At 45.2% G+C, this 144,179-nt stretch overlaps 1 protein-coding gene across 1 annotated transcript; it reads right to left on the bottom strand.

Annotated features, from left to right (window-relative positions):
- Positions 1–59,106: 59,106 nt before the first annotated feature.
- On the bottom strand, positions 59,107–134,319 carry LOC142587419 (cytochrome P450 2C20-like). The gene is made up of 9 exons (XM_075698429.1): positions 134,110–134,319; positions 130,317–130,567; positions 124,658–124,782; positions 112,314–112,420; positions 99,468–99,772; positions 96,993–97,108; positions 76,556–76,814; positions 75,687–75,877; positions 59,107–60,390 (listed from the first exon to the last, which is right to left on the bottom strand). The coding sequence occupies exons 2-9, from the start codon at positions 130,526–130,528 to the stop codon at positions 60,212–60,214; spliced, it is 1,494 nt and encodes a 497-aa protein (XP_075554544.1). The 5' UTR covers positions 130,529–130,567; positions 134,110–134,319; the 3' UTR covers positions 59,107–60,211.
- Between the last annotated feature and the right edge of the window lie 9,860 nt (positions 134,320–144,179).

The raw sequence follows: 144,179 nt of genomic DNA, 5'->3' as shown, positions 1-144,179 counted from the left end.
AAATGAAAGCTATATATAAGGGTTGGTTATATTCCGCACATTTCTCTATCACCTGATTGATAGTGTGAATGTGGTCTATTCTTGAGTAGCCTTTACGGAATCCTGCCTGGTCATTTGCTTGACAGAAGTCTAAGGTGTTCCTGATTCTATTTGCGATTACCTCTGTAAATAGTTTGTAGGCAACTGAGAGTAAGCTGATCGGTCTATAATTTTTGAAGTCTTTGGCGTCCCCTTCCTTATGGATTACGATTATGTTAGCGTTCTTCCAAGATTCCGGTACGCTCGAGGTCATGAGACATTGCGCATACAGGGTGGCCAGTTTCTCTAGAACAATCTGTCCACCATCCTTCAACAAATTTTCGGTTACCTGATCCTCCCCAGCTGCCTTTCCCTTTTGCATAACTCCCAAGGCTTTCTTTACTTCTTCCGGCGTTACCTGCGGGATTTCGAATTCCTCTAGACTATTTTCTCTTCCATTACCGTCGTGGGTGCCACCGGTACTGAATAAATATCTATAGAACTCCTCAGCCACATGAACTATCTCATCCATATTAGTAATGATATTGCCGGCTTTGTCTCTTAACGCATACATCTGATTCTTGCCAATTACTAGTTTCTTCTTCACTGCTTTTGGGCTTCCTCCGTTCCTGAGAGCATGTTCAATTCTATCCATATTATACTTCATTTTGTCAGCTGTCTTACGCTTGTTGATTAACTTCGAAAGTCCTGCCAGTTCTATTCTAACTGTAGGGTTAGAGGCTTTCATACATTGCCGTTTCTTGATCCGATCTTTCGTCTCCTGCCATAGTTTACTGATATCCTGCCTAACGGAGTTGCCACCGACTTCCATTGCACACTCCTTAATGACGCCCACAAGATTGTCGTTCATTGCTTCAACACTAAGGTCCTCTTCCTGAGTTAAAGACGAATACCTGTTCTGTAGCTTGATCCGGAATTCCTCTATTTTCCCTCTTACCACTCACTCATTGATCGGCTTCGTATGTAGCAGTTTCTTCCGTTCCCTCCTCAGGTCTAGGCTAATTCGAGTTCTTGCCATCCTGTGGTCACGGCAGCGCACCTTGCCGAGCACGTCCACAACTTGTACGACGCCAGGGTTAGCGCAGAGTATGAGGTCTACTTCATTTCTAGTCTCGCCGTTTGGGCTCCTCCACGTCCACTTTCGGCTATGCCGATTGCGGATATCTTTCATGCGTTTATGACAGGCCTCATTTAAATCAGGATAAGCGTGTGCTTCAAGTTGAGATTGATTTCTTAATAGGGGGGGGAGTGGTTTACGTTACACCAAATACCTCACTGTCAAAAATTCTTTTCTATACACGTTTGTTATCATCTATCATTTGTATTGTCTTAAAGCAAAAATATTAACCTCAGATCGCCTGCTTGGTATGACCCATACAGAAGCCCCCTCCCCCTGGAAACTTATCGCCATCCTCTTCAAGGGGCCTAATTTTCTGTCTTTTTCTGTTCATATAATCTGTACGTAATTCTGACTACTCTAAATGCTTAATTAGCGTAAAAATAATATCCAGTACAGGGCCGCTCAAATGCAACAATGGGATGCGCGCTCTTTCTTCCGCAAAGCGGGCGCTACAATGTCTAGGAAACTGATGTGGGAATTGTTGACGCAGGGTTGATCACACCGATCTGTGGAGGATGCGCCCACTCAGGCACGATGCGCCGAAAAATATACAGATTGAGCACTAACAAGAAGAAAGCTTCTATTTACGCGTTCAGGCCACATTTGCACGAGGCATCTTAACCTGAAACATACCATGACCAACAAGCTCGTCAGTCATGCACTTATAAAAACCTGCTCGATCTATCTAGCGCTGCTATGAAAAAGTTCGAATGATACGTCTACGTCTTTTTAGTCATAAACTTCGTTCATTAACATACGCGACATTTTTCAACCAAAGCTTGTTAGCCTAACTTGTGGCGTTGTCGTGTTGCTGCGCAGGCGCCGAAGCGTAAGTAATTAGCCCCATAGTCGCGCGCTCATGCCACGCCCGCAGCTAATCGGAGTCATTTCTCTTCCACCGGGGACGGCCACGCGTTGTGCGCTCCCCTGAGCAACGGGCAGCCTTCGCCGAGCGGTAACGAGGTCTAGCCCGCGAAAGAGGTCGCCGTCGGCGCGCCAATTGAGTCGTTCGAACCGCCCGAGCCTAGGCAATCCGAGAGCAACGAGAGGTCCCCGAGCTGAGGGAGCGGCGGGCCGCAGCAAGCAGGTACCGGTATCTGCGGGTTATTTAACCGGGACGAAGGTAACGTGCACGCAGGGCAAGCTTCGATCACCACCATTTTCCGGTAGAGGAAATCTTGGTCATTTTTTTAGCAGCGCAGCTCCTCAGCCCCCGTTCATGAGTTGAGTGTCGTCTTACCTCGGCGCAACCGCGTGAACACACTCATGCCACTGCTCACACGCTTGTCGCTGTCTTCTTCTAGAGCTGGCTCCGATGTCGCTTCCCATGCAAGCATTCCCATGGGAAATCGGGGCTGCCCAGGGCGCGGTCATGGAAAATGGCCCTCAGCGCCGTAAGTGAGATAGCGTTGCAACTTCTAACCTACCAAGCAACGGTGGAGACAGGGTGCACGCGGTTTTTTTAGTTTTACCAAACTCTAAATTTAGCGATTTTGACCGGTTTTTATTGGTCGCTTCTCTCCATGTGGACATTGAAAACAGTGAAGGTAGACTAAGATCATCGAGGACGAATATGCTTTTGAAAAACGCCCTAGTAGGGCCTTGTACAGAAAACTGCACGAAACCATACACTGGCAACTGCAAGCGTGTACCACTGATCATGTCGCGGTATGCTATCAAAAGAATCAGCTCGCTGTACGAGCTCTTGGATTCAAAATAGCTCCAGAGGAGCGAGGATTGCATACACTAAATTGTTTTCTAGCCCGAAGAAACGGCAGCTGACAATGACGGCTCAGGGGTTCATTGATATAAAATTTACGAGTGAAGAAGAACTAAAGTAAGAGATCAAGTGTTCCATTTCGGCATGATCCATACTCAAATAGAGACTGTTTCTTTCGTAAGCAGAATAACGCTGACCTCATTGGGGCCACTGATGGTGTCCACTGCGACGGAATTGAGGGTGCTTCCCCGTTAGCGGCACGGTAACTGGCCACACGCCGTTGGCAGTTCGCGGACCACCGGCCGACGGCAGTATTGTTGGCAAACAGCGATGTCTTCTTGTCACACAGAGAGGATCTTCCTGCTATATCTCTCCGCGAAACAGCGACAGCGAAATAGACACGGCTACGCTCTGGCGTCGCCGACACCTGCACTAGAGAGCTTTAACGGAGCGTACTTGCACTCATGCTCCGCTCACGTTGGCCTCTCAGCCTTATAGGGGCGTTGGCTGCAAAATTACATTTTATCTAAGCGTGGGAAAAGGCGAGTTGTACGTACAGTCCACTTGTTGTAAAACATGAAACTACAGCTACAAAAAACACAATCTTATTGTTCTGCCGCACAAGAAAGGAATAATTTTCTCGTAAAGATTTTATAACACATGAAGGCAATGTCTTATATTACTGAAGAAGGATTCGTTTTTTTAATTGAGTACGGTTGCGAGCCAAGACCGAGCCAGAATGTGGCCAAGCCATAGTCGTGCACCTCGTTTCGCGGGCGAGTTCTTGGCTGCAGTGGTATTCAGCCGGCGTAAGGTCAAACAAGAAAAATGCGCTGCAAGATCAGCTCTTATTGAGTCAACTGATGTGGCATGGCATTGAAGACTTTTTAGTCATGGAACTGCTTTCTGTCACACGGCGAGATGCGTTCTTGGCGGGTGCCTAACTTAATATTGGCGCAATAGAGAGTGGGCTTTTTTGGTCATAACTTTGCTTTGAAAAGGCTGATATATGGAAACTACAATGTGCTCTTCTTGGGCCCGGTGTCATCTCAACACCGGAGACAGTGCTCGTCCTTGGAGATAAAGCTCTCTGTGTCGCACTGCTCTGTCTCTACAACCCTAACAGGCTGTGTGAGTTGAAGGACCTTTTCGGCTGGCACTACTCTATGATCTCGTGAGTGACTACACTCTAAGAAGTAAAGGAGGAAATGGGGTATTGAGGTTACTCCTTTAGGGGAGCAACTGATCTGCCACAACCATTCCTCCCTTTAGGGGGTAAGTGCGAGGGGATGAACTGTTACTCCCCATGCAGTTACTCTTCCGAGGACTAACAGTTGCTCTTTTCCGATGCTCCTCAAGGGAGTAACGGCCATTATTTCCGATGCTCCGCAAGGGTGGAATTAATAAAATTAGGCATTTATACACTAATAAAAAAATTACTGAGCTGAAAAAAAAGAAAAAAAAGGTGCCCGAAAGGAGGATTCGAACTCACGTCCTCGCAACCACAAGTCAGCTACTGTAACCACTGCGCCACGGCAGATTGCTTGACGGTGTAGGAAATTGAGACAAGTTAAGCATTGGCATGCAGGTGCAGCAATGTAAAAGCGACTCGGCATTTTGTGTATGCTGTGCGGGGAGAGTATAACGTTGAGTGTACCTGCAACCATAAGCGAGTGCGAAAAGAAATCTGCCCGAGTATTCTTAGGGTGCTTTAAACTTAGGCACTACGCGATGTAAACGTGTATATGCGCGCTCAAACGGGGCATCTAAGACGACAGAGACGGACAATTGCTCTGTCGCTTAGTGTGTCCCGTTTGAGCTACACACCACTTCAGTTAAGTTCGTAATCTCCTTGGAACGGAATGAACTTAGGTACTATCGACCAGCACAATCTGGCAGTCTATCAATGACTTGAGCGTTTAATGTGTATCGCTCACTTATGGTGTGCCCACGAAGGAATGGCTCTTCACATTCCAACTCTAAATTTCACGCAATTTTCTCACGAAGAGGCAAAGTGCTGCTTTGCATGTAGCTCAATAGACAGCGCACTAACTTCGAACTATTCACGATTTATAGACAATACAGTTTTTGTCGCATCACTCCACGACATGGACGAAAACAGCGGAGCGCATGGGGAGTAACTGTTGCCGTTCGTCCTCCCGTTGCTCTCTTTCTGACCAGGGAGTAAACACTTACTCTCCAAAATTTGCACACGACACGCACATCCATGCAGTTACTCCCTTGAGGGACGAAAGCGCCCTTTTTAGGACGAACTGCCCAGTTACTCCCGTTTTCCCCGGAATTCTTCTTAGAGTGTAGCTATGTACTCTCCCACATCGAGGACAAGTTCGTTCCACCTCTTAAAACACGCAAACGACTACACGTGGGTTGCTTTGCCTACAATTGATACGTTCGCTCAGGTAAGCAATTGATTCAAAGTTGTTTGACCGTCATGAAAGATATTTGTTTTGCAGGTCATAGGTTCGAAAGGGACCCCCCTCTATAAGTGCTGGGGATTCATAGATAAAATCACCAGGGCTATCTGGAGGCCATCGAGCAGCCTAAATGTTTTCTTCTCTGGGCACACACGCGTTCAGACCATGAAATACCAATCTATCATGTGCCGAAACAGCATCATTTGCCAACTCAGTTCTTCGGTAGCCGACATGATGCTGGTGAGTTTCGCGTTGAGCATTGATTGGCAAGACAAAGGTACAACTGGCTTTTGTACTAGACAGGAGGAAGAAAAAAACAGGGTAACCTAACCCGCTTTTCGGCTTACATGCATTTTAAGTATCCCTTAGTCACGATGGGGAGAATGGCGTCTCAATTCGAAGGGCCAGAATCAACATGCATCGAGAGCATGTCGCTCAGCGTGCGATTGACATGTTCCGTGACGCAACTGGTTTCAGGGTGGTAGGAAGTAGAGGTGCGGTGAACGATACGGCATGAGCGGAGGAGCTCTTGTATGACACTGGACAAGAATAGTCCTATGTCGCTCAGCAGTTCCCGTGGTGCACCATGACGGAGTATGAAACGACGCAATATGAACTGACGTCATGAGCACCAGCTGCAGGGAGCGGAGCTGTTTCTGTGTATCGCGTGAGATGGTCGACCGCGACAATTATACAACGATTTGCAGCTAGAGCACACGGAAATGATCCATAAAGTTTGATGCCAATGCGTTCAAAAGGGCTGACTAGACATGGTAGAGGCTGCAGCTGGCCGGCTGTATGATTAGACGTCTTCCGTTGTCAAAATGCGGAACAGGATCGAATATGTTTACTGGCAAATGTGTGCATCCCACGCCCGTAGTAGCGTTGGCGGAGCCGCTGATACGTTTTCAGCCCCCCAGCGTGAGAATGTGGGGGATAATCATGGAAGTAGGCACACACATCAGCCCACAAGTGTTTGGCTGTGACTGGTAGTCACTTACATCGGTCCTCCTGGTAGTTGCGGCGGTATAAAAGTGCATCGTGTATTGCGAAATGCATGGCTTGGCGATGAAGGGCACGGGTTGGTTAGCGGATGAAGAGGCGCTGAGATCTTTCAAGAGAGATGCAATCCACATTTCATTGCGCTATTGCGAAGGCATGTCTGTGATGGTCTAGGAATTCAGGGAAAAGCTGACCGATGAAGGTTGGCCTTCGTTGAATTTCATGGGCGATCGAAAGACCGCATCAGTGTCAGAATGCTTGCGCTCGGATCAGCAAACAACGCAAATGTCGCATTCTTGTATACGAAGAGGCCAACAACCAAGGTGACTAAAGGGATCTTTTAGGGAAGCCAAGCAGCAGACTGCGCGACGGTCTGTTACAACGTGGACAAGCCTGCCGTGCAAAAGGGACGAATAACTTGCCTCCGCCTTGGTGAGGGCGCGGCTTGCATATGGCACAACATACTCAGGGAAGGCGGGCGTGCTTTGCGCGAGAACTGCACCAAGGCAAGTACCACTGGCGTCTGTATGGATTTCGGTTGGCACAGCATGGTCATAATGGCGTAGCACGGGGGAGAAGTAAGTAGGAGGCGCAGTGTCGCAAAGGAGTCGTCGCATGCCGGTGTCCAGCGATAAATGTCGCTGGGGCTGGTGAAGAGTTTCTTAAGCGGAGTTATGATTGAGGCAATATTTCGGATGAAGTGACGAAAATAGGAAGCCAAGCCGACAAAGCTTCTAAGCTCTTCGATGAAAGAAGGCTTCGGAAACACCCCTTAGTTTGTCCGGGTCAGGGAGAATACTATCCTTGGAGACGATGTGGCCAAGGACGGTGAGATGGTGGACCCCGAAGTGAGATTTCTTAAGGTTAAGTGGAAGGCGTGCGTTCTTAAGGCACCGGAGAATTGTGCGTAAGCGAGCGATGTATGAGGCGAAATCGGGAGAGACCACGACGACGTCATCGAGTTAGCAAAGACATATCTTCCATTTCAGACCAAGCAAAATGCCATCAATCAAGCGCTTCAATGTAAAGCGGGCACATTGCAGAGCCCGAAACCGATGACTGTAAATTCATACAGGCCGTCCGATATAAAAACGCCGCCTTCGGACGATCACAGTTCGCCATAGGGATTTGCCAATATCCCGATCGCAAGGCGATGGATGAAAAAAGTTCGGAAGCATGAAGGCAATCGATGGCATCGTCTACTCGATGAAGAGGATAAACTTCTTTGCGAGTAATCTTGCTGAGGCGCAGCTAGTCCCCGCAGAAGCTAATAGAGACATGCCTCTTTTTGACCAGTACAACAGGAGAGGACCAGGAGCTGCAAGGCGTGATGACTCCGTGCGGAATCATGTCGTCAACTTGTGCCGTAATTACACGACGCTCAGCAGGTTACACATGATAGGGGTGCTGTCTTAAAGGAGCGTGGGCCCCAGTGTCAACCGTGTCAACAACCACATTATTTCGCTGAGTGACGCTTGGGATAAGTCAAACCAAGTGAGGAACTCGTGTAGAAGGGCAAGAAGAAACATCTGCACAGCCGTAGCGAGGCCGCTTTCGAAGGAACGCTGAAAAGAATCCGAGGGCACAGCATCGGACGCAAGGTCAGGTGTCAGGACGTTCAACTGATGTTTTGTCTGAGGCACAGAAGGATCAGTGGGCGCGATAACATCAACGTCTATTGGCTACACGCGGCCAAGCATTTCATTACGCTGCAAAGTCAGAGGGCCTTAGTTGGGGTTGCAAACAATAGTACGGGATTATCCTCATGAAGTGCGAGCATTGCAAATGACCGTGACGTACTGTGGCGGCGATGACATATGTCAGATGGCATGAACAGAATGGTGGGATCGAGAAGGGCGGAACAGGAAAGAAAGATAATGACGGCACCGTGAGGTCGCAGGTCAGTATCGACGGCAGCGACAAGCTTGCTATCACCAGGAGCGGCGACATAGGCGGAAGGTGTCTCACAAAATACAGAGAGCTCTACCTTAGCACGAGCGCAGTCAATAGCAGCGTGATTACGTGACAAAAATTCCACCCAAGCATCCAATCATAAGAACACAAAGTCAGCACAAGGAACTCCATGCTGTAGATCACGTCACGCAGTACGCAGATCAGACAGTACGGTGAGTATATCCTGAAGGTTGCGACGTCACTTTACGGATCGAGCGGCAAAACCTATGGCTCAATAAGAAAAAAAGCGGCACCAATGTCAACAAGTGCGAGAGTTCATATCCCTTCAACAAACACTCCAATAACATTGGCGGGAGTCAAGCGAGGACTTAGACGTGTCAACAATGGCGCAGCGCTTGCCTCAGAAGCTGCGGCAGTCAGTTTTCCGCTTCAAGAGTGCTTTACCGGCGACGCATAGGCGAAAGAAAACAGTGGCGTGGTGAAGGTGAACGAGGAGAAGTTCCATCGAAATTATTTACTATATCATTTTTATATCAAACTTTGTGGCAATGACTGTGTATTCATTCCATTCATGACCATACCGTCTTACCCAATCCCTTATGCCCTTCAGCGCGTGATGCAAAACGTGGCAAATGGACATTACTGTAATAAAACAGTCATGATGTCATTTGCCAATAGACAGACCTCCCTATCGCTCGGTTATCTCTGGGTGGCATCCAACTTTAAAGAGTGTGTTAATCTAAATACCTAAGTGTCATTCTAACAGAACACTTTTCATTGCATAACACATCGAATATGTTAACGGGAAAGCCTTAAAGATAAGGTTATTTGCGCCGCAATTTAGCTGAGACTCCCTCGAAACTAAAGTGCTATCATTATCATCATCATCCCACTATTTTATGGCCACTGTAGGACGCAGGCGTCTCCCGGCGATCTCAAATTACCTCGGTCTTGCGATAAATAATTCCAACTAGCGCCCGCGGATTTCTTGATTACATTGCCCCACATAGTCTTCTGCCGTCCTCGACTGCGTTTCCCTTTGCCTTCCCTTGGCACCCATTCCGTAACCCTACTGGTTCACCGCTTATCTAACCTGCACATTTCATGACGGGCCCAGCGCCATTCTTTTCTCTTAATGTCAATTAGATTATCGTATATTCCCGTTTGCTCTCTTAACCAAACTGCTCTCATTCTGTATTTTAGCGTTACGCCGAGCATTCTTCGTTCCATCGCTATTTGCGCGGTCCTTAACTTGTTCTCATGCTTCTTTGTGACTCTGCAAGATTCTGCTCGGTATGTTGGCACCAGAAAATTGCACTGATTTTTCACCTTCCTTTTCAATGGTAATAGTAAGCTTCCAGTCAGCAGCTGACTATGTCTGTCGTATGCGCTCCATCCTATTTTCATTATTCTGTAAAGTCCCTTCTCATGATCGGGGTCCGCTGTGAGTAATTGACTAAGGTGAACGTACTCCTTCACAGACTGTAGAAGCTGACACGATATCCTGAACTCTTGTTCCCTTGCCCGACTGCTCTTCATTATCTATGTCTTTTGCATAGTAACGTTAATCCCCACTTGGACACTCTCTCTGTTAAAGTCTTCAATCATTTGTGGTAACTCGTCCCCAGTCTTGCTGAACAGGATAATGTCATCCGCAAGCTGATGGTTGCCGAGGCATGCACCCGCAATCCTTACTCCTAAGCCTACCCAGTTTAAGAGAAGAGCTTCATTACTTATTCCGAGCTCACAGCGACAAGCATTGAAGACATGCTTCATGCCATGTCATGACATGTCTCCATGCCTGAACCATATCTTTATGGGCATCTTCCTACTCTCCTTCTGTGGAATTAAAGTAGCTGTCGAATCTCTGTAGATATTGTCGAAGATATTAACGTAAGCAGCCTGTACTCCTTGATTACGTAATGCCTCTATGACTGCTGCTATCTCTACTGAATCAGGTGCTTTTTGTAATCTTTGAAAGCCATATAGAGAGGCTGATTCTATTCTGCGGATATATAGATTACCTGTTTAATGACATTGATGTGATTAATTGTAAAATATCCCTTCCTAAAGCTAGCATGTTCCCTTGGTTGACTGAAGTCCAGTGTTTCCCTTGTTCTACTACAAAATATCTTGGCAAAAATATTATATAACACTGGGAGTGTGCTGAAGGGCCTGTAATTTTTCGATTTTTTACGTAACCGTTTTGATGGTTAGTATAACGTTCATATTCTTCCAGTTTTCTGGGACCCTTGAAACCGAGAGACACTTTTTATATATAGCCGCCCGTTTTTCAAGCATTGTGTTTTTTCGATCTTTGAATAACTCGATTGTTACTTAGTATTCTCCTCCGGCTATTCCATGTTTCATGTCTTGCAAGGCCCTTCTGACCTCATCGCTAGTTATAGAAGGAGTCTCTGCTACCTTTTCATTAATGCTTCGAATGGAGGTATCGTTTCTTCTGTGGTTACCATACAGGTCAGTATAGAATTGTTCCGCTGCTGTTACTGTACCTTCGGCATTGCTGATGATATTAACATGCTTATCTTTCAGTGCACAAATCTTGGTTTGTCCTATAAGAAGTTTCCTTCGAGGTGATTTCATGCTGCGTCTATTTTTTACAGGTTTCTCAGCATTTCCTATAGTATAACATAAAATATCTCAAAATTTGACCTTTTTGATTAGTTTTGACAGTTCCGCGGGTTCTACCCTATCTCTAAAGTTGAACGCTTTGATTCTTTGCCGTTTCTTTATTTAGTCCTTTGTTACTTGGCAGAGCTTGCATACTGGTTGTATTGGTGCCTTACCTCCCACTTCAATTGCTGCCTTTGAAGATAGCCAAGTTACAGTTTCATTCATTACCTGTATGTCATCTTCATCTCTCTTTTCTAAGGCCGCATATACTTGTTAGCAAGTACCAGCCTCATTTTGTCTGCTTTTATCCTTACTGCATCTAGATTGGCCTGTTTCTTTGACGAATATAACTCTTTCTCTCTTCAAATTTGGGTGAATCCTAGCCCTCACTAACCTATAAACATCGCACTTTATCCTACCTAATACTTCTACATTGCTAACTGCTATTTTATAAAACCTTACTTCGTCCTTTTCTAGAATATGCATCTGTCATTTTTTCTCACAAGCAACCTGAAATAGGCTCGTTCAATAACGTTCAACGAAAATCTAGCCGTTAGATTTCCCAAAATTAGAGCTGCAGTTTCACACCAACACAGGCTCAACAATATGTGAACATGGAGCCAGTACTTTCCCGCTATTGCATTGAAGCCTCACCGTTATATATGGAAAAAACTCAACTTCTGGTCGTTCTGATTGTAGCTATATCACATTTATTAAAGCTAGGAATACCCGTAGCTACCATGTCTTTATCACAACAGTTGTTTACACTCGCAATAACACATTCGAATACACTTATTTTCACGTACAAAGAACTTTCGAATTCTCTGCTCGGTAATATTCGTTCAGCATCACTAAGATATTTTATAGCTGCAACTAGTGAGCACTTCGCTAACATGCAAAGTGCTTCTTTTTGGTCATTCATCTTTTTTTGGATATGCGCGTTTTAGTGTATAATGTACAGTAATTTTTTATGTTCCCTAAATTGGGGTGCTGTACATGTTCCTAAATAAATAAATAAATAAATAAATAAAATGGAATCTTGGTGGATGTGCATTTTTGAAAACCAAACTGGTCCTGGCTTAGGATATTCTACTTAGTAAAAATTCTGTAATTTAGTAATATTATCACTTTCAAGCACTTTCCACAGAACCGCAAGGATTGATATTGGTTGGTAATTAGAAATTTCTTGGTTGTTACCATGCGTGAAAACAAGGCACACACGAGCTACCTTCAATTGATGAGGAAAAGCGCTTGAAGAGAAGGTTAAATTAATTATTTGCAACATGGAGGGCGACATTACGTCAGCAATGTATTGTATTGCAGAGGTTTGACGTCATCATGTCCCCCTGCACAATTGGACCGCGAAAAGTGTGACGGAACGAAGAATGCTAGCAATAATGGTAAGAGACAGAAAGAGAGAGGTTTGGATCGGAGAGCAAACAGGTATAGCCGTTATTCTAACTGACATTACGAGAAAATAATGGCGCTGGGCAGGTCACGTAATACCCAGGTTAGATAACCCGTGGACGATTTTATGTCCACTGCAGACGAACACCTGTACCTGCGATCTACAGAGCGATCTACAGTTAACCGCTATGATGATGCATCCTTTGATAATGTATCAAAATTTACGTCACCCATTACCAAAAATAGAAAGCCAGTGTCACACAATTTTAGAGAACGTGTTCTATGCACTTAGAAAGCACTGGTTTATTCTCAAAGAGCGGTCTATATACGACTGTAGTAAATTCTTTACCTAGGCGTATCATAAGACACTCTACAGCGGCGTTTGTAGCGGAAAATTGGGAGATAATTCCATGTTTTCATGATTGGTTAACGTAAACAGTCACGCCAACTGCTCTTCCTATAGGACGCATGAGGCTATTCTAAATATTGTTTTCAAAGTATGGTGGATCTTCGCCCAGAGAGAGCCAAGTTCCAGAGAACAACAGTAAATCAAAACAAAAGCAAAAGGAGCCAAATATATCAAGGATCATATGTGCATTATTGCGTAAGCTGCGTGTATTCACTGTGAACCACGAACGTCTCTTCAACGTATATAATTGATCCAGGCGTCAACGTCATGATGTCACGCACATGTTACGTCTCGCGTACGTGCCACTTTTATAAGAAAAACAGCAACTGTTTATAGGACGCACTATATACCTTATTGTTAGGCTACCAGACAGCGTATTCTAGATCTACCTAGGATATCACTCAACCACCAATTGTTGCTTATATATAATAGTGCTACGCAACAGTGTTTACAGTGACGAAGAGGCGAGCAGCGAGAAGACGACGACGACGATTACAGGCTAGCGAGGGCTGTTGCCTACTGGCGAAGTGCGGCGTATTCCCTTGTAAATATATTGTATATAGCTTTTTGTCTGCGTCTTCCTATGTAACAATATTGCTGCACACTGTTTGAACAGTTTCACCTACAGTGCGTTCATGTATGTATGTATGCACATATATATATATATATATATATATATATATATATATATATATATATATATATATATATATATATATATATATATATATATATATATATATATATATATATATATAGTTGAAAAGTAAGCGTTTCAGGGAACTGGTGAAGTATTGCAAGAAATTTACCTGTGATAAAAGACCGGTCTTCGGCCGGCCACGACGTCGTAAACAACTTAGTATTTAATCAATGATGTGTAATATTTGCATTTATTTGTATTTTCCAAAGATTTCCTCTTTCTCCAACACACACACACACACACACACATATATATATATATATATATATATATATATATATATATATATATATATATATATATATATATATATATATATATATATATATATATATATGCATATGCACATCACATGTAATCCAATGTATTTTGTAAGGACCTGACCAAACTCTTTCGGCCACACATCAATAGTTGTTCACCCAGAGGCACTTTTTGTTTTCATTTTTCCTCTTACAAATACATTTCTTCATTTCTTCAAATTACAGTTCATTACTGTCATGTTCGCTTGTTAAACGTTTGCATCTACTCTACTCTTTACGCATTCACTTTGCTCTCGACATCTGAGCTAATATGAAGCATACTTGTACTAGGTATGAGATCCTATAGAATAGGAAGTCTGCACGCCCGCGTCGCGTGCCTGGGTGAACACTAATGTGTTCACGCGATGTATCTGACCTTACAATTCGGCGTTCTCTCCTTTGGACCTGTCACATACCTACGGTGGACCTACTATTCAATACAGCAAGCAATATTGAAAAGTTCTGATACGCCAGGCAGCCTCGCGGGTTACATCTCAGCAAATTTCTTTAAATATGATGTTCTAGTTGCGGTCCGTCAAGAAAAATATGCTAAAATGTTCCAACACAGTACTGTGAACCTACAAAATTTCATCTTGGGAACGCGGTTATTGCGCATTTCAGCCTTGTATTAATATACAAAAAATGTTAGGAATATCCAGCAGACACATTCATGTAACATCTTCTTAAGAAAAAAAAAACAGGACTTTTGACAGTACCATCGACGTTATTTTGACGTAATCTAGAGAAATTTGAACCTTTATTGGACGTCTTGAATATCCAAATGATACATCTAATGTACCGATAGGCAATTTTCGTGGTTTATTGGGTTTAGATGAAAGACCTTCGCACCTGCGCGCATCCCGAAGTAGTATATTCAAAGAATAGCTATGATGATAATTATACGTAGGCATTGCGCTAGCAGTGTTGATGAAACATATGCGGCCGTCAGTCTGTTTGGGCTTACTTATATACGGCATTTATTCTCCAGCAGTTCCTCCCGCTTGTGCGGGAGGTCATTTGTATGGTCGAGGTGTCTGCGTTTGCTATATTAAGCCCATTGGAGCCCTAGTTTCTACGTGCAAATACCTTCCAGCGGTGTTCAAAAAATTTCCCACCACATTTCCTTCTTTCTTCCTATAGCTGACCCGAGAAGTTGCGTGCAGATGCCCATTGACATATACTGCAGAGTATGTCTGGCAGCCCAAGTCCTCGCTATCAATTCTCACTTTCTTTGACTTGCTTAATACAGCTACTTTCCTTGTCCTGCACACAAATCGGACAATTCTGTTATATTGTTCGCGACAAGCAGTCGGTACCGTATGGCAGATGTCGAGGTCATCAGAAGTTATTTCTTCGTGGATGAGATCACTGCTTTTCTTAAGCGCTACAAGTGGTTCAACATTAGGTGTAGCACCCTTAAGTTACAGTTTAATAGAGCGCTGATAGTGCTCAACTTCCTCTATCCTGCGGTGCAGTCTATCATTTCCACCTCTGAGCTCTTCCTTTACCCGTATTACTGACTGAATATCTCGTCCTAGGGCTATTACTTCTTTCAAAGCATCTTTCATATCCCAGGTACTTTCTCAATTCACGCTGTAAGTCTTCGCTGACTTTGGCGGCATCGCGCGCCAAACAATCATAGCTAGCCAACACAAATGAAATCAATAACGAAAAATCAGACAAGACATTTCGTCCTGTAGTAGCGCACACCTTGCAAAATTTAGGGACTGCAAAATGCAACAAAATATGTCTCACCTGAAAAAGGCGTACTCTAAATGCGATTCCAAAGTGCACTGCAGCCGGACGATTTACTTGCAACCTCTTTTTGTAGCAGCGGTGAACCGTTGCCCTCGGGTGACACGCAGCTTTCGTCGCCGATGCACGAAACACGCCTCGCTAAGCGAATGCCGGAGTATCAGGCCGCTTCAGCGGTGTGTAGGCGTAGTTTTTGCGTGCTATTCCTATGTGCACAGCTGCCCTACTGTCATATGCCAGCTGGTACTAATGATACACTTAGTGCCTCTCCCAGCAAAAGAAATGCCGGTAGTATATATTTTTGTGCTAAGAACGTGTATGTATTTTTTCCTTAGAAGCATTGCCATGTTCGCTATCCTATAATCAAATGCACATGAATATTTTGCCGCAGGAGCTGTAGAAATAGTTGACGCAGCGTGTGATCGCGCCTACCGTTATCCAAGCTCGCAGTCATCTATGCTAGTAGCTTCAACGAAAAATATTAAAATGATAGGGCTGCATTGCAGCTTCTCCAGTTTTGGGAATGACTCCCGCAGAAATAAAGACGGCATTCAAACAATTTTTTCCCAGGTGTAGCACCTTTCCCACCCAACTATCGATGGCCATTTTCTTCAGTTTGTACGACTAAGCAGTGCACGGGATGTCCGCAAGGGGGCGGTATGTGCCAGCTAGAAAAGGGCAGAAAAGAACATCAAGGAGTTGTGAAAAAAAACGTTAAAAGGATGAGAAAGCAGAAAAAATGATTGGAAATTTTAACCCAACTGAATGACGGAGCGATTAGCGTGTACGCTTCGACTGAAACAAATACGTGATATCTGCGCAGTCGACTGAATGACTGGGTCGAAGGGTGCGACAGTATGAGTGGGTCAAGGAAAGCTGATGCTGTATGCATGCTAACTGTGCGAGGCATTAAGTGACAATGATGAAAAGAGACATGTAAGGATCATTTGTGTATTAGCGGCACATGCCAAGACAAAAATACATGGCTGGGAGTAGTTTACATAGGGACAGGTACTGATAGCAGATTAAAAAATAATGAATTGATTGATTGTATTCAAAGCAACATTATTGAGTTCAGAAAATTGGGTCTAGTGATATTAGCGGGAGATATAAACGCGCACATGAATGATTTAGACGGATATACTGATTAGAACACTTCTGTATTGCTGGAATTGTGCGACGAACCAAACCTTACACTAGTTAAGAGGGTGAATAAGGGGCATGGAAAGATTACGTGGCAGTACGGAAAGAGGTGGTGTTGTATACATTGCGTCTTAGTCTCAGATACGGTCTACGAACAACTAAAATATTATTTAGATAATAGATTAACACGGAAAGCATCCAGAAGCACATGTTGTCGGGCTAATTGGTTCATATTGCTCCATAGGCCATAAATATTTATGATCGCTTAGTGCAAGGAAGGACAGATGGGGACCTTGTTTCCTCCCGTAGCCTTCGTACCATTCCGTCCTTACTTGCTTACGCTCATCGATCATAAATATTTGTGGTCTACTAAGCCAAGGAGATACACGAACCAATAAAATCAAAATTTCTAAACCTGAAAGAAAAGCTTACAAGAGAGATTGCAAAAATCTAAGAAAATGGAAATATATCCTGTAACCTATGGGAATATAGAAAAGTGGTATATGTTATGCAGGAGGAGATAAGGCAGGCAAGGAAAAAAATCTGTGGCCTTGGTAAGAGCAAGCCACGTAAATGGTGCAAGGCTGAATAAACGTACGCTCGCCAACTGAAAAAATTCAAAGCACTGATTGACGTTTTGGCACCCAATACGGGTGCCTTGTTCACAATGAGCGAATGCATGGTGGTGCTTATTAAATATGCGTCGGAAGACGTAATGCGCTTGCGTACAACTCAGGGAGGGGTCGCCCGTGCCCGGTTTATCATGTTAGTAGTAGATTGTATGCAGAATGATTCAAGGAGCCTTGTAAATGGTGCAACCGCAAAATGAAACGAACGATAGAAGAGAGTAAGCAGGTGTCGAGCGATCACGAAAAAGTGAAAAAGTTGACATTACACAAACGAGTGGTACTCATTAGAAAGAACAAATAGCGACAAAAGCAAAATGTGGCTGGTGAGCTCGTGCAAAAGAAAATAAATACGCGAGTGATCGTCGCGCGCATTACATCTGAAAAAAAGACAAAGGTGCAGCAAAAAACTGTGAAACCATGGAAGTGTACTCGGAGGTCCAGCTACAAATTTGCAGACGGCTATAAGGGATAAAGAGGGTAGCATTTTCGAAGGAGGCCCTGCACTGCAGTGTATCACAGGCATGGTTAGGGCTAAGGTCGGTACAAAAGAAAGCCTTGTTCAGACCCAAGTAGAACCAGTATGAATAGAGAAGCCTGAAAGATCGAAATTTACCATTGAAAACATTTACTTGAAAAATGCAGAAAATGATGTCAAATAAAACCGCCGCAGGACCCGGATGAATTTCAACACTAGTAAAGAACGTTGAGAGCTGCTGAGAAATGTCAAGGAACATAAGACTTAAAGAAGGAAATTACAATTGCATAGCGCGAATAGAAGATGAACCCCATATGCAAAGGCAAAGGTGGTAAGGATAGGATGAGCTTGTACAGAGCAGTTACAGTAGCAACCGTCCTTTTAGAATGGCAGTGCACGCCATGAAATTAAAGCTGTCGAAATGGGCAGAGACACATGACATACTTGGGGAACTACAGAATGCGCTCAGACCAGGCAGTAGCTTCGAAGATATTTGATTTGAACTGAGTCTATGAGATATCAGTCGCTCAGAATAAACCCTTCCGGATAGAATATTTAGATATTAAGGGAGACTACGACAACGTGTACAGGGGTTTGTTGTGAGATATTCTCAGCTATAAGGCATAGATAACGATTTTGTAGAGCTGCTGAGACAACCGAGTAAAAATTTTATGGGAATGTTGAAACTACAATGAAGTTGTGGAAGTTCACAAACTGAAGGAAGGCTGCCCTCTACCTCCACAGTTGTTCACATTTTTTGTTAAGGGCATATCATGACAACTCCAAAAAAAAATCAATTACGATTTAATTTATCGTAGACGTGTAATGGACAAATGGTGCAAATAGAAGGTACCGCACTGATGTATACCAAAGACATAGCGCTACTAGCGGGCAATGCAAAAAAATATAAAGACACTGGCCAATATATGTAGCAATGCAACAAATCTAAGCCTTTAGTTTAGCACACAGAATTCGGGAATTACGATCTTTATTTAAGAGACAAGTAATTACCTGGTGCCAATTCAATAGGAAGTCATACCAATCGTCAAGTAAAATAAATTTCTCTGCACATACATAACGGTGGAAAGTCAATCATCCACCAAAATAACCTGCAAATGAAACTGAAGGGGAAAGCATCAATGATGAAACCTATGGCACTTCGGGGCCAGAATAAATTTGAAGTGGTGCATAGGTTCTGGAAAACCGTCATGGTGCCAACGCTAATGTTCGCAAATATCATTGAATGCCCAAACTCGGATATACTCTCAGGGTCGCAAGTTAACTAAACAACGGTGCGCCAGTTGCCACTGGTAGCTCACGGCCAAACCAAAAATGACGCAGTTCAAGGAGACGTGGGCTGGATATCCTTTGATGTCACAGAAGGTGAGAGCAAAATTAGTTTAGAGACTAAGGAAGAAGGATCAAAACAAATTTGAGGATAAAGTGTACAAGTACCTGCATCTAAAAAGCATGGACACTGAATGAAAAAAGGTGTCAAAATGTTGGCAACTAAGTGCACGGTATTTGATAGGTTAAATAGATAACGAGGACGAATCAGAAAGAATGTGAGAGAAAGAAATACAGCAAAATGGACGCAAAGAATAGAAACGAAAAAGACCATGGCGATTTAAAAGAGTGAGAAAAAAGAAATTAGGAAGAAAATATGTAATATAACACCAAGTACCTTGTTATTTGCCGCTCGAGCTGGTTGCCTAAGGACAAAGGCAGAGCATAGGAGATAGTCGCAATTAGACGAGGCATGTGTATTCTGAACAAAATAAATTTGTAGATCCGCCCGAAATGCGAACACCGATTGCGATAGGAAATTAGTACAGCTGTGCGAAATAAGAATAGTAGTTTCATCGGTCGTATAATCATGTAAATGTTCGCTTAATAACAAAATTAACAATGATAGAATGTGTTAGCGTGACTCAACGAGGACGTAGAAACAAACAAACGCACCGAGACACCGCTGTCTTTGTGCGTCTGCTTCTTTCGACGCCCAGGCTCTGTCGCGCACACATTGTATCATGGAATCAAGCTAACGAAACTGTCAACGTATTTTAACTAAATCAGCGAGCACGGTGTCAAACGCACTCAAGTAAACATGAAGACATCTCACTCGATGAGAGCGCAGACTCACTATCAATATTTTGGAGTGAGAAACCACGGCAGCAGCAAGCGTATTGACCTGCATGCATGTCTCGCTTCAACACGAACACAACATCCAAAGCAAAGCACTTACGAAGCTACCAGCACTACGCGCACTGTGCAAACATTGCCGATTGCTTTCAAGATGATCGTGTCCCACGCGGCCGCACTTTGGCCACGTCGCATAACGCTTTCAAGATACACGAATGCCGGAAACGCGCCCCTACAGCGTCTGTCAAAGGCGTCTGCTGTGGCGTCTGAGATTCGTGTGGCAAAGCCGTAGTAGACGCCGCAATCGTCCCCACTCTGCAAAGAGAGGTGGGCGAGGAGGACATCGAGGCATCGTAGGAGCCGTCGGAGAAGAACGTACCTCATCCCTCGCCTCACCCCCCTGCCTCGCGCGCCACATGAGAGGGCATGCATCCGGGCTGCGTGCCTCTCTTGCACAAGCTAGGTGGAACAGCGTTCGCCGGATCACCCTCACACGCTTACACTGATACGGAACCTCCCGGTGACGCCAACTTGGCGGTAGAAATGCATCGGGAGTGCCATCGCTATACATGTAAAGCCAGTTCTAGGCTGTGAAAGCTGCCGAAACAGCGAATCTGGTGGTGGTTTTCTCAAGTTTGAACTCGTGTTTAGCACGATTTTCTTGAAAGTCTTTTGTCTCATCACCTTTTTCTAGATTCGGGCTTCGGCTACAGATTACGCAACCTCTTGAATTGGGTGAGGTTATGATCAAACCATAGTCTATCAACACCTTTTAGCTGTAGCCACTCTCACGGTCGAGAATTCTCTCTTGATCCGTCCATCGGCACCCTGCAGGGAAGGAAACTCTCTCGGTCGACGTCCGTGCTCGGCCTCCGACTCTCGAAATTGTGGGTTAGCTTGCCTCTGCTGGCGCTTCACTTAGGTTTCCTTTATATGAAAGGGGAGGTTCGCTTGCCTCCACTGGCGCTTGGCTTGTGTTTCCCGTTGTCAATCTTCGGCGGTAGCCGCTTCCCTGCACTGGCATTTCGCTTGCGCCCCTCGCTATCGAAGCTCTGGATTAGTGCGACGTTGGCGCTGCCGTTCGCGCCGAGAGGAATCCACGGGGCCAACGGGTGGGGGGGCAAAGGGTGGCAGCGGTACAAAATAAATATCAAAGTTTTCAGAAAAAAATACATCAAGGAGATCGATACAATAATTCTGGAATAAAAAACATGTATAAAATATATGACACCATATATATAACATCACTTTATTACCTTAAATGCCCCCGTTTAGCGGGTATTACATAAGGGCTGGCTAATAAATGAAACTGATGAAGAAGTCTTCATGTGGAACAGTGTGCCCTGACGTTTTCTGAAAAAGTTAATGGACGCGTGATCAATACAGTGCCACAGGGAAGCGCACTCCAGTCTACTGATGTACGAAAAAAAATTAGGCAGCGAAAGTGGTAGTGCCAGCACGTTAGCATGCAATTTGGTAAGAATGGGTAGTACTGCAGGACAAGCTCGTCAGTGGGATGATGTAGGGTGCGTGATTGAGGAAGCTGTGGAAAAACTTATGAAGCGCAGTGTATGTCGTCTCTCGCAGTCCTTGTCCTTCGCGCAGTACGTCATTTTTTATCGTGAATTACAAACTAGTCCAAGCAACAACACTAGCTGAAATAATGAAATTGATGGCGATGCGGCGACGCACAGAAATATATTGAAGACAAGTTTTTCGTTAGAGCGATGATATGATTATTTGCTTAGTATGAACAATGAATGAACCTAGAGGCAAAATATTGTGCGGATTCTAATTGGGTTATTAAGTACACCTTTTTATTCTTCAGATGGGTGCTGCATATTCTAGGTTAGACCTGATTGAGATATATAAGCGAGAAATTTTACGTCCTGTAGGGCACGACCCAAATGACGCTTTAAGAAATGAGAGATTCCTTCCGCGATAGTATGATGTTGGTGACATGTAGGCGGCTCTAAATCTCTCATGATAACGTGACGCCTAGCTATTAAGCCTGAATTGCTTTTTGCTCCCGCTTTAGGCAACCTTCAAATGACCTTGAGCCAGAAGCAATAGCCGTTAACCGGGCATTCAAACGAGAACATCCGCAAGATGCCAATAAAATTTTTTCACCCGTAGGCACGCCTACAAGTGTGGTGTGAACGTAAAGCACAATACAAGGTATAGCACATGTAATACATCATACTTGGTGTAAACGAAACAGGTTAGTAAATGAAATAATAAACCAGAGAGAGAACAAAAGGAGCTCATTCCGACAACCATTAAAAACTGAAGAAAATGCAGTCTCTGATCACAACGCTTTGTAGAGGACCACCTTACCTGCGCTAGTTACTGCCCAAACAAGTTACAAAAATATTTCTTCCGAAATCTTCCTAATTTTCGTTCATGATATCACCTAAAGCTGTAACCTCTAGTACGCTGAAGTTTTATTTGCTATTTCCAAAATGACGTTCAAAATACAGATACAGGCCACCATACACTTCATTGACGGCGACCTTCAAATGACCATGAGTCATAAGCCAGATCCGTTATCCATGCACTCAAGTAAGAACATCCACGCAAGCCGAGAAAATAAAACGAGATCATCAGAGCAGTCAGTCAAAATTGAATAAAATGAGGTGACTGGACCCAACTTTTTGTACAGTACCGCTTAACCTGCGCTAAAAACTGTCCAAACAAGAAGGAAAATGTGCTTTTCGCAATAACATAGGCTTGCCAGTGCTCTGCTGAGCAACAGTGGTCGATGAGTTCCACAGCGCTGGTTTTCCGTCAGCTCAAGAGATGTCGCCACGCAGCGTGGCGCCACCTTCAGCCAATTTTCTCTTTCTAGCTGGGCAGCGTGCGTATGGACTAGTGCACAGTATGGCGTGGGGTGGTGTGCCATGGTGAACTTGCGAACTTACACTTGACCCATTTTAATATTGTCCCTATAATCATCTGCAATAAATCTGCATTGTCGGTTGCAATTTCATGCTTAAATCCACTCTCGGTTAGGGGAGAGTCAGCAATGTTTTTATAGAATCTAACTTGTCCAACAGTGTAGTCAGTGGTTACGTACGGGATAATGCTGGCATTGCAATGAAATCAGTTAGCTTTTACTGGGATTAAGCTTCATTAACCATAGAGAGTACCAATTGGTTCGGGCCATTTTGGAGCGCGGTTTTATCAGAAAGGTTAGCAATTTTTATAGGAGATTTAATTGTCTGAAGCTTACGAATATGAGAAGACGCATGATTGGGTAGATCGTTAATATACATTATGGACAGAAGGGATGCATGGACAGACCCTTGGGGGAACGCCCGATGTTACTGAGATGGAGCGAGTATGGTTATTTTGTTCAAAGGTGGAATGAAAGAGGTTAGCAAGAAATTCTGTGATTGATTCTCTAATGTGAGGTTGCAGGTTCTACTGGGCATTTTTTTTAGTAGCAGGCATTCGATTGGTAATTTCTCGAATACGGTAACGAATCCACAAAAGTTTCATCAATGTGAAGGTTATGGTCAAGGTTTGACGGTAAAACGTAAATAAATATTGTCAGTTGAGTTTCAAAAGATAAATAGTTATGAAAGCCACGCTGGGAATAATGAAATTGTTAGTGTACAGGAAATACATTATGTGAGAGTATGTGACATGCTCTATGATTTTGCATGGGATGCTCGTTAGTTGAACGGGGCCCTAGTCGAAGGCGGATAGCTTCTTCCCTGATTTGTGGACCGGAATGACCCTTCCCGATTTCCAGTCGTCTGGTAAAATTCCTCTTTCAAGCGATGGTGAGGACGGCATTGAGAAATACACTGCAATATTTTTAGTATTTTCTTCACAATTTGGAGTTAATTTCGTCTACGCCAACCGGTGATGAAAGCTTCATTTTATCGATGAGGGACGAAATGCCAGCAACAGAGAAGGTTACTGGGGAAGCATTAGTATTACAGTGGGTGCCGCGGGAAATGGTGAACCATCTTTTTTGGTAAACAGGGATGAGAACAAAGCGTTAAAGGCGTCGGCACATCAAGTGTCGATCACCTCCTCGCCATTAGCAAGTGTAATTTCAAGTGTCGGTTAAGGGTTTACGACTTCCGACAATTTTCTAGGGAGAATTTTACGATTTTAGGTAGGTGACGGTGATATATTATCTGTTTCTAACTCTAGCATAATATTTGTCTAGTGCAACATAGTACCTACCTAGTGGGCACGCCCTTCCATTAGGTTTCGCAGTATGAAGGCGGTATTTTTTGTTGTCTTGTGTTTTTAGGGTTTCTCAAAACTGTGGTTTGTTTTTATTGGCAAGAAATATAAATTTTGTGGACGAACCTATTAGTCAGCTCATTCATCTTGTCCTGAAGATTAGCCAGTTGTCATTAGGAGATTGCGAATTGGCTCTGAATTTGAACGCAGGCAGGAAATCTCGCAGTTTAGTATGATTTGCATCATAGTCGCCCTAACGCTACATAAGGATTGTTTTGAGATAGATATGTCGCATTCTTCGGAAGAAACTATATGTAGTTTAAACTAATCTCTGATTTCTGATTTCAGCTAACTATGCAATAAATTTTAGGTTTTCCATTTTTATTCGCTTGTATGCGGGGTGTTCTGTTTGAAGATTCAATAATTACGCGTGTCATTTTGGTTGCCATTTGGCTAATGTTATGGTTACGGCAAACATTGACCAATTCCCTTCCTTCAGTATTTCGTGTTATTACTGATGTTTTGTTGAGCCAGTGAATATTATCAAAGTCGAAATCTCCATCATCGGACAGGTGTTAATTAGTATGCTGAGGTAATATTTTATTAATTTAACGGGTGAAATATCAAACAGTACGAAGGGGCCTGTAGCATAAGCGAAGTGCCACTGTTTCGCGTGGGGCACGGTACATTATTCATAATGATTAATTTGTAAAGTAGTGTTCATATTATAGCATTATAGCTTTGTTAATCGTGATTAGTACGTCCCCAAAACGTGCGCGTTTGGGGCCTTGACAAAAATGTTGGTGTTCGTCAACTCAGTGAGGGCCTCTGTATCTGAAATGTCGTCAGTAAGACACGTTTCGGGCAATGCCACTATGCTACTGCCAGGTGGCTGTAATGAATTGCACAGCAGCACGCGCTTAGGAAGGAAACCGTGTATGTTAGCCTGAAGTATAAATTACGAAAGGTTTGTTCAAGCGTTTGTACGTAGCTGATCGCACGCTTGCGGATGACGTACTTATCCCTACAGTATCTCTTTGACGATTCCTGCTGCATTGTCAAATATGTATGATTCAATGTACATTGTAAAGAGCTGCTTTCGCACCGTTAAAACGGAATGGCTAAATCTTCGCCAATGTTTACATTTGTTTGAGTTAGCTTCGGGCCGTTTGAAAGAATAGAGTCTTTAATTTTTTAAGGATGAATGTTTTACCATTGTGGGTCGCTTGCGTTAGTGGTGTGCCACCCTAGACGCTGCACACGCTTTACATCATTTGGATGGATTGTGGGAAGAATGCGCTCAAGGGAGTGGTCAATTATTATTTCTTCCGGCTAAGCTTATGTTTCCTCGTGATTAGTGTCGAGGAGACCATAATATATTTCATTCTTACGCCGGTAACGGCCCTAGAGGTCGTCACAAAACTCTTGTATGTCACACACACGGTGGGTTTACAGAATGGTCTTAGTGTTTATGGTGTATATTTCTCTTCGAAAGGTTTGAAGAATCTGACAATAATCTTATTAAGTGCCTTGCGCGCGCTAAGATTAGTAAGAGTTTCGTTTGTGGTCCTTAGCTGAAATTTAAGACCTTGCATCGCAAATATTACTGTCGACTGGACGGCGGAGATATTTTTCAACTCGTCGAGAACCGTTTTGACAGGACCAGGGTTCGTCTCTACGTCCCCTGATTGCAGTATAGAACTGCGTATGGCATTAACCCATTCGGTAACAAGCAAAAACCTGAATAAATCAAGCAGGCGAGGTGACTATTCGTGACATCCCCGTGTCAAGCTAGGTGCCATTTAATAATCATCATCCTAAACTGCAGCGCTGGTCCCTCATACTGCCCCTCCCTCTGGGAAGGCGCTGACGGTACTGGCATACTTCCAGTCGGTAAGGTGATTTCGGCCTCAAACTATGTGCCTCAATATATTGCAAAATGAAAGGACGTATCGAGCTGCGCTCAAATTTCGCATTAGGGAACATCGTAATATTCTGATACCGATTTTTTTCTCAGAGTGCGGGCAACATCCTTCTTATCTCTCTATATCGATCCTATATGTAAGTGCAAGGATATCAACGGTGTTTGTTACGGGCACAGAATGAAACATGCAAGCAGAGGAATGATGCCCTGTGTATACCTATCGAAATGAGCTATTTCCTGAATTGCTGTATTTTCTACAGTGATTATAGAAGATTATGACCTATCTGTCCTTTCTGCAAATCCTCCTGAGCCGTCGTGTTGGGGAAAGCTGCTTGGTGCCAATGTTACACGCGTGATACTCGGTCTGTGACGTTACGGCACAGAGACACGGAGAACGCCTCTGAGACACTTGCTGCTGATTTAAACACACACACACGGTGAAAAAATATGCCGATATAATGGTAATAATATTATGCACAAGAAGACGAAGTGCGAGCAATTTATCCTAACTAATCTCCCTTCTATAAAAGTGGCCATTTTGGCCGCTGCAACAGAAAGAGACCTGTAGAGCGTCCTCAGAAAAAGATGGCCAGTTTCAGTACCATTACCAAGGAGGCTATTTGGGAGAACTCTTCTTCACGACAGCGCCGATGAACCACACCTGAAGCTGTAAAACAAGTTACGTGCCCTTTTAGGTAATCTCATTTTATTCTAGCTTTGTTTGCATTTCTTGATGTCATATTTACGAAACCACCGACGCAAGCATTCGTTGATGACACGCAGCATGGTTTCAGCACTCCAGTCAATCGCTATCATCCTTAATAGGATGTCACTGATTGTTTTCAAAGCGAAAAGCACTGTCGGCGTTGAGAGGTTTCCTTGTGTAATTTTCTGACAAAAAGTGAGGAGCGCGACGAAGTAGAGTAGGTTTGGGTTTTTCGAGCAACCGGGTGAGCATAGCGGCGCCGGAGTCAGTGATTGATACGCTAGTTCTAGCTTATCTTACGGTGAATGGTTGCCAGTCGCGCCTGCGTACAACCTGCTTGAATGCATATTCAGAAAAAGTTGGCTGGCAGAGCGATGTCGCACACGTGCAGAAATGGCTTGATATATTTGTATCGTATTTGTGTTATGCGCAAAGAAATCCATTGTCGACCGCAGCTACGATCAGCCAGGTGTCATAGCGAACGGCGGGCTGCCCTGTTTTATTCCTTTTTTCAAAGGCATAGTCTCCGCCTATTGCGAAGAGGATACAGTTTTACCGAGCCTAACGCATTTCGATGGGGGAAATGTTGTCTTCCATCGTGCAGGTAAAACGCTCTGAAATAGCATCTGCTCTCTTCAATTAAGGACCTTGATCCGATAGTGAGGTTTCGTTGTAGGTAACAGACAAACACATCCGGTGTTACCTACACAAAAATTCCTCTTGTCGAGTATGTTTCACATTTTACTCTATTTTGCTGCACCGACAGGTATTGTCATGTAGCGTGGTTAGCGGCAGTACTATTTTTTTTTACTCACCGGTAGGCCACTCCCTGAATGCAGCACCCAACCCACGAATGAAATGTGGCCTTCAGCGCCCCGCGAAAATCCGCTCACGGGTCGTTTGTTGTGCAGCCCAGGCGTAGCGGATGTGGCAGCTGCGCAATCGAAGCATGTGCACGAAAGCAGTCCGTGGCCGGCACGTGGCGCCTCGCACTTGTGCATTTGCTGTTTGAATTTAGCCCTGTTTTTCGGAGCTTATAAAGTTTCGTATAAATTTTGTGGAAATATAGATTACTTAGCGAGAGTCCAATGAATTGTATTTTTAGAGCACTTGATCTTTCCTGTGATCTTGTGAAAATGACTTCAAAATAACTGTTGTGATGGCGCGGCAGAAATGTGCTTCATCAACTAATGGCAAATAAAAAGCTGTTTTCGACATTCCTCGCACACTTAGAGAAAGTACAACGAAAATGAAGTATTGGCTTTGATATAAAGGTTGGGAGCACGAAGCTACGGACAGGTTTGTTGTGGCACTTACAAGCACACCTTCTCCTTGATGCAACAGATTACAACTGCAAAAAAAGGAGCTGGCGGCTATCATTACTCTGGCTTGTTTTCTAAAGAAACCTCCTTGGGGGAAGGTAACGCCTGGATATATCAAGATTAGGAATATAAAAAGAATTAATATTGAAATATCACCCATAGGGCGCCATAACTGGCATAAATGTAACTAGTAAATGGAAAATGAGACATCCATCCAAACGTAGCTAATTGCTCCAAAAGAAACCCACACGCGTTCCTCGAAAGAAAAGATTCGCATTTGAATGAAAATTCGTCCTGATCCTGGTCTCCAACCCGGTACCACTACTGGGATATTACGTCAAACTCTTGCCTTTGTTTCGAGTTGCTGATGAATTCGACTTCGCCCTGCCACTTGGCAGCAGTGACAGCTGATCGGCGCAACGCTTAAAACTTGATCCCTGTACTGCAGATATCGCGAATCTTCCTAACCACCAGGAGCATTGGTCTGCTTGCGTCACTTCCTTGACGGTTCTTCCGCTGAGGACGTCATCAGGACAAGCGGTACAAAAGCCGGCTGACTTCGCTGGACCGACACTTGGCTGCAGTGACAGCTGATCGGCGCAACGCTAAAAACTTGATCCCTGTACTGCAGATATCGCGAATCTTGCTGACCACCAGGAGCCTCGGTCTGCTTGCGTCACTTCCTTGACGGTTCTTCCGCTGAGGACGTCATCAGGACAAGCGGTACAAAAGCCGGCTGCCTTCGCTGCACCGACACTTGGCAGCAGTGACAGGTGATCAGCGCAACGCTAAAAACTTGATCCCTGTGCGGCAGGTTGGTGTCCAAATTATATATGCTTTGTAACTAGATAGTTTATGCTGTCGCTGCTGCCTTTCTGTATTGCTGTGTATCTATTGTATATTTATTATACCTTCTGTCCATTGGTACTGTTCCTTTGCGAAAACATGACCAAATCTACAGCTGAAAGAGAAAGCCGATGCGAAATCCGCGAACTTCGTGCTGAAATGAAGTCCCTCGTGGACAGTGTTAAATTTATGAGCGATCAATTTGAGGTTATGAAAAAGAAGCTTAGAGAAGCCACAGAAGATAGGGAAGCCTGGAGAAAGGCGAATGAAAAGTTATGTGCTAGGTGCATGGAAAATGAAAACGTTATTCAACAACTTCAGAAGAGAGTTGTTCAATCGGAGCAATACTCGCGCAGGTCCAATATAGAAATTAAGGGACTTGTGCAACAGGACAAAGAATGCGCTACGGAACTTGTTGGGAAAATTGGCGATGCGCTAGCTGAGCCCATAACTTCTTCTGACATTGAAGTCGGTCACCGTGTGCCCATCCGAGAAGCTAGAAAATCTAATATAGTTGTCCAGTTTAAGAGCAAACAGAAGAGGGACAGTGTTCTTGAAAAAACGCGGAAGGCTAGGTTGTGAAACAATCAGGTTGGAATTCCTGATGATACCAGAGTATTTATTAATGAGCACCTCTGTCCGACCTTGAAACGTCTTCTTTCGCTGGCATTAGCAAGAAAGCGCGAATGTAAGTGGCGCTTTATCTGGACGCGAAACGGGAAAGTACTTGCACGCAAGACTGAAGCCAGTAGTGTTGTCCACATTGCCTCAGAGACTGACCTTCAAAAGATCGCCTGAACTGCTGCGTCTAAAGAATTTCAACTTTGCTCTCTTTTGACTACATGATGTATCGTGAGTATAGCTTTCCAAGCGAAATTGCTCTGCCCGCACACGCTAAAAACATTTCCGCGCTTCACGTGAATGCGCGTTCACTTGCCTATAAGCACGACATACTAACTATGTTTCTAGCCAAGTTTACTTTTCCATTTGACATTATCATGTTCTCTGAAACCTGGTATCAGGAACACAGTGAAATGCTGATCATAGATTGTTACAGACATTTCTTTATTAATCGCACCGATAAACGTGGGGGCAGTGTAGCATTGCATGTCAAGCGCGGCATACAGTGTGATGTGCGTGAGGAATTCGCCTGCGTCACGCCACATTACGAAGTGCTAAGCGTTAAATCTGACAATAACCTGTTTGTTGTGATGTACCGACCACCTACCGGTAATATATCGAATTTCTTAGAATTTACTGAAAAGCTATTAGAGCATGTTACTTTTCACAATTACAAAGTGCTTCTTGGTGGTGACTTCAACATTAACGTGCTTGATGAACGCGCTCCAAGTCGTGCAGTGACTAATGTAATCAATTCTTCCGGTTTCTGCAGCGTTATTACGACACCTACTCGCGTGACACCATCTTGTCAATCAGGTCTCGACAATTTCATTGTTAACGCTGGTGCAGAGATTTACAAAGCCGGGACAATCAGCTATGATATCAGTGATCATTGTCCGATATTCATAATATGCTCATTTTATATTCACGAAAGAACTTTACCTGATGCCACGTTCAGCTACAGGTGCCTGTCAGGCGAAAATATGGAACACTTTCGCGCACTTGCTTTGCGCACAGACTGGTCTTCTCTCTATAACAATAAAGATGCTAGTCAAGCGTACGATGAATTTCTGTCCATATTCAGTCGCCTATACAATTTGTCTTTCCCGCTTAAAACAGGAAAGGTAAAAAAAAACGCATTAGAAAGCCGTGGGTGAAACCACAGCATGTTAGAATAATTAACAAAAAAAATAGGATGTTCAATAAATTTCTGCGTACGCGTCAGCAAAGTGATCTCGCTGCATTTAGTAAGTTAAGGAATACACTAAATAAAGAACTGCGAAAAGCTAAGCCACTCTATTACGAGAGCCTTTTCGCAGCCGTGCAGAGAAAAATCCAGAAAAGACTTGGACAATTATCAATGATGCAATCAGACAGGGGAATGTGAATCGCAGTTTGCGTGAGATAACCGTGAATAATGAAAATGTGTCGGGCATCCTCTTAACCGAACGTTTCAATTAACACTTTGTGAGCATGACGAAATAATCAAATAACACGGTCAGTGGTACCACTGCTAAGAGATGTACGCACAGCATTTTTCTCGAGCCGACTGACGATGCCGAAATTCGTCGTATATTTTTGGGCTTAAAAAACAGCAATGCTGTTGATGCAGACGGCATTCAAATCAGGCCTATAAAATTTGTAATCGATGTCATCGCAGTTCATCTCGCATTTGTGTTTAACCTTGTTATGGAATCGGGACATTTTCCAACAAATATGAAGAAAGCGAGGGTGTCAGTTATTTTAAAAGGTGGGAACCGAAATGACCTGGGGAATTATAGGCCGATTTCCATTTTATCCGCTTTTTTTAAGGGTTTAGAAAAACTTGTTTCTGCACGCATTAACAATTTCTTTGCGAAAAATGACATTCTATCTGAATGTCAACACGGATTCCGCTTCGGCAGGTCAACCGAAACAGCTTTGTTACGCCAAAAAGAACTAACAATTAATAATACTGATGCGAAAAAACTAACGTTCGGTATATTTATTGATTATAGCAAGGCATTTGATCGTTTAAGTCATCAAATTTTAATATGTAAACTAGAAGGATATGGTATCCGTGGCGTGGCAAATCAGTTCTTTCAATCTTATCTGTCTGGGCGGACGCAGTTCGTTGCTATCTAAAAATACTTCTCTTCATATAGGGAAATTAAATAAGGTGTGCCCCAGGGTAGCGTTTTAGGCCCGATTTTGTTTGATATCTATGTTAACGATATTGCTGAAATAGTAAGTGACACATCGATTGTACTATACGCTGACGATACGAGCCTGTTCGTCTCTGACAATGATCTTGATGATCTGTTACAAAGATCTCGCAGTATCCTTTCTAAATTGTCGAGTTGGTCTCGCGATAACGCTCTAACAATTAATAGCTCCAAATCAAAGGCCATATTGTTCAAGCCAAGAGGCAGGCAGTCTTATTTAATCGAAGAATTATTGTTGGACGGCGCGCCCCTTGAGATTGTAACCAAATACAAAATATTGGGCGAGACACTGTCAGAAGATATGAACTGGACATATCACATTGAACAAATTATGAAATCATTGTCATCCGCCGCAGGTGCATTGTCCCGTTGCCGTCATTTTTTCCCAGAGAAAGTAATGTTGTACATATATTATGCCTTGTTTCAATCACATCTGAATTATTGTGTGCTCGTATGGGCTACCACCACGAAACGTAATCTTCATGCACTTCTTCAACTTCAAAAACGAGCACTTCGACATGTAGCGAATGTACCTTATTTCCATTCTACTGCGCAACTTTTTGAAAGTTATAACATAATACAAGTAACTAACATTTACGAATACAGGCTACTGCATTCTCTTTTTGCTTCGGCTCCGAAAAGTTTCAAATATTTTTAAAAAATACGTCATGACTTGAATATGACAAAAGTGATGCGCGTACCCGCAGCAAAGACAGGTGGTTAGTACTGTACAGGCGTACAAATTATCTCATGCAGTCGCTAAGACACACGCTACCTTCACTGTTAAATAAATTTGGGAAAGAAATTGTTATGACAAATACCTTGACTCGAAAACAGCTTAGGGCACATTTTTGTAAAGAAATTTGTGAAATGTGATCTTTGTAATTATTGTAAATGTAACCCATTGCATTGTATATTGTATTTGTATTTGTACTGCTGCCATGTGAGGGCCTTCAGGCACATTCAAGCTGTATGTCGCAGCTTTTCGCCTGGCGGACCCCCAACAAGTTGTTGGAAATAAAACATTTGATTTGATGATTTGATTTGACCTGCAAGCCACCTGGTTAGCTCAGATGGTGAGGCGGCTGCCCCAGAAAGGCGTTTTTGTTTCTTTAACTGCGATTTCTCTTTCTGCAGGTGCGAGGCATTTCTTTCGAGAAACCCATATCAGTTTCCTTTGGAGCAATTAGCTGCGTTTGGGTGGATGTCCCATTTTCCCCTTTATTAGGCATAGAAGATACAAAGAATGACTTGAAAGGCCAGGCCAGAATCATCGCCAATCACGCTGTGAAGAAGTACGCACAAAGCACCGAGCGCAAGAGCAGACGACGTTGCGGCCGTCCTCAACAAGACGAAAAGAAAGATAAGGGAGGCTCGTGCAGCGAATGAGAAGGGGCTCGCGCAACGGAGATCGTTGGAACGCCGGGACGACTAGGGCCGTCGGGCCTACGGAACCGACATCTACCGCTGAGCGGGCGTCCGTCTTCGGGATAGGGACGCCTCGGGTCGTTGTACGGCACGAGACTTCGGAACGGCCTGCTGCTGCAGCCTCAAACCTGCATCTACGCCTGAGGTTCGGGATAGCGAGCGTCAGCCATTGAGACGAGGACCGCCTCGGGTCGTCGCCTTGCACAAGGCCTCGGGTCGGCCGGCTGACATCTCGGAACCCGCTTCTGTGCGCGAGGTTCGGGTGACCAGGCGTTCGTCATCGAAAGGAGCGCCTTGGGCTGTCTTCTTGCTGGAGACTTCGGAGTGGATTGTTACCGTCTATGGAGCTGTGGGACGCGTCCACCTTTAACGACCCCGTTCTGCCGCGTCTGCTCTTCCACGCCGGTCATCACTCTACGAGCGAGTGTTCCACCCCAAGGACTCTACGTCTCACCACACTCCGGACTTCAACCACAACCTCGTGAGACTACATTTTTCCTGTTCACGAACAACCTTGCATGTGTGGGTATAGTTTAAGATATTCTTAAGTTTAAGATAAGTGTACATGCCGTCTAATATAATTGCCGTGTGTTTGCTCATTATTCACCGTCTCCTCAATCTTCCTCGTGTCACAGGCTTTGCAATGTGACGATCCTAACCATCACACAAGCTGATGCGACATACACGGACGCGGCAAAATAAGAGTTACACGAAGCATCCTCTATAGGCGCCATACAGCAGTCGATTAATGCCGTTAGCACAGCATCCATAACAACGTTCATCTCGGTAGAAGCGTAAGAGGCTACCATTTACCACGTTGCCGTTCATAGAAAGACCATCATAGTAATCTCTAGCTGTAGGCCGTGCATACAGAGACGGATGCATATCACAGATGGCGCAGCTACTACTGACGACTAATTGAGAGAAACTGTATCGAGTCAAGGTAGTATGCGTCCACGCCTACTAATCAGCGGGCGACCGAGTACTCTCTGCCTACCGGTACATGTCAGAAAGGCAATAGGTATGCCGACTTGCCATCCAGTGACGCAATATGCAAAAGTAACAAAACTGTACTCATTAGGAAGAAGACACCCGTCAAGGCGTGCGACCACTTCATAGCATTAAAGTTTACTACTACTACTACTACTACTACTACTACTACTACTACTACTAGTACTAGTACTACTAGGCCAACAAAAGGACAATGCATGCCGGAAGTGAAACCAAGGACAAGTGGTACTCAGAACTGTTTAATAGCGGGAAGGCCTCAACATATGTATCACATAGTAACGCCTGTGCAGCATAACAATACAGAGGAGGAACACTAAAAGCATTTATTGTGTTCTAAATTGATCTATTTTCGCGGTCTTCAAGCGGCTTCTTCCATCTACTGATGGCCTCTTCCATCTTCTTCAGACAGGATTGTTTCCCTTAGTCCAAGCCTCCGCTGAGGACTGCTGTCCAGTGAGCTCGCCGGACCAATCCACGCTGGATGTCCAGGTTGTCTTTGGAGAGCATCCCCGCCCACTGTTCCGCACTCGGGTTTTGTACTATGCATACCTCATCGTTCTTTTGACAAGTCCATGTTATGTGGAAGAGGGTTGCCTTATCTCCGCTACACGGGCATGTGTCACCGTATTGTGTGGGGTAAGCTTTGCTAAGGGTGTTTAGATTGGGAAAGGCCCCTATCTGCTGTATTCACCACCCTACTACTTCTTGTTTGCTTAGTTCTTTACATGGCCGTGGGTATTTCATCCTCACCCCCTCATGGTAATTTAGGATTTCGGAGTAGTTCAGGGGACCGGGTTGGGTTCGTCGAGGTCGAGGGAGTCGTATGCTCGGTTAGAGTGCTCTCCAGCTATCCTATCAGCCCCTTGGTTTCCTTTAACCCCAGTATGTCCTGGTACCCATACTATGACGTTCTGTAGTTTGTTTTTCTGTTGCGGTTCACACGAGCAGAGTATGCGGAGTGATCTACGACTGATTCTGCCGTTTGTGTAGTTACAGCATGCTGCTTGCGAGTCGGCTAGTATAGTCAGGGGCCTGTTGGTTCGGTATATAGCCCTCCGCTGCCGCTAGAGCTACGGCTGTCTCCTCGGCCTCGACTACCGCGCAGTCCTCGATTGACGCGCTGCTGATTTATTCGTAACTCGAGTTGATCACCGGTTCTGTGTCCGCCGCTGCTGTGATCAATGTTGCTCTGTTCTTGGTTTGTCATTTTCTTTTGGCATATACGGCGACATTCGTGTATACTGCGCCTTTCTTGGTTGCCAATGTTTGTTGTATGTATTTGGCCCTAGCGTCCCTGCGTTCCTTGTGCACATTTGGGTCCATGTTTTTAGGAATAGGCGCTACCTTCAGGGTACTGCGGTGCGCGTCCGGTATTGGTCTCGTTTATTGGATTTCTTGAGCTACGCCTTCGTAGCCGCATCTTCTGAGAAGCTCTCTGCCCGTTGAGGTCTGCTTTAGCCTCCGTAGCTGAAATATTAGTTGGGCTTCTATCAGCTCTTCAAAGGTGTTATGCAGTCCCAACGCGAGCAGCTTCTCTGTCGAGGCTGTTTGAGGTAGATGAAGCGCTAACTTGTATGCTTTTCTCAATATTGTGTCTGCTTGCTGGCTACTTGGGTTGTTGCTGTTTTTAGCAGTTTTAGGGTGTGGGTGCAGCTCTAATTTGACTACATTAGAGGAAGAACACGTCGACGAAAAAGTGGTTGCTGAAGAATTAAAGCTCTCGGTTTGTAATTACGACTGAGAGCTCGCTTCTACGGCGATCTATGTTCTTTCCGATAAAAGTGGCAAAACCTTCTTGCGAAGCTTTTCGATGGTAATGCGGTAGCAGGTATGCAATATACCTGCACAACGTACTGGTACAGTTAAAAAGAGGCGTCCGTGAGATATGTACTGCAGCTGGGCTCTTCTTTCGCGGTTCCTCAAGGGCACTCGACTCCCTCCATCGCCACCACCGTGAAGCCTGCGGAGGCGTACAACATGTCAGGCTCAGCGGTGCATGAGAATGCTGGAAACCGCTTCACGCAACTACCGTGCTCCGCTCTCGCGTTCCGGTATAAAAACGCTGTGCCTCGAAGTGGTGCTCCAGAAAAGTCCACGCTTGGCCTTCGAGAAGAGAAGCGTAGCGCCAGTGCCTTTGAAAGCTCACATATGTTCTCTGCTCTCCGCACACTAAGTGGCACATACTCAGTGATCTGATTTGGCGCGACTTTAAAGCCCGATTAACTGTGGCGCATCTCCCTAAATTGTTCGCTTGAAAAGCGTTCTTTCACAAGCTACACATCCGCAGTGAAGTTGTGCTGCAGCCTACCACTACAGTGGCGGTGGATGGTAAATTCTTGTGATGTGAGTTCAATGCCGCTCAGCATCGTATGGCGCCAAGTGAAGGCGCCAAGTGAAGTGGCTCAAGCGAAGTGGCATCTAACCGTTTACCCAAAATGACATCTAATACGTTCATTGAAGAGCGGCACACACCTACTGGCACTCCCCGAGTGAGCCAAGCTGGCTCCAATGTCGGCGTCAGTCTCTTGGAAGCACAGTGCCTAGCGAGTCCTGCATCTAAAATGATTCACGTCTGCGTGAAACGCGTTCTTTGTAGAAAGCCACGTATGCGCACATTTAACATATAAGTAAACCGAAATGATTGAGTTGTTGCTTTCGAACCTTGTTTGCTCAAAACAGTAAACCGACGCACTAACTTTTCAGCCACGGACCCCCCAGTGAACCGTCTATCCACATACAGACATGAATGCATAAATACATGTAGAGTTACATAGCCCCAGAAAGTTAGTGAAGTACCCTATGAATGCGAAAACATTAAAAATGCTTCTATTACAAGTCTAGAAAAAATCACTATCACTCCTGGCAAGAATGGTATGCGAGAAATGAGCCTCAAAACCACATGAGGTAACCTGGGTCATCATAAGTGCGCTCTTATCCACCTCTGTGCCTACTTTTGCGCATGATCCTTTAAACAGTCATTCGCATAACGTTCGGTTAGGCTGATGTGCACTTTATTTAAGATATGTGGATAGAATGAAGGGCATCTCTGGAGCACTTAACGAAGGTCTTCTCACCTCTTGTGCGGCCACTGCAAGGAACCGACTCATCAGGAATGCAAAACCAACTATCCTAACAATTTGTCTCTGAGTATTCTTACATAGCCCTATTATCTCTGCAAATTCTTGATGATGCTTTTTTCGAATACTATCTGCTGCATGATTAACACGGAGAAGTAACAACTACTATGTTCTCCCAGTGCCCCACAAGCACGCCATCTCTCAAGAATATGATCTTCTCATTTCCAATGTCGCTTTATTAAACAATACTCAAGAAGCAGCACTTAGCACTTACCTGCGTCTGCTGTGCAGCAAATGAACCAAACAAATCACACAAAAGAAATCGGAAGCGTGTTACATTCCAGTAACATATGAAGGCGAAAACCTGCCGCACACGTGGTAATGCAATAAGCTAGCTGATCTGTGGAGTCAGACTTCTTGAAAGACGTAATGAGCTGCAGTGTGAAGTAAACGCATTGCGCGGTAGTTCACTTTCTTCAATGACACATGCGAGAACATAATGCACTATGTAACGACTACTTCGTTTCGTTTCTTTCATTCTGTCTTTCATTCCCACTTTTCTCTTTCTTTCTTTCACTCTGTTTTATTTCTGTCCTTCGTTCTTTTTATTCACTCTTTTATTCACTCTTCTTATTTTATTTTTACTCCCACAGGTCTGGTACGGCACCTCCTCGTCATTGTTTTTATTGCAACGAACCTGAAACTATCAAACGATGCTCTATAAAGTGTCGTAGGTTCGACGTGCACAGAAAACGACTTCTGGAATTAGATTAATTAGCCGGTTAAATGTCATGCGACCTTCTTGCGTGTTACGTCATTAGGGACGTCATGAGTAACGCTTTCTACTTCAGGGTTTCCAGGAAATGACCCAAAGTCTTGCTCACGTGGCGGTCTCAGGTGCCTGGTCAATTTAGTGATTTCTAATTATTTCGAATGATGACGGACACTTCAGTAGCCAGAGAGGGAAAAGAAAGGGGAAAGACAACGAGGTAAACCAGATGGGTAGATCCGGTTCGCTACCCTACGCAGGTGAGAGAGGGTAGGGTGAGGTAAATTGCTAGCAAAGTAAAGATAAAAAAAGAAAGGAGCATAGACATACAATCGCAGTCAAACAGTGTCACCATATACCGTCACCGTATATCACAGCAGAACTTGCAGCACAGCAATTATCTGTTCAGGCTATAGCCGCTTGTTCAATTCTGTTTTCCATAAAAACTGCAAAACTTCCCTCGTCGCCCACCGTTATAAGTTACTCTAAATAACTATAAAATGAGTTACTCCGTTAGATGTCTTTGGTCCAATCGCGCTGTCGCGATTTAGAGCGATAGTCTCTGTAAACTGTAGCGAGGCCAGTCACAGAAAATTTGTTGAAGAGCCTCCTCGCTACCTGTCATCACACGAGCCGTCGTGGGCCCCTCCGATTCGGCATGCAAAAGGCTTAGTGAAGGCCACCCCAAGCAATATTCGACAAAGCAGGGTAGCTTCGCGACAGCAGACTATAGCTGGAATACAAAGGCATAGAGGGGAGTGTAGGTTGTGCTGCCGATTGTTTTGAAAACTGCCTGCGTTCCACAAGGTGAACGTGATATCAGAGGCGAGAACTCGAAGTTTTTTAGCGTCATCTGTCCTTAGTAATTGTATCGGCTCCTCTTCGTCGCCTTGAAGAGCCAACCGAGCAGCATTATCGGCGTGTTCATTCCCTATGACGCCGCAGTGACTTGGAAGCCACTGAAATGTCACGTGGTATCCGTTCTCAGTCATGGTATGGATTAGTTCTCTAATCTCGATTACCAGTTGTTCGTGTGGTCCACGCCGAAGGGCTGATAGCAAGGACTGCAGTGCTGCCTTCGAGCCACTGAATACTGACCATTTTCGAGGTTCTTCGCTGAAGTGCAGCGCGAATTGCTGCAAGTTCCGTAGCCAAGGGTTTCGTTGGGTGACACGTCTTGAAACTGATGGTGGTGGCCTTCGCAGCGAAAACAATGGCTCCAGAGGAACACTGGAAAGTTGCCGGTCCATCAGTATAAATGTGCACGTGGTCGGCGTACCTATCGTGCAAAAGGAGCAGAATTAGTTGCTTAAGAGTAGCGGATGACAGCTGAGGTTTTTTCCTGATTCCTGGTACGGTGAGGTGCACTGCAGGTCGAGCCAAACACTACTGAGGAATCGATGGCTTAGTTGCGGGGGTAAAGACTGACGGAAGGCGGGTGTAAGAATCCAAAATCCTAAACCACCAACTAAACTTATGCTCTGATATCTGTAAAAAACCCTGAATTTGGTACTATACTACTTCTTTATAGTTTTTATATTTTGTATATATTACAGTTTCTTCGTCACTCGTCTCAGGATGTGAATCAGAAGAGCTGCACAAGAAATGGATGCGCCGCTCGATGCTCGTGCCACTAAATATAGGGAACAACCGCCTTCCGTGCTCGCATGCATAAATAGGTGTCTCGAGCGTGTCAGACTTTGTGGCGCTTTTCTGTAACATTTATTCCTTTCGTCACCATTCGCTGATAAGAAGCAGCGTTAGCTGAGCACACCCGGTGCAGCGACCCGGAATGCAACCGAGTTCGGGGTTACAGCCGTCGCAACACGCGCTTGGAAATTTTTGCTTAAAAATATAAGCAGAAGTAAGTTGTCTGACATAGACATCGTCCATCACGTAAACACAGCTTAGAGCCCTTCAATGTCTAGGAAATAATTAAAATATAGGGCTTTACGTGTCAGCATCACTATCTCATTGAGGCACGCCATAGTGGCAGACTCCGGAAATTTCGACCACGGGGAGTTCTTTAACGGGCACCTAAATCTAAGTACACGGGAGTTTTCGCATTCCACCCCATCGAAATGTGGTCGCCGGGGCTGGGATTCAAACCCGTACCTGCATAGCGGGCTAACGCCGCAGCCACTAAGCAACAGCAGCGGGTATTTCAATGTTTAGATGCTGACGCACGCGAAAATTGAGAACTTCAGGTACGTATGCGTGGCGTGAGCAAAGCATGTCATGTGCTTTTTTCATAAGGATCGAAAATTTCTGTAATCCTAATTATTGCCGTAATATAGCATGTTTTTTGTAAATGTGGCTTATTCTTAAGGTAGGATGAGGGAAAGTACAAACAACCTTTTCTGGAGTGACTGAGACAAACGCGCGAAAACTCTTCGCTAACATCGGTGGTGCCCTGTCTTGGCATTTTCTCGGCGCAGCTAGGTTCTTTTCGCGCTCGCACCACTTGTATTCGTAGGGTTGATGGGCGGCGAATGGCGCATTGCGCGTGCGTTTTGCAACCTCGCGCCATAATATCGAAGTCGTCGTGACGTGTAAATGTCCGGTGATATTTAGAGAGCGCAATACAGTTGTGAACTTTACTGGTGAAAGGAACAAACGATATCTATTCAGCTATTTACAGGACACCAGTGTTCTCGGCGGTCAGGACTGCGTTTCCTGGAACTTACACGTGAGTAATCACAAGCTGCCTTGCATTTGGACTACATTTACGGCTCTTAAAGGGTAGGTAGTTACAGACTTGCATTGTTTGTAGCGTACACAACGAACAACTATATCTTTGTGTTCACTGCGTGCACAAGGCTTGTCGACTTCGGGATGTGTTGAAATGATTGGCTCGTGCGTGTTGGCAGTATAAAATGCGAGCTCTATTGCGCTAAATTTACCGGCATTGCGGCCATCGGCTTTCCCTGTTGCTGCTTGCGACAAAACAGCGCCACTGAAATTCTGCGGCGTAATAATTCGCCTTGGCGTTATACCTATTCGTAAACAATGATGCTTGTTGCTAGTCCAGCCGGTATATTGTTCAGATTACATTGGGAAGCGTTGATGCTGCCTTGATGATGGTACTTGTACCATCATTGGCTTTAATTAACGTTATTACCACCTGCGTAGCGAGGACCGCAGGATACTGCATTGTCGCGTCACTGCCAAGCGATTGTCCTGCTTCTCCCCTACGCTGACTGTCATGATGCATATATTAATTGACAAAAGAGCCTTCGCAAACAGATCTTGGCATTGCGGACAGAACGTTGTGAACTGAAAGCCCTCATATATTTTTCTAATTATGCGAGATTTTCGGAATTGAATGTCCTCAAAACCATACATAAGTGCAAGGGGACGATATGAGTGCGGTCCTCAATATGCTGCATTATTTCAGTTTGGCCTAGCAGGTGTTTACTGCATATCCTATTGACCATGTCATTTTTGTTTTCTCTTCCGATTTCCCAGTCTTTATTTGCGGTCAATATGATATGCTCATTATACTACACTAAGAAAGGTGTATGCGCAATGAAGTTTTGCTGTAGCTTCGCTGCTTAAGCCAGATGTTCACTTTAATAGTGATGTCACGAAGTAGTGATGATGAAGAAGGCTGCGAATGACTGTGGCTGTACGCATGACGGTAAAAATTGTGATTGGTGAGACTAGCAATGTAGTAGGCGAACCTGTGCCCTTAAAACAGGCTACACACCGACAGCAGAGAACGCAGTCGGCGAGCGCCGAAAATCTGATCGGCAGGGCAAGCTAGTTAGCTTTTATACATAAGACAAGGGAGGCTCAAGATTAAATGCTAATCCCTGCGCGTCTTGAAGAAAGTAATCCACCGCTATGGCGTTCATAATATTCTTATCTTAGTTTTGGATTGTAAAACCCCACAATTTATTTACTTTTTTGCAGCGCCTTGTTGCCTCACCCCGTGCCTACAGTAATATTTGAGGCTACTGCCTTGCTAACGGAACAGCCCTCCAGGTGCAACTTGAGCCCATTTCAATTAGTGAATCTAACCTTCTTTATGGCCTGTTAACGCCGATTGCCCTGTACTGGTCTTTGACATTCTTCTTACGCCGACGGCACAACGAATATTTTATTTAATACACCGCATGGTTTCTGTTCCCAGTGGTGCGCGGCCAACTACATTTGTGCACGCGGCATGCAAGTTCCTGCAGTGAAAAGTTCCGTTGTTTCAATTTTTCCATATTTTGTGTTACAGGCAGTCAAGTAGCGCTCGGCCAAGCAGCTCTTGTCGTGTGTCGAGATTCTGAAAAGCATGTTTGGGATAAAAATTTAACCTGTAAGGAGTAAGTACAGATATGGAGGGCTGAACAGCTCAACTCTTCTGAAGTGGAAAGATGAGCAATTGGTACTCACAGAATAAGGGCAAAGACGACCAGTTAGTCCTCAGGGAGCAATTAGGCAGGCTGAGGGACTGAAGGTTTATCTACAAGAGAGTAACAGCTTGCACACTAACAGTTCGTCCCTTTGCTTTTGCTCCCTAAAGAGAGTAATGGTTATGGCAACGCAGGTAGTCCCTCAGAGGACTAATGTCTACGCCCTCGTTAGTCTCTTTTGACTTAGTGTGTATGTGCGTAACGGCATTTTCTATTCTAAACTATTGGAGGCGTTGATGTCTGTGCAAATTCAATTCAAACGTGGTCCCTCTGTATCCACTGTTACGTCAGAGGCCTTGAAGTCAACCGGCAATCACTGTGTTGTTTTGGATGCAAAAATAACTTTTGCAAGTATTAAGACCTGCAGCTGAACAATGCGAAGTACATCGTCAGCCGTGTGGACTCTATGGTTGCAAGATATTCCATCTGCACCGTTTTTCAGGAGATGAAGATGAGCGTGGCATTTGGATAGTCAGTGTAAGCAGGAAGAACTTCACGCCATCTGCTTCGTCCTGAGTATGCTCGGAACATTTTGTTTCCGGTGCACGCGCGGCGACGAACTCGATACCTATGGCCAACTTGGTATATAAGCGAAAGATAGGTATTTCAGTCAGCGAGCAAGCACAAATTGGCAAAATCACTATTCGCGCTCACGACTGAACGTAGCCTATTCAACTCTGTTTGAAATTATTGTGCTTACATTATTGGCTTACGATTATCTGAACCACCTGTGGTTCTTCCACGTGAACACCATACATTGTACACGCCCTGGTTTGCACTTCGCCTTCACTGAAACGCGTCCCCTAAAGCCAATGGCAAACGTAGCAAGAAGGGGAAGTCGTACATCGGGCAAACTAGCCGCTGATTTAATGATCGTGCATGGGAACATGAGCTTTCCAGAAGAAACAGCAGTACTGCGCATTTCCCTGCGGATTGCATATTTTGCATGTGCGCTCCGCGGCCATGGAGGATCAGGATTCTGAGGAGAAGCGAGAAATGTTGTGCCACAGAGGCGATGGAAGCGTTCTATTTTGCCTCGAGATGGAGTGCTTATGTATAAGTGAAACTTCTGTTCTCTAGCTTAGCGTACATGGCATGTTGCGGCGACGTATTTTCCTATTCCAATAGGTATGTTACATATTCCCCTATTGCAATGGATACTCCTCAGAGAAACAAAAATTATTTTAAAGTTTGCGTTTGTTCGTGTCAACGTCCTCTCCTTCTTTGCTGTCTTTAGAACCGCGCATTCCCGCTTTTTCTGCCTAACTTTCTGTCCTTTAATTCCCATCTCCCTCTCCCCCTCGCCCCCACGTGAGCCTCGTAAGTGCTACCAATAAAGCGCTCAGACAGCTACATGCTGCTGTGTCGAATCATGCGCGCACCTAGGTACTGGGGAATGCGGCGGAGTCACTATCGTCTATCTTGTCTCCCGCCGTCGGTGGCACCCGAAGAACGCGGTCGGGCAAGGTCCTGCGGGGGAGAGTTTGGCGTTTACGCCGTTCTCTTCATTCACACTTGTGCACTTTTCTTCTATGCATAGCTACACACCGATGGGGTGGCGCGAGGGCTTGCAGTGTTGTCCGTTCTCGTCAGCGCACTGCTATCGTGAAAAATGCTTGCTTGCGGTCATCATGCCTACTAAGAAGCCTACATTTTCAAATACGCACCAAACTGGCCCCAGATTTTTGTGATTAATTAAATAATAAATATCGGCAAAGCAATAAGCAGAAAAAAATCTGCGCTCGAGGCTCCCGTCTTTGATTTGGGATGAACTTGGATACACAGAAGCGTGGATCTTTCAAAGGCGAGTCCTTTTGATTTGCACATGTTATAAATTTTATAAATTGCCAGACGGAATGAATTAGGAAACAGCGCATCTTGTGTTTTACAAGCAAGGTGTTTTCAATGGGCTAAATTTCAGGGCATTCTTGCCTTAAAAATTATGTCCAGATATTCAAGTGCTTTTTCTTTTCGCTTTAGTTCCACGATGTGTGCGTATATTACTGTCTAAGTTCTAACATTTGTCGTAGTTTCACTAGATCCTTAACGTTGAATTTTTCTCCATTCATGTTGCTGAGCACTGCATCGCTTTGAGACGGCCTAAAGCCCAGTGTGGGGTGGCAATTGCAACCTTATATTGCGTTTGCCTGCTATAATATTGGGGAAATAATTTGCGGATGATGTATTTAGGTTGACTTGAAAGCAAAAACAGTTCTTCATGTGTAGCGCGTGCATTTAAAATAGGACAATACGAAATTTCAATACCATTTATCTAAATGAATATATTTTCATATAACCGCTAGATCATTGTCGAGTTCCTTGTAGTGCCTGCAAGCAAATATTTCAGGAATTAGCAGGCAGTCTAAAATAAAATGTTCTGCACCACTAGAAAATGCTGCTATTGCAGATAATTACAGATAATGAGCGCACAGATGAAGGAATAACTCAAATATGCTGTCTTAACATTTATTTCTTGCCCGTGGATATTAAGTGCTTACAAATGGCTCGAGCAAATCCATCAGCTTTTACTGAGCAGAAACGGTGTGAGCTGTATTGAACACTATTCTATGCTGTTCTACAATAAATGTTATAAACTGCTGCCAACCCAAGAAATATCACGCTGTATGTATATTACTGAAAGAGTCCTGGCTGACGTAGAGTGCCTGAAACAACCTAGCTCCTTTAATTCACAGCATTTCAATAGTACACAGGACAGAACACGTGTAAATCTGTCATTTTCACCCAAATTTCAAGATCTTAAGTTTATCATGCCATGCGTGCTGCTTATCCTGCTAGTCATGCCCAGGAACCGCGCTTCTTCTCACTGTTCTAAGTGAAGAATCATTTCCAGCAAGCACACACGGCAGTATTTTTTTTCTTTCCGTATAATAAACGCCTACTTTTCCAGTGCTTCCTGACACAATTTCTCGAATGTCGCATGAAAAATTTTGTACGAAGGACGTATTGTTTGTACACTATTTCAAACTAGGCTGTGTTACTGCAATTCTTTAATTAGAAAGTCCTACGTTGACTAGGTGTGGGGCGTAAAGTAGACGAACGGACCGCGCGCATTTTCTGTTTTTTTTTCTAAATATTCTTTGTTACACCTTCAACTAAATATGCTACATATGTTGATATATAAAAGACTTACCTGACAAATCCCTTGCCGCGAAACTCATTGCTGCACCCCTTCGAACTCTCTGCTCAAACTTTTATTGTTGCAGTACGGTGATTTTTAAACATGAGAACATTGCCACATTTGTCATACCGACATCTCTTATAATATTTCGTTTTTTTCCACTCCAAGCATGTCCTCCATGTAAGAGGGAAGTCGCTCTGGGCAGTGGTAGCAAGTTCAACGAAACCACCTCCTTATCGCGGTCCTCGGGGGCCTGACCAGTCCGCCGTCGTTTGAGCACTGGCTAACCAGGCTGCCGACGTCTGCTCCCTGCTCTGAATGCCCTCGCCAGCCCACCGTTTTCAGCACGTTGCCTAATTCCTATCCTAAGGGTCCTTCTTGATCCACCTGAATTCACCTAGCTTCAAGAGAGCTGGATCTTTGGCGCCTGCCTTTAAATCAAGTGTTTGAACATAACCGGGCGTCGCCCATTTATTTCCACGGAAAATGCCTGTTCATGCAAGCGTGCTCTTAAAAAGTCAATTTCAGTATTATTTCATTATTTTCATGTATAGAGAAAGTCTGTTTCTTGACAAAATTTTGCTCTGTCGAGCTTTCCTAGCTACTATTGAGGCAGACAGTATGGGGACAGTTGCTATAAAAATTCCGCTAGCGAAAGGTTCGCGGCAAAAATGGCTACGTACTCTAGAGACAGCCTATTTGCAATATTCGTCATGCCAAGGGCATTACCTCAAGGCCGGCATAATAACGGCAACGATATGGCTCAACGCTGGTACTTCGCTAGCAGCACGATGGCTGACGCATTGGAATAATATTCGTTCATTCTTGGCTTTACCTCCGGGCCAGCATTGGATTGGTTTGCACGTTGCCAATATGCCAGCATTGGTTGAGTACTGGTACGAATTTCTGCTAGAATTTGGCCGTGCTTGGACCATTGCTTTTGTGTTGCCTGGGTATAGTGTTTACACATACATCTTTCGCTGCGACCAGCTCGCGGCGCGTTGCTTGCAGGTTGGATACATCACCGCTGTATGTTCATTGTACATGTTCATTCGACGCAGGGTTTAAACTGTGCCAGTATGCGAAGTTTCCACTGGCTCCCTCGCACGGAACACGTGCTTCATAATGCGGTCATGGTTTTGACACGTAAAATCCTAGAATTAGTTATAAGGTAGTAACTAATACGGTGATGCTGCTGATGCCAAAATTAATCACCGTCTGCTAGTCTATATTTTTTGTACTTCATTTCTACCTTAGCACGAATAAAATAATGTGACCCAGTCGATCCAGCATCAACCTGTGGGTGAAGTAAGCATGCAACCTTGAGACTGCGAATTAGGGATTGAGGAAACCTCCGTCAAAGCAGGGACACTGTCGCAAATACAATGCAATCGCATGCACTTGTCGTGGCATCAGCGCTGCTTTGTCTGGCAAAGTTGTACTGTAAGAGGTTTTACTTGTCTGATGAAGTTCTTGGTCGAAATATGGTTGTTTCTCGATAATATGTTTAAATGTAAATATTTAGCTGAACCTGCCTCTCGGCGTGTTGCTTGAATAATGGCAGTATTGCAGATCTTTCTTTATTGCACCTGTTCTTTCAGTGCCGTGCACCATAATTCAAGTGCCCCCTTCCTCCCATGGCGTGCTTTATTATCTGTTCAGAAGTTTTGGCACGTAAAATCTCACAATGAATTATGAGGTGATAACTGAAAGGGTGATGCTGTCGTAACTACATGCCATCTTGAATGCAAAAATGTAATCTCCATGTGCTCTTACATACTATGTTGATTACTTCTTTGGAAGCTTGGCACGAATGAAACACCACTGGATGAGTCAAGCACACATACATTTGTTGGTGCAGTATATAAACGCATGGCTGTGAACTAGTGGTTTAGTGAACCTCCGAGCTAGTTTTTTCATGGAGGAAAGCAGTTGCAATTGTTTTGCAATCGCCTGTACTTGTCCGGGCATCAGCGAATTTTGAATAGCGAAGTGCAGTGTATAAAGTTTGCAAACAGAGATAAGGTGCCTAAGAAATGCTGGCCAACGTTTCGATAGGAGGACCTATCTTCGTCAAAGGCGGCTTCGTCGTCCTCGACATGTTAGTTTTAAAAGGTTAGTGCAGTGACGTCACGTGCGGGTGTTGTCGCTGGCGGCTGTTTATAAAAGGAGATACTTCAGAGGTAACGAACGCTGTCGTCCGACGTCTGTGAGCTTTATTCCCAAGACGAGGGGACAAGAGCGGGAGAGTGGGAAGGTGGGGCGAAAAGAAAAGAAAGAAAAGCAGAAAAAACTGGGGCAGCACCAAGACGAAAAAACAGAAAGAGAAGAAGAACAAGACTTCTACCTGAGTCGACAAAGAAGATCGTGGTAAAAACCACGCCAATGGCTGGCGTCCCCCGTTATCCTACAACAACCTCGGGACCCACCGACCTTCCATGGAGCAGCGACTGAAGACCCGGAATCCTGGCTGGAGACCTACGAACGAATCGCCACATTTAACAACTGGGACTCCGAGGATAAGCTGCGGCATGTATACGTTGCCTTGGAAGATGCCGTCTGAATGTATTGGGAAGGGCACACAGAGGTTGTCCATAAGGCATTTAAGCGAAGATTGTCTTCGTGCTCGCTTTAAGGCAACCTACTCTTAAAGAAGAACTTCTCACCAGTCCGCGCGAACTACCTTCATGCTGTCCCGTCAGGACTGCGTCCAGAAGTATTGCACGCCGTGCATGACGATCTGACCGCTGGACACCTCGGATTTTCCCGGACACTATCGAGGATACAGTAAAGGTGTTATTGGCCGCGCCTGACCGCCGACGTCCCCCGTTACGGGGAGTCGACCTTGATAACACGGGGCCTCTTCCGTAGCGGCTTCCTGCGCACCTTTACGAGCGTCGTGCGCAAGGAAAGGGCCGAAGCCATGCTGGACGCCCGAGTGGAGCTACCTAACGAGAACGTTGCCATCTTTACGGAAGAAATGAACCGTCTGTTCCGCCACGCCGACCCAGGTATGCCCTATGGGAAGAAAATCCGCCATCTCACGCGTGGTGTGAAGGAAAAACTTTTCGGCGCAATGATACGAAGCCCACCGAAGACCGTAGAAGAGTTCCTTCGCGACGCCACCAGCATTTCCTTCGCGAGGCCACCAGAACCGGCAACTCAACCGCCCTACAAGCTCTACCCACTACGCCGGAATTCAATCACTAGCCACGAACGATCTGCGCGCGACCATCAATGTCAATTGCGCGCGAAGGACTGCGCAAGGTCTTGCCTTCGTCGCAGCCTCAAGTGGCCTCGATCCTCGACATCGTGAAAGAAGCGGTGCACCGATCGCTTGGAGTTCCTCAGGTGCAACCACAATCACCGCAGCCCCAACCGGAAGCGATGACCTGCGCCGCCGTCGCCCACCATCAAAGCCCCCCTGACCGACCGCGCCAGGGACCTTTAACGCCGCAATTCCGTCGTCCACCGCCGCCAGCACGCCCGACCGTCGCCCAACGTCGCTACGCGAGGAAGACGAACATTTGGCGCGCTCCTGACCACCGCCCGCTCTGCTACCACTGCGCAGAAGCGGGTCACGTCTACCGCCGGTGCCCATACCGGGAGATGGGACTAGAGGGTTCGCCTTGAACGCGCCGCGACCACAGCTTGGTGAACGACCTCGCGATATCGCCGACTACCTCGCCACCACTCAGTGGGGCACTCAAAGAACGTCCCGTTCGCCATCACCAGGGTGCTACCTGTCGCCGCAGCGCCGACCATACACTGGCCCAGCCTGGGGCCGGTCTGCGAGCCCATATCCGAAAAATTAAAAGCAGCAACCGATGTAGGTGCGGTTGCTGTTCGTATAACTGTCGAAGATTCTCCACCGCCGATGGAGATGCCGAAGATACTACCTCGACTACATAATGACACGCCGTCGTCCCGACAAAGTGTGGAAGCAAAAAATACAACGATGAAAGACGACCTGGCGACGTCACATACCAGCCACAGGTCATCGCGACGTAGCCGTGATCCCACGCCAAGACCGAACTGTAATGCAAGACAAAGAACCACCGACCTCGACGTGCTTCTCGACGGCGACGCAGTCACCGCCTTAGTCGGCACAGGGGCTGATAACTCCGTGATGAGTGGTCACATAGCCGCCCAGTTGAAGAACGTAAAAACTGTATGGGAAGACCCTCAAAATCGGACGGCTGGAGGACACCTCATCACGCCGACTGGCATCTGCACGGCAAGAATTTCCGTTGATGACCGCACTTACCCTGCCACCCTCGTTATCCTCCAACAGTGTTCACGAGACGTCATTCTCGGCATGGTCTTCCTGAACCAATACGGCGCAATCATCGACCTGAAATAGAAGACGATAACGCTGTCGGAAGATGGAGCGATACCCCCGGAGAGCTCTCAGTCACTATACCTTAAGCGTGCCGACGTAGAAGGCACGACGATCTGACCGCTGGACACCTCGGATTTTCTCGGACCTTATCGAGGATACAGAAAAGGTATTAGTGGCCGCGCCTGGCCGCCCACGTCCCCCGTTATGTCAGAACATGCCGAGAGTGCCAGCGACGCAAGACACCACCGACAAGGCCAGCGGGATCACTACAGCCAGTCAAGCCTCCTTGCCGACCATTCCAGCAGATCGGGATCGACTTGTTGGGACCTTTTCCGACGTCAACAACCGGAAATAAGTGGATCGTCGTGGCGACAGACTACCTCGACCGCTTCGCTGAAACTAAAGCACTGTCAAAAGGTAGCGCAGCCGTAGTGGCGAAATTCTTGTCGTAAACATCCTGCTGCGACATGGCGCCCCAGAAGTCCTCATTACCAACAGAGGAACGGCCTTTACAGCGGAGCTCACCCAAGCCATTCTGCAATATAGTCAGACCAGGCAGGACAACGGCCTACCATCCGCAGACGAATGGTCCCACGGAGCGCCTGAACAAGACCCTCGCCGACATGCTAGCAATGTACGTCGACGTCGAGCACAATACATTGGATGCGGTCCTGCCGTACGTAACATTCGCTTACTACACGGCGGTGCAAGAAACAACACAGATCACGCCATTTAAGCTGGTTTACGGCAGGAACCCAACGGCGGCGCAAGACTCCATGCTGCCGTACGTCACTTACGAGGAAAATCTTGACGTCGCTACCTATCTCCAGCGCGCCGAAGAAGCCCGACAGCTCGCCCGCCTGCGGATCAAGAACCAGCAGAGGACCGACAGCCGACACTACAACCTCCGACGACGCTTCGTCGAGTACCAGCCCGGCGCCCGTGTTTGGGTATGGACCCCGATACGCCGACGAGGACTCAGTGAGAAACTACTGTGCGACGCTATTTTGTACCCTACAAGGTCATCCGACGTATTGGCGCTCTGGACTATGAGGTCGTGCCAGACGGCATTTCACATTCACAGCGGCGCCACGCACGATCTGAAGTGGTCCACGTGGTACGCCTTAAACCCTTTTGCGGACGCTGAGGAACTTCCTTATATTCTTTTCTTTGCTATGAGTGCTTTTCTTTATTACTTTCGTTTGTTTGCAGCATCGGGTCGATGCTATTTAAGAGGAGGTATTGACACGTGTACTTATCTTTATCGGGCGACCATGTTTTGCCGCCTAACAAATGTTATCGCACAGCGCAGGACGCGTCTGCATGTATCCGAAGTTTCTGGAAAGATGTCGATGCTTCTACCTGCTGTCTGTTGTCGCCGAACCTTGTGTTATTTGATTTTATCGCGTGACGCGAATGGTGTAGAACTTTGTGGAAGGCACGCAGGTCCCAACGATTAGTCTGGATCATTCGACGACTGCTCTATAACAGCCGACGCGCTTGACTCGCTGATCAGATTTTCGACGATCGCCGAGTGTGTTCGCCGCTACCGTTGTTCTATCAGTGTAGCCTGTTTTTGACGGCACAAGTTCCCCAATAAAACGCTCGTTTCGTTAATCACAGTTTGGCTGCCTTCTTAACCGTCACTACCACTTGACAATATATAAAAAAAAGGAAATCAGAGGGGGGTACCGAAACCGGAAAAGTAAATAGGAGGGTGACGTGCGCACAAGCGGGCGGTAGCAAGTGTACATGGCAGACGGGGGTCGTACACGTGATATACATGTAAAAACCTGAAAGAGTATATTAAATTGAGTAGTAGCCAGGAAAAAATTTTCGAAATGGAATAGTAGATGAGGATAAGAATTAAGGTTAGGTGGTGGCATGATGTGTTTTGTGTCTTGGGTGATGACATGAGAGTTTCAGATTTAAGTTACCGCTTTTAAAGATTCTAAGTTGCCACGTGCCATATTAATTTCCGTTAGGTGTAGGCTAATAAACTTGTGTATGAGGTATGATTCCGTATATTTCCATTCGCGAGGGGAACGGAAACTTGTTTTTAGTGTGTAGAGCCTTGCTTTGTCAAATACATGACCATGTTTGTTAAAGTGGCTGGCTACTGCTTTAGGTAAATTGTGTTTTGTGATCGCGCGGTGACCGTTGAGTCTTGTATGAATTTGTTGTCCAGTCTCACCTATGTGTTGTTTCCTACAAGCGGCACATTCTAGAGAGCAGACTACGTTGCTTGATCTGCAGGTGAAAGCCGAAGTCATCTTGTGTGCGTAATTCGACGCTGTACTTTTTACTGCAGTAGTAGAATGAATATGTTTGCATGCAGAGCACCTGGGGCGGCCACAGGGACTGGTTCCCAACTTCCTCTTTGTCTTTAATTTGGCATGCACAAGAACATCTTTAAAATTAGTGTTGCCTCTGTAGGCTGCTTTGGGTGGGTTGGGAAAAATATTATTAAGTTTCTAGTTGTTGGTGAGAATTAGGTAATATTCACTCAGGATGTCATTCACGTTTGGGAGTGTGTTTGAGAATTTAGTAGTAAGAAGAGGCATTGCTGTTCTTGTGATCCTCGAGCGGGGCTTGAGGACCCCGGCTCGATCAAGTTTGGTTGCAGCGATGTAGGCTGTTTGAAGGTCACTGTTTGGGTGGTTCCTGTTTAATAGGGTTTCTTTAAGGTAATCGAGTCTATCTATGTAGTCTTGGTTTTCAACGCAAATGTGGCGTTGTCGTGTGGCTTGGCCTTTAAATATGCCTTGTTTGCAATGTCGGGGATGGTGGCGCGTATATTCTAGCTACTGTTGTTTGTCGAAAGGTTTCCTATACAGCGTTGTCTTTAGCCACCCATCGCCAATGCTTAATGTTGTGTCCAGAAAGTTTATGCACTCAGTTTAGGATTCTGATGTGAATTTTATTGTTGGGTTAAAAGAGTTTAGAAATGCTACATATTCATTTAGACTGTCTTGTCCATGTCCCCCTATTATGATTATGTCGTCTATGTATGGTAAGTATGTGTGTGGCTTGTCAGTGCAGCGCGATAGGAAATCGGTTTCTAGAATCCCCATAAATATGTTCGCATAGATTGGTGCAAAAGGTCTACCCATGCTTTTACCATGTATCTGTAGGTAGTAACGCTCTTCAAACTCGAACAGTTATGTGTTAGAACTAATTCAAAGAGAGACAAGTAGACTTCAGTAGAGTGTTGTGCATTGTGTTTAGACAGCGTTTGTTTTATCCAAGATAAACCAGCGCCATGACGTCTGGTGTTGCGAGAATTGTGTTGGGAGTAGTGTGCCTTTAGTATTAATGTACTCTATAATTCTCAGCAGGTGGGGCGTATCTTTTACAAATGACGGAAGTGCTTATGGCAAGTCACAAAGGTAGTGGTTAAGTAATGTGGAGATGCTCTTTGTCGGGGTGTTGTTGTTTGATACTATCGGGCAACCTGGGATAATCGCAGTGTATAGTTTATTTATTGTATTATTGCGATGAAGGCTTGCCCTTAAGGCATAATTCGTGGAGCGTATATCTGTATTATATGTGTGCTGTGAGGCCTGTGTTGTGTATGAATTGAAGCAGTGTTTTGTGGAATCTGTTGTCATGTATCCAGCGAGTTCAGCGGATGGAATTTAATGAATCTTCGGGAGGATGGAAAACGCCCGACACTGTTGTTGCTTGGTTTAAGAAATTTGTATTCTGACGGTGTTATCGATTCCTCATCCAAAAGTGATTTCAGCCTGTTGATAAATGTCACTCTGTAGGATAATGTCGGATCGTCATCTAGCTTACGGTAATGTTCTGGGTTGTTAAGTTGTCTGTAAGCCTCGTGCTTATATTTTTCTACCGGCCAAATAACTATACTTCCAGGCTTATCTGTTTCCCTAATAACAATCTCATTCTGGACACTAAGGTTTCAAATGATACGACTCTCCGACGCAGTTATGCTTTTAGGTCGCTTAGACGTCTTGGACTGCCTTATAATTTCTTTAGTGACAGTTTTAAGGTATATGTCAAGTTCTATGGCTTGTTCTGGTTCGGGAGTCCAAGTGGATTGGGCTCCAAGTGGTGTCGTCCTGGTGTCTTGTGTGCCAGCCAAAAAGTATCCGATACGCATTCGTCGGGAGAATTCTGAGAGGTCCTTGTGAACCTCGAATTCATTTATTGTGTTGTTCGTGGGACAAAAGTTTAGGCCCTTGCTGAGTACGCCTATTTCTTTTTTACTTAATGTTTTTGAAATGCCTACAACATTGGAGTGGTTTAGTTTTGTGGAAGTTTCTTTCACGCCTGGTACTTCTAAAAACCAGGTCCCTCTTGTCGGCGTGTCGTGGCTGTTTGGCTGGAAGGTTGTGTTTTGATCGAAGTTTGCTTTTTTCCTTTGTTTTTGAGCCAATTTTCTAGGCTGTTTTTTATCGTAATGCTCTAAATCTCTCTTCTCATATTGTGACGGAGCTCTGTTCCGAAGCCTGTGGCTAAAACTTGCGATTTGTTCTTCGCAGTGTTCCTTCAGTATATTCAAAAGTGAAAGTGTGGGATTGTGCAATGTTGTTTGCCAGTTTGCGCAATGGTGTGGCGGGAGTGTTCCTGGTGTAGTGTGTACCTTGTGGCTCTTTTCACATTTCGCTGTCTGTGTTCCAACTGTTCTTTAGGGGACTGTTGCTCTTGTGTAGTGGCTTGTTTCACATTCCACTGTCTGTGTTCTCTGTGTTCTTGAGGTGACTGGCGCAGTTGTGTTATTTGCGGTGGCACGCTCCGCAGAGACGGTGGGGGTAGTATTTGAGGTGGATTTAAAGAGTGTTTATCTGTACTTGTCCTTTATAAAGGATTTGATGTGTTGGGAAACTACCTTTCTTCCACTGCGGTTTAAGTGGAAGCCGTCCAGGGTAGATGTTCGTGCGGTGCATCGTGTATTTCTGCTTGGTGTATTGTGTCAACATTGTTGTGAAAGTGTTCTAAGTTGAAAATTAACGAGTTGAGCTTATTAATCTCCTCATTGCGCTTCAAGAGTGCGTTAGTTTGGTGGATTAGTGGGCGGGGTTTGTTTTGTAGGCGGGGAGCCACAGTCGTTACGCTTATATTTGCGTTTGGTGAGCGGCTTGAATATTTCTTATTACGTCGTTCATGGACTCTATCATTTCCGCGTCGCTTTGTGTACTGAGGTTGTTTGTGCCTAAATTGACAATAAAGTGTGTGTGGTGTCAACTGGCGTATCGCAAACTAGCGGGAGAATATGTGATGTTTGCGCCCCATTCAGGTGTCTCATATTTGGCGCTTGTGGGCCTGTTGGAAAGTGTTTCTTCAGGTATCTGTACTGACTGTCTCCAAGGACTGCTGCATGGGCAAAGGATAACAAGGGGCACTTACCCTGTTCCGTCATCTTTAGCTGGCATGGAAGTCCAAAATCAAGAAAGGGGCTGACAGATGTAATAGCACACTGTGGTATAAAGTTTTTAAACAGGAATAAGGTGCCTCAGAAAAGTTGACCAACGTTTCGATAGGAGGACTTATCTTCGTCAAAGGCGGCCTCGTCATCCGCGGCATGTTAGTTTTAAAGGTTTAGCGCAGTGACGTCACGTGCGGGTGTTGTCGCTGGCGGCTGGTTATAAAGGGAGATACTTCAGAGGTAATGAGCGCAGTCGTCCTACGTCGGTGAGCTTCGTTCCCAAGGAGAGTGGACAAGATCGGGAGAGTGGGAAGGTGGGGCGAAAAGAAAAGAAAGAAAAGCAGAAAAAACTGGGGCAGCACCAAGACGAAAAAAAAAGAAAGAGAAGAAGAACAAGACAGGAAAAAATAAAGAAAGACAGGGGCATGGGAGGGCGTTGGGCAGGCGGGAGGTTAGGGAGCATTCAGGGGTGTCGTTGGCTGCATGTTTTTGTGGCATTAAAAGAGCCGTTCAGGCGGTCAGTGCGCGAGTAACACAAAAAACAAAAAAAACATCAGTAGAAAGAGTGACTTGAGTTGCATAGAACCAGTACGTTGAGTAAGCTTGAAGTAGTTAAGATGGCGACGAGGAGTCTGCGGTGCGATGTACGGAGCGACTGAAAGGCAGCGGCATGGTCTTTCAAGGATCATTGCCCCAGTCGCTCAACATAGGGGTTGTTACGGCGGTATCCAAAAATGGCGATACGCTGGCTTCAAGTGCCGAAAAAGGCATATTGACTTCGGAATGTTTTGGTGAGGGTGTTTCAAAAATGTATAAGAAAAGGAAAAGAGAGAAGTTTCATAATCTTTAGGCTCTGTTAATTTATCTAAGGTCCACAGTTACCGCTAGCTTGACGTTATAATCACTAACAAACTAAATTGGTCGAACCACGTTCTACAAGTTATAGCCGATACCTCAAGATCCTTTAACTATAATAAAAGATCCCTATCCTTGTCTCCTCCGTCGTTTCGTAAACTAGCATATGAAGTTTTCATCCGTACCAAATTAGAATATGCGTCTACAATTTGGAATTGACATCAAAAGTACTTGATTGACACTTTAATAGCTACTCAAAATCGCGCCTCCCGTATTTTTTCTTATCTATATAATACAACACTATCAGCGTCAATAAATGGAAGTTATCTTTTGGTCTACCAATTTTAGCATTAAGACGTATAATTTCTCAACTCTGCCTATTCCATAAATTGTACAATAACTTTCCTGACCTTCGTTCCTGGCTTTTCTTTCCACCCATGCACTCATCACATCGGCTATTCGATTATTTAAGTATCCAACACCGTCATGTTTCTACAAACGCTGTCAACAAATCCTTCGTTTCCGTTACAATAGAACATTGGAAGTCGCTTCCGGAATCGGTTGTTGTAGAGTGAAACCCTTCAAAATTTCCAGAGTTACTGACCACCGATATTTGCAACCAATTATGCAAATACCAGTTTTTTTTCTTCAGTGTCTTTTTCAGCTGTTGCTTTTTGTTGCTTCGTACATGACCATTCCTTCAATGTTTGCATTATTGTTTTGCCCCTCCCCCCTTACGTAATACCCCACATGGGGCCCTTAAGGGAATAATAAATGATGGTGATGAAGCTAGCGCAAGCGATACTGAACTTGATACAGAAAGTTAGAGGAGAACCTGCACCGAAGACCTGAACAACACCCCTGCGACATGTAGTCTACGTATTTTAACATCGAGCAATAAGTAGGAGATTCCGATTTTGAGCGCATAAACTTTGTGCACAACACGGCAGTGCAGGAAGCAACTCAGACGATGCCATTGAAGCTGGTTCACGGAAAGTATCCCGTGACAACGCTTGACGTCATGTGACCGATTCTAGACGAAGAACATAATCCTAACGGAACTGTTTATGTCGGGCTTGCAAAAAAAGCCAAATTTACGCTATAGTGACGTAGTAGGTGGGCGGCTATGTTTGGGTTTGCAGAACGCTGGTGTGGACACTAGAAAAAACGTGTGCGAAGTCATTTCAGAAAGTACAAGATACTCTGACATCTTGGTGTAGAGCACTTGAGGCCGTGCCTTAAGGTGGCGCGCAATGATAACGGCGCCGTGCAAGCCCTGAAGTTGTACAGCTAGGGCTTATTAAACTGTTCTACGCGCTCTCCCAAACTGAAAACGTTCATTCCTACTCATTTTACTTTATTCCAATTTCACACGTGTCTTTTCAGTTGGTGTTCTGTTTGCAGCATCGGCATGATGCTTTGTAATAAAGGACATTCACGTGCGTATATTGTGCCCTTCCCGGTGACCTCTTCTCACCGGCCATTCACTGTGACAATGTCATCGTTAAGTAAAAGACGCACCTTCGTGTATTGGAACTTCTTTGGTTCTGGCTGCCGATTCTGTAGACATATCTGGGAAAGACAACATTCTGTACACAAAATTCTATAGAAGCTTGTCTGCAAACAGATGACTCGCGTGATGCAAATAATGATGCGCACTCTGAACGTATGGGAGCACTGGCCATACCACTGTAATACACGATGAGTCAAACAAAAATAGCAGACGTGGCTATATCGCAGATGAGATTTCCCCGAATGGGCTGGCCGCCACCGTACTGCTTGAGCATTATTTGCTTTCGTAGGCACAAGTTCGCCGAATAAATATTCTTTTGTAAGTGACAGTTGAACCAATGTCTCGTTCTTACCTTCACCACGCCACAGTATAACAAATCGCGAAAAAGACAAAAGTCGAGCGATAGGTGTGATTGTCCTTTGAATGAAACAAAAAACACGGGATTGGATACAACACTTTTTTGCTCACGTCAATGGCATTTCAGTTTTATTTATTCACGCTCCATATATAGACAAAACATATTAATATATATAAGGCTCGTAGCCATTGACAAGTGCGTGGTCTTAGAATAAGCAACAGCGACGGATTGGTCGCGAAATAGAAGCAAATATAAGCACATGTACGAGTCGTCGGTGGTATGCCGTAAGAAACCGCTAAACTTCGAGCAACGCAACATTAAATATTATCGCATAAATTGGATGAAATAAACAGCATTATTAGATGCCCGACGCAGTTGACGCTGCGAGAAGCGACACACGTGCCTGTAATAATTGCACTGTAAGATTTACAGAGCACTTTGCTTGAGCACTAAAAATGGCGCATTTTAATTTATACGTAATTAAAGTGCAAATCCAGGGTCTCATATTTTTCTTATTTTCATAGACACTGCCACAAACTATATAGTGAGCGAAGGAAATATTAATACTAAATATTCTCAATTCTTCAAACTAAATTCTTCCGCTTCCATAGGTATTTACGGTGAGCAGTAAGCAGCGCTCATATCACAGTGCTGTGTTCAGATCAGAATTAGGGGATCAAAAATAATTACATTTATTTCCCACATAGAAATGGAGCTCATTCTTTAAGCACTAACAGGGCTGAATAATAATACTGGCGTACTTAAAAGCTATTGAATATTCTTACTGGTACCCATGTAGCCGAAGTAAATTTCTTTTCGACGAATATTGCAAGTAAACGTGAGGAATTTGGAAAGATTTAAAAGATATGGGTAAGAAAAGCACAACGTGAAAAAAGTGTTCTTTTCCTTTCACTTAAGAATTTAAAAAAAGAAGTACCCACAAAGTGCTTGAACCAGGTTACTACAGAATAATTGTGTGCCTTGGCGGGAACACTTTGAAGCCTAAATCAAAGCAATCAATTCAAAAGAAGCTATTTAGAATAATACGGTCTAACTTAGAAATTTTCAGGCACTCCTTCATATTGAAAAGTTGAAGAACATTGTGATAAAATTCTACTTCTGGATTTCAGCCTCAAGAAGGGGGAGGACAGGTGCAGTAGCGCACTGTAGTAAAAAAGCTACAAACAGGGATAAGATGCCTGAGAAAGGCTGACCGAAATTTCGATGTCAGGACCTCTCTTTGTCACAGGTGATGACAAGTCCCCCTACCTAGACGTTGACCAGCCTTGCTGAGGCACCCAGTCCCTGTTTGTTCTGTGTTTCATCGTACCAAAGCAGTCAGGTTAGTCAAAGTGACCGGCTTCAAATTACTTGCTGAATGTACGCGATTGCGCACGCTGCACTTCAAAGCGTGGCTCACAGTGAAACCCTCCTTTGACGTAGCTGGCGGCGTAAACCGAAGCTGGATTATGCAGCGCGGTAATCTGGTCCTTCTCGCCCCTCCTGCTAAAGCGACTATGCATCCAATCAGAAGCTTAGCACAGCGCCAATCGGGACGACACTGCGGAAATGGGGAACTGAGATGGCAAATTTTGTTTGATCAGTCCTGCAGCGTCAAGGTAGGGCTGCACTGCGACCGGCCCTACTCAGTGTTGCATGCTTAATCATGTAAATTCAGCAAATAAGTCTAAGTCAAGTATTTCGCCTTACTTGGCTGTGTTGAAATTCTCGGAAACAGAATTGAAATTTTATGAAGAATTGAACAAATTTTCATCTAATATGTGGCAGAAAGCTTGTAACTAAGAAGTTGAACACGGTATTTGATTGATTTAGCGGCATTTATTCTTCCGTTCTTCTACAAATGATGTCCGCTTGGGCATATGATTATTCTTTTGCGATGTATGTTTCGGAAAACTTGTGGGTTTTTTAAAAAAGTGTTCCTTGTGAAAAACACTATAGATTTTGCTTTAGACATAGATTGTGGCATCTATTTCTTAAGCTGTCCTCAAGATGATCATTTGTAGGAACAACAAATTTGCGATACATTTGTAAACTAAAATGATAACTTTCAGCTCAAATTGCTACCTCGTAATTATTTTTATATCGTGCTAGGTCTTTAAAAGAACGTTTTTTATATCATTGCAATTTTTCCCAAATTTTTGCTTATTTGTATCGCATGGTGGTCTCCATGCGATGTCGACGTCTTGCAAAAACTCATGCTCATGATGAAGGATACATGTGAAGAGATTGCAAGCGGCCAAGTACGGGTTTCGGTTTAGTGACGCGGTAAGAACCGAAATTTCAAATGTTTCAAATCATGTAATGTCAGCCCTGGGTCATTTATGTCTTGCTGTAGTGGTTCTTCTAGGGCTATGTGGTATTTTTGAAGCACAAATGTCATAAGTAGAAATAATTCCATTGAGGCGAAAGTATTCCCGGGACACGACCTGCGCCCTGAAAATACAAAATAAGCAGTGCTGAGTATTACATGGGATTGCAAAAGCAAAAGTTAGAATGAAGGTTCACTGCCGTCTTATTAGATTAAAGCCTCAGGCTCAGGTACGTACGCAACGATGTCAGGTTGTTTGAACACGTGGGCCAGAAGAAAATTTGTAAACACATATTGAGACTACAAATATGACTTCATAGGCAGGAGCTTTAAACTAGCTGGACACAGTTAATGTAACTGGTGGAGTTCGCGGGATAAATGCCATCGTAATTCTAATAAAGTGAAGCAGTACCACTGCTTGGGTGAGTTGCCGCTGTCAAGTCTGAACTTTATCACTCAAATAAAATAGCCACTGGCGAAGCAAACCAAAGAGTACCTGGGAAGTTTAATGCAGCGCTAACTTTCATGATTTTGAAGTATTGCCGCCAAATATTTGAAATATATATTTTTGTTATTCCCAGGGCAAGTAATACTCCCTAGTGATCACGCTGCGAAAATAACCCGCATAGCCCAACATCAGCCTGATGTGACGGATGAACGTTTGTGAAATGTGAGGGAGAGCCATTTCTCCCGGGAGCAGAAAATTGAGATATTATATATTCACAGTTGATGATGCTCAGACTTCTAAGATTACTTTTGCTGCTCTTTTTTTGCTTGTCCGTTATTGGCTGCAAAGCTTTATGATTCCTGGAGCGATATTTGCAACGCAAAATGTTATAATGAGTAGCAGTACTGTACCCGCGTATAGCTGACGCTTCACAAGTTTAAACTGTAGAAAACATTACGACAGCGCGCGCATCTAGCACGGACAAGAAAAAGAAACGTAACAGGAGCAGAGACTCACGAATGAAAGTTTATTCCTTAGAAACACTCATATAAATAAAAAAAAACTCACACATGCGTAGTTCACCCGTGCACCACACATTTCCTCACCCAAATACAAAGCAAGACAGAATAGTGGTAAAACAAGCAATTGGGACATATTATTAGGTAGATGCTTCTGAAAAAACATTATCCTTGTTGTGTAGTGCGAGTGAGGCCTGGCTTGCACATCTGCTATCAATTCATTAATTAGGTGGGCCTCAGAAACGAGGCGCGCCTTTTCATTTTCATTTGTTCAGATTACCCGTGCGCGTTCAAAAATGGGCGTTCAACTGCAAGCTGCACAATGTGTTGTCAAATGCGATAGACCTGCGTTGTTTAATCTCGAGAAATATTCTTCCAACCTTTCGCTTATAGACCTGCCCCTTTGGCCGATGTAACAAGATTCGCGTGACAAGAGAATCTCGTGCGCAACTTAGTCGCAGCACACAACGAATTTGGGCACATGCTTTACCTTATACGAATTGTGCGCAACAAAATCTGACATTTGTGTGCGCGTTGGCACAGCCTGTCACTGACTGAATTATTTCGTCAGACAACAAAAAAACCACTCTAACACCATATTGTTTCGGGACATTTTTTCAGGCTCTGTCCCAGACAACGGACATAAGGAATAATTGAGGGCATTTTGCGATCATCAGTATCATTCCCATCACTTCCTCTTTCTCTGCGTCTTAACCATTTCGCCAGTTTTTCAGATGGAAAACGAGGACAAGGTCGTCGTCGGTGAAGATGACGAAGTGGCAACAGCCTCTCGGGATTCTCGGCTGCTATTAATATACGCCCTGTAAATACACCGCTTAAATAGCTTTATCTCGCTGAGTCCGAACGGCGAGATTAGAAATGAAATAGACCTCATACTCTGCGCTAACCCTGGCATCATGCAAGAGGTGCACGGGCTCAGAAAGGTGCGCTGCAGTGACCATAGGATGGTAAGAACTCGAATTAGCCTAGACCTCAGGAGGGAACAAAAGAAACTGGTACATAAGAAGCCGATCAATGAGTTACCGGTAAGAGGGAAAATAGAGGAATTCCAGATCAAGCTACGGAACAGGTATTCGGCTTTAACTCAAGAAGAGGAACTTCGTGTTGAAGCAATGAACGACAATCTTCTGGGCATCATTAAGGACTGTGCAATAGAAGTCGGTGCTAACTTCGTTAGACAAGATACCAGTAAGCTATCGAAGGAGACGAAAGATTCGATAAAGAAACGCCAATGTATGAAACCCTCTAACCCTACAGCTAGAATAGAACTGGCAGAACTTTCAAAATTAATCAACAAGCGTAAGACAGCTGACATAAGGATAATAATATGGATAGAATTGAACATGCTCTCAGGAACGGAGGAAGCCCAAAAGCAGGGAAGAAGAAACTAGGAATTGGCAAGAATCAGATGTATATGTTAAGAGACAAAGCCCGCATTATCATTACTCATATGGTTGAGATAGTTCAAGTGGCTGAGGAGTTCTATAAAGATTTATACAGTACCAGTGGCACCCGCGATAATAATGGAAGAGAGAATAATCTAGAGGAATTCGAAATACCACAGGTAACGCCGGAAGAAGTAGAGAAAGCCTTGGGAGATATGCAAAGGGGGAAGGCAGCTGGGGAGGATCAGGTAATAGCAGATTTGATGAAGGATGGTGGGCAGATTGTTCCAGAGAAACTGACCACCCTGTATGCGCAATGCTTCATGACCTCGAGCGTACCGGAATCTTGGAAGAACGCTAAAATAATCCTAATCCATAAGAAAGTGGACGCGAAAGACTTGAAAAATTATATACCGATCAGCTTACTATCAGTTGCCTACAAACTATTTACTAAGGTAATGGCAAATAGAATCAGGAACACCTTAGACTTCTATCAAGCAAAAGACCATGCAGGATTCCGTAAAGGCTACTCAACAATAGACCATATTCACACTATCAATCAGGTGTTAGAGAAATGTGCGGAATATAAGCAACCCTTATATATATGGCTTTCACTGATTACGAGAAAGCGTTTGATTCTGTCGAAGCCTCCGCAGTAATGGAGGCATTACGGAATCAGAGTGTAGACGAGCCGTATGTAAAAATACTGAAAGATATCTATAGCGGCTCCACAGCCACCGTAGTCCTCCATAAAGAAAGCAACCGAATCCCAATAAAGAAAGGCGACAGGCAGGGAGATACGATCTCTCCAATGCTATTCACAGCGTGTTTATAGGAGGTATTCCGAGACCTCGATTGGGAAGAATTGGGGATAAAAGTTAAGGAGGATACCTTAGTAACTTGCGATTCGCTGATGGTATTGCCTTGCTTAGTACTTCAGGGGACCAATTGCAATGCAAGCTCACTGACATGGAGAGGCAAAGCAGAAGAGTGGGTTTAAAGGTTAATCTGCAGAAAACGAAAGTAATGTTTAACAGTCTCGGAAGAGAACAGCAATTTACAATAGGTAGTGAGGCACTGGAAGTGGTAAGGGAACACATCTACTTAGGGCAGGTAGTGACGGCGCATCCGGATCATGAGACTGAAATAATCAGAACAAAAAGAATGGGCTGCGGTGCGTTTGGCAGGCATTCGGAGATCATGAGCAGCAGGTTGCCATCATCCCTCAAGAGAAAAGTGTATAATGGCTGTTTCTTACCAGTACTCACCTACGGGGCAGAAACCTGGACGCTTACGAAAAGGGTTCTACATAAATTGAGGACGACGCAACGAGCTATGGAAAGAAGAATGATGGGTGAAACGTTAAGGGATAGGAAAAGAGCAGATTGTGTGAGGGAAGAAACGCGAGGTAATGACATCTTAGTTGAAATCAAGAAAAGAAATTGGCATGGGCAGGACATGTAATGAGGAGGGAGTGTAACCGATGGTCATTAAGAGTTACGGACTGGATTCCAAGAGAAGGGAAGCGTAGCAGGGGGCGGGAGAAAGTTATGTGGGCGGATGACATTAAGAAGTTTGCAGGGACGGCATGGCCACAATTAGTACATGACCGGGGTTGTTGGAGAAGTATGGGAGAGGCCTTTGCCCTGCAATGGGCGTAACCAGGCTAATGATGATGATGATGATGATGATGGTGATGATGATGATGATGCTGATGATACCCGTTATATTTTGGCGGACGTGCGGGGTACGTGTCTTCGTCAGGGAGCTCCACAGCGGTCGTCTCACCAAGCCCAGGACCATGCTTCCAGTGGAAGGCACCGCGCCTGCAGCTCCCATGCCAACTACGCATACCCAGTACGTTGCTCTACCTCAGCCGCAAGCCCCCGGCAATTCACCGGCATCGATGGTGTTCACGTAGAAGAATGGTTGAAGATGTCTGAGCGCGTCAGCAAGGTAAACACGTGGGATCTGACTATAATGCTGGCGAATGTCGTGTTCTACCTCGACGGAACTCCGCTAACGTGGTATCACACACACGAGGAAGAGCTAGCCACGAAGCACTTGTTCAAAGGAAAGCTGTCTGACGTTTTTGTAAGGCGACCGGTCGACAACAAGCCGAGAAGCAACAACACACCACGCGTGCCCATACTGCTACCGAGTCATATGTCTCCTACATTCAGGACGTCCTAGCCCTCTGTCGTAAAATCGACACGTCCATGCCGGAGGCAGAGAAGGTTGGGCACATTATTAAAGGCATCGCGGACCAGGCATTGAACATCTTTGTCTTTAGAAACTTGTCGACTGTCGACGCCATCATGAAGGAATGGCGCTGTTTGGAGCAGGCGAACAGTCGTATATACAATCAGTTTACACGGCTTACAAATAATGCAGCGAGCTCTTCTTGTACCGACCCCACCGACCAATCTGGCTCACCACCTCCAAGCGAAAACGTGACTCGAATTGTACGCCGCGAACTCGAAGCAGCGTTTCCTGCCTCGCCTCAACAGACGTCTTGGAACAATACTGCTACGACGATATCGCTGATCCAGTCAGTGGTCCGCCAGGAAAACGCTAATATGGGTCTTCCCAGTGCCTGCTACTTCAGTCGCCCTGACACTCGCCCTTATTCTATGACTTAGTCCTATCGCAGTCCACCTCACAGTGTCCATTATCCCTATACTGCCAGGAATCCATTGGAGTGGCGTACACCTGACGACAGGCCGATATGTTCCTGCTGCGGCTGAATCGGTCACGTTTCCCATCACTGCCAGAGCCGTTGGCCGTCGCCGCCTCGAAACACCTTCGGGAATTCAAGTTCGCCGCGAAGTTCCTCACCCAGTCGCTTCTACGACGCTTCCGACTGCAGAACCTCGACTCGCCGCTATGCTCGCTCGCGCTCACCTCAACGTCGCCAGCCACGTCCGGCCCAGCTTCACCGCTCGCCTTGGTCGACCTACCCAGGACTGTCCCAGGAGGAAAACTAGGCAACGCGGCACCTCGAGGTGGCACTGCAATGCCGGATTAGCCGTAAAATCCTCCTTTCACGCTGTTTACAAGACATAACCTTCTTGACGTCCAAGTTGATGGCACACTCGTCAAAGCACTCATAGATACATATCGATTATGTCCAGCCGTCGACGCCGTTATTTAAAGAAAATTGTTAGGCCTGCTGCTACTCGGTTCGCACGAATCGCCGACGGTAGCGCAGTGGCCGTTGTTGGAATGTGTACTGCACGTGTGAGCATTTCCTGTCGCCATACTGTCGTCCTTTTCACTGCGCTTCACCAGTGCCCCCATGACCTCATACTAGGCCTAGATTTCCTCTCGGCCCATTCAGCGCTCATCGACTGTTCCTCAAGTACGGTGTGTCTTGACCTGCCTCTACTGGACGTTTCTCCGACAAAACACGAAATTCCTCTATGACCGACTGATTTTGTTCACGTTCCAGCACAGGTGTTGAGACATCGAAATGTCGCCTTCTACGCCAGTGCCCGATGGTGATTACATCTCCGCTCCCAAAACTGCCATCGTTCTCAGTCACAACGTTACTGTCCCGCATACAATCCAGAGGGCCACGGACAATCACACGTATCGCCCTCTGGTGAGTTTCGGGCTCGCTAAGCGAATTCTGCCTAAAGATATCACCCTGGCTACGATCACTGCTTCGTAAGTTAGTTGCGTTAAGACTTTTGGCGTCGACGCTTCCTGGGAGCCTTTCCGGCATGACAAATGTACTCAAAACGACATTAAGAAAATAATCGCCCCGATTCTCACTCCTACGAAGACTGAACAGCTCTGCAGTATATCGCTTTCCTACAAGCATATATTTGACTTGAACAACCGACGCTTAGGCCAGACGTCAATTTTTAAACATCGTATCCATACAGGCGATAATCCACCCAACCACCAGCGACTCTACCGAGTCTCAGCTTCGGAGCGTGGCGTCATCAAAATGGTAGTAGACAAGATGCTAGCAAAAGTCAACGTTGAGTCATCGTCAAGTCCCTGCGCGTCCCCTGTCGTGTTCGTCAAAAAGAAGGACGGCTAATGGAGATTCTGCGTCGATTACCGTCCCCTCAGCCGCATGACGAGGAAGGACGCCTACTCACTGCCTCGTATTGATGACGCCCTCGACTGCCTATACGGGGCACAGTATTTTTCGTCCATCGACCTGTGGTCAGGACATTCCCAAATCGCTGTCGATGATGTAGATCGTGAAAAGACCGCCTTTATAACCCCTGATGGTCTTTACCACTTCAAAGTTATGCCTGTTGGGCTACGCAACGCTCCGGCTACCTTTGAGCGTATGATGGACTCATTAATTCAAGAATTCAAGTGGTCGACTTGTCTTTGCTATTTAGATGATGTTATAGTGTTCTTGCGTGCATTCAGCACACACGTTGAGCGAATTCCAGCTGTACTTGCTGTTTTTCGGAAGGCTGGCCTACAGCTCCACTACAAGGAATGTAACTTCGGCCACCGTGAGATTACTGTTCTTGGCCATGTCAGTGCGACTGGCATCCCACCGGACGCAGAGAAAATTCGCGCCTTGAAAGAATTCCCTCCTCCACGGTCCGCAAAAGATGTCCGAAGTTTCGTGGGCTATTGCTCTTACTTCCGCCGCTGTGGTAATGATTTTGCCACCATAGCACGCCCTCTCACAGATCTCCCGAAGAAAAGTGTGCTGTTTTCATGGGGATCCTCTCAGGCCACCGCCTTTTCTCGCCTTACCACCATGCTCACCATCCCACCAATTTAAGGATACTTCGTTACTTCAGCCCCTACAGAAGTGCGCACCGATGCCAGTGGCCACGGAATTGGCGTCGGCTTGTCACAAGCTCATCACGGCCATGAAAGTGCCATCGCATACGCTAGCCGTCTTTTGTCACCTGCGGAGGGAAACTACTCTATTACCGAGCGCGAATGTTTGGCCGTTATGTGGGCAGTGCGAAGTTCCGCCCCATTCATATGCCAGGCCTTTTTCTATTGTAACGAACCACCGCGCCCCGTGTTGGCTTTCGTCCTTAAAACATACCACAGGGAGAATACTGTGGCAGCAGTATTCCTATTCGGTGGTGTATAGGTCTGGTCGCCTACACAAGGACTCCGACTGCTTGACCCGCTACCCTGTAAACAAGCCCACCAACACCGACATGGAAGCTTCCGCAAGCAGATATCAGCAACCTTCCAAAATATCTTCTGTATGCAGACGATACGAGTCTCTTGTTTAGGGGTAATAACATTCCATTGCTCATTTCTAGCATAAACAGCGTATTAGAAAAGTTGAAATCATGGAGCGCAGCAAATTCCTTGATAATAAATAATAAGAAAACAAAAGCGGTACTTTTTCATTACCGGCAGAGCATCGTTACATCAGACATTAGGCTAAAAATAGACAATTCTATTATAGAGGTAGTAGACACTGTAAAAACACTAGGAATTTTCTTTAACAAGAACATGAGCTGGGACCCTCATATTAGCTCCACTTTAACCAATTTATCAAAGTGCGTCGGAATGCTCGCGAAATTTCGCTCCTATCTACCTGTATCGATTAAATTAATAATATACAACACATTATTCATGTCATATGTTAACTACTGTTTCCTTGTTTGGGGCACTACTACTCAAACTAACCTGCACAAAATACACATGCTGCAAAAGAAAGCAGTACGTTACATAGCAAATGTTGACTACCTCGCACATACCGAAGAATTGTTTAAGCGATTCAAAATCATACCCGTTCATAAGCTATACGAATTTTTCTTAGCCGTAAGATATAAAAAATCCATTTTTCACAATGACAACTTTTTGATAGCATTGTCATCCCTCGAAGCAAACTCAACGCCATACTCGTTTCGAAAACACGAACGTTGGACCATTCCCTTTTGCCGTACAGAACATGGTCGACAGATGATGCGTCATGCAGTTCCAAGGTTACTAAATAAATTCATATTTGAACGTTTTTCTCTTGAAACATCTAGTACACAAACTCTAAGAAATCGTTTTTTGTAAGCCGCTGTATTCCCTTTGCATTAAAGTCTGACACGAATGACATTTGCATCTCTGTTAACACCTATGCATTGCGTACAAATGAGCATGTACGGCGAGTTTATATCCATTGTTCTGAATTTCACTAATAACAATTTTTCTGAATTGTTCCGCTGTATTCCCTTTGCGTTAAAGTGTGATGGAAAGGACATTTTCATCTCTGTGAACACCTGTGCATTGTGTATTAATGAGTATGTACCAAGAGTTTATATCGACTGTTCTGAATTTCTTGTATTATATTCTGTTATGTAGTGTGTGTGGATTTTGTACTTTATTTTAAAACTTTTGACCTTGCTGTACGCCATGTAGGGGGGCTCGGGCTTCCTCAAGCGAAAATCGTTCGCTTTTTGCCTGAGCCTACCCACATCATAATGATGTAAATAAAACTGACTTGACTTGACTTGACTTGACTCTCTTCGTTTGCTAACTCTTGGACATGGCTAACGAGCAACGCCTAACGCTACTTTGAGGACCCTCATTGACCGAATAGAATCTGCTCCTACTGATCCACCGTTACGGTGATTCATCCTCAATGGCGGGATATTGTACCGACGCAGTTTTCATCCTGACGGTTCTCCCCTACTCCATGTCGTTCCGCAACACCTTCGCTCAACCGTGCTTCAGGACCTTCATGACGCTCCAACTGCCGGACACCTTGGGTTTGCTCTCACTTACGACCGCGTGCGCCGCCGCTTCTACTGCCCGGTACTCGCTCGCTCCGTACGGCGCTATGTATCTGCTTGCAAGCCCTGTCAACATCGCAAAAAGCCAGCAACGCATCCTGTCGGGTACTTACAGCCGATCGACATTCCACCTAAGCCTTTTCTTCGCATGGGTTGTATCTCCTTGGCTCTTTCCCCCAGTCCAGCTCTGGCAACAGGTGCATTGCTGTCGCTACTGGTTTCGCGATGCGCTATGCCATCACTCGAGCACTTCCCAGGAGCTGCGCAACCGAAGTCGCAGATTTCCTCCTCCTCGATATCATTTTAGTACATGGTGCCCCACGAGAGCTCCTCACTGACCCTGGCCGCACTTTCCTCTCCCAAGTCATCGCCGATATCCTACGCTCATGTTCTACCAATCACAGATTGGGTTCCTCCTATCATCCCGGGACCAACGGCCGTACTGAGCGACTTAATCGGACTATTGGTGACATTATATCGAAATACGTGTCGCCCGACCACAAGGACTGGGATGTGGCTCTCCCTTCTGTAACGTTCGCCTATTAGGCCACGATACTGCTGGGTATCTCCCTTTAACTTACTCTTCGGTGGTGATCCTGTATTACCATTGGACGCTTCACTCCCGCTGATACAGGATTCGAGGACCGAGTATACCCGCGACGCCGTTGCCCACGCTGACCATACGCACCAGCTTGCCCGTACTCGTCTCTTGGCATCGCAGGAATCTCAACGGCACGCGTACAATCACCGCCATCCTGACACATATTTTTCACCAGGCTCTCTCGTGCGACTTTGGTCCCCTTGGCGCCGAGTGGGGCTCTCCGAGAAACTTCCGTGCTACAAAGGCCCTTACCCTGTTCTACGTCAAATGACCAATGTCAGTTACGAGTTAATCCCCGTGACCTCCGACATGCCAGCCGGTTCCGCATCACCTGACGTCGTACACGTCTTTCAGCTTGCATCTTACTAGACCCGTACCGGTGGCCCCATCCGAAGCACCGGGACGGTGCTTTTTCTGCCAGGGGTCGTGTTACGGTGGAAAACGAGGACAAGGTCGTTGATGGTGAAGGCGACGAAGCGGCAGCAGCCTCTCGGGATTATCGGCTGCTGTTTATATACGCCCGGTATATACACCGTGTAAATAACTTTATAGCCGTGACAATATGACTGTCTTAGGCAACAAAATTTCTGTTGGTAGTCGGCACTCGAGGTACATTTCTCTACTTTGTCCGCGTTTGATGTGCCCGCTGTCTATAATGCAGATGTACCGGCCCGCCCAGCTGGATACCGTACAGTAGAAAGCACAGTATCAGTTCTGCGACCTCGTCCCTTGTAGAAGTATGTCCGATTGACCAGTTGTCTTGACTAATAGGACTGTCGCTATGATGTTTGGTCGCCTGCACTTGCTACAATGTCCGGTACTTAAACGGCTATTTGCGAATATCTGTCGCATTTGGCAGCACCTTGTCTAGCTACTTCAAATTCTTTATAATATAAGCCAACATGAACAAGTACAAGTTTTTTTTGCTCTTGCGACACCTGGAATATTACGCCTGGCCTGATTGTAGGCAAATGTTTCTAGATATCAATAAATTTTTTCTATATATTCAGTTGCGAGAAAAGGAGCAATTGATTTAGTTTCCTTGAACGTAAACTTGCATTTACATGAAGTGATTCTTTGAAGCGCTTCGCAGGTGACCATACTGTGACCGCTGCCCCTGATTATCGATGAGCAGCTAGTCAGTGAGACATCTAGTAAGGCATGATTTGAGGCAACTGAGATGCGTCACACTAGCATATGCGCAGAATGAGTGATTGGCTTCTTTCTGCAAATTTATTGGGAAGCAATATAAACACGACTCTTATGAATGCATGCGGGTGCTAATAACGAAAGCAAAACCAAACTACAACGTTCACTCAATTGATTGCGTACCTCTATTTATGGCGATTCACTGCTCAGATCGCGATAATCATGATTAGTTCTATGCCAACATAAATCACGTGCTCTCCACAGAGTGTTTTCCAGCCGGACTCTTGATTTTCCGAACTGCTATATGCCAGCCAACATCACAGCCACCGTTTGAAAATACGCGGTGTTATCCTGAGGCCTAACAGCTTCTACGATTGCGTTTCATGGAAAAAAGGATAGTTAAAACACCCGGAATTGTTAAAGACGACTGGGCAAATAAAGGAGCCATACAATATTTGTCATTTCAGGCAGTTCAATAACCGCTGTCTAAGTGGTCAGATAGTACTGATAGGAAGTAGACTAACGTGCATTTATAAGGCACACGCTGTAATGTACAGCTATTGAGAGCTTCATATATCTTTTTTTTAAATTGGAGTCGCACAATGGGACCAACGTACCCATAGGCAAATCTCTTTAAATATTTCTGTGCAATGCTCCAAGCTTAGCTTTTTAATGTCCTCAGTAGCAGCGCTAGCCTTTAGGTGCAACTACTTTTCTTCTATGTTGACCGTCTTCAGAGCGTCTCACTGAACAGCAAAGGTTAGTTGGATGCTTGCGACGCAAGAAAAGCCACAATGTCTAGAAATAACGATACATGTGATTTTTCGAATCATTTTCTCACCAATTCAAGATTACAGTTCTCAAAGAGGACTTCTTTATAACTTAAATTACGGGGTTATTTCATGTTGTACACTTTCTTTGTGTAGCATTCACGTTTACAAATATTTCTTCTTTCTGAATCTTCGATAAGTGTTTGCACTTGAGACATAACAAATACTTGTATCCTACCCTTCCGCTTTCTCGCTTAGACCAGAGGTAAATTATAGGCACTCTATCCTAGCTCCAATTAACGCCCTTATGTGGAAATGGGATATTTACAGCCGTCGCAGAGGACAGGGATTGTATTTCCCTGAAAGTTCAACGAACCAGATAACCTTTCCAGGAACAGCTCCATTTACAGATCAATGCTCCCTTTGGTGACCGCTTGAATAAGGACATTAATAGTCTACATATTCAGGACACACAGGCTACTACGATGAATGCGCAGCAACTAGCCTAATGAAATCCTTGTTAGTCTATAACATGTCATATGCAGACAAAAGCTAGTAGTCTAGGAATGGGGCAAATTGCTGGAGCGAGCTGTTCAAGGTCGCCTAAAGTAACAACGTTTCTCAACAAGAGTAACTACGGAAGTCTGCTACGCGAGCTATCTACTTATTTTGTTGCAGGGCAAGCTGAAAAAGGACAACAGAAAGGCACAATTGACACACACAGCGCTAACTTTGGACAACATATTTAAGTTCCGTTCTCGTCGCTGTATATACACACTTAAAATGTCATACAGCCCGTGTAAAATTTCGGTAAAAATGAACAATGCAATAAACTGGGAACCACACGTAAGCTATTTTTGACTCACATATTCTCAGGCATGTACACGTTCCGCGCGAACAAAGATAATTGAGCTCTTTGGAGGATAATCGGATGGAATGTTTAGTGACGCATGCGTCACCGAATGCTGATACGTGTCTAGCTTCTATTATCAAGCGCATCATCTCATACTTGCTTCTACTCATGATTACTGTTTCTTTAAATCTAGGTTTGCTTTTGCTTCTCTGACAATGGATGGAAAGAAAGTCGTCAGTCGAGAAGTTGTTTACTTTGTTTTGGGTTCTCGTAGCCTGACATTTATGCATCTGCCTGTGTGACCAGTGTAGGATCGTGCACACCCGAGAGGAATGCGATATACCAAACCCGCGATTCAATCAATGACTTTCTTTTTATGCTACTTTTCACATGCGGTACATGCGATTCTGTCTGGCTTTGTGTTCTGCACAGGCTGACCAATCTATTAGGCGCAAAAATACAACGTTGATGCCACTCCTTCTAGCAATCTTTAGTCTACTATGGCAGAAACCATGTATGTAGGGGTTGACAGCAACCTTTCTTTTGTTTGTGTGAGTGCTTGTACCATGCACCTGATCCGAACTACTTTCCTGCGCCTTTTAAGCAGCCCTTCTGTGACTGGCACAAGCACGTGGCTAGAGTAACCTGCGCAGCTTGAACGTAAGGCTTCCCGTCCGAAAGCTTTCGTGCATTTCGTGCTGGCATGAATTCTTCAGTGATTCGCTGAAACACATCTGCGCGATCCCGCTCTTCACAAGCTTTGTATTCGCGGAATGAAGTGGTAAAAGTGGCTTACTTGCCCTAGATTCGTAATAGCAGCAGGTTTTGTTATCGGTGAGTACAAACTTGATGTCAACGAATCTAATCCTCCCGTCATGTGGCATTTCAAAAGTCACTTCTAGTAAATTGAGAGAGTCAGGAATAGTGGTAAAAACGAGATAGAAAAACTAAAGAAACTACCAAAAACTACCAGAAAAACTAAACTTGCTAGACATGAAATGGCCTTTTCTGACAAAAAGTTCCGAGGAGGTTTTAAATTTTGTAAGAGCTCGTGACAATCAGAGTTTAAAGGCCTTCTCCGCCGATGTTAAATACCTTTATTATTCTCCGCCACAATCAGAATTATCAACCTGTATTGACAGTTGCATCAATACATATGGTGTCGTTACGTTTAGCGCGGAACCACGTGCATCCATAGCGAACTTTTTAGAATTGCTTAGGTTTTATTTTTCATCTACATTTATCGAAAACAGCGGTGCCTTGTATATGCAGAAACAAGGAGTGTTTTTATAGTCTCGCCTCGCACCAGTGCTTAGTAATCTGCCTTTAGTCAAACTCGACAGAGACCTGTCGGAGCACCTTCACGCATCTAAGGTTGTAAAATTTTTTAGATATGTTGATGACTTTTTTTATTATCTACTCCACATCTGGTTGTTTTAGTAATCAATATTCTCCCGTTTTTACCGCTATTCGTAACTGTCTTAGCCCACTAGAAGTGACCTTTGAAATGCCATGTGACGGGAGGATTACATTCCTTGACGTCAAGTTTGCGCTCACCGATAACAAAATCTGCTGGTGTTACGTACCTAGGGCTAGTAAGCCACTTTATCATTTCATTCCGTGCATACACAGCTTTTAAAGAGGAGAATCGCGAAGATGTGCTTCAGCGAATCATTGAAGAATGCATACCAGCACCGAATGCACGAAAGCTTCGCCCGGCAAGCCTCAGGTTTTAGCTGCGCTGGTTACCCGAGCCACGTGCTCGTGTCAGTCGAAGAAGGACTGCTTAAGTAGGCACAGGAATGCAGTTCGGAGCAGGTGCATGGCACAAGCACTGACATAAACAAAAGAAAGGTTGTTGTCATCCCCTACACACACTGGTTCTCATATGGATTGAAGAAGATTGCTGGAACTCTCTTAGACAACGGTACACCCTTTCGGGTGTACATCTGCCACGCAACAATAAACCTCAACTGCGTTTGTTGCGTTTCCTTTCTTGAAAACACCGCGCATGCTACTTTCCTGTCGGTAATGCTATATTATGCTGATAACGCGCATACCTGTCGTGACTGGGTAGTACAGGGCTCGCAGCGTTAACGTAAGGGTGTAAGTTTGTTGTAGAGTGAACGAGTGGCATAAACGTTGTATGTTTGGCACCTAATAAGTTGTTCAGCCTCTGTAGGAACACAAGGCCTGAATGAATCGCGCGTACCCCATGTAAAAAGGAACATAAAAACAAATTCATTGGTTCCATCGTGGGTGTGGTATACCGCGTTCCTCTCGGGTGTGGATGAACCTACATTGGTCGCACAGGCAGATGCATAAATGACAGGCTACGAGAACACAATAACAAAGTAAACAACTTGGCCACTGAGGGCTTTCTTGTCATCCATTGCCAGAGGTGCTAATGGAAGCCTACAATTAGAGAAACGGCCATCATGAGTAGAAGCAGGTGTGAGATAACGCGCTTGATGATAGAAGCTAGACATATATCAACATTCAGCGACGCATGCGTCACTAAAAATTCCATTCAATTATCCTCAAAGGAGCTCACTTTGTTCGTGCTGGACTTGTACATGTCTGTGAATATGTGAGTAAAAAAACGGGTTACGTATGGTTCCCAGTTGTCTTCTTTGTTCATTTCTTCCCAAATGTTACACGTTCTTTATACGGTGTATATATAGCGACGAGAACGGGAAATAAATCTGTGGCTGAAAGTAAGCGCTGTGTGTGTCAGATCTGCTTTTCTGTTGTCCTTGTTCAGCTCGCGCTACAACAAAATAAGATATGCGTAACAACAAGCCACTATAGCTATCCTCATCTAGCTATCAACGTCTCTCAGCTCAGATCGATTGTCTCATTCAATAATACTTTGCAAATAAATAAGTATATATTCGCTCACGGCGTATTAATCCACTAGTAAAAAGAACAAGTTAACATACCGACTGAAAATGTCATGAGATGGCGAGGTTTTTCCTGCAGGATTGATCCTTCTTCTTTCAGAAATCTACCCGGGTCAAACCGGCGGGGCTCATTCCAGTACGTGGGGTCATTGTGTGCAGCCCAAATATTGAAAATAATGACGGTGCCCTTGGGTATAAAGATGTCATCCTCCACGATGTCGTCGCTTGCTCTGGTGAAAAGTGAAACAAAGATGTATGGGTAGTACACGGAGAAAATATGAAAGCGCCGTACTATTTGCAGACTCACCAGATCCACGCCAAAATTGCGCGTATAGCTGTAGCACTTCTTCGGCCATGCATGAATCAATAGACGCAAATGAACGTTCTTTCCATTACCGGTATCACGCATAGAGGAACAACAAACAGGTGAGCTCTGCTTCTAGGTATCTACTGTAATAGTGAATTTATAAAAAAGATTGCAAAAATCTATCAATTAGGCACCTGCAAAAATTACACGGGTTCGTTTTGCATCTTTCTCATGCTTTTTGTTGGATTTGTTTGTCATAAGCGATAGCGCGTCCTACACCGTGATTTTGTTCTGTTGAAAACATTCATATATTAGGAAAGTATTCATATGAAAGTATTCATATAGTAAACCTTCCCTTCGTGCCGCAAATTCCAATCTAGCTGGCGCTGGCACAAGGCTTTACGCCAGCTGAGCTTGAAGTCTAGGTCTTGGTAGCCCCACTGAGCAAAAATTATAAACCGAATTTAAATAACAATGACGTGGTATAGCACATTGTTTTCTAGTCTCTGCAATGCAGCAAAATTTTTCCTGTCTGAGAAACTGATAGCTTATTGGTTATTCTATAAAAACACGTTTAATGTATGGCATACTGAACGCTTACTCTCTGGGCACTGCTAAGGGTGTTCCAGTTTTCCACCGTCCCACCTCCCACAGGCAAGCCTGGGTGTAAGGCATTCGCTTCCTGTCCTCCCACGTTGCCTCCCTGTGCTGACCAACCACTTTGTCGATTTCTTGCTGCACACGAGCCTGAATGGTGTCCTCGTTCACGGCGAAATTCACGAAGAGCCAGCACATGGTAGAAGTCGTGCTCAACGTGCCCGCCACGAGTATGTCTTTAACATTTCCGACCAGGTAGCGGTCTGTAGGGCAAACACAGTCCATTAATGAAATGGATGGCTCGTTCGTGTATTCATATTAGGTGAAAAATTTTCGGTACAGATTTTGCGTTTGTAGCGCCTATAAGCAAATACCGAATCTTCACAAGCTAGGTACTTTAACATCAATAGTGTGATGAGTTACGACATTCTATATGCCTTACCCTGGAAGTTTGGAATTGTTGCTGATTCATTGGAAAAAGCACAGAGTGCAAAGAAAGACAAGGACACGAGAGAGCGACACGCAGACAGCTCTCACTGGAGGTTGTAAGTCAGCGATGTGCGCGTGTCGCTCTCTCGTGTCCCTGTCTCTTTTTTGCGATGCGTCCTGTTTTTCGAAATGCCATTTGGATTGCTTTGAACTGGAGGTGTACAGAACAGCGAGCTCTCAGAGCAGACCATTCAAAAGAAATATATCTCAAAATATATATTTTAAACCTACATTGTGGACAATGCATTCACCTTCCCTCTGTATTTTTATATACTCAGAATCATTGCCGCCAAATTCTTCAGCGCGTGACCCTCTCGAATAAAGCGTTGAACTAGCGAGATACATGAATTAGTAGACGTGCATTTTATCGCAGTCGTCTTCTACTACGTTTATCTTAACTATAATATTATTCGAGCCACAACTCTACCCACTCTTCCACAACAATAAACCAAGAACATTTTGAACCTTCCACACTTACAATCTGTCCGCAACTCAGGGCTCGCTCTTGGACCATCAGCGTTTTTCAATGTGACCCGTACACGATCGCTGGTCTCTATGTCTCTATGGAGACGATGTCGAAAACTGGCTGGACAGGTATGACTGATTTTGTTTAAATCATGGAACGATGCGCACATGCTTATTAAACGTCCCCGTCTAATCCACAGATGCTTCGGACACCTGCTGCCTCAGCTATGAGGCCGCCTGACCTACCTGGTCTGCATCAATTACAGCAGTAGGGTCGGCGGAATTTCAATACCTAAACCGCCCGCTAGGAAGTCACAGAATATACCTATTGGATGCTGGAAACTTTCTGGAGAGACACACATGTTAACATTTAGGACGACTGCCGTTTCTACTCCCTCTCCACTCCACAATAAGAGAGCGCGATTGTCTTCTTCACTTGCTAAAATAGCATGTGATTGTAGCATTATTTTGTGTCCTAATTGAATAGGAGATCATATAGTACCAGATTCGATTGAAATCAAATCTTGTATAATAGCTTGTGCATAATTGTCTGAGGCAAATTCTTCCCGATTTCTGCAGCAGAGCGCGCGTTCAGACGTTATCGCCTTCCTCACCTTTGTTTCTATGTTTTATTTTCTTCCATATCGCAGGGAAAGTTTGCCGCCAGTGATCGTTGTTCCAGTCTTCTAACTAGGAGCGCTCGCCGGATAGCCAAGCTTGCCGAGACTTTCTCTCGTCCTCATTAAGTAGCTCGAAAACCTATAATATTTGCCTGTTTCGCTTCGTTGCGATTTATGTTAACCTCTTTGAATTGTGCTGAATGTACAAGTCATCCAGCTTTTTGTGCATGATTAGACCAGAGGTGGGCCACATGCCATAGCCGTGTACTTTTTCAGCTTTTGTTGATGTCTTGATCAGTGTTGGGGTAATTGAATCCGTAGGTCATGTAATAAGGTCTAGAACGATTTGCATGGATTGCAGTTCATGGGACCTCAATTCAATGTTAAAATACTTCGTATTAGATGAAGCGCGTGATGACAATGTTTGACTACTTCGAAGACCTTAAGTCGTTCCTGCCTCGTCTTCAACAAATGAGTCCTCCGAAAACCTTGACAAAGGAGCATCGTGCTATCGTGAGGTTTTCTATTTACTGGCGGAATATTTCCCGAGTTTGCTAGGCTGCTCATTGTCTGGTCTTCGCACTGTCAACAAAAAAGGTGTTCTGTATTTTCGGCAGATGCTTTTATATTGACACGTGTACTTCTTTTTCTTTATCGGGCGACCACTTCTCACCACCTAAGAAATGTTATCGCACAGCGCAGGACGCGCCTGCATGTAAAAGAAGTTTCTGGAATGCTATCGATGGTTCCATCCGCTGTCTGTGACCGAACCTTGTATGATCTGATCGCATATGTTCGCGAGGCGAATAATGTAGAACTTTGTGAAAGGCACGCAGGTCCCAGCAATTCCGCTGGAACGTTCGAAGACGCATGTATAAAAGACGACGCGCTTGACCCGCAGATCAGATTTTCTACAATCGCCGAATGTGTTCGCCGCTATCATTTCGCTTTATGTGTAGCCTGTCTTTGTGGGCACAGGTTCGCCCAATAAAAGATAGTTTTGTCTTTCACAGTATTGCTACTGTGTTCTTTAAAGACAATATTCATGTCCTTGAGGAAGCCGGGAATAACATCGAGTCGTGTGTGTTTCTGTCTTCTCACTGATCCTCAAATAGCCTAAACTGTATTAGGTGAATTGGTGCATTTGGCGAAAGGTGAATTGGCGCCCAGGCTTGTTGATAATCACTGGAGGTGGCCCACGCCAGACGAGCAAGAGTGGAGAGTGGAGCAAGAAAAGAGAGACCCGGCAGCAGTGACGGAGGGGAAGGCTGCCGTCTCGCACTAACGGATATCGTAGTCGTCGCACGATATTATGCAGTGGTTACCCGCGGAGGATTGCGGAACAGGGCCGAGTAGATCAACTTGCTCAAACAGGGAGCTTGCAGGCAGCACAAGGTGGAGGTTACCGGTAGGAGCGTTATTCGGAAATTAATTTTGCTGGCACGTCTTGTAGCTGAGAACGTTTCTGAAGGAGCAATGTAACAGAGACTTTTTTGTACTGAAACCAACAGTTATCTCCTAATATATTAATATGATTTATGTGCAAGAGTAAGGAAGTCAACATTGCAGGGCGTACCTGACGTATGTCACCGGATTGTCATGCTACAACTATGTATTACAGAGGGAAGGTTGATGGTAAAAGACGTCAGCCCATCAATGACACTGTCGCCAATACAGCCGCAAAGAAGCAACCTCTAGTGCAAGAAATGGTAAAGTGAAAGTGACAAACTGTCCTAAAAAGCAATCTAGAACCTTAGGCCAAATGTTCGAGGCCGAGATTTTTTATTCACAGGTGGATTTGGCTAGGTGGTTGGATGTAACACCAAATCATGATCGAGGTTTATTTAACAAAACATTCTAAGCAGATAAGCCCAACTGTTTATGAGGCGCCAATGTGTATTTTCGCAACTGCAGGGGCGCCATAAACACAATTTGTTTTGCGAACAGAATCCACAAGCACAAGATAGCAGTTTAATATCTTGTCCACAGTTTAGGAGTAGGCCATCCTTCGTATCGTAATTTTGCATCAGTCATCCTCAGAATTGTCATATATCAAAGAAATTTTGCACGCGCTAGATATAAACTGATGCCCTGCAATAATTATTCGCGAAGTGATTCCTACTACTTATCGTACGCTAGCAAAGCTGCATCACCTACCATCGAATTTTTTTAAACCTGCTTTCAAATTTGCTGATTTCAGGAAGGCTAGTCGCATACATCTGCAGGGGACCCGTTCCACCCCACATGCCTCTCTCATAGTGCATCGGTTATGAACGCCGGTGGCGGCTGTGTGGATTACTAGCCATGTGTGATTTTAGGGCAATGAACTCATCAACCAGCTTACCTGTGAAGTCTTACGCCTGGTTCTCGACCACTTCAAACCATCTCCATGCACTAAAAAGCTTACAGTTGAGAAAACCGCCGCCTCTCGTAATGCTGTTGTCTTCACGCCTTCTACAACGACCTCGCTCTCCAAGTTGTCTTTCAACTTGAGCCACTTTGTGTGTGTTCGGCGTCATGGTCGTTGCATCGCCATTAGTCAAGCTTTGTCGTTAGACTCTCGTCATGCCGTTGTCATCAAGCCATCGTTGTTACAGTCGTCATTATGCGTTCGCCACCACGCTGTTCTTTTATCATTGGCAACACTTCAGTAACGATATCCAATTGTCGTCATGCCATCGTCGTTCCATCGACGTTGTATTGTTCTCACCCTGTAGTCATTCAATCGTGATCACGCCATCCTTGTCATGCCGTTATGGTCAGACAGTCTCTATCATGCCTACATTGTGCACCGTCGTCGTAATCCCGTCGTGGATGGTATCATCGACAGTCCCGCTTTGTCATCCCACATTCATCATACCGTCGTAGCCATGCTGTCGTCATCATACATGCTTTGTGATAGTCATCTTCACGAAATTGTTATTATACACTTATCGTCATGGCATCGTCCTCTTTCTGTCATGCCATCGTCGTCACTTCATCGTCGCCATTGAAACGTCGGCAGGCCACTCTCGCCAAGCAATTGTCGGCATGCCGTTGTCATGCGCTCGGTCTCATGCTGTCCTTTCACCATCTTTATCACTTCATCATTGTCATCCCATTGTTTTCGTGCCTTCATCATCATACCACCTTCGTGAAAACAACGCCGCCGTTCCCTGTTCGTCATTAAGTCTTGATTATGCCACTTTTGTCATGGCATCGTCATCGCGTCGTCGTCACTCAGACAATATCATGCATCCTTTGAAATAGTGCTGTCGTCATGTCATATTACTCAAGCCATCGTCGCCATTTCCGCTTAATAATCCGATTATCATTTTACCGTCGTCATTGTAGGCCTTTGTCGTTCCATCAATATCAATCGTTAATGAATCCATGGTCATTACGGCGGAGGCGTCATGCGGTACTCGCATTCTTTCATGCTCATTGTCGACCTTCGCAAGGTCGTGCCATAAGAAAGTGAGATGAGGAGTGCGTGGCACATAGCCGAAGCAACGATTGCGTCGGCTTTCCAGCACATGCAAACTGGCCTTGACAAAAGCTGAAAGCTGGCCTTGACAGCGGTGACGAGCTCCTTGTGTACGCGAACACTGACGGCACTGCGCCGGGCCTTAGACGAGCCGACTTGACTGGCAAACCCAACGCACGTTTTAATGATAAATTCTCGTGATAATCGTCGTCACGGAAGTGGTTGGAGCACAGCACTGTTGTTCTTGAGGGCTTGAAATTCTTTCGCTTCCCAGCAGCCTCGCACTTCGTTAAAAGCTTCTTGTCTTGTGGGAAGCAATGGAAGACAACATCGTCGCGGCCGCTGGTGCTTGTGCAACCGTAGGCTGCACAGAAAGCCGGCATGATCGGCCCACCACCTCAGTTGATGCTGCGCACGTTGACTACCACTCTACGTACACGCAGACGCACCAACAAAGGAATGCAGGGTCGATCGAAGCAGATTAAGATGGCACGCACGCAGAAACAAGCACTGTCAGGCACGGTCGCGCAGGCTGCGAAGGAACAAAACGCTAGAGTTGACGTCACAACACCGCGGTTTCCGGTCTCCGCTCGCATCGTCAGCGTCAGCAGCAGCGCGCGGGATTCGACGGGGGGTGGAGCTACCGCGCAATTTTAACCGACGATTACGTCGCTCCTAATTGAAAAAAAACCCAAATTTTACCTACATGGTTTATAAGGTTCCCGCATCCGTATGTGAGCATCTTATTGAATTCGACAGACTCTTCAGCTTCCCTTTAATGCCTTGTTTGTAGCATGTCATTAGTAAGGAATCGCACATGACGACAACACGTATTTCCTTTAGGTTTTTACAGTTAAGCCCTATGTGTGCGTTAAACGGAGCATTGACAATCAAACGGACAGCCTTTTTCTGTAATCTGGAAAGCCTAAGAATGCTAAGAATGTTGTAAATTGGGGTGGTTCCCCAGACAAGATAGCAATAGCATAGTTTTGAAAGGAAAAGTGAATTACACAGCAGTTTTACTTTCTCAGGCAAACAAAAACTAGTGCGCGATAATATACCAACCAAGCGAGAAAGCTGGAACAAACAGAATGAGACTGCGAATGCCAGGACATGTTTTAATTGAAGAGTACGCCAAGATATTTCACAGCAGGAACCACCACAATTTTTGATGTACCAAGAGGAAGCGCTAAATCAAAGTTGACTTTCTTGTTTCTAGCTCTAAATAATATCGCTTTTGTTTTCGACCTATCTATAGTTAGCGATTTGTTAAAACTCCAGGTGCGCAGTTTCACGAGTACTTTATTTGCTCTGGATTGAATTTCCAATAAATCTGATTCTAAAAAATAAGCTAGTATCGTCAGCATAAACTATGTATTGGGCATTTTCATATATTCTTACTACGTCTCTAATATATACATTATAAAGTAGAGGCGCTAGGATGCTTGCCTGCGGTACTCCGCTGTTTAGAGATCAAAAGCTTGAATTATAGCTATTAAGTTGTACCGGCTGCCGGCGATCACTCAAGTAGCTTTGCATAAGTGTGTAAAATGCCCCACTGAATCCGTAATTCTCTGGCTTTTTTAAAAGTGTGGTATGATTAACCCGACGAAAGGCTTTCGAACTGTGGATTAATATTCCAAGTATGTAAAGTTGACGCTCAAAACCATTCAATATGATTTCTTTTTGAAGAAGTAACGCGGATTCCGTGGAACGCGTTTTTCTGAAACCAAACTGAAACGGCGTTATGATGGTATTGCGACTCAAAAAACTATTAATTCTTATGTGAATGAAGGTCCAAATAGCGTTCAAAAAATGGGTAGTATCGAAATAGGCCTGTAGTTTGATACATGATTTTTTACCGCCTTTGAAAATAACGGTTACTTTAGCAACTTGTAGCTGTCTCAGAAAATCGCCAGAAGAAAAGATTAGATTGATCACATGTGTTAAGGCTTGGGCAATGATGTCAAGCACGTACTTGACCAGTCGAATTTGTAGATCATCAGGTTCGGGGCAGTAGCTATTTCTGAGGAACGAGAACACTGCTACAACTTCTGGCTGGGTGACGGGAAACAAATACAGAGAGTCACGTGTTCTCGAAGGCATAGATCCTATGCAGGACGTATTAAGAGGAAGCTTTAGCTCGAGTGCTCCTATATAAATACATGTGAAAGGAGAATTCGTTTTTCTCGGCAACCACTGCACCAAATTTGACGAGGTTTGTTGCATTTAAAAGACAAAATTAAAATCTAGTGATTGCTGGTTTCAAAGTTTTGAGTTAGGTCGTCAATTTTTTATTAAAAATTGGCAAAAATCGTAAATTTTCAAAAAACGAAACTATCTAGTTTACAACTCTATATCTCAACCACTAAATATGATAATACAATTTTGTGAATTGAATCTAATAGTACATCTAAAGCGGACAAAATTGATATGTTACACATGAATATAAAAAATTTATTCGTAGGAAAATACAACTATTGCAAAACCGTTGTAACCAATGTAACAAATTCACGTAAGATGTAAAATGACATATTGAATTTGTCCGCTTTGAATGATCTAATGGATGCCGTTTACAGAACCGCGATATCAGTTCTTGATGCAGAGCTATGAATTTGTAAACTTCGTGCTTCTATATTTTTCAAACGGTCAAATATTTGAAAATAGTTTTAAGAAAATTTAGGTCCTAAATCGAAATTCCGCTTCCAACAGTCACTAGAATTTAACTTTCTCTTTCAAATGCAACAAATTTCATCAAAATCGGTCCAGGGGTTATCTCATAAAAACGTGTTTGCGTTTTAAATGTATTTGAATAGGCCGCGTCGGAGTTGGGCCCGAGCTAAAGCTTCCTCTTAAGGCTAAAGCGTTAAGGAGTTCGCGTCGCAGAAAAACTTGTGCTGGCGGCGTTGGCCGCGAGCAAAATATCCCGGAAAGCAATTCATAAATAAAAAATTTGCAAGATGGGCTGCGTGGGAATCAAACCAGGGTCTCCGGAACGTGAGACGGAGACGCTACCACTCAGCCATGAGTTCTTTTTTTTCTTCATGGTATTTATTATAGTAGCATTCAACCAGACGTTCACCAGTTCAGCATAGTCAGAGAATGGAGGCACAATGAAAGTCACATACAGAAAAGGCAGCGTTCATACTGTGAGTAGAAACGTTCGTTTCTCTTTAGAAGGGTGGCAAGGATAAGCACCTCACCAAAATAGGGTACCAGTCCTGTTGTACACCGAGTCCTTCATAAACATGTTTTAGGTGTAGGGTTATTTGGATAAAATGTACCTTTGTAGGTACCACCGTTTCGGCGTTGCGGTCCATCGTTCGCGTTTTCCACAAACTGTGCATTCCAATGACAAAAAACTTATCGAAAGGTGCACTATTGTCAGAGGTTGGCAGCAGGTATCGCACAGTATGAGCGTTACTCTCAAAGTCTTCCTTTAAGTCCGTTTGAGTACATCCCAATATAGGATGGCGTCGGTGCAGCTAATCAAACAATGTTCAATTGTCTCTTGTACATCACAAAGGCGACAGTTACAAGTATTCACACACACACACAGAATACAGGTATTCAGTGGAAAACCGAACTGTCAGGAAACGAACCACCAAGTAAACTTCTTGTATGAACCCCTACAAGCATAAGCGCGAAGAAAAATTTGAAGACACAACTAAATCAGGTAACCCGTTAACAAGTGTGACTTGCATGTATGACCGAATTATAGGATGCGAAGTATCGCGAAAAAAGACGAAACGAGACACTATTTGCCGCACATAAAGATGTACTAAGCCCAGCCCACCTTCACTAACAGGCCTAAAAATATTGTCTCGCCTCATGGGTTGAAAAGTTGAAGACCATACGAAGGTTGCAAAGATAGGGTGAACGCGTTGGATGTATGGCCTAGCACAATGAATAACTTGCAATACATAGAAAAATTTTGTTGCCAAGAACTTGTTGCAGGCTTCGGCTTTCCCAAAAATAGAAAGTCGTTCTGGAACGAATGTCTGGGCGTAACTTTGCAGGGCAAAACCTGTTCTTTCCAATAGTGTGCGCTTAATTTATATGCGTCTAACGGCACGCCAAGATACGTTGGCGGGACATCAGTCCACTTAACGCCTGCATACTGTTCTGGTGTATAGCACCATGAGCCAAACCATGAGCCTTAACTTTTTGTGGAGTTCATTCGTGCTCCTGATACGCTGCCAAATTCTTGTATTATCGATACTACCTTTTGTACACTGGGCTTATCCGTGCAGAAGAACGCTAGATCGTCTGCATAAGCTGACTTTTACTTCATTACCCAGTATATTGAAGCCATGGATGTGACTCGACTGAATTACGCTTACGCATAGTGGTTCCAGGTAAAGGGCGAAGAGTAGTGGGGACATCGGGCATCCTTGTTTTACTGATGGGCAAATGGAAATGGGTTCGGAGAGTTGGCCATTAATAACTAAACGAGTAGTACAACAGGTGCAGCAAAGCCTAACGCCTTTAAGCACAATGGAGCCAAAATTGACACGCTCCAGAAGAGAAAATAAATAGGAGTGACTGACACGATCAAAAGCTTTAGCAAGGTCTACCTGGAGCATTGCAAGCTGCTCAGTGGAACCATAACAGTATTGAAGAAGTGTACGGGCGATATGTATGTTGGTTTGAATTGATCGGCCCCTGATTCCACACGTCTGATGGGAACCAATTAGAATTGACATCGCAAATTGCAATCTATTAGGTAGAACTTTCGCAAAAATTTTGTAATCCACGTTTGACAATGTGATTGGTCGGTAGCCTTCAAGAGAACGCAGTTTCTCTTTATCTGAACTTTTGGGAATTAAAACTGTGGGCTTTGCAAAAAGGCTGCGGAAGGTTGTCAACCTCTAACCTTGTAATAAAAATATCCAATGATATGGGGCTGATAATTGATTTGAAAGCTTTGTAAAATTCACTTGAAAGTCCATCGGGGCGGGTGTTTTCGACAAAGGCAGCTGATCAATAGCTACCTCAATTTCTTGCATCGTAAGGCTACCACTCATGACTGCACAGTGATCATTGTGTAACGGTTTTACAACAGATACAAAACCCTCCAAAACAATTGCATCGTGATCGTTCGGAGGGGCACTAAACAACATAGTGTAGAAAGTTTAGAACTGAGAAATTATGTCATTAGTATTTTTTAGAAGACTACCTTCGGAGTATATTTCCGGAATTACTTTGGAAATACCCTGACGTCACTCACCAAGTAAAGCTTGACGTGTTGATTGCTCAGACTGCAGAGCACGCCTGTTTCGAGATCGAATTCGCGCACCTCTGTTACGTAGTGCGTCATACTTTTGTAACTCACATTTAATGTTTTCTATGTCAACAATGTAAGCGCCTGGCATTGCGCATTGAATCTCATAAAGGCTACACAGGCTCTTAAGAAGCATTTTTTCTTCATTCTTTCTATAGAATGATTTCACCTAGCCAATTTTTATAGCCACTGTACGAACCTCTTGTTTAAAGAGTTCCCAAGGAGCAAATAATGGCACGTCAGTGGAAGGAGAATTGGTTAGGGCCATGCGCACGCGATTAATAAATTGCTGATCATTTAGAAGCTCAGCGTTAAGCATCCAGAGTGCCCTCTGTGGTCGGAAATAAGTTGCAGATTTTTCACCATTCTTTGCGATAACCGTACAATCATCAGAGAATGAAACTGGGATAGTAATACAGGATAGTCTTCGACAGAGGAGTATGAAGAAACATAAATCCGATCAAGGCGGGCGTAAGAATGACCTTGAATTCTTGTACAAGAGCGAGCTCCCTGTCCCGGCACTCCTATATCAACGAGCCCTGCATTTTCTATTATGTTAGACAAAACTTCACCTCTCCTGTCCCGCTGAGTGTTAATGCCGCTTCGATCGTGCGGATCACATACACAATTGAAATCTTCCATTAAAACAATGCAGCGATCACAGTCCATTAGACTAGACACAGTATCAAATAAAAGAGTTCGTTTTGCAGCGTCATTAAATGCATAGACGTTGACTCTTCGCCATGGCACACCCTGCAACACAAAATCACAACATATATATCGATCTTGAGTGTCGACATGGTAACTAAATGCTGAACAAAGTAGGCTCTTTTTAAGAAACAGGAAACAACCCGTGGATAAACCAAGAGCGTGTGAAACGCAAATATTATACTCAGACAGAAAAGGTCGCAAAGCCCTTTCTGTCTCGTCATTACTCTCTATATTCGTCTCCTGCACGGCGACGAAATCGAGGCGCTTCCTAGACAAAAGCCGGTGAAGCTCTGCCTGTTTCTCCAAAGACCCAAGGCCTCGTACGTTTAAGGTTACGAAAAGAAGTTGCTGGGACAGGGCCATGGTGACTACCAACTATTTGGACCTAATGATCCATGTGATCGGTCCTAGAAGGCAACGGTGAGCCTCCCTCCGAACCCCACCAGGCCTTCTGGACCGTGGTCGTCGGCACTTTCCCGAGTGTTTCGATGTTGTGGTACTGGTCGTCTCGCGGTCCATGCTTGATTCCGATCTGTCAGTCGCACGTCGCTTCGGAACTGAAGTATTCGCGTTACTTCGTCTGTCCTCTGCCGGCTCAGCGCTCGTGTCGAGATGCTTAGGTGCATCTGATGAGTCATCTCGGGCCCCCTCATTCGCTTCCAGGGCAGCAACTGGCTTCGTGGTAGCGGGTGCTCCTTTGGGTTGTTGCTGAGGTTTGTCATCTTTCTCTTTGCTACTTGCTTTATTCACGGGCAGTTCTGCGATGCCATTGTCTTTAACAGCGGGCCTCCGCGGAAGAGGGAACGTCTACAGTCGCGTCGAGAACCTCCGTAATATCCATTGTGCGTTCTTGCAAGCTTTCATCCGGAGGCTTTTTTCTGTGTCGTAACTTATCGGCGTATGTTACGAGACATTCTTCAGCTTTGTGGCCAAAGCGTCGGCATGTTTCACAACGTGGGGTTCTGCAGTCTCGACGAATGTTCCCCACTTTGTTACAGCGCAGGCAAAGTGGGGCCTGCCAGGAATTAATACGAGGCTCTGCGCTCCACAAACAAGTAGTAGATGTGGAATGTCTCCCACGCCGACTCCATCGGCAAAAGTAAACACCACGTCATGATTTAGCGTACGCATTTGTTCCATCTCCGATACTCTCCAGCTTTCTGCTGATGTAGACTTGACTTTCCCGTAAGCCTGGAGCACATCTCGAATGTAGTCATCTTCCAAACGCTCAAGAAGCCACAAAAGCTTCATTTTAACTTCCGTGGGGTCAGGATCAATAACGACGCAGAATCTGCCTTTTACGCATAATTCCCCGCATGCGACTAGCTTTGATTTTGTCATCCCTGATTTGGACGTCATCATCCACACGTGCGACATCTGAAATTGACCGATGGAACTCATTTTCTTCAGGTCCATAACGTTCCGAAGGGCGTCTCTGAAGTCTTGGGCTCTGTACGGTCGACGACTTAAGTCAGCATGCAGGAAAACGCAGTCCACAACCAGCTTACCGGTAGGAAGACGGGGTAACACAACACGGTAGTCACTGCTGCTGGCTGAAGCCTGAGCAGCACCTCGGCCAGGGGCCGCGAAATCCTTTGAAGCGGAGAACATGAAAAAGGCGACTGTTCGGAACGCCGTCTTCTTCTTTCTCCCTCAGCCATCTCTCAGCCATGAGTTCCATATTTCAAAGTGGGACAAAAGCGTCTCTAGTGAATGTGGTGTTGTCTTAGAAACGTGCCGTACAATGTTATACTGCGGTGTATATCGGTAATTGTGAGCATGTAAATTACAGAAGTCGCAGTTAAACGAGTAGCGAATTACGTTTCCGCTACATTTCTTCTGCGCTTGGCGCACACGCAGCGTCATCTTGCGGCAAACACAGAAGACCCCCTCCTCGCAATGTGCGGCGCTGCCCCGACAGGTAGCGCGCCGCTCGCCCGCTCCTCCCCTTCGTCTCGTCAAGAGCATGCCGAGCGAATGAGTGGGCGGTGCGAACGGGGTGCGATAACGCTATCGCGTTCCACTCTTGAGGGCGAAGCTTAAGCGTCTTCCAATTTTTTATTAACTCTGCTTGCGACAGAGGCAAAGTAAATGTTAGAAAGGTCAGCTAGCTTAGAGCCAGTGAAAGTATTCTTATTTAATTTCATTTCAGTGGGACCAGTGTTTTCTTTAGAATAACCTTCCAAGAAAGAACTTAGCATTTTACTGACAGGTTTCGGTTTTCTAGATACTTCACGATTAAACAAGTTCTAAAAGTATCGTTCTTTTTGTCTGCGCAAAAGGCTATTTGTTTATTCCGATGTTTTTTAAATGCCTGTAAATTGGAGGCGTTTGTTTCCTAAGGAAGCTTTGAAACAGTGCATTTTTATCTATGATAGCTTTCAAGCATTCCGAAGTAAGCCACGGCTTACTTGCCTTACAGGGACTGTTCTTTTTGATGTAGGGAAAACTTACGGTGAATGCTTTTTGACGATATTTCGCTCCTGACCCACGTTGGCACAGAGTGTCGATAATTCAGGTTCCTGCATAGCTCATCGGCTGATCTGTAGTACTTACATAACAACATTAGCATGTTCGCAAGATCTCGTATTTACTAACAATCCATTCCTCAGGACGAGTTCGAAGCAGACATAGTTTACTTTTATCTCGTAAATACAGTAAGACGTAATTGCGGGCGTATCAACATTCAGACAGAGTAAACGGATACAATAGTGCCCTTTACCATCCATAAAGAAGCATGTGCCATTTTTTAAGGAAAAGGAGTTAAAATATGCGGTAAGGATTTACTTGTGGACAGCATGTGTTTTGCAGGGAAGACACCGTTCGGTAGTAAACACCCGTGCCCTAGGTTGTCAAATTCAAATGCTTTTCTCAACCTAAACCAAATCCACTCAGATAAACTTTTCCATGCGACAAGCTGTATTGTTCGTACAATCAGTGACCTATCTAACATACTTTTATCCAAAGGGTCTTGTGTAATTGAGGTGTGAACATCGTCAAAAAGTGATTAGAGGCCAAATGGTAAGTAATTTCTTGAAGAATGTATTTCAGTAGATTGCCTAACATTGCTTGAGCATAAGAAAGAGCTACAAAAGCTGTGCATACAGATTTCAGCTAAAACACGATTATACCCACGTAGTAGTAACGGCGAAGAAGCAGTAAAACTGCGAATGACGAAACTAGCGCTTCATTGAACGAACCTGTGCCCTTAAAAAGAGGCTAGGCTCAAAGAACTACGATAGCGGCGAACACAGTCGCCATCATCGAAAATTTATCCGGGGCTCTAGCACATCGGCTTTTTTACATGAGTTATCGAAGGTTCCAGAGCAATCGTTGGTGCCTGTGTGCCTTCCAGAAAGAACTACGTAATTCGCATCGGCACATTTGAAATGAGATTACGCAAGGTTAAGGACAAACCAGAGCGGATATAACCATCGATAACATTCGAGAAACTTCCGAGACATGCAGGCGCGCCCTGCGCGGTACGATAATATTTGTTATACGGTTAAACGCGGACATTCGATAAAGATAAACAAGTATACAAGTCGATTACCTACCTCTTAATGAATCGCCGTCCTGATGCTACAAGCACGAAAGCGACAATGCCACCACACAGAATAACAAAGAAACGACAACAAGATAACAAAGAAACTAAACCCCGTGTTCACAAGCCCACCTCGACTCGCCTCTCAACTCAAAATGCTCCGTCAGGGCGGTTTTTCCTTTCATAAATCGCCCTCCCCTTGAAACGCGCCTTCAATGAAGAAAAGCTCGAGCGCTTCAATCTAGAGTCTCAAAGTAGCCCCGCCGCTACTTTGAATCGCTCCTCAATTGAAGTTAGTGCTTAAACATGGGTGCCTTGTGATGTGTCGGTTGTCTCATCGGCTTTTTTTGACGGACGTTGGATGCCTCCGTAGTTTCTTTTTTTGGGGGGGTTAACGGTGCTACGCATTTTGAAGGGCTTCGTTTCTGGGATGGGTACAATCCTCTGGAGCGCTTCGGCAACGGAAATATTTCACAGTGGCGCCGAGGCAGATTGGTTGTCCTGTGAAGAAGACTGAGAGCTAGTGCAGAGAATGTCGTATTAGTCTTGGCGTGAGCCAGTTGTTGACCTGCATACGGCTATTCTTCGGGCGAGTGCTCCTAAACTACTCTCGGCGCCAGTGAATTCACGTGTTTCTCGCAATTCATCGTAGAAAGACGCATCAGTTCAAGCAAGGCGTGATACATAACCTCTGCTGGCTTCGAACACATGAAAAGAAAAGAACTGCGAAGCTCCACTAATTAGTGCGTGTATTGCCTATGTGTTCGATTTCTGGATGAGGCTCTGGCAGCGCGACTGCCGACAGGCCTCCGTCTGCGCGGTTTGTACTCGGATAGATTGTCACTGACAACGCCAGTCCAATAACGGCGAAGCACACTGCTGCAATGCGAGCTTTTCAATGAACGAACAGTTGCACTAACTTTAATTTTTGCAATTTTCTTTATTTTCACCCAGCTAGTTGCGCTAGGAAAAGCAAAAATGTACTGTAGTTTTGCACGGAACATGTGCAGTTGGTGGAATTTGAAGTCATAAGTAGTATTTAGGTGAACGATTCTTCAAAGTAATAATTTTAAATAATTATTCGGCCTATGAACATCCGAGCTTCACGAGGAAGCAATCAACCATGAAATGGCAGTCGGATTATACCTGCAAATACACACAGGCGAATGGAATTTTTATTTGAATACAAGACACAGAATAACAATGAACACAGCATCGTTTTAGCAGAGCATAGTTTTAACAGAGCAACAGAGCACAGTTGATTGGACGCCTTTTCGCCATTAACTCTCTACTATTGGTCCAAAGGTATTACGCTGCACCCACTTCACCTGTCTGTCACTCGATGTCACAAAACCGCGAGAACTAATTGCCTCAACGTGACTTGTACGCGTTAAAGATGCATTATTATTCCGAACAAAGCTGGACTTTTTTTTCACTTCGCGCTAGAAGCCAAAATCATGGTAGCTGGAGACTGCCCCGTTCCGAAACGGATAGAAGACGTGTCCCGCCGATCAATCGGGCACTGGGTACTCGCACCTGCCGGAGAGCATGAGTTTATTTGCGTATATAAAAGCTTTTTGCATGGCCGCATAACGTTATCGAACCCTTTCGGCACGTATACAACGTCGCTCTGCCAACCCTTCACGGCTGAGGATCCGTTTTGGCGGCATTCTTAACTGTCCGTTGCACGCCGCTGCGATTTTAGACAAGCCATCGCAAGCTAAGTAAGCGAAAGCGTACCAAATGCAGACGCCGGTACCTCCCTCTTCATGTAGTTATCTATTTTGATTCCGCTAACTCAATCCGATCGAAACGCTCCCCACTTGAGCATGAACTCGCCTCTTGTCAGCTAATCGAATAAGAAAAACCGCTCAATGCAGGCACTAATATTCGTTTCTAAAGCACACGAAAGTGACCCCTTATAAACGAGGAGAGCGTTTGACTGGGCTGTTCAGGCAACGCTGTGGGTCACCGCCCGATACTTGCGTCGGCGGTTACATAATTTTAACGTCGGAAGATTAAATAAAAACAGATTAGAATAGATTCACGTTATTGGGCCCATGATTACGTTGAGACTCACAACCACAGGGGTACAGACAGTGATTGTGTGTCGTACACTGCACGCCAAGGAGATGACAGTCTCTCACTAGCGACATGCGTTGCGCACTGAAAAGGGGACATTCAAATACCAGGTGTTGAAGTGTCTCGCAGCAGCCGCACGCCGTACACGATGGACTGGCGACACGTCCTTGTTTAGATAAACGTTCGCCCTCGTCCGCGCAGCCAACCGTCAGCATCAGTAGTTGCGCTCTAGCGTGACGAGGGAAGCCTCGACAGCGAATGCGGTGAGGGAAAGTTCCGTTTGCGACGCGCTGTTCTCGATGCTGCTAAAGTAGGTGGCGAAGTTCAGCAGACGAGCTTCATCAAGCTCGCACAAAATTTCAGGGCGCACACAGCTGTCATGAGCGCAAGCTGAAGCCAGTCGAACAGCCACTTCATTTCCGGAGATTCCTACGTGTGAATTAAGGTCTCCATTCAGCAACGAGAGATACCAAACGTCGACAAAAAAGTGATGAATAACGAGCGGTGGCGTTGAGCGAGGCTGTAGAGTGATGTTGTCACAAAAGACAGGACCACACTCCTTTCTCGGTGACCAGCGGAAATGTATATCGAGAGCATGTCAACTGGCGTGTCACAGATGCTTCATTAAGGTTGTTGCGCGTTTGTGTTGTGTCGAGCACGAGTGAGTATTGCAGAAACTGTAGCGCTTACCCTTACCCTAAATACAATTCCTGAATAAAGGTACATACAATGGTAGAGAGGGGGCAGGGAGGAGAGGCGGAGTATGGGTAGAATAGCGGTATTCGCGAAACGAGTGAATAACACGCTTGCCAGTCTTCGCTGGGAGTTCTGATACAGGGGAGCAGGACGGGACGCGGAAAAGACAAAAGGAGAATATAACGAAAGTCTACTACTTTAGAAACAACAGCGGCTGCGGGCAAACTGAAAGCACGGTACTATACGTTTCCGTTATTTCTAAAGAATAAACGTCAGGCAAAACTTGGCAAGTAGACAACTGAGGCAGGGCGGGCAAACACACAGCCGCAATTAATTACCCTAGGGTATATATAGGTGCCACTGCTGAAGGTGGTCGCACGTCAAATCAACACTTCGGTGCCCACCGCGGTAGCTTAATGGCTACAGTATTGCTCGAGGTCGCGGGTTCGATCCCTGCCGCGGGAGCTGGGTTTTGACAGGAGCGAAATGCAAAAACGGTCCTGCAATATTATTTCGGAGCACGTTAACGAGCACAAGGGTATCAAAGTTAATCCGATGTGCGCCACTGTGGCGTGCCTCATAATGCGATAGTGTTTGACATGTAGAGCAGTATAATTCTGCCAGTACGTCTTCCACGACGCGATGTGCCATGTGAAGCAATGGCAATGCTCAACCCTCTCATCGGTTGCAAACAGTGGCGCAGAACAACGCGTTATGCCAACACGGCTCGCTGTATGTTGTGTACTACGCAGACAAAGAGCAGTGGTGTACGCAAAGTAACATTTGCCCTCAACTCACTACTCTGGTATTGCACTATACGCTGAAGAAATAATACATTTGCAGTCAGTATTAGCACTAATTGACGTCAATAAAAACACATAACGTAGAAAGCTTCGCTTACATCTATTCGCATCGTGCGTGGGATCCGCACAATTTTTGTGAATATGAATTGATATGGTTGAGAATGGCGCTCATTAATGCAATATTTTCATTCATTGTGAGCAAAAGCGGCGGCCGCGTCCCCAGTAGAATTGATTTACACGGCTTCAATCCCATGGTCTTACACCATTGTCAAATTCCGTGAGATCGCAGCCGTCAAAATGGGATACAGGTGACAGGGAAATCAGGAGGTTGATGAACGGCGAGAAGGCAGGAGCTTGGAGAATACCTCAGGATAATAAAATGACTTTTTGAGCACCGTGGGCAGGGGCCGTGCTATGGTTTCAACGTCTATTAAAATTTCCCCAAAATATGAACAGAGGCCGACAAAATGCGGGAATTTCGGGAAAGGTGAAACGGCTGAAAATCTCAGGATAGCATTAGCTTAAAATTAAATGATGACCTCAAAAATACAAAAAACATAAAGTTGACAGGGTGGCGAAATTTTGGTGCAAATAAATTGGCTGTTGAAGCACTTCAGTTGAAACACTATGGTACGAAATAAGGCGAGGATGTCGGCAAGTGTTGAAGAAATGTCTAGTACGTAGGTGCTATGGCCGACGCCAGCGCCAGGCAGATGTCAGGTGATTGCACGTATAAGCGAGGTGCCTGGCCATCGGTCGTTACAGGGTGAATCGGGTCTGAAATATTAGATGCTGACTGCATCAGATTAAGTACAGTGCACTCTGCGGTGTCATTCTTCTACGGCTGGTACCGATTCTCGGGAAATGATGATGGGAACAAATCGTCTGACGTGCCGTCTATCACCTTCCTCGAACTTCTAGCATTCTTTACCCTCAGTAGTTGCTTAGTTTCTATTGGGTTCTGCTGCTGATGACGAGGTCGCGGGATCGAATCCCAGCCACGGCTGCCGTATTTCAATGGGTGTGAAATGCGAAAACACCAGTGTACTTAGGGTTAGGCGCATGTTAAAGAACCCCAAGTGGTCCAAATTATTGCAGAATATCCCACTACATCGTGCTTCATAACGAAATCGTGGTTTTTAGTACGTAAAGCCCCATAATTTATTATGCAACATTCTTTATCGATGTCGTTGGCAGTCGCGCAACTCAAGTAAGTAAGTGTCAGGAGCTGTAGGCGAGGTCTTTGAGTATGGTGGGTAGCCTTCATGGCGTTGGGTACCTGCTAGTCTACATCACGGCTACACTATAAAGGTGGAATGGCTACACGGTAGACAATGTGTAGAACAGACAACTCCCGCATATATTACTGCACAATAATTTTAAATAGCGGTCTTCCTTTGCACACCTCGATAACCGTGGCAGAAGACTACCTTGGAAACCAACTGCAAGTACTATATATGCCTTACTCAAAGGTGTACCTGGCCCGATGGCCAGTAAATGTGACGTAATATTGCGAGCAGCTTCGAACAGAGCACAGTAACGGACGACGGCACAGAGACAGATTGCACAATGCTTGTGTCGTGCCTTTTGCCTAAAGGTGCCAAACTGACATATACATGTATTTATCCTATTACTTAAGCGCACCTAGATTTTCAGCTGCTGTGGTAGTCCATGAGCGCGGATAGCAAAGTAGCTAAGGAAATAATTGGGGGCGCCTTAACGAAATTGATAGGTCAACAGGAAAAGCCATCCACGACGGAGTCTCTCGTAAGCGCTGGGCGAAGTTGGGACATAAAGAATGTGTGCTGACTGCAGAAAGGCTGCCACGGAGTGCTTCTGACGGTTACCCTAGCCTGTTTACTCCGTAGCATGAAAAAGAAACAAAGAAGGAACAGAGAAAAGAAAGCGCACAAAGAACCATACCAAAAGCCCAGAATCAATCATCGCTCTTCGCGACTAAACGCTCTAAGGGTAAGTCATTTCCAAGCGACGAGCGGCTACGCTTTATGCATAACACTAATAGCGTTGGCGGGACACTCATTGTGGGGAAGTTCAATTTGCAAGGATAGAATATAATTATTTTCTTTTTTTTTTCTTGACGTCATCACCGCGTCAACGCGGGAAGTTTGAGAAGTACAAGGTCAGTATTCCACGTGGTGGCACTCACGCGAACTAAACCCTCGTGTCCAGAAAAGTTGGATACGAACAAATGGTAGCAACAGTGAAGGCGAATTAATTCGAAGTATGGCATACAAAGCAGTGCTAAAGCTTCGCAACTCACATTGAAACGTTGGATTTGGCTCGCATTTGGCCTCTTCAATCTTCTGGGTGTACTGAGCAATGAAATCTCGCCTGGTGTTCTCCGTCGACGGTGGTTTGTATCTTTCAATCTGTTCCCTTGATTCAAAATAAAAAAGTCATGATGGGACTGAGAGACGAAAATACGCTGTGGCTGTGGTGCAATGGTTGGCTAAGCCAACGTAAGGTTCAGCCTCTCGGATGCGCTTCACTCTGGTTCAATTAGCTTCTATTTTCTCATGACTAGCCAATAATATTTTTGAGAAGGTACTAGAAGATGCATGTGGGCCAAGCAACCTTCTCAGGCAAGTGCGTGTAAGGGATTGTTAGAAACGACTTCATGCTCGTAGGTTCTACAAATAAATATAATACAGTTTTGCAAGTTTAAAAAAAATTCCATGCAATATTTACTCTCGTGCACGCGTCAGCTTCACAACCACTTCCTTTCCTCGGCTAATCAATAATCTTTCTAGATAAACTAACGAGAACGGTGAAAAATCGCAGTACAATGCAAATTAATCCATAGCTTGAGTGGCAAGAACATTGGATAAGCAAAACAGTTAGGAGCAAGGTAAAAAAGACGTCATACTTTAAAAAGCGACTTTTACATTGTTTTTGTAACGTATAACTTTTGAAAGCATTTACCTTGTTTCATTGTGCGGATTTCTTAGAACCTAGGAGCCTAATAAATTTTACATGACAGGCCACACTAAGTTTGGACGAGAGAACACGTGAGCAGAGACTAACTTACGCGCTGATAAGTTCTCCAAAAAAAATTTAACTTTCTGCTCTTCCTTCAACAATGGCAATATATTGAAACGGAAGTCACACATACGAACGCTTGCGAATCTGAAATTAGCAACCACCGTGGCTCGTGCTGTATTAGCAACATCTACCAATGCCTGCCCGTTCTAGGCTGGTCATGTATCTGCCGGATATTCTGCTTCCACGGACGTTCCCCATGCGTGCCAGCTAAATTTACATTCCAGAAAATTTATCTGTTAAGACATCAGCTCTGATATAGAAAGAAATAGTTTTTGGTGTAGCGGTGTATTAGCTTCTTTTGTTTTCACCGGGAGAGCAGTCTTTGCTGAGCTTTGCAGCCGAATTTCGACTAAGCGTGTACTTATATGCATCAGTATACTGCCCCTACATAAGTGCGGTCTGGCGTTCTTCAAATTATGAGTTTCGGCAACAAACTGTAAAATCTCACCATTTAATAATGAAGCAGATATACATATTCAGCTGCGTAATTCTCCCTAATTCTGTACATGTGCAGACATATGGGCTTCTATTTTCCCTGTTCGCATCGAACTCAGCAACTGAAGCTTCAAGCTTAACATAGTTCGGTTCAGAAATGCAATATTATGATAGTTGTTCTTTCTGCAAGGAGGTGAAAATTGCTTTTATGTATATAATGACAATTTAAATCGAACATGAGGTGTATTCCCGTAAAAGCTTTCAGTCGTACCTTATACGGCTAAACTTGTTCCAGTAAAGTCTTTTTGAGCACATTTGTCGCCCCAAATGCGTATACGGAATGCTTGTTTTGTTCACTTAACTACTCCACTGTTCCTGCCTTCAGCGTCTTCCATCGAGAGCGTATTTGTTGCCAGAGGACTGCGCAACTTACAGGAGCCGCACCGTCACCTTTTCTGCAAGGTGTTGGCGGCCCATAATGAGATGTCAAAACGTCACTGAAGGTACACTAAGCTTAGAGCAGCAAAGGTAGTCACAAGAAAAGCCAAGCATCGACTTTGGGTAACCGCGAATCTAGAAATCGGGGGCCCACAGCAAACGTCGGCGACACCACCCGCTGACTGCCTCTGAACGGTTCTAAACAACTGTGAAGATGTCTCTGCCTGATTTGTCACGAAAATATGAGAAAATGAAGGATTTCGTGAATATGTCAATAATAATAACGGCATGGTCATGAGAGGAACGAAGGCTCGCCTATCTAATAATAAGCGGATGTATTTCTTAACTGTTAAATAATAAATAGAATTATAAGTTAGCACCACTGACTGTTATGATTATTGATACGGCACTGATAGCATTGCACTCACTGGTAAAAAAAAGAGAAATATTGAAGGCAAGACTTAAGTGATGTGCCCCTCTCTTCATTCATATATTTCTTAATGTTTTCCCTGACTTTTTCCCTGTCCCGTTTTTTTCTCCAATTCGCTCTGAGCGAAAGCTTCACTGCGCCGTCAAAACTAGCTACTGCACATAAAACACTCAACACTGCAGAAGAATAAAGCCTACATTTTGTACAGATACGGGTGTTTGAGATCACATTAATGAATATATAATAATACAGGCTCCTATATGCAACAGAAAAGAAGCTGCGGGTCTCCACGCCAATTTTACTGGTTACTTGCGTGCAGTCTGACATGCGCCATTTAACTCAACGTAAAAACTCTGAAGTTTTTAAAGAAATATCGCTCAGTGGACTTACCTTATAAACGATGCGTAACTATCCACTAGTTGGCATGCTTTCCCTACCCTGGTAAAAGGGACGCGCTTAAGCAGGTTTCGTAGCCACTGCGGCGTAGACTCGAAGAGTGGGGCTGTCAGCATTTTGGCGCCAAAAATCTCGAGGTGTTCGATGAGCCGTTCTTGCACAGCGTCCTCGTCAGGTAGTCCCGACGGGAAGAAAAAATGCGCAACATTGCCAACTGCGCATTTCATGACGAGGCGACGTACTGACAATGATTCACCAAGGGTTTCTCCCAAGTCCTTGGCCAGGCGGCGGAAGCGCATCTGCCAAGGAAGATGGACACGTTGACTTTACAGCTAAGGTGCCGAAACAGAGAAGTGCTTGTGACCCAACCAGGACTTAAAATATTCCTGAAGGTAGCGTTTACTTGTTCCGCAATGTCACATTTGATGTGTATGAACGCACGAATATTTCCGGATAATGCTAACTGTTGTTATTGTCGGATAACTTCAAGGGTGCATTTTTTTGGCTTTCGCACAAACATGTGAATCGTGTTATTGTCACTTTCACAATGGCGCGTAGTAGAGAGCGAGTTTCACGTTACAGCAACCTTCACAAATTTTTCTGGGGTTAAATTGTCAACTCTTCTTTCGTGAGATACTGCTTCCCTTTGCTGGAGCCCTCAATCTAGTAAACATTACGAGTGCTGAGGGCGTTTATTTCTGTCACGGTGACGATCTCAAGAGTGGCATGCGAAGTGTTTGTTGCTATGGCCTCAAGAATAGCTTATCATGATGATTCATTTAACTCATGACAATAACGCTCTGTAGAAGGGAGAGGGTAAGCCTGGAACCAGTTGGTAATCTAATAAACGGAGAAAAAGTGCAATCTGATGAAAAAAAGAAATCTATAATAAATAATTTAAGATGGTGTAATAGTGTAGTAATCCACATTGCACAAACAGATAGAAGTAAAAGTACCTGTTATTACTATTATTAACGTTAACACCTCAAAAAATAAATGGTCGTGTCAAAGAATTCATTTAAATTTGGAATATTATTAACAGTGATGTTATTGCGAATTTATCTCTCTGGCACGTTGCACCGAAGCCACGAGTTGTTGTTGATGTTGACGTCGTCGTCTTATTTCCCCTTTCGGCGAGTCATGGCCTTTTTTACATGTCGATGCAACAGTGCGCCATGCATAACGATTCACGGCATTACTTACGAAAAGTTTTCGGGCAAAACCTTTTTGAAAGACCTGGCGCAGCAACCTTTGCAGCAAGAATAGCTGAGCGCATTTAAACTCCTACTATGGCACGAAATGCCTAGTGCTCTTTCACGGGGTTTTGCTGTATTGAATGACAAAAAACTAAAAATAACAGCTTGACTCGTAATCCTTGCAGGACAGTGAAAATTTACAATCAATTTAACATATAATCTATTTATTGGTGGGCAGAGATAATTCGGTATGTGGCTGCGCCAGCCAGGAATTGCCTGCCAAGTGTCTCTCAAAACAGAGATGCAGAGCATGTTAAAACGGCAGAGACGTCGTGTCGTATCAGTTGAGTGAAGTAGGTTATTTGGCATTGGAAAGGGGCGAGGGGGGGGGGCGGGGGGGGCTGGAAAATAGGTGGCGTAACGCACTGGAACGGCGCATGTGTAAAAAAAAGCAGAGGCACAGTGAGGTCCGCTGTGAACGAACGGGAAATGTTGAATTCTGTTTTAGTGCGACAGTAGTTGAATCGAAGGCTTACTGTGCCCATGCGTATGACTTTGTCTTGCGCCACCGCCCATACCATCATTATCTGATCAAACGTTGACGCTCAATTCACACCCACAAAATAGGACAATAAAGCATCAGTTCCCACGTGGTATTTGAGCAGGGTGTTAGACTGGGCCAGTTAGTATTCAAAGCTAAAGTGTCTAGCGCAAGAGCAGACGCGGGACACTAAAAAGGCGACAAGGACAAGCTTGTCCTGGTCCTTTTTAGTGTCCCGTGTCGACGCTTGCGCGAGTCACTTCAGCGTCGTATTTAACGCCTGGCGGATTCGTGATGTGCAGTGCAGAGCCGAACACGCTGACAACTGTACTGGAGCGCTAAGTTACCGCTTGTTAACTTGTGCGCGATTTTGTCTGCCATGGGCACTATATAGCGTGGTGTCTGGGCGTGTAATTTTATTTTCCAAGCAGGTGATGCATTAGGTAACAAAGAAAATGCCGAGTGTATTGTGAAAGAATTTGTTTTCACAATAAAGTGAGTGTACGCTGTAGAAACCGACTCCTGTCCCAGTAAAGGAGCGCCAAATCTGGGAATGCTGAAGTCTGATGATGCTTGTCTTGTGATACTTTTACGGAATGTAATGGATATCATGATACGCCATTTGAAACAAAACGCAGTTTTCGTTTAGGCCCATGAACTGCGCTTTTCCTCTCTCCGTACACGGCTGTTCTCTAGCACTGCGTCATATTGACACATGTGCTTCTTCATCTTTCTCCGGTGACTGCTGTTCTCCGGCTAACAAGTGTTGGAACTTATAGCTTAGCTCAGGACGCGCCTGCATGTCTCGGAAGTTTATCGAATGTTATCGATGGCTCTATTCGTTGTGTGTTGTCGCTGCACATCCTGTATGTAATTTGATTGTATGCGAGACGCGAATTGTGTAGTGCGCTCTCGAAGAACCACGGACACCAGCTATTACTTTCATCCTTCGATGACTCATGAATAAAAGCCGACGTGCTTTACTCCCAGATCAATTTTAGACGATTGCTGGCTGTGTTCGCTGCTATCGTTGCGCTTTGCGTGTAACTTGTGTTTGCGGGGATAGGAACGCCCAATAAAACCTTAGTTTCGTCATTCACAGTCTTGCTATTTTGTTTTTGACCATCACTTCAACGTGACAGTAACATTAAATCTAACTGTTTTCATTCGGCACAGAATGGTTTCCGTAAGAGTTTCTCTACCGAAACGCAACTAGCTCTGTTTCTGCACGACTTACATGTAAACCTTGATTCTAACTAACAAACTGACGCTATTTTTCTGGACTATGAAAATGCCTTTGACAAAGTATCTCATCGCCACTTACTACTAAAGCTTTCTTCCTTGAACTTACACAGTGACGTACTCAAATTGCTCGAAGCATTCCTTACTGATCGCTACCAATTCATTTCCGTACATGACAAATCATCCACTCTTCTCCCTGTAACTTATAGAGTCCCTCAGGGATTAGTTCTCGGTCCTCTTCTATTTTTAATTTATCATAATGATTTACCCCAACACGTATATTGTAAGATACAAATTTTTGCCCATGACTGCATGATTTACCATCAAGTTTCTAATGCTACTGACGAAAACACCTTACAACAAAGTCTTAACAACGTGGAGTCTTGGAGTGAAGATTGGCTGATGACTTTTAATCCCAACAAATGTAAACACATATCTTTTACCCGCCGCCGTAACACTTTCCTGTCTTCTTTTACAATAGTAAACGATCCCTTAGAAACCGTAGAATCATTTGAGTACTTGGGCGTCACACTTTCTCGTGATCTCAGTTGGGGTATGCATATTTCCAACATACTTTCATCACCTAACCGGACTTTTGGCTTCATGAGACGACACTTGCGTGACGCCCCGCAGAACGTAAAACTCATAGCTTTCAAATACCTTATCAGACCGATAGTTGAATACGCATCACTCATCTGGAATCCATATCAAGTCTATCTAGTTAACGAGCTCGAGTCCTCTCAAAACCGCGTCGTCAGATACATCCATTCATCCTACTCATATGACGTAAGCGTATCATCCTTAAGAGCAAAATCTGATCTACAGCACCTTGCACGTCGCCGCGCTACTGCCAGCCTTTGCCTCTTTCATAAGTTCTTTTACAGTTTCTTATTTCACGAGCGATATATCGCACCACCCGCACGCATATCGCTACCAACTGGGCACCCATTACAAGTCTTACGCCCACTTTCCCACGCAACTACTTTTTCCTCGTCTTTTTTTCTCGCACAGCATCAGATTGCAATGCGCTTCCCCCACACGTCATTGCAAGCACGTGCCCGACATCGTTTTTCGAAAATGTGTCATTGTTGGCTAATCAATGACTTGCTTCTTCACGCGTTATTCTTTCTGTTTTTATGCACTTGCAAAAATGCAGCTTTCTTGTACAAATTTTTCTGTATACCTGTGTTTATGTTTGCATTATCAACTGTACCCACCCCTTATGTAATATCCCTAGCAAAGGGTCTTTTAAGGAAATAAACGTGATCCTGAACTGAACTGTCCTTATGAGTCTGCTGTCAAATGTCTCTACCTGAACTGAGCCATTCATAGAATACTCAAATTTAGCGTGTATCTTCACTGCATTTTTAGTAGTCTTACTTTTTGCTTAGTTGCACGTATAGTAGCCCTTCTCAGTTCAGTAAGGGTAGTCAACTTTGTAAGTTGGTTCTTGTGCAGGCTGCACACTTTACAGGAAAATAAAGAACCCAATGAAGCTGCTGTAAAGTCCGTCGATGTTAGGTTCTTCCCACACACACACACACACACACACACATATATATATATATATATATATATATATATATATATATATATGAGTGTCTGTGTGTGCGTGTGTGTATGTATGTATGTAGTGCATACTGCCAATAATCCATTAGCGTAGTGCCACAGAAATATTTGCTGAAGTTCGATACGGGCACCAGACCGCAAAAACCTATGGACACTTTGCTAAACTAAACAGCGATAGGCGAAATCCTATCTATCAATGCCTCCGTAGTTATTTGAACTTTTGTGAGAACGGACGCCGCCGTGGCCACGAGCATAAGATGCAATCGCCGCAATGTGGCTGTAAGGTTTGTCACTGATATGCGCGCACCCCCACGCGCATGTCCGCGCTCTCCCATGTGCCCACTCGCACAGCGCTACTGGCATGACGCCTCCTCTCTTTGCTCCCCTCTCCGGTGTTCACTGCTTTCCTAGGTCCACCACAGATTGCGCCCGGACACTCATAAGGCACTAAAGGCTCACGCCTTAATATTTGTATATTACATTAAAACGTATGATGTTGCAAAGGGTGACTTCATCACCAGAAAGGTGCGCATAAAGTAAGCTATACCTAAACATATAAATCGTCTTCACGATTAAACTTCCATAAAAAGCCAGTGGAAGGCATTGTACGGCGAAGAAAAGTAAAAAAGGACAATGATCATTCCTTCATTTACGCCAGAAGGATAATATACATTATGACACGTGTTCACAAATCGTATTTTACGAAGCAGTATTTCATCAGTAGAAGGTATTGGGACTTTTGTATGCAATTTGGAAGATGTGGGTTATAAGGAAACAAACATGGAGACCAAGGCATGTCGTGAATGCTACTTGTTGCAGCGGAATCGCACACCTTAAGAAAATTTCAACCGTTGCAAGAAGTATGAAAATCTCGCTATTTAGTGGCATTATTTAGTGTGGCATTTAATTAGTGGCAGTGCAGTAATTTCACCGCCTTGGTCGGTATTGCCTACACCATTTTCTTTCTATCTTAAGTTTGCTGCAGAACCAGCTAATCAGGCCGTTATTTTTCATTTGGGTTCTTTTAGGTCACCCAACAGAAACTGCTGCTTTAAAGGTCGTTGTAGGGAGCGTCCTCCACCAACTGCTCATAGGCATTTGAATACTCATGTTTTGTGACAGAAATGAGAGCCAGAACGCTGCTTCCGAATTTCCTAGCGAGAGTTTCTGGCTTGCCTACGTTGCCGCCAAGCACTGCTGCTACTTTCCAGAGGGTCGAAAATCATTCATAAGTATCGAGCAAACCCTCCTAGCGTTACCCGCCTTTTTCAGCGCTTCATCCTGCGAGAGCTTCGCCATCGCGCGTTGGGCGCCACATTCACGTCCGCGAACTGCGGCGTCAAACACAACTTAAGCTACTCAACTGGTGCTATCCGCCGAATTGACATGTGAGCCACTGTATGCCCTGCTGACCTTTCTTTACAGAAGGCTTCTACGTCTTTGCTGCTGAACAGGTAGCCATGGGTTCATACTAAGTTCTGACGCATTGAAATTGTTTGGTGTCCTTCTCTGAGTTTCCCCAGCCTGGATACCCATTGTACAGTGCTATTATCTCCTCTCCCAAGCTACTTCGACCAGTCAGTGCCAGAGAGATCGGTAGGCACATGTCTCGTATTTATTCCAGAATGGAGCATTCTTCGATTATTAAGAAAAAGTTCAGTTTTATTACTCATGATAATACATCTTTAATGCCTACACTTCTGTTTTCCGTAGTGAGTTTTCAGGGTTTGGTGACGCCACGTGAAAGAATGCGATGAAGGTACAGCTGGAGAACATTGTACCAATAGCGAAGGGCTAATGGCAGCAAGGTGTGGGAGAAGAATTTTTTTTCATTTGATCGGTCTAATCCCGTATAGTCACTGCGTTCCCGTCATATCAGATACTGAGTTTTGGTCATTTTTGACACGTCGAGCGACAGACAGCAGAAGCAGTGATAGCCGGAAGAATCTTTGATAAATCTTGCAGGGTTCATTAATCGAACATATAATTACCATACAATCAACATATAGTAGAAATAGCATGAAATATCTTTGTGTTATGGAGCGCCTGGTTCCGCTCGTATGATTATATAAGATTGCTGATGCTTCTCTTTTAACTGCATTTACTGCCGTTGTGAGAAAAAGAATGCTTGGAACTGAAGGCCTATCCTGTGGTATTATCTTTTTGTTTTCATTTATCCTCGTTTGCTCGTCCAGTTAGAGTGATGCCATTGAAGGGGTACTTTCGCTAGGTACTGAAGATGGTGACTAGCGTTGCAACTCTGTATTGCAGCTCTGTATTGACCAGATACTTTATTTAATGGAGAAGAAGAAGGCATGTATAAATTAATCAAGAAAAAGACATGAATTTGTGTCCGCACGCGTAACCTTGTTCTACCTGCCGTAAAAAGTGGAGACAGCACTAAATTTTATTACATACGTATGCAAAAGTAATATATAGTTTTTCTAATGAATCACAACTTAGAACCTGTGAAATTCTAAGATGAACATTTTATTGCTATATTTAGACTTGGTGTAATTGCGGAATATTATTGTTACGCGAAGGACGAGTCAGTAAGGCGAGCAACTATTTACAGGTTATATTTACAGAAGTGGTTGCAGCGCTGACCGGCTGGATTCACCGCGCGAGCCCAGTTCGTTCGTTTTTCGTTTTTGTCGAGTAATGGTGCCCACGCGCCTCGTTCAAACAATCAAACGCCACACGCTTGTAGCATAATCCTCTGGCGGCAGAAGCGACGTCCTGGAGCGTCTAAATGTCATGACTGGGAGAGTGATACTGCTTCAGTCATGTGACGTGCCCGATATCTATGGACTGGGAAGCAGATGGGGCATCAGGGGCGATCTCGTAGGTGACGGTAGTGGCGGCACGAAGCAGTCGGTATGGGCCTGTGTAACGAGACAGAAGTTGTTCTTACAGGCGAACCTGACGCGACGGAGACCATAGAAGCACCAAAGAACCAGGCGGGAAGTGCACGACTCGTTGTCGCGGGCAATTTCCTTTGCGTGGGCACAGCGCGCGATGGGTCAAGTGCATCTTCACTGGTTGGTGCCACGTGAACAGAGATGGCTGTGTCGAAGGGAAGGACTGGTTCTCGGCCGAAAAGAAGGAAAAATGGGGAATAACCGGCTGTGTCGTGGCGCAGCGAATTATACGCAAATGTGACAAAGGGTAGAGCGAGGTCCCAGTCAGTGTGGCCTGAAGAGATATTTCGCGAGCATGCCTGTGAGAGTGCGATTGAGACGCTGCGTGAGGACACTTGTTTGCGGATGGTATGATGTGGATAGCTTGTGGCTCGTGGCACAGGACTCCAAGATGTCCCCGATCCCTTTTGAGAGGAATGTCTGGCCACGATCTGTGAAAAGTTGTCGCGGAGCTCAATGTAAAAAAATCATGTCGCGTAGAAGAAAAACGGCGATATCTGTGGCATAGCTTGCAGGAAGCCATCGGGTGATGGCGTAGCGCGTGGTGTAATCCGTGGTCACCATGATCCACCTGTTCGCAGAGGCAGAAAGAGAGAAAGGGCAAACCAAACCAACCCGAAAGAATGGTTCCTCGAGAATGTCGAGTGGTTGAAGGTATCCAGCAGGGAGCGTCACTGGTGCCTTGAATCGCTGGCATTTCTCACACGCAGCTACGTATTTTCGAACGGAGCGAGCTAGGCCTGGCCAAAACAAGTGTCGGTGGTACCGTCGTAGGTACGTGTCACACCGAGGTGACCGGCGGTGGAGAGGTCGTGAAGTTCGTGGAGTACAGCCGTTCGAATGTGTTTAAGGATCACAAGGAGTAATGTAGGGCCGTCGGGGTGAACGTTGTGTTGCTAAATTACGCCATCTTGGAGCGTGAATAAGCGAAAAGAACTGTCGGCAAGTGACGATTCCAGGCGGTCAATGATGTAACGCAAGGACGGGTCACGGCGCTGCTCGTCCGCGACATGGAGCAGTGCAAAAACAGGGAGAACACAGGCGTCGGTGTCAGAATCAGACGTAGACGTCGCGTCTTCGACTGGGTAGCGAGAGAGGCAATCTGCGTTCTGATGTTAGCGTCCCGACTTGTAAGTCACTGTGTAGGGATATTCTTGTAGTTGGAGGGCCCAAAGACCCAGCCGGCCAGTAGGATCCTTGAGCGACGAAGGCCAACAGAGCGCATGATGGTCTGTGATTCTTTGAAACAGCCCGGACGAGAGCGAGACATTCGCGCCCGGTGAATGAATAGTTGTGCTCATCAGTTGCCAGGAGCCGACTATCGTAGGATGTAACGCGGTCGTATCTGTGTTAGCGTTGCGATAACACAGCGCCGATCCTATGACCACTGGCATCGGTTCGGACCTCTGTCGGGTGCGGACGGGTCAAAGTGGCGCAAGACCGGTGGATTGGTGAGAATCGTGAAAAGGCGTGAAAATTCGGAAGTCTGACGAGGACACCCCACGTATAAGGCATGCCTTTCTTCAGAGGTTCAGTTAGTGGACGAGCGATTGCTGCGAAATCTTTCACGAAGCGTCGGAAATAAGAACACGGCCCCACGAAACTCCGGACTTCTTTGACAGAATGAGGTACAGGAAAAGCCGTTGCTGCGCGAACCTTCTCCTGGTAAGGTTGTACGCCAGAAGCAATAATGAGATGGCCTAGCACGGTAATCTGTCGACGCCCGAAGGGGCACTTCGATTAATTTAATTAAAGCCCAGCCTTCCGGAAGACATCAAGGATAGCTGCGACGCGCTCAAGATGCGTCTAAAATGTAGGAGAAAACATAAGGACGTCGTCGAGGTAACAAAGGCAAGTTGATCATTTGAAACCTTGAAGCAGAGAGTCCATAATCCGTTCGAACGCAGTGGGGCATTGCATAAACTGAATGGCATAACCTTGAATTGGTAGAGGCCATCTGTAGTAACGAAAGCGGTCTTTCCTTGGCCCTGCTCATCGATGAAAATCTGCCAATAACCAGATCGAAGGTCGATGGAGGAAAAGTATTTGGCACCATAAAGACAGTCAAGATCGTCATCGATTCGTGGTAAAGGGTAAACGTCCTATTTAGTGATTCGTTTTAGTTGGCGGTAATCAACGCAGAAACGCCACGTGCCATCTTTCTTTATGACGAGCATGACCGGCGACGCCCAAGGACTCGACGAGGGCTCAACAATGTCTCCGGCGAGCATCTTGTTTACTTTCTGCTGAATAACTTGCCAATCTGCTGTGGACACGCGATACGGCCGGCGGTGAATGGGACCAGCATCACCAGTGTTTATCTGATGCTTAACAAGGGACGTCTGACCAAGTGGTCGATTGTCAGTGTCAAATATGTCGCAGTAGGAAAGCAAAAGGTGATATGGGGCGGCTGCTTGGTCAGGTGCGAAGTCCGAAGCGACCACAAGACGTGATGGGCCGTCGAGGTTAAGGCATCCTGCGGATAATCAGGGAGATCTGGAGACGCGTCGGCTGCAAAAGCAGTCACGTGGTCTTCTTTCACTAACCGGAGTGTGGCGACGGCTATGCCTTCAGGTAACACTTGTTCGTGAAGCAAAAATTGATAACGGGGAGATACATCTGATTAGTGGCAAGGTCTACGACGTAGTGTGGCACAGAGATGTCGCGCGCCAGGAGCGAATCACGAATAGGTGCGACGACATAGTCGCCATCAGGCGCGGTTGCCGTTGAGGCCGATTTGACCAACGTTTCGGCTTTTGGAGGTAAACGAACAAACGCTGAAGTGAAGAGGGTGTTCGATTGTTCGGGGCGAACGTCTGAAAGAAGAAGCTCGAGGGACAGCGTACCGGTGGAACAGTCGATCAGGGCAGAATTCGTCGTCAGAAAGTCGAGCCCGAAGATTAGGTTATCAGGGCAACTGGTCAGCACGTTGAAGAGAACTGGAACATGGTGGTCAGCAATTCCTATGCGAGCAGTGTACATAACACTGATGGCAACAGTGGCGCCATTGGCAAAGCGTACGGCTCGAGTGATGGAGGCGTAAGAACTTTTAACGTTGACGACATAGGTTAGCGCTCATTATGAACACTTGCGCTCCAGTATCAATTAATCGCGTCAACGGAACGCCATCTACGTTTACTTCAATTAGGTTGCTGATGGCGAGGAGCGTCAACGGAGGATTTGGGCAGGACGAACGTGATGCAGCACTACCTCCAAGAGCTGCATGGCCTAGTTTTCCGTCTGTCGGTTTTGCGAGGAAGAGCGGCGAGGTTATGGTAACGGGGAGAGACGGCGTTGAAGCGACGGCGATCGCACGGAGGAGCGGCTGTCAGGGCTATCAGAAGTAGGGTACAGACGGCGAGGTAAATGATGGCGAGCGTCGGCCTATGGGCGAGGAGCAGGGAATGAGCTCCAGCACGGCGGCATACAGATGGAGCGGCAGTGGCGGGCTGCAGGACCAGCTCGGTGGCAGCGCGAGCACATCGGTTTGTAGTCTGGGGTTCGATTTTCAGCCGGATTGCGTGTGTCATAGCAGGTTGTGAACATAGGGATAGGTGCCGAATCAGGTTGGGAGTCAGCGCAGGCGGTAGGAATGCCAAGGTTTGCAATTTATTGCCACTGAACTGCTTTAATACCGGAAATAGTGGGGACCACTTGGTCGAAGGTACCGTCAAGAGGTCTTTGATGAAGGGGGACGGACTCTCAGCTACAACCTCACGGCGAACGATGCGTGTGACGTTCTCTTGAAATGGTCGTGTGGCAGTAAGAGCTGAACAAGAGGACATGGCAGGTGTGTTTGGGAGCCGGGAAACAGTGGGACGACGCGGCGGCTTTTGGCTACCTCGAAGCTACGGCATTCTTTGACGATGGCGTCGATGATAGAAACGTCGTTATAGACCAGCAAATTTAAGGCGTCATCCACGACGCCTTTTAGGATATGGCCCACCTTGTCAACCTCGGTCATGTGCTCGTCAACTTACCGGTAAAGCGCGACCACTTCCTGTATGTAAGAGACACGATTCGGTCGACGACTGGACATGGGTGGGAATCTCTTTTCGCGCAGCCTGTTGGCGACCTGACGGGTTGCCAAATATGTCGCGAAGCCTCTCTTTGAATATGTCCCAGCTGTTGAGCTCGACCTCATGGGTGTGGAACCAGACACGCTGTTTCCCGTCCAGATAAAAAATCACATTCGCAAGCGTGATGGTTGGGTCCCAGTGGTAACTCTGGCTAACACGCTCTTACATGCTGAGCCAGTCATCGACGTCAACGCCCTTTTGGGCGGATAATGTCCCAAGATCACGCAGTTGTGGTTGGCGCCGCAGGTGTAGGTGGCGACAGGATGGCTCCATCGGAAGCCATGGCTGAGAAGACGACGGCACGGCCGCTTCGGAGGCCCGTGGGGAAGACGGGGAACGTTCCACCTCCACCACAATGTTACCCGAAGCAGGAGTCACTAAGACGAGCAACTTTTTACAGGTTATATTCACAAAAGCAGACGCAGCGCTGACCAGTTAGTTCACCGCGCGAGCCCAGTTCATTCTTCCTTTCCGTCACTTTTCTCGAGTGATGGCGCCTCTGTGCCTCGTTCAGACAATCAAATGCCACACGCGTGTAGCAATATAAAGGAAAAAAAACAATTTATATTCCCTATTAGGTGCTGAAAGTACTCAGCAAGGACTAGTTGTGTCAAACAGGTATTTGTCGTGAATTCGGTGCCGTGTGGTAGAAATGAGACTATGGCCGTCTTAAATGGGAATCGACCACGTACTAAGGACTACTTGTATGAGCATGAAAACTGTCTTTAAGTACTGACATGTAGCTAGATCATACCATTGATGAACGCTTCTCGTTAAAAACTGTGCTGAGACTTTTACGAACAAATAAATCAATTACTGAATGGGAAAAAGCCTAACGTAGGCTAGAATGTTGTAGTTAGGGCGATAAACTGCGCCTGAAATGTGCAATCTATTACGCGATAGGAATGCAGCAACTGTAAAGAAATGTAGCAGGAGCCACTGGCGCTTGAAGTGAAGGAATAAGACCAAATATATGAAATATTCTTGCCAGAACGACCTTGCAAATGAGCGTTATTTAAAAAGTATGCGAAGTGGGCGTGATAAGTTAATTAAATATTTCATTAAGTAGGACAGTGAACCAAGCCTCAGCATTCGCACACTGCTGTCAGAACGTTAGTTCACAGGAATTGATCCAATAAATCTGTTATAACAACAATCAACACATAAAGCCAGTTAGCTTTTAGACCTTTCAAAACTACGTGCTCATTGTTCACACAATCATTAGAAAATATAATTGCGAAGGTTTCCCTAATACAAGCTAATATAATTATTTTGTATTTCTATTTTCTTACCATCATATGGTCCTCCATCTGGGTCTTTGCAAAACCGAGGTCGTGCAGCATAGTCATGCAAAATGTCTTATTCATTTTCCAAACATCTCCATTTTGAGACCCTATGCCTGAAAGAAAACATCATCGAGGCTTACAATACTAAAATGAGGCTCTTAAACAAAAAAACATTATTGCCATCTTGAGTAGTATCAGGATTTTTCGATAACGTCTATGTGCGCTATCATGCTTCAACAGACGACATAATTTTCACTTTTGTGCAGGAGGAATTCAGGTGAGAGAGCATTCTCTTTCTCTCGTAACGCCGATATTAACGCCGCGACAGACACCTGGCCTTTACACCCATCCCTGAATAGGACTGGTCCCCAGATGAGCATTGCCATATACCATCATTCGTCTAAGTTTCGTTTTAAAATGTGTCTTCATAATGTCGCCTTGGCACCGATGCTTCTGTTTAGTTGTCAATGCTTTAGCTTATTACTTGTCTCTTACACGACAGCATGTCACTTATGGTGGTACTGTTCTTTCTGAACACTGCATAATTTTGGAGCCGCAATGAATCAAGCTTTGTCAGGTCTTGCAAAATTGACACATTTGTTGCGAAGGCCAGTCCACCTGACGACGTGCCTACGGCCGATCACCTTCCAAGGAAAAGCCCTCAGCAAAGCTTACTATAAGCTCGATCGATTTCGGTTTGGTGTATGCATTCTCGAAGTGACTTAAAAAAAACGTACGGTGGATGATCATGAATGATCATGCCATCAAAGCAGCGAGGAAGCTAGACAGCACGCTTTCCGGCGCAAAGCGTTTGTGCGCGAAAAGCATCTGTAAACGATACATCATAGATAGCAGTTCAGCTTCCCGTTGGCGACCGTGAGGAAGCAAATCAAACCACTCGCCTGTATGGTGGCTCAAGGCTACAATTTCCAATTAAAATAACGGCTCAACCAATACGCTACAGCTACGCTGCAGCAACCCGAAGGGCCGCTGGGTCCTTTTAGGAAACTCCCACAATGCTGATAATAGAATACCAGCGTTCCACCATTACAAAAGAAAGCTTTTCTGCAACATTTATTACTTTCAGACAACATGCAACGTATATTTCAATATAAATTAAAGGCCATCACGCAGGTTCTGTTGCTGTCAGTTACCTGATAATGACCATTGGCACGCTGGAGTTCATATGCGACTATTACTGACGGCTTTCGTCGCGGGAAAACGTTTGCAACATTTCCCTATACGCCCAATGTAATAATATTTCCGACAAATGAAAAGCTTTGTTTAGGTAGTTAAGCTATAGAAGAGCATCCGCGCAAAAATTACGTTATAATTACGAGTTGCACTGCAAAGAAAACCTCGTAGAAAAGGCCTTTCGTATACCGGCACTGAAAAAAAATATCGGCCTCCATTTCACCCGGCAAAAGTGGATGTATAGCGAAGCTGTGGCCGACGTTAGACAAACACCACCGGCGTTGCACTCGTAGCAGGACCCCAATGGAAGTTAGACGCCGTTAGACATTCGGTCCCTTGTGCGCAAAGTTCCTCGAGTCTGGTAACACGCTGCTGCTGGCCGTACTGCCCTTTTTTCCATCTGCCGTTATTCGTGCTCACGTTGCTCTGCGGCAGACCTACGTATACGTGGCCTAAATATAGCGCGACCGCAACGACGCAGAAATCCGTTGCGAGGGTACTTCATGAAAAGGCTGCCCCCATCTACCACTGGCTTGCGCCGATTGACGATGGTCCAAGCGCCGCCATGTGCAGGTGCGCTCTGTCGAATGGCGTCAGGCCATAAGCCCCCTCTTCCATCTGCCGTTTGAGATGTGCCTCAGTGACGGTCGCGCCTAGGCGTGGTACTGTTTTTGGACACTGTTTGCCATAATGACGATTACGGCCGCAACACACGCTGTGCGTCAGATGCAACGTGCACAGCGCTTACGTTCTTTGCAGATGTCACGTGCACACACACGTGTGCAGAAACGCCGCATACATCCTCACTCTATCGGTCCCCGTGCCAAGCGTAAGCGCAATAATAGATCTCTTTTTTTCAAAAGTAAACTGCGTCAGAAAATTCGGTACGTCTTAGACACAAACTGCTGGTGTGATAGATTCCGGTTGTAATCCAAATTTACGAGAAAACATCATTCTATTAGGTTGAACCTTAAACACAAAGCCATTTTTCAGGTTCCGTATGAGGAATGTCTTGGTGGCCGTGGCCGCTAGGTAGCCGTACCGTTTTGAAGTGAGCACGATGCGACGAGAATTTCTGAAAAACTTGAGTCCAACAGCTTCACTGTAAACGTGGCGCCATTACCTGGTCGTCGGAAGTAGTTCGTGACCTTGAACCCGGAGCACCTCGGCTCGGAGGCGGCATGCGGGGATTTACATCGTAGCAACAACCACCAGGTTCACACGTCCTCGACTGAGGTACTGCTTAACGGTCGCTTACATAAATGCTAACAAGCCATGATTGATTTCATATTTGCTACCCATCATGAAGAATATGGTGAGGAAGAAATTTTGTTGCAGGTAATGATGCGGCGCAAGAAACAGAGGTCGTTGGTATTCTCAGGTCGCTGAGGTCCCCACATTCCTCAATAACATGCAAATGCCATTCACTAAATGCGCACGGCCAGTTCTGGATTCGCTTTAACCAGCACTTGCTGGACTAGCGTAAAAAGATGGCTTGCCATCAACAACCACTGCGGCCATTCCGGCAGCAACTCAATTGCGCTTCCATGCTTCAATGGAACACCAGATGTCTGCCATCACGGATGTGGGACTTTCGGAGGTTTCTTTTTGCGAACAAGTTTACATAATCATAATGTGTGAACCTCATTCCAACTAACAGCAGTTCATCGCTCAAGCCATGTGGTGAAGCGGTTCCTGGATTTTTTGACGCGTGGGTGCACTCTGAACTTCTCCCACAAAATGTTCAGTTTTCGTTCAACATGCCAAGTCCTCGTACCATATATTGTAGTTCCACCTTTTTGGCATCTTCTGAGGATGGCCCGATGAGAAGTCCAAGGAATGCACTTAACCAGTTCGTCTAGAGTTATTTGCCTCTTCCAAGACCAATCGCTCTCAGCGCATTGCATTCTCATGCAATAGCAATGGCATTGTTACGCAAGGGGGAAAGAAGAGAAAGAGGAAGAAGATCGCGAGACACTATCTGCTGCGTGTTGTTACTCGTCAGCCATTTTCTACCTGATTGACTCTCCTTGTATATACATTGTAAATAGAGTCTTATACTCGCAACATACCCGTAACATGTTGGTGGAGGTGCGGGGTTGTCAGAAACCCCATTAGAGCGGCGAACGCGTGAGCTTGCTCGGGACCCCATGGGAACGGCGTGTTCTTCTGTAGAGGATCTGTCAAAGGCCGAGCAACGTCCCATCATACGCTCAAATGAGCATCATACGCTAACCCATCATACGCTCAAATGCCGTAGTACCATTGCTTATGCAAAGGGCATGACTTTGAACTGATATAAGACATCCGGCATGATGGAGGCGGTCTTTTCGCGGTCCATTTCATCAACTGAAATGTGTCAGTAGTCGGATCGAGGATCGATGGACGAGTATTTAGCTCCGTGCAAGTAGTCCAAGGCGTCATCGACGCGTGGTAGTGGGTAGACGTCTTTTCGGATGATCTTGTTTAAATGGCGATAATCAACGCAGAAACGCCAGGTACCATCTTTTTCACAAGGACGACAGGCGAAGGCTGGCTGATGGTTCGATGACCCTATTGCAGAATATTTTGTACACTTTTGATTGGATGACTCGGCGTTCAGCGTGCGTTACACGACGGGGATGCCGACGAATAGGATTCGTGTCTCCAATGTTGATACGGTGGTGAACAACAGATGTTTTTCTTAAAGGCTTGTCGCCGAAATCAAAGAAGCCAAGGTACGATTTCAGGAGAAGACGTACGTCCGTGGCCTGTGCAGAGGTGAGGTCAGGTCCAATAATCTTCGACAAGTAATCCGTTATAGAAGCAGAGCTGTAAGCTGAAATTGGCGCTAAGAAACCGCTCTCGGCATTCAGACTTTCAATGTCAAATTCGGAACCACTAGGTACGCTGGCCAAGAGCATGCTGGCTGGAAGCACTTGAGGGCACAGGCTGAAATTCAGAAGCAGAAGAACAGCGTTGCTATTAGGAATCGTCATTAGCGTATGCGGAAGAGCAACGTTCTGGTTCAAAAGCACGCCCAGGACAGGGCGAAGGACATAATCACTATCAGGAATCTGTGGCTGTGCGATCAAAGCGACGTAAGCGACTGCCCCAAGTGAGAGACCTATATATCGAAGCGATTATAAGTGCGGTGGATCGGTGCTCGGAGCATCGGCCGGTTGTGCCGGTTGTGCAGTCGATAAGAGCGGAATGATGGGATAAAAAGTCTAATCTAAGGATAATGTTGTGACGGCAGTTGTCGATCACAGTAAAGACAACAGAAGCAGGGTGGCCGGCTGTACTTATAGGCGCAGTGCACATTGCGGGAACAACCTGCACGCTGCCGTCGGCCACATGAAGCGCTCATGCAGCTGCTGGGATTAGGGACTTCTTTAAACGTCTACGTAGGCTTGTAGTAATCAGAAATACCTGGGCTCCAGTGTCGACGAGTGCTTGTACCGGTATGCCGTCTATTCAAACGTCAATTACAACTCTCTTTGTGGCCACAGACAAAGGATTTGCTGCAGTTGTGGGCAATGCAGCACCATCTCCGAGGGCTGTATTTCTTAGTTTTCCGAAAGGGTGCGGCTAGAAACCATAAGGGACGAAAGGCGACGCGGCTGCGGCGGGCGGGAAGATGGGCGACGTGTTTGCTGTGAACGAGACTCGTGTCCGCACGGCGATGGTGAGCGACTGTACCACGTGTTCCTAGGAGAGTTGTCGGTGCGGTTAGGCTCGGCGGTGTGCGAAACATTGCGGGCAGTTCCATTAAAATGGGTCAGGTTGGTCGGCGTGCGAGGTTTTGAGGACAACGAGTTGTGACAGTATCTCGCGACATGACCAATGCGGCGACAGGTGAAACATGTCGGCTGGTCGTCCGCGGTTGTCCACTGAGTCGGGTTGCGATAGCGCGGAGAGAAGCGTCGTGGTGGAGCGAAAATAGCAGTAGGGCTTTCATTGGCTCAGGGTTTGGTGACAGCACAGACGGAATGTAGGCCAAAGTTTTCAAGTTCCTGTCGAGCGATGGCTTTCACGAGAGAGGTGCTTTTGGTGGTGGTGAGAATAGTGCTTCATTCTTTGTTACGAGAGCTCGTGACAATAATTTGGCGCTCTGTACTTGTTCGTTTAACAAAGTACATTCCCTCGTGCGACTTCATGCCGGCCTCTGTAATATCAACAGATCATTTGTCGGCATAGTCAGTAAAGTGATGGCATGAAACCACTTCTGTAGTAATTTGAACTTCCAAATCCTTATAATTGTGCTACTCACAAGGATGCAACACTCCATGAGAAGAAAACCCACCTGAACGCTGGTTGTCCTGTGCATCTCTAAGCTTGTCTTCAAGATAAGTAACAAAATTGCTACTGTGTTCATTTTTCAGCTATGTGGCACTGAAAGCATGGTCAAATCCTGACAGGGCTCACAGCTTTGTGAACCCTGTAGTTGCGCTCTGTTGCGGCAAAACTTCTCATTGAAAATGACTGTTTCTAGCTTTATCTGTAGTCTCAGACTCGACACCCGCATTACTCAATCCCCTCTGCATACGAGGCTCTTCAATGCGCAGCTTTCGGTCAAAAGCCTCGCTTTCTAACTGAAGTCGAACGCTCTCAGCTTCACCTGCTTCACGTTCTTTAAACACCGTTCCTTTCAAGCCATGTTTCTCACCGCCCTCAATGAGTGCAATGATTTCTATTTACGCCTTCCGCGCAGCCCTAAGCTACAATCTATGATTGCCCTGCTCCAACCTCCTTAATGAATCCGAGACAAATTCCTGGCGCAGACGCCATTCTTAGGACTGTGTCTGGAGAGCAGGTTTAATTGCGTGACTCAGAGACGCCTGTGAAGGCAGCAAGGAAGGAACGGCAATCACCACCACATGCAAAGATATATGCACACATACAAAATGCAAGGGCAAAGCCACAGGGCATGCGACAAGCGAGACCAAGTATCCCTACAAAGCGTTCAAAGTGACTGTCACTGTGCACTTACAGTTTAGCTGGTGCTACGTCGCTCGATGAACGGCACGAGTGGACTCGGCAGGTGAGCTCTCGCAGAATCGTTCATCGCCTGGTTTGCGGCAGCGGAAGCCCTACTGTTATGAAGTCCCCTCGTTTGTTGGCGATCGAATGTGTCCATCCTACTGCTGGTGTAGTGCGTCGCTCGATGAATTGTACGAGCGGAAACGACAGGTTAGGTCTCGCAGACACTTGTTCGTCTGTTGGGCGATGTGAGCATAAGAGGTATAGTCTAGAGGTCCTCTCTTGTATTGGCGCTCGACCAGGTACCTCCGACAGCTCTTGGCCTCCCGAAAGTTGATGTCCGACCCTAGCCATCGCATATTCCTTTCTCTGCTTCTCAGCTCCGTCTCCCTGTCGACATAGTATCTTCGCCTTCTGTAGGCTGCTTGAGCCACGCGTTACTTTCCCATTCACTGCACGTACTTTTGCAGCTTTTACTTATTCGTGGGTGTAGTCTTAATCCATTATTAGGGTGCGCGACAATTACGCGTGCAGCGCGGTGTCATCCTTGTTTCCGCGATGTACACGCTTCCATCTTTTCGACGCCAATTCATTGTTGTCGAGGCGTCTATTGGCACTTCACCACAGTGTCTTCTGGGATCACAGAGGGCGACTTCTAGTAGATTTCACGCTACAAGGTTGTAACCATCAATGAACATGCCTATTCCGAATTTTCACGTTCGCTGGCCGCCATCAGGTGAAAACGTCGAGGGATTCTTGATGTCCACAACGCGGTTATGGACCATGCCAATGCGAGGACGCATGTACAATCAGAACCGCCGGCAAGCTCTTGTCATTTCATTGGGAGAGTCTGTATCAACCACTAAACAGTCCGGACCTCGGGAATAGTGAATTCCACGTTTTCCATCTGCTGAAGAAGTTCCTGGCAGAAAAGCGATTAACGTGCAACGATGAAGCCAAGACAGCGGTGCGACGGTGATTCTCAGTCATTCCGACGAATTCTACCAAGGAAGCATCTCAAATTTAGTGCTGCGATCGGGAACATGTCTGAACCCCTCTGCCGACTAAGTTAAAGAATAGTGTGAGGTACGTACAATAATATATATCTTTGTAAAACCTGAATGTGCTTTATTTTGGCTATTAGAAGTAGCGGCAAAGACCTTCTGATCGCCGTCGTACGTCACTTCCGTCGTGCCTTGCCAACGCAGAAACGACACACGTCTGAACCCACGGTGCCACAGCAACCTCGCCCTTCTCCTGCTTCGTCTTTCCGTGTCGTTTGAATCGACCTGTGCGCATCCCTTCATTTCACTCCTGATGGTGATATTTGGACTGAGACAGCAATGCTCTTATGTTCTGTTTATATCCAGTGCAATGGCATTTGCTACCGCAGGTACGCAACCAACCTCTTGATATAATTCCAGTATTTGACTGCGCGTGGAGTGGTGTTGGAAGCAAATGAGATGAGCACTGCGCCTGTGTTGCCCATCGGTCTCACTGAAGGTATCTGAGCTGTTTAGCAATGTGCGGTTATCCTTATAGAATCGTGGCTTCCATCAGAGCACACCTATAAATACCGCCACGTCACTTTACGGTTGTACATACCTGGTGCGTATAGATTTGAACTGATTGGCTACGTGTTTGTATTGTTTCTACTAGTATAAATCTTTTCACTAGGGGCTAATCGCAAGATCGAATCGTGACAGTGATGGATGTTTGCTAAGAGGACTAATCTGAGGCTTACACAGCTTCATGTCAACCGCCATAGCCTCGATGATGGCTTGCACGACCCGCTGATAGCGACTTCGCGTGGGCTCCTGCGTTCAGTAGGGTGCAGGGTGATGACAAGTTCTCCTAGCTTTTTTTTCTTTCTCCAATTCGGCTTGTAGCTTCAGTCGCTGCTTAAGGTGGGACGCGGCTTTCGTATCGCGAAAAGTGGCCGAAAAACCGGTTTTTCAAAAATCACATTTTCAGTTTTTATAACCCCTTCTCTACCTGATTCCAAAATATCTTCCCTGAAAACCGCTTAGAAGTGCTTTAAAAGATTGTTGTATCAACCACGGCTACGTGAAGTTTGGCGGAAATCGCAAAAAGACGGTGTTTTACAAGCCACGATACCTCCCTAATGGCGCAACCGAGCGCCGCCATCTTCATCGCAACAGCAAGAACATTTCTTCAGCTTCAAATCTGCCGCCTTCCCGGCCTTCCCGAGCGAAAACAAATGCAGAAAAAGCAAAAGGTTCGAGGTCTCGCGGAGGTTCCTGATTGGCGGTGCGCGCCACGTGACAGCACCACCCGGCCCCGTTGGTCTCCTGAGCGGTTGCCCCTAGCAACGGTGGGAGAAGTGCCGCGCGTCGTCTGCTGTTCCCGCAGCTACGTTCTCTATCGCCCGTATCAGGAGCCGCTCCATAGTTTCGGTAGCGGCTCCCACGCTCCGTGGCATAGTTTCGCGTTGGATCTCAGCTGTGATTACGGATCGGCGACGGCACAACAAGAAATACAAAACTTCGCATCAATTTGGCAGCCGTAAGCGCAAGAATCCGATGCCCCAAAATAAAGCGTCGTCAACAGCTTCCAGTGCTGATTATGCTGATTTTCAGTGCGGCGCGGGCATTGTGGACAAACAGCAGCAGTTCGCTCAATATATGGATGCCTCGGACCCGCAACCAAGCACCTCGCGCTCCGACGTCTCGGACCCGCGCGACGTATCTTGCGCGCCGACCTCTCGGACCCGCGACGACGCACCTCGCGTGCCGACGACTTGGACCCGCGACCAAGCACCTGGCGCGCCGACGACTTGGACCCGCGACCAAGCACCTCGAGCAACGACGTCTCGGATCCGCGACCAAGCACCTCACGCGCCGACGACTCGGACCCGCGACCAAGCACTTCTCGCGCCGATGACTCGGACCCGCAACCAAGCACCTCACGCGTGGATGAAACGCAGTCGAGATTCGGCAGTAGAATTCAGGCTCACTTAGAACCGCACTACATATCCATAGAAGCTTCTCGTGGGCGAACCGAGACAGTGCAAGCATCGCTCAGTTCTGTTTCGGCGACCGAGAGAAAAATGAAGCTCACAGGTTAGAGACGAAGTTGTGCCAATGCGGAGCTGGCGGATGAGTTTTTCGTTGTGCAGGTCGCCGCATTCAATGCTTTGTACAATAATTCCTTGTGCCAAGAATGCTCTCAGCCGGGACTGAATGTTCATTTGTGAACAAGGCATTGATTGACTGCACGAGTGCTACTAACCTGCAATGCCTGCGGCATTGTGGCAATGGTCATCGCCTCGAATAGAGGGTGGTTAGGCTTTTCACGTGAATACGCGTGCAATGCAAGCAATTAAAACCACCGGCAGAGGGGCAACTGCACTGACTTACTTTTGGTCAGTAATGAACGTTTCACACAGAAGCTTGCACCATAAGACATTCCAAAGACATCTGAAATCAAAATTCAGGCCTGCTGGTGAGATGGCTGCGGCAAGTCTCTTTCTGATGCTGTGGTAGCCGTGCGGATAGTTTACAGTGAAATGGACCTGGCATTCACAAAAAAATGTGATGGTAGTCTACGACGGCACATGGATGACACGTGTTCATGCATCCCATGTTGGTGTGGGCACAATAATTGAATTTTACACTGTTCTGGTGCTTGAATGCATTGTGCTCTCGAACACATGGCATGGATGCACGCTTGGGCCGAAAGAAAACGATGAAGGCTACAGTGACTGGAAAGAGAACCACGTACGCCAGAAGAACACCGATGCAAACTCAAGCCGAATGCAGGTCGAGGCTGCGTTGATCTTGTTCAGAAGGACACTGGAAAGGAATGACCTCCACTACACATATATTGTTTGTGATGGCGATAGCCGTACTTTCCAGGCCCTTTGTGAAGACATGGCTAATGGCTTCATTACATGCAACAGAGAGGACTGTATCAATCACGTGAAAAAGAGGATGGGTAAAGCCCTGCGAACACTTGTCTCACAAAACAGAAGTAAACCAATTGCAAGAAAGGGTGGCCTGACCCAAGACCTAATCAAAAGCTGACCAATTATTATGACATGGCCATACGTAACAATAGTGAAGTAGATGATATGAAAAGGGCCGTAATGGCAACCTTCTATCAAATCACTTCAACGTATAAAGACCCTTATTATGAGCTCTGCCCTCCAGGACTCCTGAGCTGGTGCAGACACCGGGCTGCAGAAGCTGAAGGTAAAGCTCCGCCAGAACACTAGTACAAATTGGCAACACATGTTTCAGCTGCGTTGCTGCCTGTGTATCAACGCCTCTCGGATCCTCAGCTACTCAGCCGTTGCCAAAGCATGAAGACTCAGGATGCAGCCGAGAGTCTCCACTCTGTCATTTGGTCAATTCTGCCAAAAGAGCAAAATGCTTCATTGATCACAGCGGAGACAGCTGTCAATGAGGCAGTCTGCAAGTACAACGCCAGAACGCATGCATACAGTTTTGTGCCTCACTTGGCTTGAAGCCAGGAAAGCATCCCCTCCAAAGAGCTGCAGGGAAGGATGCCGTAAGAAAAAAAAAGGCATCGAAAAAATATCAGATGAAAGGGTACATGCCCAAGAAGCCCCGCTGTGCTAAGGACACCAAGGATTACAATCCTGGTGCATTTTAGAAGAGTGGAGGCAAGGCAAAACCTTGAAGGCCTTTTTCTCAAAACTGTGTTTTTGCCTTTCTGCTCAGTTTGCGGAGCTGATTTATTTGTTACTGTTGGCCTATTCTGACTCTGTTTTTTTGTCTTGCTCCTTGGGCTACAGTGACATTCCTGCTTTAGGGCCTTGACGTTTTATAAATTTATGATGTGGCTATTCGTTCAACCCGAAAGTGTGCTTGATACGAAGGTAACATAAAAAATGACACTCCAAAAAATTGTGTTGAAAAAAAAAACCAAGAATGCCACGACCTTCAGCGTGCATTTAGCTATGCAGTCAGTACTTAACAAGCCTTCTACCGCGTTTTTTAATGTTCCCCAGGCTCTTCATAGAGTTCGAGGTTGAAACATTCTGTTCAATCAAATTTAATAAAATATTCTCAAGCTATCAGTCTGAAACTCTTATAGGAAGCATCAGGAAGACATTCTAAACATCTGTGCCATTTTTCATGAAAATCCATGAAGAAATAAGGAAGTTGATGTTCAAAGCCACGTCCACCCCCCCTTAATTCTCTTTGCGGCGGACGACATTTTCCGAGACGCCTTCAACTTCATTCGATAATTGCTCTCGCGGTGCTCCCACGTCAGCGGTGTTGGTGTTGGCAATCAGAAAGCCTCGTCGAACGGTTGCTGTGGTTTGGTTTGCTTTGTAGGCTATGCTCAAGGGCAGTTTAAACTTGTTTTTTCAATGCTGTATCCGCCAGTCGGTGAGGTTACACGGGGGAAGCGCCGAGGCGCTCAGCGCGTTTGGTCTAGCGGGTGCGTCTTCGTCATCACCACGCTGCATCTCATCGCGCCGAGGGCCCCAGTTTGATCCCATGTTCTCCACTGTGCTATTAACCATATTTTCCATGTTCATATTTTATTTTGGGAATGCTTGCATCTCTATTGGCATCCCCTGTTGAGAAACCAGGTCACGTCATGCGGTCTTTAGCTTAGCCCGGCTCCGCATCCGAGCACCGTACTGGTAGCTAAGACTAATAGAAAGCATAGCTTCATAACGTGGTCTGACAGTAAAATTGAAGTAAAATTTTAAGCAATTTGTTTAAATCAGCAAGGTATCACTCTCTACACTACATCGAGTTGCGAAATCCCCCCGTAGTGTTTGTGCGTCGATGTGCACGTCATATTCCGTTGAAAGGGTACTTCCTAGAGGAACACAACGCAGACACGTCCGCCCTCGACGGGAGCTCGTCCGAAGTAGTCTAGCTATATACAGTCCCCATATCTGCAGCTATCGCGAAGGTAGGGGAAGTGTAGAAATGTGAACTCTTCCTGCAGGTGTATTTAGTCTAGAATTACGCGTTGTTACCAAACATTGTGTCGAAAATTTAGGTAGTCCGACGCGCCACCTACTTCTCTAAAGTGACAAGTGACGTGACAGAATGCCGTGAGCAGTTAGACTATCCCATTCACACCCCTCTTTATAGAGGAATACATAGGATTTTATCTACTTTGACAAGAAGTTGAATCGGATTACAACCTTTGCAACTATTGTGCCTCGTAGGCAAAGTACTTACCGGAGTAGTAGCCCCGTCCGTTGAGAATAGAGTCCGAACGTTGAAGGACTTCGTTCTTGTTTATAAACTTTCTTATACTCTCTGTATCGTTCAAAATAACCACCTCTTTATAGTCAAGCCTGCACCTGCAAAAGACACATTGAAAAACATGAAGTGCTGTTTAAGTAAGTATGGCTCAACTTCTGACGTTCACCTATGCAGTTATATACATTTTGCATCACTAGCATCAATGAACCGAACAAATGTAATCCGTACTGGCCGTTACAGGTATTTTCGCCTGTTATGTCATATGTCACATGTAATTTTCCCGCTCATGTACGTCCACCCTCTACAATTCACCATTTGTAATATACCTAATTCGCTCCATGCAGCAACTCTACATATTGCTCTTCCTCTATTATGGCTAGCATTGCTCTACTACAGTCTGCATCGCATGCAAGTGAAATATTTAGGGACTTGAGTGCGAGAGCGCATGCACACTGCATTTGCATCGTCCTTCCTCAGGGCGGTTTAAGGCCAGAAAAAGTATTATGACTCAGGTCATCCGATCATGGCGCATATTACAATGTGGGTGCTCGATGGGGACCTTCCGAGAACCTGTGAGGAACATATTCGCTACATTTTAGGGAAGCCGTCGAACTATCATTCTTCTCTGCCATAACGAGGGCCACAAGCGTCACTTACCAGCGTGATGACCAGGCATCACGCGTCCCTGCCATTGGGCGTCTCATCCAAGGCGCATTCATTGTCTACTTAGGAATGCATGTAATTTAAAGGGCGCTTTTTCATCCAGAGTTTTAAAAAAATGCAGTCTTGCATCTCTGGAATTTTGCATGCTTCCTACTTCCACTAAGTGGGCATATATAATGACAGTTTCCATTCACACCACCTCTTTCGGCGTAGAGACTATTTGATCTATGTCACTCAAGATCCCATACAAAACGTATTTCATCACGATATCGAAGGGTTCGGAGTTTGTTGCCCTCCGAGGCGCGCTATATTATATTATCCAGAACGCGCTAATCTATGGGCAATATTTCAACAAGGGCTCCATCAATATCAAGCCAGCAAATTGGAAGGGCCATGCAAGACACGAAACGGGGAAAAGCAGCAGGAAAAGATGGACTACCAGTCGATTTATTCAAAGATGGAGAATACATAATGCTTCAAAAACTAGCGGCTCTTTATACGAACTGTCTGTCGACTTCAAGGGTCCCAGACAACTGGAACATTGCAAACATTATACTCAAACACACAAATGGAGACGTTAAATAATAGAAAAATTATAGGCCCATTAGATTACTTCCAGTATTATATAGAATATTCATCAATATAATCTCCAATAGCACAAGGGGAACACTGGACTTTAGTCAACCAAGAGAACAGCCAAGTTCCAGGGAAAGATATCTACAAGGGACCACATCCATGTCAACAATAAAGTAGTCGAAAAATCAGCAGGGTAAACTCAGCCTATCTCTATGGCTTTAATAGATTGCGAAAAGGCATTTGACTGAGTAGAGATACCAGCAGTCAAAGAGTCATCGCTTAATCATGGAGTACAGGACGCTTACGTAAACATCTTGGAACGTATATACAGAGGTTCCACAGCTACCTTAGTTCTCTCCCAAAAGAGTAGTACGGTGCCTATAAGGAAAGGGGTTAGACTAGGAGACACAATCTCTGCGAGGCTATTCACTGCACCGTTGCAAGAAGTATTCAAGCTATTAAACTGGGAAGGCTTAGGAGTGAGGATTGACAGCGAATATCTCAGCAATGTTCGGTTTGCAGATGACGTTGTTCTGTTCAGCAACACTGTACACGAGTTACAACAAAGGATTGAGGAACTTAATAGAAAGAGTGTAAGAGTGGGGTTGCAGATTAATATGCAGAAGACATTGATATTCATGATTAGCCGCGCAAGGGAACAATAGTTCAGTAGCGCTGGTCAGCCTCTAGAGTCTCTCAAGAAGTAAACTTACATATGTCAATTACTCAAAGGGGACCCTAATCAAGAGAGGGAAATTTGCAGAAAAATAAAAACGGGTTGGAGAACATTCGGTAGACACTGTCACTTCCTGACAGGATGCTCACCATTGTCATTAAAGATATGAGTGTACAATCAATTCATTCTACCGGTGCTGACATATGGGCCAGAAAGCCGGAGACTGACAAAGAAGCTCGAAAACAAGTTAAGGACCGCACAAACAGCTATGGAACGAAGAGTTTTAGCCATATTATTAGGAGAAAGGAAGAGAGCAGTGTATAACGAGAGGTAACAGATATCGCCGATATTCTAAGTGACTATAACAGATAGAAATGGAGCTGGGCAGGTCATGTAATGCGTAGGTTATGTAACTGGTGGACCATTATGGTTACAGAAGGAGTACCAAGAGAAGGCAAGCGCAAGACGGCACAAGGCAAGATGGGGCGACGAACTTAAGAAATTCGCAAGTGCTAGCTGGAATCGCCTGACCAAGGAGAGGGGTAATTGAAGATTGCAGGGGGAGGCCTTCGTCCTACAGTGGACATAAAATGGGCTGTTGTTCATGACGACGATAAATTAAATATTTTTGGAAAGCTAGTAATACAGCAACCACTCATGTTTAGAAATCTTATTCGCCAGTAGGCTCTAAAGGTGTTGATGGACTATTAGGCAGATTTTAGATTGGCACTTACTAATCTCGTGTTGAAAGGTAATCGTAATAGTCCCTGGCAGGCGTCTCTGCTTTGGTCAGTATATGTGTGGTGCCTAATTATATGGCAATGGATATCAACATTGTAAATATTTACTTCAGCGTTTGACAATTGAATAGACATTTCTATATTCAGTTATTAATATTTGTATTTTATTGGCGTCCGACATATTTTATATTCGCGCACCTCTAATATAACACATAAAAATCATTGATATATAACCAATGATCACTAGCTGTCGTGACATTTTCCTACATGTGTCCAACCTGCTTTCAAATTAAACATGGCGAATATGATTTTTTCCGAGTACGAATTACAGATGAATGCTAATTGTTGAATATTGTCACAGGCAAAGCCACAGACTTCAGTCGACACTATAGATATTTTATAAAGCTAGCCTGGCACCTTCGTCGTTGTCTTCTGCTGGGAGCCACCCAACATGCCTAGCATGTTGCACAGAATTGCATGGAGTGGCTGTCATTTGTGTCAAGGTCGTGTCATTACCCATCTCCCTAGAAGAATCGTCTCGATGCGGATCATTGATGCACTGGAGATTGCCACGGTCATACTGTTAAGGAAGACGTAGATGGTGAGAGAGGTGTAGAGCTTTGCGGTCAGCGGGAGTGGTATGACTTCAACCTAGAGACGTGAACGACATTGGACAGACGTGGGCGTCGGGGACCGCGAGTAGTGTCTTCCTCTACGAACATGGCTGTGCTTTCGTTCGGCTTTTGAAGCCTACTCTGAAGGGCTTGCTCTGCTCGCTCTTTTCTTGCGGGACTCCTGTACGTATCGCGTATCTACTGTTGAAATTCTTGCCAGCTGGTGACGGATAGCTCGTGGTCAGCGAACCATGTTCGGGCAGAGTTCTCTAGGGCGAAGTACACATTCCTTAACTTTTTCTGTTCCTCCCAATAATTGACGTGAGCCACACGATTGAAGTCATCGAGCCAGTCTTCCAGGTCCTCCAAAGGCTCACAATGGAACCGTGGCGTGTGGAGAACCAGCGACGCAGGAGGCTGTCCCGTACCATACGTTTCCTATGTCTGGCTTGCGGTTGTGGTGGGCATCCTCGGCAGATCCTGCAGGCCGTATTCCGGAGGCAGTTTTTGAGGTCGTCGGCGTTAGCGTAGGTTGTCCGCTTCCAGTTCCTGAGGGTTGGAGTACATAGACGCGTACCAAACTCCACCAGTATGTCACAGACAAAGCCACAAAAGAATTCGGTCGACGCAATAGATCTTTTATACAGCTGTCCTGCCACCTTCGTCGTTGTCTTTTTCTGGCAGCCACCCAACATGCCTAGCATGTTGCACAGAATTGAACCGAGTAGCAGTCATTTGTGTCAGTGTCGTGGCAATATTGAATCCACTGCCAAACATTTAAATGATGGCGAATATTCGTATATACAGCATGAATATATGTCTTTGTGCCATTAGGTGGCTGATCTAAGTTTCGCGGCCTATCTTTCAGAAACAAGAGGTCTTAAACGGAAGATTACCAATTTCCAATAAAACAGCACAAATAGCGTATTAATATCTTCAGAATCTCCATGCACTCAGTTTCCAAGATGTGATGGCTGTAACATGAAATGAAACTTTCCCATAATGCTAAATTAATGCCCCTCCAAAGACAAATAAAGACGATCAGACAATGTGGAAAAGAGCGCTACTCAAGCACTTGTGTTTTACACATATATATATATATATGTAAATGAAGCTGCTACGCGCAAAACCTGAGTACTCATAAAGCGTAAAAGATAAATATGATACATGACCAGACTGAAAAACACTAATTTGCAGACTACGAGCTACAATTGCAGAGTGTCATATTGGCATTCCAAGGCCAAGTGAAAGCAAAAATTTACTATCCATCTTGTTTCTCCAGTCCTTCGATAAAAATTGTTGTTTTTTTTCCTCCTCATTATTTGTTCCAAAACCACGATCTGATTATGAAGCACACCGTAGCAATGTTGACCAGAAATTTGCACCGCCTGGGATTTTTTAAGGGGCACCTAAATCAAAGTACACAAGGATTTTCGCATTTCCCCACCATTAAAATGCAGCCGCCATTGCCGGGCATAAATCACGAGACCTCATGCTTAGCAGCCCAACCTTATAGCCAGTAAACAACCACTGTAGAATAAATATATAGGGAGCAGTAACGTGAATTTGCATGTAGTTGGTTCAAAACCTTTCTTTAGTATAAAATATTTCAAGTTATTGAGCATTTTTTCGTGAATGGTTATAAATAATAAGCGAACATTATTTGATTTATATTCGCAAATATGAATATTCGCCCACCCCTAATTAACAGGCGTTCATTACGACAGAGAACAAGAAAATTTGATGTCAGGAATTTTGTCAAGTAAAATACTTCATTAGGTGCTACCGCCGCTTCAATATGGAATGGAAAACTGTATGACAAGCTACAACAAGAGTATCCCCAAAGGCATGCGTATCAAATAAGATTCTTCGAAGGGCCGAGGATAGTTGGTAAGGACATTTCATGCCTTCTGCTCATCTATATACGCAACGCTCGACTCATTGGTATGGAGTAACATATTTCCGAACAGCGAGAGACACCGGCCAAGACTTCCAAGCTAACACTGCCTGTCACAGATCCCGTAACCAACCAACCAACCAACCAACCAACCAACCAGAATATAGGAGATGATATGCAGGGAGGTTAACCAGATTTACTCTCTGGTTGGCCGATGTGTCCTGCGGCATACGATAGCTGGCAAAAACATTTTCGGAAAATTATTATCTTCTAATGGAGAAAGAACTAGACATTGTCTTTTATATATTGCCATATAATGCATTGCAAGAACGTCTCACGAACCTGTTACTAGCACAAGCGCACTGCTAGCGATCCCCTCGTTGAGCACAACAAAAAGCTACAGCCTTCTATGAGGTTCATTTTCGGCAGAGCCCCGCCCAATCAGTCCACACTCGTTACTACCTACCTGAAAACAGGGCCGTAAGCTTTCGACCATTCTATTGCTTTGGTGTAGTGGAAATCCTTGCTGTTTAGTTCAACGTGTCCTCGAATAGACCGTGCTGGTGGCATGGGCGGCAGTCTGGTTCCTGGCGGAATGCAGCACCTTCGCATACTCTTCGCAATCAGCCACAGTGACATCGAGAAGACGCAGAATATCAAAATCACGGCAACTATCATAATGTCCTGTCTTCCAGTGGTCGTCTGCAGATATAATGTCTGAAAATAGAAGAGCGTTCTTGATTACATACTTTATGCCCACAGCAAAAATGCATCTAAAATTGCGCAGTTGAATAAAATATATACAAACGTTCTGATGTAAGTTTATCGGCAACTACATAGGCCAGGCTCTAAATATTACTTACTACGTTACTTTTTAACACCAGTATATTCTAGTACTATACACTTCATAGCATTATTGCACACACACACACACACACACACACACTCACACACATATATATATATATATATATATATATATATATATATATATATATATATTGTAAAGTAAGTAAGGACGATAAATAGGTCGATTAGTGTTTTTTTTAGTCAGAAAGCGCGAGGAGATGAGCCCTGGATCTAAATTGAATCTCTGCCGGTTTATTATCTTAGTGTTTTGGAAAACTCAAGAAATATACGACTCTAAGTGTTATTGTTTGGGAATAATACACCTTATATACTGCGTACATATTTTCTACACGAAGCATGATGAGCAACATGAGAACAAGGTGAGAACCGGAGCCAGTGTGTCGACAAGTAACCGTCTTTTTCAAGGCAAAATATACTCTCTTCAGAGCAGTATATATGGGTACGGTTCTTCGAAAGGAGAGAGAGTGTACTGCGGGTGGGCGAGGTAACTCCAGAGGGTGTGTTAGCAGCGAAGGTGTAGAATTGAGAAGGCAAAATATGGGCTATCGAATGTCGGTGGAGGAATGTAAGGCTGCGCCGCGCGTCAGCTGGTTGATGAATGATTTTAGGCTCTTCTTTTTGGGAAAGCGGCCAGGACGACAGTAAGGGCGGGGGGGTGCGTACTTGTGTTCACCTGGAGGTTAGTGAACTATCATCACATTGAAAGAGCGAATAAAAGTAGCGGCAGAAATTGCCGCTCGTGTAAACAATGGATCAATGTACATCAAAGAATTAATGAAAGAAAACTGGGATTGGAATATCATGGACAACCCAACTTGCAAAAGAAAATGAGCTAAGCAACTCAATAAAGAATACCTTAGTGCTGTTGCCTATAGTTTGAAATTTAAGGTAGCTAATAGATTTAAAGCTCCCATTCAAATGTATATACTTATATTTGTCATATCTTGAACATATAAATGGGGTATGATTCTCTATCTTTGTTTTCTTGCTCAGAACGGAAATTTGACTGTAGTAGGTAGAGATTAGGTAAATAGAAGTTATGACCTGTTTGGTTGAAGGACACGGAGTGGCCTTTGGGAAGATTCCTAGCTCTGTCCCCACGATGTCCGTTTAACTAGACCTTCATTAATTTTCCGTTTAACCAAGATATTCTTTCTCACAGAAGATACACTCAAGGAACTTGTATGCTTGAGTTGTACTTCTGCAATGAATATTCGCTAAGCTTTTCCTTATGCTAAACTTCAAACTATCGGCAATAGCGATTAGTTATTTTTCATTGAGTTGCTTAGCACTTTCTTATTTCTTTTTTTGGTTAATCGTGTTGTCAAACATACTGAGACCTCCCTTTTATTTTATTCATTCATTTCGTTCTTTTATTTGTACATTTATCTCTTTTTTACACGAGCATCATTTTCTACTTCTGCTTTTATTCTCTCTTTCCAGTCATCCAGGTCGCTTCCACGAAAAAAGTAGCCTAAAATGACACGTCAGCCGGCTGACACATGGGTGCAGTCTCACATTCTGCCGCGGGCGTTCGATAGCGCATTACCTTTCTTTTTCAATTCTACACCTTCACCGCTAAAATACTATGTGTATGTTCACATAGTATTCGCTAAAATACGTCGAGTATGTTCACCGCAGTTAGCGTCTAACGCGTAATCAGTGTGGACAAAGTTATTTCGCTATAGCACCAATGGCCACACTCAGGAAAGTTTTGACACATGCTGGTGTTGTCCCGCACCAAGCTATAAGATTAGAGCAGCGGTTAGTGGTTGGAAAATTCTCTCCGGAAGTGAAGGAAACAATGTAATAGTGTCAGTATCTTCACATAAAAGGCACAGCATTCCTGTAAAAATGTAGAAGATCCCAAGCCTATGCACGAGTTTACGTTAGGCGGAACTGGTCTCTCGCTTCTGCAAATAACAGTACAAGATACACGAGAACGTAACATTCATTATGTAAATGTTTGCGAAAGTTCTAGCAATAATTCATAACATATTTATAGGAACGCCAAACCGAGTACACCAGTGTAATTTTTATGACAATGCAATGGACTAACATACATATATTTATGTACGTGTGGCCTCCCAAATAGTGCTACAGAATTGCACGAAGAAACGAATTCTAAACAATGCACTATATTGTATGAGTTGCAGCAATACGTGTTTGGGTGTTAGCCTTGAATCTCCATGCCTACATTCCGCTGCAAACTCTCAGCTAAAAATAAAATCCGCAGAGCTCGAATTTATGTGTGTCATTTCAACCTTGTATTACACTCGACCTATAAAAAAGGCCTACATCGGCATAGTAGTTATTTTTATGCTGCCCGATGTTAGAGCGGTAAGGCGTACTTCAAGAATTATGCTATCAGGCGTCTTGAAGGACTTGTTTCATCTCGACTTGTATTATATTGTGCTTTGCGCAGTCTGTTGTGTTAGCTTCACCACAAAGAAAATATAAACAGGATGAAAGAAATGCCCTGTAACTTCAAGGGGCTGAAATATATTGCTCTATAACTTATAATTTTTTTGCGACGGTGTGCTCAGAGTGAGCACCTGTGGCGTAGCCAGAAATTTTGTCGGGGGGGTGGGGGGGGAGGCTCACGTTGCAGCTCGGCCTCCTGCTTATAAAATTTGTCGAGAGATAAAGCTGGTTTCAATTACCTTTTTCTGAGAATGGCAAAAATTTCAAAAAACGTGATCTCGTGCAACGAACAGGATCAAACCGAGATCAAAGCAGGTCATTCTCCAGGAAAAGCTCAAACGTGAACCTTACACTATCACCGCATTCTTTGAAAACGTGAACTATGTCAGTCTTTGTTTCAGAAGAACGGCTAACGTTTGCTGTAACCATGTATTTGTCTACGTACCAAAATATTGCAATTTATAAACAACATGCCCGTGCCGTGCAATGCATTCAAGAGTACACCAAGAAAAACAATCCTCAAAACAGGGGCTGTCCTATCCCCAATAAACATACTTTCTTTTGTAAAACAACTTGTATTTAAAACCAGTGATTGAATATTTATTTAAATATAATTAGGAATTGCACTTGTCACTGTACATGTCTAGGCACATATGCATACTTCTCGTCAAATGACGCTACGGAATAGAATAGCAGAGAGACTTTTCTGCGTTCACCCTAAACACGCTCTACGATTCGGTTCCCAGGCCTCAAATAATTCACAACCTCTTCTGAGTTAGACGCCAGAAACCATTGCGGACATATTACTTTACTCAACAACGTTTTAAAATACTGGGTCACGAATAGCTGCCATGAACCTTTCCCTAACTCAATAGTTGCAACAATGCGTTCTTATTGTGATTGTGATTGTGATTTTTATGCGTATTATTGTGATTGTCCAAGAGTAAGCATTTTGCTTTACTCACCTTACTCCAACAGACCTGGCAAATGTGAACTTTTCCGGGTACAACAAAGAAGGTTCACTAGCAAACATAAGGCCATTTTTGAGGATGCTTATTGCAGAGTGCGGAACTGCCTTTTCACCAAGAGCCAATACTCTGTCTTCATGATTGGCAGGGGTGTTCCTGGACGGCAGGCCTGGCGGCGCAACGTTTCACAGCCGATACGTGCAGTGTCAGCAGTGGAGAACCACTGTTCTGGAGCTGTTCTCGTCATCACACACTACACGCAGGTGGGGCAGAATATCCGTGCTTGACGCCACGACTCGAAAATATTTACCTTGATGACAGTTTTGGTATGTCACCTTGACGGTGTCGTGATGCCCCAATGCACCTGTACATGCGCCTGTACATGCACCTGTACAGATAATACGATGACTAAGCTCACGTGCGTGTGGTGAGAAAGATAAACAACAATAAACTAAAAGGGGAACTTTGTAGTAGAAATAACATGAGGAACATAATCTGACATCCTGCACGAGTTGATGTATATTCATTATAGGAACGGCGTCAGACAAGAACGCACAGACGAAAAGACTTCATTACAAAAGCAAGGAAACCATACGGGATGTTTATCTGGAGCAGTCACAACAATTTAGAACACGTGGATTTGCAAATCAAGGTAAAGGTTAGCTGTCAAAAAGAATCAAAATATTTCTGATGCAGCACATCACAGAGCCACATCGTACTTATTAACTTAGTTTTTTTAACCACCTGCTGCTATATATTGTTCGGTCGTTTGCGTGTAGACCTCGAATGTAGAGTTCTTGGTATTGTTTTCTTGTCATATTGTAAAGGGGAGAATCAGACAAGGGGCCGTCCCTGCGATCCGCGGCCTCGCCGTTCTTATTCTTTCCTGGTGCCTAAGAACCACTTCTTCATTGCACTCGGCCGCGCTACAGCAATGGCTCGGGGATGGGGAAATTGCTGGAAATCGCTCTGGTGCGCGGCACTGGCTGTTTCTGGATGGCCACCGACAAAGACGCGCGCCATAGGATCTTGAACATTGAAGAGCAGCCGGCCGCACGGGCCGTGCAAGCAGTGGAATCATGTGCTCACTCGTCGGGTGCATCTTCGCCGTGTTGCTATTGCACACAAATCGCTCGCTGAAATGAAGCGTGCCACCGAGTCATTTATGTACGACGGCACGAAGGCCAATTCCTAGTCACCTTGTCGGGCGCAACTGCAAGAGCGATGTCGTTGCTCAGCGGGAAGTGGTTGGTTGCAAATAGGGTACAGCTGTATCAGCGTTGAAACCTGTGGTCTATTGCACGTCCGATGAGTAGATTTTCACCGTACAGGAAGATCTTCGAGTGTGTTGTCGGCTGTGTTGATCGCTTCGGCTTTCTTGAGCACGATGTCACTGAGGCTGGCGCGAAGGGCTCGGCCTTCGGCCAATGGTTGCCCTGAAACCTGGAAATGTGGCACTGAAGGGTCAGAAAGTACCTCGTTTCCATGGTCCGGGGACCCGTCGGGAGTGTGGGGTGGTAGAACACCTAGTACGAGAGTAGTCGGTGCCTCACTGTGCCAAATCATTCAATAGCACGAAGTTCATGTCAACGACTGCTTAAAATAGAAGGTGGTTACGATCTCTGGAATTCATGATATGGTGTCGGATGCTACAGCGGGGCTGGTGAGAAGGCTATCTGAAAAAAGAAGCCTTGCGGACTGCAGCAGGGGTGGCGAGATGGTGCGGCTTCCAAGCGTCGCCGGGTTTTCGTCGCAACAGCTCAGCTAGCGTATTGTGCCGTAAGAAAATAGCAGCGACGGCTTGCTGTATGTTTAGAGGTTCTGGTAGAGGCGATGGTGTCGGTTTGTGATGCACCACCACGTGGGGGGTCCACGCGGAAGTGGGGGTCTCCATGCGCTTCTCGACGTCTGGGGTAATGCCCATGGCGACACCCGGTGAGCCTGCATCTGTGGCGGGGTAGCCTGCAGACCTATCTATCTGGTGTTGCCGGGCACACCTGCCGCAGGATAGAAGCGGGAACTCTCGAGAGCAGCGCGTGCAGAACTGCGCTCGTAGGACTCGCCGCATGCATAAGGAAGCTGGCCGCAAACAGATAGGGCTGAACTTCATTCAGGCCAGGATTCCCACGGCTTGGCGGCACCGCAAGGTCGTTTTTCTGCAACCAGCCATCTGTTTTTTTCTGTCCAAGCATAACAATCACCCAAGGCATTGATAGCTTTAACCAAAAAGATGCTGTCGTGTTGAAAGCAGCAAAACCCCGGCGTTGCTGCCAAATGAAGCGGCTGGAAATCACTGTGGTGCATGTCCACCAGGCTGCCTGTCCAGCTGCCCGAGGAAACAGAGGGGGGGGGGGTGTCCACCGACATAGTCGGATCGGCAGCCGGACCTACCAAGGAGGCACCGGCGGCATGTCTTGGTGGCTTGTAGGTCGAACTAGACCCTGGGAGGGCATCTTCGCCAAAGGAAGCGTGCATGGCGTTCCCAAACAGGACGAGTCTAACACGGAGGGGCTCCTCACAGTGTGCAATCGAAGTGCGGCACAACCCCTGTCTGATGCAAAGGCGCTCGACATAACCTGCAACTTTTGTATGAGCTTTGCGATGACCAGGTGACAAGTACATTCCAGCCCTAGAGCGGCGAAGGAGGCTTGGACGCTGTCCCTGGAAGGTGCGGCGAGTACTTGCAACGATAATACCGTATTTACTCGATTCTAAGCACCCCCTTTTTTTCACGATCGCGATGCCCGAAGTGAGGGGAGGGGCTTACATTCGAAAAATCTAGAATGACCCCCTCTCCCTCTTTTCGCTGCGACATAACGAAGAGAGGGATGCGAGAAATAAGATTTTATTTTGCAAACATTCAAAGGAAAAATTGGAGCAGAGTGTGAACCCTCCGCTTGTGTCGGATGCTCAGTCACTATCACTGCCACTCGAGTTCGTCGCACCGCTTGAACCGCCGCTCTCGGTATTCCACAGCAGGTCGTCTTCCGCCCCGTCGAAGTGGTTTGTGATCGAGCACTTCTTAAATGATTTGACCACAACGTCCACTTGGACCCGCTTCCAAGCGTCCGAAATGCACTTTGCGATGATTGATGGGTACGCTTTCTGCAGCTTTCGTCGTACAGTCGTACAGTCCGGCTGTACGGCGTACTCGCGCCGCGGCCGCCGTGCCTCCTCGGGACTCCGACGGCTCCGGCTCGATGACAGAGTGAGCAAGCGCGCTTGGCGGCCTTGGCTACGCGCTCTTCCTAACAAATAGGGGGTGCTTAGATTCGCATGCGAACTTGCTCCCCAATTTTCTCGCGAAAATAGAGTGGGGGGGGGGGGGGGTGCTTACAATCGGGGGGTGCTTAGAATCACGAAAATACGGTATTGTAGTAGTCTCCATAACAGAGGAAGCGTGTACGGAGTTCCTGCATAGTAGGAACGCTGTGTGAAAGAGAGGCTCCTTGCATACTACGAAAACTGAGAAGCGTTTTATCCTGTTGCTCCTCTGTCCTCCGGTTCTCTATGCCATTTTCTGCGAGTACTTTTCAATGAGTTTCCTGCTCCTATGTCCTGGGGACATTGAAAGCAACCCGGTACATGTCACTCTTAATCAAGCTTTACCTAATGTTGAATCGTTACCCGACAACCCTTCAGAACAAATGTCTGTTATTTTCTGTATCTTAAAAGACCGCCACGTGCGATCTATTCATTCGTCTAAGCGCCACACAGAGCTTGCTGCCGTAAAGGCTATAAAATCTCATCAGACCGACAGAGTGACGAAAATTCACAGTATCGGGGAAAGACAAAATCGAAATGAAAATGACGAGACTTGAAAGTGTAGAAAAGGAAATGGTCGCTTTTCAGGAGTCAGTGAAAATAAAGGAGAACCAAAATGACCGTTTTGCAAGCTAGATTGAATGACATGCAAGACCATTCAAGTAGAAACAACCTTTTATTGCACGACGTTCCGGATTTGAGTGAATTTTGGCCGCAAACCAAAACATGCATCAAGGATATCATAACCTGCATTACTGGCAGCTTATCTCCTGAAGCAATCGAACGAGCTCATTTGGCTGGGGTCTGACGTATCAAATGAGTGTCGACCAATTATTGTGAAGTTTTCTAACTATAAACATAAAGAGAAAGTGCTTTCCATGCATGCGCAACTAAGAAAAAGATAAACCCATGAATCAGCGAAGATCCTTCGCCCGCTACACGCCACGCCTGAAAAAGGCTTATCCAATTCGCTAAATTCCTGTTTGAAGGTACACCCCTTAAATGATGACACAAGATATGCATAAATAAAGATCAATTCATTAATAACGCACCAACTGACACGGATTTTGCCTGTGTTCAAAGAACAAACGATAGCCGGTTTTCACACAATAAAGCACACACTGCAACGCAGGAACGCGTGAGGGGTAGTGGATGGGGTTCATTACATTGAACAGTTCTTTCCTGCAACATAAGAAGTGTACTAAATAAACACGATTGACTCGTTTCTCCCATTGACACTTGTACTGCTGACATTGTTGCACAAAAATGTTTAGGCTTGTGTTCGACATTTTCACTCACTCAATTATTCCGGCAACCTTAGAATGACGAAATCCGTGTGAAACATTTTTGACCTGCTGCTAACATCTGAATCTTATCTTATTTCTACCATTAGTTGCTTACCTGGCTTAAGTGATCATTCACTCATTACGTTTCAGATGACCACTTCACGTCCTAAAACATTAAAATTTATAAGTTTATTGAAGATTACAAGAACACTAACTTTGAGGCAATTAAATATGAGCTCTGCTCATCTTAATATATATATATATATATATTTCTTAACCATTTCAGTAACCGTAGTTTTCAATCTAACTTCAGCATGTTTAAAGCTTAAGTGGTTGAATTAACCAACAAATACATCACTCTTCGCCGTATAGGTTTAAAGCGCAATGCACCATGGTTTATTATTTGCCTTAAGCAGCTAGCAAACAAGAAACGTGGCTTTATAGATTAGCCTGCTTACGTCCTAGTGACATGCGTTAGGAATCGTACAAACAGTCTTCCGATGAATACATGACCTTGCTTAAAAACTCTAAGCAGAATTATCGACAAAATACTATACCATGCATGTTGGTAATCAATCCGCGAAAGTTCTGGCGTTCTGTCTATCCCAAAGCTGATAACGTGTAACCCTTATCGGCAGCTCTGATTATGCCATTTCGCCAGAAATATGCAGATCCGTGCGTCACACCGACTTTTCTGCTGGCATAATTGTCTCACTGCCAGAAATTTCATGCCCCGTACACAACATAATTTTCTGTAATAAATATTTCTAATGGTGATGAAGTATCGTTGCCAATTAAAGCTTTCTTATTCAAACGGCTGCAGTGAAATTACCACAAAGATTTTCAAAGCTACATTTGTGTATTCATCAATTATATATCCAAGCCATTTCAGCCATCGTAGGACACGGTATCTCTCCCAGTTTAATGAAAGATCGGGAAGGTGATTCATCTTTTCAAGTCTGCAAAGCAGCAATCGCGATAATATTACTGACCTGCTTCCCTCACAAGCTTTTCTTGGAAATTATTTGAGCATATTTTTTTAAACATTGGTACGTTTCTTGAATGAAATTCATTTTTTTCACAATCACAACATGGCTTTCGCAAAGCATATTCTTAGGAAACTCAACTATTATCTGTTAGTCACAAACTTCATACCACCCTTGATCGTTCTTCTCTTCTCTTCTTTTCTTTCGTTCTTCTCTTTTTCTAGACTTTTCTAAAGCATTTGACGATGTATGACGTAAACTACGACAGAACAACAAGCATATCTTCAATGAAAGCAAGTCTTGAGCTAGCATCGCTTGCATCCTGTCGTAAGTTATTTCGTTTGGGCCTTTTTCACGCCATATTACATCATCCTCATCTCCCCAATGAGCTTATATCACCTCCTCAATATGTTTCTACCTGCGTAGATTACGCACTAAAAGTTGGAGTTCCCTATTGGAAAACTGATGCTTTTTTCATTCATTCTTACCTCGGACATCACAAGAATGGAATAACCTTCCTCTACATGTAACCTCCATAACAGATCACCATCTGTTCAAGAACGCCTTCGCAAATATTCTATAATTAGAATTGTATGTTTGCTCGTATGTATTGCCACATCCAATGTGCGGCACGTTGAGAAAGACGAAGGCGTCGTGCATTAGAGCAGAGAAGATGAGGTCCCTGCGCGATCTTTTTTTCAGTTTGCTTGTAATTAAAGTGCCCTGCCCGGTTTTATCAGTTCCCTCTGCTTGATGCTGGAAGAAGAAGAAGCAAACGGGAGCGGACTTGCGTTGCATGGGCTCCGTGGATTCTCGAAACTTTCAGAGTAACAAACCCATCGGGCCACCAAAACGTTTGGCGTAATCGACTCAGCAAGTGACCTGCAACACGAGGACACCACTCTCAACCCGGTAGGCCCACTTTTTGGACTTTTATCGGAGATAGAATTTTCCCCTGGTCGGCGAGCTGGGCCTGCCATTAGGCCTAGCCGGACCCGGAATACAACGGGCAACGGGCAACGACGGCAAGATCATTATTCAGCCCAAGGGCGGGCTGAAGGTTAAGGAGCTGAAGACGTACCAAGCAGCACGCGCTATCGTGGAAGCGTGTGGCTGAAAATTCAGAAAAGACAAGTTCCTGGTGAGACTCCGGCCAGGTTCCAACATCATCATCGCAAGCGCCTCGGACGGGGAAGCAGCCGGGATGATCAGGAAGATACTGCCTCAACTTTGACAGGCAAAATTACGACGTGAACGCCTACGTGGCGCTACCTGAAGACATCAAAAGAGCCGTTATTCACGGGTTACCCCCAGGAATCGCGGCGGACCTACTTGAATCCAAGTTGCGCCTACGCACCCAAGGAGTGGAGATCTTGAGCGCCAGAATGCTGGGCAAGCCGGAGACTGCACTCGTCACTTTCGACGGCCCTTTCATCCCCAAATACGTCATTTCTGGGGCATGCGAGTACAAGACCCACCCAAATCCGGGAACGAGAATTTGCCGCCAGTGGGGAGCAACTAGCCACCCAGAGGGGCACCAATGCCAACCGAAGTGCCTGGTATGCGGAGGAGCCCACCTAACCGGAACCAGGGACTGCCAGCGGTGCCTCAAAGACACCAAGGAGTTCCGGGCCGCCAACAACCGTATCAGCAGCAGCAACAACGCCGAGGCCGGAGCCGCAGCCGCAGGGGCCGACCCAGATGGCTGAGCTCGGAGGGCGATCGAGCCAGCCGGAGCCGCTCGAGGAGCCGAGCCAGGAGCCAGTCGAGGAGCCAGTCGAGGAGCCAGTCGAGGAGCCAGGCGAGAGACCTAGCCAGGGACAGCTCCTTCCCACCACTACAGCCTCCGCCCACGAGGGGGCACCAGCAACACAAGGGACAACAACAGATTAAGAAGACCCAAGACAACGCTAAGGTGAGCTGGGGACCACCCAAAACACCACCTCCGCACTCGGGGAAAGGTAATAATAATGGAGAGGAACTTAAAAATCTTAGAAAGGAAAACGAAGCGTATCGCGAATGCATAGAACAGCTAGAAAGACGGTTGGAGGAGCTAATTAAAGCCCTGCAGGATCAAAGGACCGGTAGTCCCCCTAGACCGCAGACTCTACCCCAACAACAACCACAGCAACCAGAATCTTTCGAAGACCAAATGAGAAAATTTGTGATGTTTATACAAGAGAAAACAAATGCAATAGAACAGAAAATGGCAATAATGGATCAGGAGATCCGAAACCAACGCAAACAACAAATCTCACAGCAAGCTAAAGACAAATTCAACCTAAGAAGACAGGCCCTTGAAAACTACAACGCGTCTAACACCGAGGACTAGTCATGGCCAGATACGAAACAATAGAAATTTGGCAATGGATTAGCAGGGGCTATCGCAAAAAACAAGGGCAACTCCTACAGTACATAAACACACAACTCACACCACCAGATATCATAGCACTGATATCTGAAACTGAAAAGGCTGAAAAGGCTTAGGAGTGAGGATCAGCGGCAAATATCTTAGCAACCTTCGGTTTACAGATGTCAATGTCCTGTTCAGCAATACAGGGGACGAGTTACGACCAACAATTGAGGACTTTAACAGAGCATGTAAGAGTGGGTTCAAGAATAATGTGCAGAAGACAAAGATAACGATGAATAACCTCGCAAGACAACAAGAGTTCAGGATGATTAGTCAGCATCTAGGATATGTTTACGTCGGCCAATTACAGTATACCCTGATGTTGAGACAGAAATTCACAGAATAATAAAAATTGCTTGCAGTGAATGGGGCAGTCATTGTAACATGCTGACTGGAATGCTGGCACTATAATTAAAAAGAAAGGTTTTTAATCAATGTATTCTATTTGTGCTAACATATGGTGGAGAAACTTGAAGCGTGACAAAAGAAGCTGAAGTTGAAGTTAAGTCCTGCGCAAACAGCGATGGAACGAATAATGTTAGGCGTAGCCTAACGAGAAGGGGCAAGAGCGGTGGGGATCAGAGAGCAAACGAGGACAGCCAATATTCTTATTGATGCGTAGGTTAGATAACCGGTGGACTATTAGAGTAACAGAATGGTTGCCAAGAGAAGGGAAGGACAGTCAAGGAGGGCAGAGTACTAGGTGGTTGATGAAATTCGCAGGCGTTACTTGGAGTCGGTTGGTGCAGGACAGGCGTAGTTGAAGATCGCCGGGTAAGGCTTTCGTACGGATAAGGCTTCGCTGTTAAAAACAGGCCTCTTCGTTTCATCCCATAACAACGTTATCGTTCACTGACCCCTTCCTCTTCACATTTCTGAACGGGTCACTGCTGATTGTTTAAAAATCGATCGCACCAGATCTAACAAACGCTTTGCAGAAGTTGCCGCTGTTTATTATGTTAGAGGCAGGAAAATAAGCTTCCGTTTAGCTCTACCTATTTAAGACATCTCTGACAAATTCGAAACACTAGAGTAAAGTAGAAGCCTAAATTTTAAAATGAAATGAAAGGTCCTATAGATATGGAATATTTTACAACACAACCGTACACACGGCTAGACATGGTCAGCGGAGGTGGACACACAAAGCGTTTTACCCTGCTAAAACATAAGTGAAACTTGACTCTGACTTATTGTAGTTAGGATGCTCTACATGACATCAATATGAGGCCACATTAACGCAAACGTGAAAGTGGCTTCATAGTACTTGTATTACGGTGTCAGTACGGTCTGCAGGAAATGGAGAAATACATACTCAAAAAGGCACTAATAACGTCATTGACTGTGGGCGCGGCAGGGGCACAGTGACAATGCCGCTCACGAATCCTTTACTGTTTTTCGTTCAGGCCGTGCTCTTCATCTACCCGGCACCCCCAGCCATCGAGACATGCTGCGGCCTTTCTGCGGCTGAGACGACCGAATACTGTAACTTCAGGCCTACCAGTCCACAGAGATGTGATATCAGTGACATGCTCCAGGACATGCGCACATGGGCACCGTTACTTGCCGGGTTTTCCTCGCCGTCATCAGTTACGTCAGAGTGTTGGCAGCATAAAGGTGCGGCCACTTCGCGGATTCCGGGCAGTGGGTGCGGCAGGGGCACAGCGACAATGCCGCTCACGAATCCTTCCCTGTTTTTCGTTCAAGTGAGAGACTATCGCCTAACGTATACCTATCGCAGTGACAATGTTTGCTCTCTTGCTTCTGCCGTGCCCACGGTCTTTGAGTGATATGCTTACTGCGATTTACCATTGCTTTGTGAACCTACTGCCTACCTGTGGTGACGTAGAGACTAACCCGGGACCGTCTACTGCAGAGATGCTTCAGACCCTAATTGATGATATTCGGGAACTTAAACACACTGTGCAAGATACTAACAGCAAGATTAACGAAACAAGTATTAAGCTGTTTTCAATTGACAAGACGCTTGACGATATTTCTGCTACGGTGACTAATTACACGAGCAAGGTTGACGAGCTTCAGTCAGAAGTCGAAAAACTGGCTTTGAAAGTAGACGACTTGGAGAATAGGAGTAGAAGAGAGAACTTGATTGTATATGGC

This window comes from Dermacentor variabilis, chromosome 7 (genome assembly GCF_050947875.1).
Source record: "Dermacentor variabilis isolate Ectoservices chromosome 7, ASM5094787v1, whole genome shotgun sequence".
Lineage (NCBI taxonomy): Eukaryota > Metazoa > Arthropoda > Arachnida > Ixodida > Ixodidae > Dermacentor > Dermacentor variabilis.
Note: the sequence above shows the minus strand (reverse complement) of the source record. Positions and strands in the feature narration are given on the sequence as shown.

Coding starts and splice junctions, on each gene's coding strand:
- LOC142587419 (XM_075698429.1), bottom strand. CDS start 130,528: ATGATAGTTGCCGTGATTTTGATATTCTGCGTCTTCTCGATGTCACTG. Junction 112,421..124,657: donor CGGACGGGGCTACTACTCCG/GTAAGTACTTTG, acceptor GTTTTCTTTCAG/GCATAGGGTCTCAAAATGGA. Junction 75,878..76,555: donor CCCTTAGCAGTGCCCAGAGA/GTAAGCGTTCAG, acceptor ACTTTTCACCAG/AGCAAGCGACGACATCGTGG.